Source organism: Ruditapes philippinarum, unplaced genomic scaffold (genome assembly GCF_026571515.1).
Source record: "Ruditapes philippinarum isolate M1 unplaced genomic scaffold, ASM2657151v2 ctg4848_1_1_1_1, whole genome shotgun sequence".
In the NCBI taxonomy this organism is placed as follows: Eukaryota; Metazoa; Mollusca; class Bivalvia; order Venerida; family Veneridae; genus Ruditapes; species Ruditapes philippinarum.
The window spans coordinates 1-106,597 of NW_026857034.1; the positions used below are offsets into that span (position 1 = coordinate 1).

General features: G+C 32.6%; 6 protein-coding genes and 2 long non-coding RNA genes across 9 annotated transcripts; 7 read left to right on the forward strand and 1 right to left on the reverse strand.

Moving 5' to 3' along the window:
- Nucleotides 1–4,570: 4,570 nt before the first annotated feature.
- LOC132748598 (uncharacterized) lies at nucleotides 4,571–9,946 on the forward strand. The gene is made up of 3 exons (XR_009628285.1): nucleotides 4,571–4,691; nucleotides 6,230–6,295; nucleotides 7,509–9,946. It is a non-coding gene; the product is annotated as an uncharacterized LOC132748598 (long non-coding RNA).
- A 12,009-nt stretch (nucleotides 9,947–21,955) lies between these two features.
- On the forward strand, nucleotides 21,956–26,052 carry LOC132748595 (uncharacterized). Its single transcript, XM_060738212.1, has 3 exons — nucleotides 21,956–22,500; nucleotides 23,619–23,771; nucleotides 24,498–26,052. The coding sequence occupies exons 1-3, from the start codon at nucleotides 22,219–22,221 to the stop codon at nucleotides 25,863–25,865; spliced, it is 1,803 nt and encodes a 600-aa protein (XP_060594195.1). The 5' UTR covers nucleotides 21,956–22,218; the 3' UTR covers nucleotides 25,866–26,052.
- A 9,371-nt stretch (nucleotides 26,053–35,423) lies between these two features.
- LOC132748593 (uncharacterized) lies at nucleotides 35,424–40,622 on the forward strand. Its single transcript, XM_060738210.1, has 4 exons — nucleotides 35,424–35,721; nucleotides 36,764–36,916; nucleotides 37,642–39,213; nucleotides 40,077–40,622. The coding sequence occupies exons 1-4, from the start codon at nucleotides 35,443–35,445 to the stop codon at nucleotides 40,620–40,622; spliced, it is 2,550 nt and encodes an 849-aa protein (XP_060594193.1). The 5' UTR covers nucleotides 35,424–35,442.
- A 5,945-nt stretch (nucleotides 40,623–46,567) lies between these two features.
- On the forward strand, nucleotides 46,568–58,640 carry LOC132748599 (heat shock 70 kDa protein 12A-like). The gene is given in 10 exon segments (XM_060738215.1): nucleotides 46,568–46,777; nucleotides 52,556–52,700; nucleotides 52,962–53,110; nucleotides 53,539–53,766; nucleotides 54,421–54,574; nucleotides 55,305–55,445; nucleotides 55,832–56,040; nucleotides 56,183–56,319; nucleotides 56,322–56,334; nucleotides 56,337–58,640. Coding segments are annotated over 10 exon segments (1,740 nt in total). The 5' UTR covers nucleotides 46,568–46,774; the 3' UTR covers nucleotides 56,898–58,640.
- Nucleotides 49,742–50,686, forward strand: LOC132748596 (uncharacterized). The gene is made up of 3 exons (XR_009628284.1): nucleotides 49,742–49,856; nucleotides 50,401–50,478; nucleotides 50,653–50,686. It is a non-coding gene; the product is annotated as an uncharacterized LOC132748596 (long non-coding RNA).
- Nucleotides 58,641–60,051: 1,411 nt separating the features above from the next.
- Nucleotides 60,052–65,726, forward strand: LOC132748600 (heat shock 70 kDa protein 12A-like). Of its 2 annotated transcripts, none has more exons than XM_060738217.1 (8): nucleotides 60,052–60,200; nucleotides 60,904–61,048; nucleotides 61,545–61,693; nucleotides 62,274–62,498; nucleotides 62,826–62,979; nucleotides 63,647–63,781; nucleotides 64,005–64,213; nucleotides 64,549–65,726. In XM_060738217.1, exons 1-8 carry the CDS (start codon nucleotides 60,198–60,200, stop codon nucleotides 65,257–65,259), a joined length of 1,731 nt encoding a protein of 576 aa, XP_060594200.1. In that variant the 5' UTR covers nucleotides 60,052–60,197; the 3' UTR covers nucleotides 65,260–65,726. The 2 variants fall into 2 exon arrangements, with proteins under 2 accessions (XP_060594200.1, XP_060594199.1); XM_060738216.1 differs by lacking the exon at nucleotides 60,052–60,200 and adding an exon at nucleotides 60,551–60,707.
- A 2,368-nt stretch (nucleotides 65,727–68,094) lies between these two features.
- On the forward strand, nucleotides 68,095–73,460 carry LOC132748594 (uncharacterized). The gene is made up of 6 exons (XM_060738211.1): nucleotides 68,095–68,288; nucleotides 70,442–70,525; nucleotides 71,068–71,128; nucleotides 71,357–71,470; nucleotides 72,229–72,261; nucleotides 73,177–73,460. The coding sequence occupies exons 1-6, from the start codon at nucleotides 68,256–68,258 to the stop codon at nucleotides 73,458–73,460; spliced, it is 609 nt and encodes a 202-aa protein (XP_060594194.1). The 5' UTR covers nucleotides 68,095–68,255.
- A 2,476-nt stretch (nucleotides 73,461–75,936) lies between these two features.
- On the reverse strand, nucleotides 75,937–83,640 carry LOC132748597 (uncharacterized). The gene is made up of 6 exons (XM_060738213.1): nucleotides 83,164–83,640; nucleotides 82,069–82,146; nucleotides 81,387–81,444; nucleotides 80,931–81,047; nucleotides 78,181–78,210; nucleotides 75,937–76,521 (listed from the first exon to the last, which is right to left on the reverse strand). The coding sequence occupies exons 1-6, from the start codon at nucleotides 83,194–83,196 to the stop codon at nucleotides 76,304–76,306; spliced, it is 534 nt and encodes a 177-aa protein (XP_060594196.1). The 5' UTR covers nucleotides 83,197–83,640; the 3' UTR covers nucleotides 75,937–76,303.
- Between the last annotated feature and the right edge of the window lie 22,957 nt (nucleotides 83,641–106,597).

The window sequence follows — 106,597 nt, forward strand, 5'->3', positions numbered from 1 at the left end:
TAACAAATGTACGGGTTTTACCATATTTAACGTTTACAAAATTTATCAAATTTAATTGAGAATTAACATAATACATTTTACTAAAAAAATCCCGCCCCGAACACCGTTCGATTCATGGAAAATCCCTTTTCGCTTTTAAGGGAATTTTTGTATAAAAAGATTTAACTGATTTTATTGAGGCTATATCGCAAATAAAAATGATTTTACGTAATTATTGAAAAAAAAGAAGGCCACTTACTTTTTGGTCTTTATCGTTTGGGTTTTAATAAAAATCCCTTTTTGGGTTAAAAAGGGTTTTTAATTTTTTTTAAATTTCCGTTCAAAACCGCCGAACCGGAATTTTAAACGCTTCGGGGAAAAAGCCATTAAGAAAAAACCGTTCTCACCCACTGCCTAAAGTAAAAAACATTTTTTTACTAGAAAAAAGGGGTACAGAAATTTTTAGGAGGGAAAATTTTGGGCCAAAAGGTTGACATGGGGCAAATTCGTTTAAAGGGCGATTCCCCTTAGGTTTTTTTATGAAATATTGCAATTTAAATAAATATGATTTTTGTTGTCTACATTTACATTTTAAAGGTGCTTTTTTTTGAAATTCATATAAATTTATACAATGTCATTTATTTAAAAAAATAATAGTTTTAAATAAATTAAGGGGACGTCTATCAATGATGGAAATTTTAGGGTTTTTTAATACTTACAATAAAAAGGTTTTTTAATTAAAAAAATTTTTTAGTATAAAAATTTTTTTTAGATAATTGGGGCAATATTTGGGATATTTAGGCAATATTTGGGGTTTTTTTTTGGCAATTTTGGGATTTTGGGGTTTTTGTCTCCCCGTCAAAAAATGCATTTTTTTATCAGTTTTTTTTTCCTGATTTTCCTCTATTTTGGGGTTTTCCGGGGTCCAGACTGTTTGGGGAAAAAAGCGTTTTTTGACTAAAAATTGGGTTTTTTTTAAAGCATTTTTAGCCGACTATACGAAGTATATGAGGTGTCTACTCGCCCGGGTCGGGTCCCGCCCAAAATTTTTTTTAGTTTAAATTTGGTCATAAAATTTTTTTCACTATAACTTGTATTTTTAAAGGGTTATCAACTTAAAACTTCAAAATATTCCTTTCATAACACATCTTATGTGAAATTTTTTCAATCAAAGCCCCAATTTTCAGATTTTTCCCCTTGTTTAGAATTTCCTTAAAAATTACTTTTTTTTACTGATACTTTTTTAATTTTAAGGGGATAAAACCTCTACTTCAAAAATTTCCCTTAATATATCCCCATCTTATGTGAAGGTTTTCGTAACTCTAGCAATTTTCAGTTTTATCTCCACTTAATTTTAGTTTTTTTCCTAAAAAATCTATTCTTCTTTTTCTTTTGTTTTTTAAAGACACCCATTTTTCAAATTATTTACTTTACATACCCCCATTTTAAATTGGGGAAAGGGTTTATAACCCTTTAGCACCAATTTTTTTCAAAATTTTATCCCCCTTTGAACTTAAAATTTTTTTCCAAAAAATTTATTTTTTTTTTACTGAAAATTTATTTATTTCAAAAGGGATAAAAACTTCATATTCAAATATTTTTTAACGTAATCTTTCATCCACTTTAAATGTGCAAGGTTCAAATCTAGAAAAAAATTTATTGCAAAAATTATCCCCCCATAAACTTAAATTTTTTTAAACTAGAAAAACGTTATTTTTTTTTTTAAAATTTTTTTTTTTTTAAAGGTACTCCCTAAATTCAAATACTTATCCCTTTCATTTTTAAACATTTGACTTTTTGGACAATTTTTCCCCTAATTTTTAAAGCAAAAATTTAAGATTTATTCTTTTTAAAATTAGGATTTTTTTTTAAAAAATTTTAATAACTTTTTATTTTTTTAGTCGATTTAAAAACGAAGTTAGGGGGAAAAGCTTTTCCTCCCTCCCCCGGGTCGGCGTTGGGTCCGGGCCCCGATTTTAGATTAAAGTTTTGGTGAGTAAAATATTTTTTCACCTATAACTTTTTAAATTTTTTTAAAGGTTTTTAAATTAAAAACTTAAAATAATATGTTCCTTATCATAAAACCCCATTCATATGTGAAAGGGTTTTTAACTCTGAAACACAATTTTTTTCAGTTTAAATCCCCTTGAATTTAAAAATTTTTCCTTAAAAAATATTTTTTTTTTATGTTTTTCCCCTTTTTTTTAAAGGATAAACCCTAAATACTTTATAAAATGTCCCTTTTTCTTTCCACCCCCATTTAAATGTGAAAAGGGTTTTCAAAACTCTAGCCCAATATTTTAAAAGATTTATTTTTCCCTTTTGACTTAAAATTTTTCCCTTCAAAAATTTAATATTTGTTACTTTTTCCTTTTTTAAATTTTTTTTAAGGGTCAACCTCATATTTTAAAAATGTTTACTTTATCATCACCCCCATCTTATGTTAAAAGGGTTTTCAAAAATTCTAGAAACCAATTTTTTTCAGTTTTTTTTCCCCCTTTTGAACTTAAAAATTTTCCAAAAAAAATTTTTTTTTTTTTTTATTTATTTATTTTTTAAAGGAAATTCAATTTTCAAAATTTTTCAAATATTTTAGTTATAAATCACCCACATTTATGTGAAAAGGTTAAAAAAATTTCTAGCACCAATTTTGGGAAAGGAATTATCTCCCCTTTAAACCCTTTAGTTTTTTTTTAACTAGAAAAATTTTATTTTTTTTTATAACTTTTTTTTTTTTTAAAGGTATTCCTAAATTTAAAATTTAAATTCCTTATCAAAAATTTAATTTTTTTGGGGACTTTTTCAAAAATCTTTGATGCAATATTTCAGATTTTTTTTCTCTTTGAATTAGGTTTTTTCTTTAAAATATAAAAAATTTTTTTTTTTTAAGGGTATCTACTTCAAATTCAAATATATATTTCTTATAATTAAAACAAAGGGTTGTGTAAAAGGCCCATAACTTTTAGCATGACTTTTTCTAAAATTATCCCCTTGATCTTGGAATTTTATGTTAACAAATATTTTTTTTTTTACTAAAAATTTAAAAATTTAATTTATACTAATTGATTTTCTTTTTATAGTTTTGTCTCCTTTTGCGTCCCGAATTTCATTAGTTCCCAGCTTCGCTTTTCTCCCTTGGGCAGCTCTTGTTTCTGCTAGAAATTACAATTCCCGCATCATGAATATTTTGATAGTAACAGTTCCCCCTATCGAAAGGGAAAAAATATTTGAGTGGTGATTTTAAAGTGAATTTTGTTTTAATTTTAAATGATTTTAGAGGGAAAAACACTTTTGGGCCCTTTTGGTTGTTTTCAACGCCAAATTTTTTGGGAAATTTAAAAATTAGAAAATTGGGGAAATTTTTAAAGTTATTTTCTATTGAGAACCGTTTTTGGTTTTTGGGGGGTAGTTTAAAATAAAAAGGAAAAAAACACTTTTTTGGGTTTTACATTAAGCGAATTTTTTTAAACCCAAGGAAACAGAAAACATTGTCTTTGTATGTTTATTTTTTAAGATTAATCCTCTTGATTTTAGGTTTTAAATTAAGGCAAAACTGATTGTTTGGGTTTTTTTATTTTTATATTTTCTACGTATTTAAAAAATTATAAAATTTTAATTTTTCCCTTTCACTTTTTTTTTTAAATTTTTTTCAATTTTTCTTTTTTTTTTTCCCAAATGTTTTTTCCGATCTTTATTTTTTTGACCTTTGTGCTTGTTTTAAAATCTTTCATACAAAAAAAAAAAAAAAACCCATAATGATGAGCCAAAAAATTTAAACATATTCCCCAGTTTTAAACTCCTTTATAATTTGAAAAAGTGCCGTACGGGAAAAAATCATAAAGCCCTTTTCTTCATATGTGATTTTCACGTAGGTTTAAATTTTTGGCTGGGGCTAAGCGGTAGGGGCCCGGGCCGGGTTTTTTTGGGGAACCCCACCCATACCCATGGGAATTTGGGAATTTCAGCAAAGTGTTTTTTCTTAAAAAAATTGGGGAAAATTAATGCATGACTGAAATTTTTGCAGTGATTAAATGGGTGAAACAATTTCTGTCCTAGGACTATATTGACATCTTTCAAAAGATTTAAGACGTATTATTTACAGTGAAGAAAGCCCTTATTTGCAAAAAGATTTTAGAGTTTTTATTTTTTGGAAAACTTTCAATGGGAATTTTTTTTCCTGTGGGGATTGGGAAATTATTACTATTTTCTATTGGGAGAATATGCGTGCCCAATAAAAGGGGGCTATAATTAAACTTTTTTAGTCAATATGTGTATTCTTTGTTCCTTTCTTACTTAGGAAAGGGGAAAAGGGCCCGAAGGAGGACTGCGGAAAAAAAATCTGTGGGACCATGAAGCCAAAAAAAACTATGAAAGTCAAAAATGGTTCAACTTACTGCTGAAAAAAATGTGGGTTTATAGGCACAAACACCTCTCAAAGTAAAAAAAATGTTTTCGACGTGCTTTTTTTTTTACGCTGAAAAGCCTGTGTTCGTTAAACAAACCCCTTTCAAAGTTAAAAAAAAAGTATGTTTTCCACTTCTGATTGTTAAAAATCTGCTGCCTGTTAAGCAAACACCTACGAAGTAAAAGGGAAGAATGTACACAAACACCAATCCTACTCGTAGTAAAAGAAGAAGATCATTCATTTCCTTCTGATGAGGAGGCAGCTACCCACTCTTTTCCAGTGTCTGATATATCTGATCGAATGAAGGGTTTGTAATATTTATTGTAAAGTTTTGGCTAGCAAAAATCAAGTTATTTTTTTCCATATAATGAATGTATGATGTGGCTTTAAACTTCAACATAATTTAAAGACTTATAAATTATTTGTAAGTAGGTTTAAATGGTAACTCATATTTTATATATTTTATAATTTAGATGTTCAATGGTCAGGACAATATTAAGGTAGACTTTCTGTAATTATGCTTTCCCACCACAAAAATTCTAACATCAGCCAATATCAGAGCATATTATCGATCATTTCTGGAACGGAATTTTTCCAAAATCTTGGGCATTAGGTTATTAACAATCATCTTTTATCACTATTTAGAAAATTACGGTACTAACGGTTAAAAATAATGTTAAAATACCAAAGATTTGTGAAAAATAACGTTCGGGGGAAAAAACCAATTTAATACAATATTGGCTTATGTTAGAATGCATTACAGTATGACTACCTTAAATAGTAATAGGTAAACCTTTATAGAAAATACTTATTTTCTAATAATCTTAAAGCTACACACCTCCAGATGAGCAAGAATAGTTAATGAAATTCAAACTTGAGAAATGAATGAAGAGTTAAAGTAAGAATATTCTCAATGGAATATTGATAACTTAATATAATATGCATATGATGACTGATTTTGACCGTATTTATCAACATATTATTTCTACTACAGGACAACACAGTAAGGGATATTCAACATAATTGTGACCTGTTTTTTGGTAATTAATGAGGATTTTAGTGTTGTTTGAAACGTGAAAATTAGTTCACTTTACAATATTTAACCGTTAAATTCATTTTCTCAATTTTCATGAAATTAAGCATGAATCTGGAGGCATGTCACTTTAAAGAGGTTCTGTAGGTATTTAAAATTTTTAATAGCCTTTTAAACACGCCTTCCAGATTTAAAAAGTAATTTTATAAAAAAATTGAATTTTCATTAAAATATTGAAAAAGATCAACATAAATAATTTTAGGGTTTAAAAAATTTAAATTTAATTGTAAGGGATGTATAAAAAGGCCATACAAATTATTACTAAAAATTATAAGTCAAAATATGCAAAATAACTTTTTGTTAGAACGGTTAAAATTAAAAAATTATTTAATAAAAACAGAAAAAGGTCTTTTTCAAAATTAAAAAAAAAGATAATAACAAAATTTTGAATTTTAATTTTTTTAAACTTTTTATGTTTGATTTTTCAAATATTTTGACTTCTTTAGTTGAAAATTTAAAAAATTCTTAAGAAAGGGGTTTTTTTTGAAAAAGGAACAAATTATTTTGGTATTTTTTGGAGTTGCCCTCCTTTCCCTTAGGGGTTTTTTTAAAGCTTTTGTATTTTGTTTAGAATTGGATTACAATAAATTAACTTTTTATTTTGGAAAATAAATTAATTGTTTTATGGGTTGTTAGTATGATGAGAAAAAAAAAATATATACCTAACTAATAATGTCAGAAGGACTCCTTTCGAAAAATAACATTTGTAAGAAAGCTGTTGCTTGAAAAAGTGTAATAAATTTATTCTATAGGTCAGAAGACGGTCTTGTTACAAGATATAAAGAGAGAGCCAGGGCTATAGACAAATCTTTCAAAGAGTAAGTTTGTAAGTTTTTTTAAACATTGCTTTAATGGTTTTGGGATGATTTCAAATTTGAATGAACATTTCTTATGTTGAAATGAATTTATCTAAAAGTATTCTTTGAGCAAGGATTTTATTTGAAGATTGTAAACAAAATTGCCCAAGCCTTTTCATTTTGTATGGAGTATGTTTCAAAGCATTTTATAGTGAACTTATGTTATGGAGAATTGATGTACAATCAACCTTACTCTGTTCTAAGTCAAGTTCTTATGGCAGAAAATAAAATATTGTTTGTTTCCCCTGCCGTTACCTTCGCACAAAAATCACAGCTACCAAAAATAGTATTGCCTAGCAAAAAAAGATAATATATTCAATCAAACTTTGTTCGCTCAAACTAGAAGGGCCTGTGCATTAAGAGATCGATAGTTCGAGCCAATCGAGGTTGAACTATTATCAGGTAGGATATAGGCTAACGGTTTTCCACCTTACATTGGTCAAATGATAAATACGTCAATATAATTGTTTTTAAGTATATCAGTTTATCAGATATGTCATTTCTTCTAAATATTTAGAATTTTTATCCCAGTGTTTTCAAATGCGTATCAATAAACAGTACACTGTGTTAAGTTCGTTGATTGGTTGAGTTCGATTAGGCAATCATTTTCCAAACTTGTTGAACAATATGTTATGTTTTGATGAATTTTATTTTAAACAATGAATTAATGAAATATATATAAAAAATTTACAGCAGCATCTATTTGTAGTCATTTACTAAAATAAACACACATACAAGTATCATTCTATAAATAGATAACACTGTTAAAATTAACCTTACATGCACCAAGGCTGTAATTGAAACCGTCCAGTTCTGTTCTGTTCGGTAATCAAGCGATCCGAGGTAGAACAATATATATTATATAGGAATATTATATAGGAATTTTGCTGGGACGGGGCGATGTTGACACTTTGATTTTAAATTTAGAAGTTTAGTAAGTTTGCTAAACATTCACAAATTTGGTTTGAATTCCATATAATTTTAGAATAGATAGAAAAATAATATTTTGAATAAAAAGAAATATTGTATTTACCTAACCTTACCTACTCAAACTGATTTGGGTCGCGGGAGGGGAAACACAGATAATGTTCAGGCTGGCCTAATTAGGAGTTTTCTTTGTTCTTATCTATACAAAAATTTAGATGTTTAAATCTTGCAAATTGAATCTTTGCAGGATATAATATGAAGTACTGAGGAAAAGATAAAAAGTAAAGCTTTCGTCCAGAGTGTAACTGGCAGACAAAGAGGAAGGATAGCTCACTCCATAAACCTGCAAAACAGTATCCGAAGGTCCTGGGTTAACTAAGGTCCTGGGTTAAGAGCCCCAGTCAGGTTGAACTTTATCCTCATTGTGTGACATTTGGCACTGATAGTGAGGTGTAAATGCCTATACGTCGGAGGACAATGAGAATGGCTCTGTAACCCTCGAAATATAAAGAGGAATTTCAATAAAGCACTGAGGAGATTATGGGACAGTCTGTTCACTTATTGGATGAGAAAATATGTTCGCTGCTGGATAGCTCAAATGGAAGAGTCCTGGAACAGTATTCCGGAGGTCCTGGGTTTGAGCCCAAATCAATCTGCACATTGTCAATCTGTGGCATATATAACATTTATATTTGATATTTAATTGCCATACAACTTATAAATGTAATAATAAAAACACATATATGACTGTATATTATCTGTGCATGGGAAAAAAGTAACCATTGCTTAATGCTTATGACATTCTTTATACTTTGATTTAAGTAGTTCGTATATTTGGTTTAACAAAAATTTTGATTATAAAATTTTAACATATTTTCCACCAATAAACCAGTAATGTTGAAGTAAAATATCTGTGTATTATTTCAATTCGTAATTCATTTCAGTGAAATGATTTGCATCTTATTAATTTTTTTTTATCGTGAACAGGGTCTATTTGCTTAATTATTTTTGGAAAGGAGCATAAACTTGCAACTTCCTCATTAAATAAAAAATACATCTTAAAACATGTTTACAAAAACCAACAAAAATTCCAAAAATATAGAACCCTGATAAAGTCATTGTTTTATAAATATTACACAGCTTTGATTGTATGCGTCCTGTTAAGTTTCTCTTAGTAAATTTTATTATTCCCATAAGTCCCTCTTAATTTAAAAATACTCAATTTCCACTATTATTGACCCACAGAATAATGAAATAATGCTTGTCTTTGCCATTTTTATTAGCTCAACTTGTTTTTGAAAAAAAAAATAGAGGTTTTGTTAAACTCACTTCGGCATTGCTGTTGCCTTCTGCAAACTTAATTCTTGACATCATAACTTATTAAGTTCTTGGTGTATTGTCTTTATAATTGGCCACACCAACCCTTGGCACAAGACCTTTTAGTAGACCAGACTAGCTTTGACTTTCATTCATAAGTGACCTTAAACTTCAAGGTCAAATGTCTAAATTTTGCTTGATTTTTAGCTCGACTATACGAAGTATATGGAGAGCTGTCCTGTCCTACTCGCCCCGGCGTCCGCGTTCAGATTTCAGATTAAAGTTTTGGTGCAGTAAAATATTTTTCACTATAACTTTTTCATTTCTTAAGGTATCAACTTCAAACTTCAAATATATGTTCCTTATCATCAACTTCAGCTTATGTGACATAGCACCAATATTTTCAGATAAATCTCCCCTTGAACTTAGAATTTTCCTTAAAAAATATTGTTTTTTACTGTTACTTATTTATTTCGTAAGGGATCAACTTCATACTTCAAATATATGTTCCTTACCATTAACTACATGTTATGTGACAAGGTTCATAACTCTAGCACCAATATTTTCAGATTTATCTCCCCTTAAACTTAGAATTTTCCTTAAAAAATACTATTTTTAACTGTTACTTCTCTATTCTTAAGGGATCAACTTCATACTTCAAATATATGTTCCTTACCATTAACTACATGTTATGTGACAAGGTTCATAACTCTAGCACCAATATTTTCAGATTTATCTCTCCTTGAACTTAGAATTTTCCTTGAAAAATATTATTTTTTACTGTTACTTATTTATTTCTTAAGGGATCCACTTCATACTTCAAATATATGTTCCTTACCATTAACTACATCTTATGTACTCTAGCACCAATATTTTTTTATTTATCTCCTCTTGAACTTAGAATTTTCCTTAAAAAATACTATTTTTAACTGTTACTTTTCTATTTCTTAAGGGATCAACTTCATACTTCAAATATATGCTCCTTATCATTTACCACATGTTATGTGACAAGATTCATAACTCAGTGGAGTCCCTTTTAAACAGTAGCTTTACATAGATTGTTTGTTGTATAAACATAATTTCCTTATTAGGCACGGAGAGTGAGACTTAACACATTATAACGATGCGGACAAATCTTGAAGATTTACCAAAGAACTCAAAAGTTCATTCATGTCTTCCACAGTGGCATAATTAAATGGCCATGCATTCTTGTGTGGCTCTTTAACTGGTATGGGACTTTTGTATTGCTTGCAATTACTTTACTAATTGCTTGTCTTTAAATGGTATATTGATAAAAGATCCTGTGAAACCTTCCAGTAAATGTTCTTTATCAGTGTGCAATATTTAGAATTTGTATTACTCTATTTGGTGATATTTATTTACAGGATCACTCTAAAATGTCTAAGATGGACCTGTACGTGCAAACAGACGGACAAACTATGGACAAGATATTTTTCATAAGTATTCGTATTACAGAAGACTCGAGCTTTGCATTGGGTAATTTTGACAGAATAACACCTTACGGGAAATACTCAAACTGTTCAGATATCGGAGTCGATTTGAAGTTGTGTATATGTAACAGCGATATTGAAGATATTCAAAAGACAGCATTAGATGACATAGATCTTGACAAAGTTTTAGACAGTATTCTTTATAACGATTTAAAAGAAAACATTACCTCTATTAGTATTAGTGGCAATGAGTGTTTATATGTAGTTTCTCAATCTAACAAAGCAGGGGTTGTTTATGAGGCGTTTAATAATTGTAAGATGCCATTAGTGCTGAAGTTATTTTTAAAACCAGTAAATCTTGTGCTGTCGACAGCTGATGAGGTACAGGTAAGAATGTTCCATGGTGATATAACGTTTTTAGCTGCAGGTGTTAGTGAAGTAAAGAATGGTTGGTCTTGTGACATCCGTCTTGAAGTCAGATCTTAGTTTACTTAATAAAGGTTGCACAACTTTTGTGATGAATTATACAGAAGAAAAGAGTTACACAACTTAAACTGGAATCAACCAAAATACTGGAATTGGCAACAATTTACCAGAATTATCCAGAATTTTTTTTAACAATTTACACTAGAAAATAATATTAATATGTTTCCTCAGATAGTTTATTTGCCTTTTTTAGCTGGTAAAATTACACGTCATGATTATGAGTCAATTGCTTAATCAAACATTTACAAGATATTCATTCTTTTAATTTACATACTTTGATATGATTTTTATCAAGATATAAACAAATATTCTACTATAATTTCAGACACATCAATATTGTTTTATGCTGTTTAATTGTTGGTGGAATCACTTATTTAGATTTTTGTATTTTTAGCTCACCTGTCACAAAGTGACAGGGTGAGCTTTTGTGATCGCTTTTCGTCCGGCGTCCGTCCGTCGTCCGTCCGTCCGTCGTCCGTCCGTAAACTTTTGCTTTAAATGACATCTCCTCATAAACCACTGAGCCAATTTCATCCAAACTTCACAGGAATGTTCCTTTGGTGGTCACCTTTAAAAATTGTTCAAAGAATTTAATTCCATGCAGAACTCTGGTTACCATGGCAACCGAAAGAAAAATCTTTAAATATCTTCTTTTAAAAAACCATAAGAGCTAGAGCTTAGATATTTGGCATGAAACATCTTCTAAAGAGTGTCTACCAAGTTTGTTCAAATAAAAGCCCTGGGGTCAAAATTGGCCCCGCCCAGGGGGGTCATTGATTTTCCCTATATGCATATAGTAAAAACTTAAAAAATCTTCTTTTAAAGAACTGTAAAAGCTAGAGCTTAGATATTTGGCATGAAACATCTTCTAGTGAATGTCTACCAAGTTTGTTCAAATAAAAGCCCTGGGGTCAAAATTGGCCCAACCCCAGGGGGTCATTGATTTTCCCTATTATGCATATAGTAAAAACTTAAAAAATCTTCTTTTAAAGAACCCAAAGAGCTAGAGCTAAGATATTTCGCATGAAACATCTTCTAGTGAGTGTCTACCAAAGTTTGTTCAAATAAAAGCCCTGGGGTCAAAATTGCCCCGCCCTGGGGGGGGGGTCATTGATTTTCCCTATATGCATATAGTAAAAACTTAAAAAATCTTCTTTTAAAGAACCGTAAGAGCTAGAGCTTAGATATTTGGCATGAAACATCTTCTTGTGAATGTCTACCAAGTTTGTTCAAATTAAAGCCCTGGGGTCAAAATTGGCCCCGCCCCAGGGGGTCATTGATTTTCCCTATATGCATATAGTAAAAACTTAAAAAATCTTCTTTTAGAGAACCCAAAGAGCTAGAGCTAAGATATTTAGCATGAAACATGTTCTAATGGGTGTCTACCAAGTTTGTTCAAATAAAAGCCCTGGGGTCAAAACTGGCCCCGCCCCGGGGGTCATTGATTTTTCCTTATATGTGTATAGCAAAAAACTTAAAAATCTTCTTTGAAAAAAAAACCCAAATAGCTTTAGTTTAGATATTAAGCATGAAACATCCATAAGTAAATATCTACAAATTAAAGCCCGGGGGTCAAAACTGGCCCTGCCTCAGGGGTGTCATTGTTTTTAACTATATGTGTATAGTAAAACTTAAAAAATCTTCTTTTAAAAAACCCAATGAGCTAGAACTTAGATGTTTAGCATGAAACATCTTCTTATGGGTGTCTACCAAGTTGTTCAGATAAACAAATAAAAGCCCTTGGGTAAACATTGGCACGGGGGGAGGGGGGGGGCTATATACAGGTGAGCGACCTCAGGGCCATCATGGCCCTCTTGTTTTGTCAAATTGTCAAATTTTATTCTATATATTGTAAAGTATTTTTAGAAAGCATCCAGCTCACAATTAATTTTGTGTTTTTATTTCTTGTTGTATCATTGAAACTTTCATTAGATTTTTGTTTGTATTTGCTTGGTTTCACGTCACACCAACACTTAAAATTTCACCAGCAATTGTATGATATTATGTATTACCTCAACATGTATAAAGCTAAATATCGGCTTCAAAAATTGTTGTTTTTTTTATTTACAAAAAGAACACTTCTAAAATTCCTATATGAAAAAAATGTGTTTACATTATGTATTTCCTTAAGAGTGATGATGGCACATGCATGTAATCATTGACAAACACATTGCTAAATGTTTAAAACCATACTTAAAATACTCATTAATAGCAACATAATTATTATAAATATATTGGTTATCATTTTAGTCTCTTTACAAACAATATTGATGTGTGTTAAACAGAGAAATTCTATTTTACATCCCTTTTGGAAAATTGACCAGTCACCTTAAGATTATCCAACCAACATAATTTTACTGTTTATAAATTAAAAATAAAATCATAAGATATATCTTTATATCCTTTAAAGGCACTCAACTGTGTTTTTTTTACATGACGTGATTGGAAATGGTATTTTTTTAGAGATAAATTTACCATTTGATTCAGACAAATTATTCCATTTTGAGTGCTTTACTGAATCTATGTAAGAATTTCAAACTTTGTCTTTAGGCTTTTTGACCTCAATTGAGTTCCTTGAAAGTTGCTATGAATTACCAATAGCCATGATCAATTATATGTAATATATAAACATCATAATCATCCAATAGATATCTAGCATGCTGTATTATAATGAATATGTGTAATATGAGGAATATTGACATTGTTATAATATTGAAAAACAAGCAAACTACAATGTATGTCAGTACGAAATCTTTGCTCAACTATTAAGATATAAGAAAAAATCTTGTTTTTGCAATTAGATATAGTTTTAAACTTGTTAATGAATGTTAAGTTGTAAATTTTGATAATCTTTGTGAAGCGCACTTAATGATTATATTAAAGATATAAAAAAATGTATTGACTTTATATGCAATTGAATATCTATTATTAATAAAGGTACAAAACATGTTTTGCCTAGATATGGCTCATCATTGTATATGTATTTATTTTGTTTTAAAATTTATTCCTATTTTTGCTTAAATGTATTTTATATAATTATACATATATGTGTATAGACATGAAGGCAGCTGTTTGTTAAGGTTGTCATGTTTTGAATCACTTGCTTACTGGACTAAAAGCAGTTCATGAATGAAAATGTTGAATTCTTTCAAGTGTGGAAGCTATAAAGATAGCTTAAATATTGATGGTGTTTACTGACCTTTGAACTTGCTTTTTCCCCAGAGATTATTGTTGGTTTTGTTGAATTTAAGGTCACATAATGTCGAGAATTTGATGAATAATTCATGAAGTCAGTTCTTGAAAAGTGCATGAACAACAATTTGTACAAATTTATGCATGAACTGTTCATGAACCTGATTCCATGAATCCAATTCATGAACTGTGTCCAAATTGTTGTTCATGAACAATGGCCAAATTGTTGTTCATGAACCATTCATAAACCAAAGCTAACTAAAATCAGAGGGCTGCATCCCCTGACACTTAAAGATAAATATACAAATACAAAAAGCTTTAATTTCCAGTTTTTACTTTATTATGACCATCTTCAGGTGCATAAAAATACAAAGCTAGAAATGTGTCATCACGTCAGGAATAATTCCACAATATAATTAATTGTATACTTGCACTTGGGACAACATAAAAATGATATGAAAATACATGTAAAAGTCACTGAGTGAAAGACATGTAATATATATCAGTAAACAGATTTCAAAAAGCAAAGTACAAGCTGTTCTCAGTTTATATTCAACACATGACATTTTCAAATTTTTAATATCTTTGAAATCAAATAAGCAGACTGTTTGGGTTTTTCATTTTATTATTTATTTTTACTCACCTGTCACAAAGTGACATGGTGACATGAGCTTTTGTGATCACTTTTCATCCGGCGTCTGTCTGTCCGTTGTCCTTAAACTTTTACTTTAAATGACATCTCCTCGTAAACCGCTAAGCCAATTTTATCCAAACTTCACAGGAATGTTCCTTTGGTGGTCACCTTTTAAAACTGTTCAAAGAATTTAATTTGATGCAGAACTCTGGTTGCCATGGCAACCGAAAGAAAAAACTTAAAATATCTTCTATTAAAAAAACCCAAAGAGGTAGAGCTTAGATATATGGCATGGAACATCTTCTAGTGAGTGTTTATCGAGTTTGTTCAAATAAAAGCCCTAGGGTCAAAATTGGCCCCGCCCCAGGGGGTCATAGCTTTTCCTTATATGTATATTGTAAAACCTTAAAAAATCTTCTTTTAAAAAACTGAAAGAGCTAGAGCTTAAATATTTGGCATGAAACATTGTCTGATGAGTGTCTACCAAGTTTGTTCAAATAAAAGCCCTGGGGTCAAAATTGGCCCTTCCCCGGGGGGGGGGGGGGGTCATTGATTTTCCTTATATGTATATAGTAAAATCTCTAAAAAAACCCAAAGAGGTAGAGCCTAGATATTTGGCATGAAACATCTTCTAGTGAGTGTCTATCAAGTTTGTTCAAATAAAAGCCCTAGGATCAAAATTGACCCCGCCCCAGGGGGTCATTGATTTTCCTTATGTATATAGTAAAAACCTTAAAAAATCTTCTTAAAAAAACTGAAAGAGCTAGAGCTTAAATTTTTGGCATTAAACATTGTCTGATGAGTGTCTACCAAGTTTGTTCAAATAAAAGCCCTTGGGTCAAAATTGGCCCCGCCCCGTGGTGTCATTGATTTTCCTTATATGTATATAGTAAAAACTTAATTGAACTGCACACAACTCTGTCATGGATTTTGATATGATTATGTTCCTTTTTTGGACAAACAAGTAGTTGTTCTGACAAGTAAAGCTCATTGTCCTGACAAGTAAAGCTTATTGTCCTGACAAGTAAAACTCATTGTTCTGACAAGTAAAGCTCATTGTTCTGACAAGTAAATTTCTTTGTTCTGACAAGTAAAGCTCATTGTTCTGACAAGAGATCTATTTGTATTTTAAGATACACTATTAAAATTTATTTTGACAAATAAGTAGACATTCAAGTGTTAGATTTTTCTTCATGAAGAAGAAAAATACAGATGTATAAATAAATATAGTCAAGGGTTAGATATTCTGATATACCATTATTTTTTTTTTATAAAATTGTTATAAGATATATGTATATTCTCTTCGTTATTGTTTATTTGTTTGGTAAAACGGAAAATACAGTGACGTAGATAACATTTATTTACATATCTGGAAAATTGTATAAATAAAAGAAATATAAAAAGAAGTACATGTACATTTATTTTAGATTTTCCATTGTTTATTTGTTGCTGGACAGTAACCAATTCGTAATTTCAAAAAAACTGGCACTAAAATACAAGATGCCGATGTATTATTACTTTGTTTGAAATAATATAAAAACGGCTGTAACCTGGGACTTCCAAATTTTCTATTACGTGTACTTTCTTGTGTGATTTTAAGACTTAACCATCCTGGGGTTCGAACTCATAGTCTACGGGTTTAGAAGCAGACATGAATCTCAAATTCAAAACTTTCATAAAAGGAGCGGTTGAAGGTTGAATTATTTCCTTACCAGAACTTTTCCGGATTAACAGTCATTGGTTACATCCGGGTGACCACCCGTGTCTGAAATAAAACACCGGTTGTTTATTTCAGCAACAGCAGCAGTTCCTAATAAGATTGTATGATTTTATATTCACCAAATTGTCCGTCTGTCTGACCGAGAAGACAAGGTGGTATTTTAATTAGGTAGTGTTGATATAGATGATGATATAGTGATGATAATAGACGAGAAAGAAAACACAAAAGCCAAAACTTATCTATTCGTAAGGAGGTGGTGTTGGCAGTTTTCACTCCGGATCACGTTAGTAAGCCAGATCGAATTTACCAGAGCAAAGTTCACGGTGCATATCCATATCGGTACCCTCTTTGCGAAATCTGCTGAAACGGTACCCTCTTTGTACATGCACAGGTCACTCTCTGCTCAAAACAAACCAGCGATGGATAACAAGCCAGTAAACATTCATTGTAATATGGAAAGGAGGTATGACACGTGGAAAAGATGTATACCACGGAACACTAGAATGTTTTAACTATGTGCTGATTTGTCAAGTGCCTGTTTTTCATGTACTGCAACTTCTCAATAAGCTACAAAAAATCGACATGTCTTACCTCGCCCATCACCTCGACATACTATTCGGGCTGAAATGAACCTGTGGCTTGATTATATATGAATCATACATATTTAATATGTTCATTTACATATCATCTTCGGACAAATAGCAGTACATTGTCGAAAACAAATGTAAAATTCATAAAAACACCCTACTTTCGGTTTTGCAGCGGCACGGGCTATCTCTCTTCATTTGAATTTTTATATCACAGGTACCTTCTCATTTTTAAACACATATAGGTACACTCAATGCACGACATATGCTTTTATTAGCGTTTATCGTTAAGTTTGAAATATTTACATAAAAGTAAGAAATATAACATACCTACCGATTGCATGTGCAAAGAGGGTACCTTTTCAGCAGATTTCGCAAAGAGGGTGCCGATATGGATATGCACCGTGTAGTTCAGCCACCGCATCGTTCCTGGACAGGCTGTCAATCAGTTTACCACCAGTACTAGTTGCCTTCACTTTATCAAGAAACTGATTACTTATGTTCATACAAAAGCAGTGCGAATGACCGTAGGAAGGATTTCATGATCAATCACAACGAAAGTGACCTGCGCCGTCCGGGAATCAACCCGGGTCCCCCGATTTACAATCCAACGCTCTACCTATTGGGCTTACCGGACGGCCTTTCTATTCGCAAAGACGTCCGTCCGTTTGATTTTATAAGGATGTTTAGAAACAACGTTTACAGATCCGTCACTCTGTCTGAGATGTTTAATAAATAATTAGGAGTTCTACATTAAAACCGGGTTACTGATCCGTATTCCAGATTGCATTTATCGGCAATTGATTATATCCTTTTTGTTTGGTATAGCCATTAAACATAATTGCATTTAAAATATTCATTATTCAGAACAAATAATATGTGATACCAACTCCTGTTTGGTATTCATTCTGAATGGCTCAATTTTAATCTATAATTATATACTTAAATTTTAATTGTCCTTACACATTCCTCCTATACACTTGTGTTCTTCGAACTTCAGCAAGGGAGCATCACAATTATCGTGTCAGTGCACGCGACAAAGTTACTATTTAAGGTATGTGAAAAAAAAATTGAATAAAAACAAATAAAACAATGAGTACCTGTCACCGTTTTATAAGTTTTTAGTTAAGATTGAGGTTTTCAAAGAACTGAAAGATTTTTTTTAGAAACAATACTATGTTATGGGGGAGATATTTAGATCCTTCATTTTATTCCTTACTTTATTTATTTATGATAAATTGAAGGACAATATACACGTATCTTAGGATTACATCTCTGTGGAAACTATTTATTGTTCTACAGTTATAATAATCAGTTAAGAGCAATAATTATATAGACCGGGGCATAGTAATAATCACTAAAAAGTTAACACCGAATCGGATTGGTACTTATAAACTATACATGCATAAAAAGGAGACCGAGTAATATGTTACACAGGTGTGATTAATAAATGAATAAAGTTAAATCATAAAAGTGAAAATGATGATTCGTTAAAAAAATATAACGGGGAGAGATAATACAGGTAAAGCATTATGTTTACTTTAAGTTAAAACTTGCAAGATGTTAAAATCCTTAGATAAATTGTCGGTATTTAGTTAGAACTTGTTTGTTATTTTAATTTATTTTATGCTTTTCAGTGGATTACTAATTTATCCGTGAAAATTATATTTGATAATTTCACAGTAAAAATTATCAAAATATAATTTCACACTTTTCAGTGACGAAACTACTTTTTAAAGATTTTCCCCATGTGGTACCTCAATTTTATTTTTGCTGACAATTCTGACAATGCCAGGCTGTTTAAAGAGAAAGTAAAGCTGAAATTGATAAATAACTTGAATGTCAAAAGTAATAAACAGAAGAAAACTTACTTCTATTCATACTAATCACCAAATTTCGTCTCTAAATTTTTTTGTCTCAATTTTTACAGTCTGAAAAATACATTCCTTCCACATGCAAAACTGCTCTTGATAACATTTGGGCATATTAAAGTATCCTACGAGCAATAACTGTCGTGTGCTTTATGAAAAATTGGAAAGAAATGGCAGTCATCCTCTCGTAGAATAAGTAAACTACCCAGCGTTCCTGAGCCAGCTTCCAAGTTTTCCATTTTTCTATCTGCATTTTGAATGTTTTTACACCTGTCAACACTTATTTTTTGTCTGTTACAATCCTCAAATAAGTTTTCTTTCTTTTAAAAAGGTGTATGACTAACAAATCCAAATGATATCCCTCTGAATCAAACACAATTATTTTCCTCCCGCTGCCGCTTACATTAAACAAAGCCAGGTTTAATATAAATTCGCAGTAAGTAACAGAAATTTGAATGGATGGTTGGACTTTTTCTCTTACAAGAATTGTTTGTTTTTATTATTAAAACAAGCAAACGTTCATATTTTTTTAATAAAATGAATAATATCACCGTCATTTATCGTTGATTGCCGAACTTATTTTCAGCTCAAGACTTCTTGTAATTAATGAGAAATTCCGACTAAATGAGGCCTTCAATGGGGAAATATTAAAGTTGATATTATGGAAATTTCGTTTTAACTTGTTTTTAAGCATAAAATAAAAAGAAAATTTGTTTGTTTGTTGTGTAAAATGTAATTTTATTTCATCTCGTGAACTTTAAAAACAGTATACTGAGAATACTGTTTTTAAAGCCCACTCGATGAAATAAAATTTCATCTTACACACAAACAAACAAATATCCTCAATATCTTCATTTCTAAAATACATCATTATATATTTAAAAGTTGTTTACTATCTGTAGTGACTGTGTTTAGTACTTGATTATTATTTTAGTCTTTCTTTATTTCAATCGGGTTAAGTCAGCATTTAGAAATTGTTGTTTTCCTAAATCTCACGTTAATAACATTGATTTGAAAAAAGATCAATCTCTCTTTCTCCAAAACTTCATAAATATGCGAAGTATTGAAATAATGTGATACAAGTGCAGTATTTCAAAAAGCATCTCCCAGGGATCGAACCCACACCAGAGAGGTTAAATCGGCAAATAATAGTAAATCGACTGTTATAAAAATAATTTCAAATACTAAATTTGTAAGAGTTTTGACACATGATACAAGATGTAAGGGAAGCTTAATCATTAAAGTTTAATTTAGCACCTAAAACTCACTTTTAAAAGATGAAAATTACAATTTTTGACCAGTGTTTTTGTAGTATATACAAATGTTTTCCGACGGACTCCTTGACAGTTATTACAAGAACTGCCGAGAAGTTATCATAAGAACTCAAACCCTCATGCAACCGTGTCCCTGTAGTTATCAGACTCGAACCCAAGTTTCCTGGTATAAGAGACAGGAATCATATCACTAGACAATTCATTTTATTTACCGACGGCCCACTCCCAACCACAAAGGGGAGAAAGGATAAGTAAAAAAAAGGAACTGGCTTGGAGATTATAAAACTTTTTTTTTTCTGAAATCAGTCTCGAATCTCAGGATTTCATTGGTTAATATTATTCTGGCTTTTGACAAATCAAACACCTGATATCTGAGCAAAAGCATACGAGGGATATTCTTTATAACATTAAACTTTGGTGCGTGAATTTGTAAATGAATTTAACCAGATACCTTTTTAGTAGGACTACTTTTTGAACTGTTGATTAACATTTAACTATTAAACTTGTAAAATATCAGACAATATCCAATTGACAATGCACTTTATTTAAATAATTAGTAAACTATTTATAACCAAATTTGTATAGATACGTGATTGCTTTAGCACGATTCGTTTTGAATCAATATTTCACTTTTCACTCTGTGTAACGGGTGCAACATGATACGGAGCCGTGTTTATTATAGTTAACCCAGTGCTCTTTTGTAAAAAAACACGTACAAGTTAATTCAGGATTTTGGACAAAAATTGAAGTTTAATCAAGGTAACTTTCTTATAGCATTAGCAAATATGCATAAATAATTATTTTAATGCAATATTTTTTGTTTAATTAATGATAAAAATAGTATTATTTATATATTTAAATGTCTGCCAGTTTTTGGCTAAAGCTCCAAAATTTTAGTAAATTTAGCAATTAAAACAAAAAATAAAATTACTAATTATCATTAACTTTGATTCATATTTAGGTACATAAGTTGCTAGCTTAACAAAACGAGATGTTGAGTGATGTGTGTGCATTTTAGAATATTTGTGTGTGGAACACAGCACGTGCAGCACACAGAGCAACACAGCACCGCACTGCAAAACACAGCTATGTATAGAAAGGGTGAAATTCCAAGGCATGCCTAGCTTAATTTCAAATAATCGTAATAGAGACATTTTCTATATTGTAGTCATGAAAGATTTTATAAAAGGTTAATTTACGCTTTAGCATTCATCAAGATTGATTTATCTTGTGCAAATCATTTTCAAATCCAGTTAAGGAGACTTGGACAACACATTACACTTTCTGCTCCAGAAGCATTAGGAAAATGCCATATTATAACGGCACATACATGTATATGACTAAGCATGTCATATCTCGTCATTAATGTCGGAACTTTTAGTCTCTAATACAAAAGAATCGCACTATCCTCAATAGCTAGTGTCTTTTGGGATTAATAAATTTAGTCAGACAATAATATCGCATCCAGACTCGTTAATCCAGATATTGATTATCTGTCTTGATCTTAATTACTATCTGCTGAAAAATTGAGGCAAATGTTATGTCTGAGTTAACTTATTCTCAGTGGCTTTCTAACTGCAATCGTCACAAATAAAATAGAATGAAAGGTTATAGCTATATGGTAAATGCATCTGTTTTCGTGTATTAAGATCTGCAGAAGCACAAGGATGCATTTAAAGCACATGCCCTCAGGCCAGGAATTCAATAAGCCAAGAAAAAGGTGCATTAGCCATATTCTTGCATGACAATGCACAGATAATAATAACTGCGTGTTCCTCTTCTAAAAAAGTATGTGTCTTGGATCCCTCTTGGATCACAATTGGCAGGCCCATGGGGTCACTTAAGGTAGTTTATTCGTCACTTGCGAAATCTGTTATACTGAATAATCCGAGGACATCTTGTAATTATTAAATGATTTCTTATTAACCGATATTTGTTGATATTATACATAAAAAAACAACAAAAAAACAAAAAGAAAACAACAACAACAACAATGCAAACTCAGTCTCTCGTAAATGAAATGTGAAATGTATTGATTTAAGATATTTTCACTTATTTGCGCAATATTGCATGTCATAGTATAGGCTTTTAATGAACCGAACATATTGAAATGGACTTAAAACAGAAACGTAAGAAACGTATTAGAATTTGCAACGGAGAATCGAAAACACGGATTTAGTTTTCACAGAAAGCCAATTTCATATTTAACAATCAGTACAAATAAAAATTGTGCGTGCTGAATACTTTAACTGCGTTTATTTTGTACCCGTGCCATATTAAATTCCTTATGCTAGAAAAGCTTTTCTGTTGTTAACAGATCAACACTTCACACTCTAAAAAGGTATAAGGGAGTAATTGTGCAAATTGTTTTTATTCTTTTATAAAAGGTTGATGAATTTCTTAACAAAGTAGGGTAGAATAAACAATGATAATGTGGATGAAGAGATGGCTTAAGATTCTACTGCTCTTCGTTGTGGTAATCATACTTTCCATGCTTGTGATCACACAGCGGTTATCGTCTACTATAAATAGTTACCAAACAGAGCAAAGTGGGCGGAGTGAAACTAGAAACGTGACGGCTATAAATAGCAACCAATCGAAACAAAAAAGGACCATTCAAAGGACTGATACGAGTAAGATGAAAAAACAACATAAACATATTGCAAGAAAAAATTATAGAAAGACATGTACTGTTATGCGACTGAAGGTATTATTTTAGTATTTATATGTTTATTATACGTTTTTCACTTATTTATTAAGTAATTTTCTTACATGTATCTTATGAAGTAGACATGTAAGTGAACGTTAAGTACGGTTATAGTACGAACGTTATCATACAAGACTTTCCTTTTCATGCGTGGTCAAGTTGTTTATTAAACACAGCTTTAATCTTACTCATTTTATTTGGACGTTGGTTCTGTTATCTTTCCTTCCTGTTCCTGGTACTTACCGAATAAGTACAATGGTTGATACAAGTTTACAACGACTTAATTCCTTTCCTGAAAAGATTTCTTCTAATTTTAGATATGGTTAACCTTACTATAAATAGCTATCCTTTTATTATATAAGAAAATATATAGTGTGTATAGATGCAATTCATAGTGATTCATACTAGTATGTTTACAGCATAATTATAACACAATGATCATAATTATCATTATCGTTCAGACCCGCAGCATTTACCACCCGCCCCCCCCCCTCCCCTACCCTGCTCAACCGAAAGTTAGTAACCTTAGCAGCTTTATATCGTGGGCGTCTGACCTGGCCTTTTATTGTTAGCAAATGTTCCACTTGAGGTCCCCCCCCCCCAATAAAAAAAATAATGAAACTGGACATGTTAATATTAAGGAATTCGGATATAGATATGTTATTATATATAGTTAAAGAATTCTTAAACTGATGAAAACATATTAATTTTGTTGTTGTTGTTCTATATAACTGATACAAAAGTGTTACTTAAATTGTTAATTCTTTTCAAACAAGACGATGAAATTTTGTTTTGTTTTGTATTTGTTTCAAGAATATGAAAAGTTTAATAATGTCTTTTGAACCACTGTCAATTTTACATCTAGTAACTTAATCAATTACAATTATAACATATCAAAATGTTTTATGTTTTATCATACTTTCAACAAATCACATTAAAAGAATAATTTACAAAAGAATTCTAATCTCATGTACATTTACGTAATTTTAATCGATAATAATGTGTCATGTATAGAACGTTTTCGTTATAAATACTTGTAAGCCAGTCGCTATTCATCCACTTCAAACAATTTGATACCTGATAACAAAATTCTTTGAAAATCAACTTTAAATTTTTAGAACAGACTGCGAGGTAAAATCAATGGAATGACTCAATGTAAGAAGCATCCGTTCCTATCACGTGACTGTTACTCTAATTTCTATAAACCATACGCAATTGATATAGAGGGGGCATGCAGGAAGCCCGGGTCAAAACAGTTTTGCAGCATCACCGTAAGTTCTTACTTTCTTATTGACCATATAGCACTTCCGACGCCGAGTGTTGAATGTCGTCGGCTTTATGCGCAATGCTCCTCACTGCTGTCCGAATCCCGCGAGGGATTTCGGTTTCTTTCATGAGCAAGCTTACAGAACGTTTGTGGTTCTACGCAGGTGGGGCACATGAGGTTTTCCTCCACCTGTAAAGCTGGAAAGTTGCCATAAGGCCATTACAATGTTGGTGACATATACCAGCTCCCCTCAAACAGTAATGTTTTTTTCGAAATTTCAGCAATTCTTTTGGGAGAAAAACAGTCCTTGGTGGAAATGAACTTATGAATACTTGATAGATGACCTTCTAGACCTTAGATGATTTAAACTATTGAACCCTTTATGCGTTACATTTTAAATGGAAGTGTCCGTCTTTCAATCTTAACAAATCTACCCGTATCTCTTCTTCATAGAAACTGGGAAACTTTTAAAATGTGTACTGACAGTGGTCACCAGCAGACTAATGGATACACAAATCATATTTGTATTTATCACGTGTTAATAGGTAAGACATTTGATGCTAGGCCGAAGATCACAGTTCTGCCAACAGTTTTAAATACCCTGAATCGATTACTACTTTCCATTTCTTCGGGATGAAATGAGGTCGGTTATTCGCTCTTTTCTTCTGAATAATAGTAAATAATTTTACCTTTTAATACCATCCAATGATTGATAAGTGTTGTATTTCAGGGCACTCCTGATCAGTGGGGTGTGCACTGTAACATTACATCATGTGGTAAGAAGGTGTACCTTGGGACAAAAACAATTGACAGAATTAATTGGAAAGTGTATGGAAACAAAGAAGATCTTCAAAAATCAATTGCAAATCTTATTCAAAGTAGTACAACACGATTCTGTTTTATTTCATGTTTTACGCTCCATAGTCATGGTTTTGAACCACAGATATTAAACCTACCACCCCCGCCGCAAAGGACTAACCATAAAGCCAAACGCAAAAGTCGCAGAGAACAAAACCATATGAATTTGAATTTTATAATGATAGATTCTGTTTCAAGGGTCCACTTCTTCAGATCTTTACCTAGGTCTGTAAAGGCTTTAAACGAGATTACAACTGAGCATGAAGATGCAATGGTTCTAGATTTTGAGTTAGTACAAGGAATTCGGTCGAGAACGTTCGAAACTTTGCAAGCTCTCTTTTCCGGTTATGTAAACCCGTATGAAGTTCCGTTTGGAATAAATGATTTGTCGAAAGAAAAGCTGAATGTAGCGAAATGGCTTTTGCCATTGAGGGAGCTGGATTTTTCAAGTCTTTGGTTGGAAGACATGTGCCCATTCACAGGATGGGGATTGTCAAGAGATTTGCTAGTTTTAAACAGAACTTTGGATAAACAATCTTTTTATATGAAATTTTTAGATACATGTAGAAAAGTAGGAATTGACGATATTGGGAACACGTTAGCTAGCTGTAACATTCTTAAATCTAACGGGATGAGTAACCCCTTTAATTCAAAGACAATCTGTTATAACGGGAGACATCATCATTCATATTTGTTTTCATATCTAAATATGTTTCAAAGGACCATGAACCATAGGGCCAAACCTTTCATATCATACATGGTATCAAGTATAGCTCATGAACTTGTCGGCAAAAGAAATCAATACATTGATAGTGATTTAGCGGAGTATTTAAAATTTTCAAGTGGCATGGACAACACATTAACTATAGTGTTCTCCGATCATGGCAATGCATACCGAGATAGCCAAAGTAGAAATTCCAACAGAGTATTAGAAGTATTCAATCCCTTTCTATTCATGATTATACCAAAATCAGTTCAGTCAATGCTTACTGCCAATCAAATGCAAGCTCTGAAGATCAACCAGAATCGATTGATAAGTTTATTAGACCTCCATTATACTATATCCTACATCATTCGACTATTGCAGAATGAAAACAATTCTGAAACAAGCTTAGACAATGATGTCAATGACTTTAACAATCAATTTCAATGTATCTGGAGAGGGGCTACTCACAGAAATATCAGCGTCAAGAACTTGCAGCATCATGCCAAGAATAATGCCGAACCTTTGCATCTGTAAAGGGTACGATGTTTCCTCTAAAAGACCAGTCATATAATTTCATTCTCGCGGTCTATTATGTAGGCATGATGAATAATGAATATACAACAGCAATTGCAAAATTCCGGTGGTTCCGTGGAAAGAACAGAAACTTATCTTGGTGGTTTCAAGAATTGCAAAAGAATGAAAGTGCAGAAGATTAAGAATGTTGCAGAAAATCGTAAAAACGTAAGTATTTTTAGTTAATCAGTCCAATGTGGATCAAAATAATTTATCTTTCCAAGTAGGAAACTTTTTTTTTGTTATTAAAGAATAAAAGTATCAGCTTAATACACATGACACACTTCTTAAGACTTCATCCTCAACAATGTGGCCATACCACGTGACTTTTCGGGTACGGAACACGCCAATTTTTCACCGATTCAGGTATGTTTTTATTCATAACTTATTTATTACTCTACCGATTTTGATGAGATAAGGCGCAGAGTACCGTAATTATATTCAGCTATCCACGCGTATATCAAAATTTCTGAAAACCCCTGAATGTTTTTGAGAACATTCGAGTACAGTTTTCTTTTCATAGCCTGTAGGCCGAGGGGAACGGTACACACTCATTTGTCATAACAAGCAATTTCTAGCAAGTCCATATGTTTTTTTGACACTATTTCATAGAAAAATACATGTTAAATCTGATATATTTACTATGGCCAATGTATCGAGTGAATGCAGTGATGTTTTAGCATATTTTCATAAAGTTATGTTGAAATGGTACGGAACACACTGTTATTTCAAAAGATACGGTACACACACAATTTCTCGTATTTTGTAATAATTCTAAAATAAAATATATATTAAATTTAATATAAATTATAATGTGAGTGATTTTTTTCATAGTTATACATATTTTATTAATTTAAACGAGAACCCAGGAACCTGTTTTGCAATGTATCATACTTACTTTTAATGTTTATATGTATTGTGCACTATATTTTCAAGAGATCACGCTTAACATTTACAACCTCATGTAATTGTCCTATTTTAAAATCACCTAGGGTATGTTTAAACACTTCGATCTAAACAGAATCAGGTAGTTGCGCTCTGTGGAAAGAAAATGTTGCTTATATAATGCTGTGTTTATTGTTGTTTTTTATTTCTTTTAGTTTATAAGTGAAGTAAGATATGTCTTTTTGCTTCATCCTGAAAAAATAAAACAAGGTCATGACCTAAATCGCTGAAAAGTATCATTACTTGATAACAATTTATATATATTTATATTTTGTTAATAATAAGCAAGTCATTAGGTACAATTTTGCAATACCATGGTCATGTTTAATTAAATTCAAATCACAGAAGGCGCTGAATTTGGTTGGGTCTCAGAATGTCAGAAAGGTGAAGGCTGTTGAGATTGTAAACCAATTTGTTTTTGTAAAGTGCCACCAATGTTGTTTCTAGTGTCATAACTGTAGTATATTGGCTATAAGGCTTATTGCAACACTGATATTAATTCATTGTTTATTTGGCTTAAACAATTAAAAAACACACAAAAAACATGAGTTGCCTTAACTTGGATTTGAACTCAGGACATATCTCTTCCTAAACGAGCGTGTAACCCCTCGGACCACGGGGAAGTTATAGGATATCAGCCTGAAGAAAACCATATCATTCTAAATTAGAGTTTGTAACACTTATTAATTTCGTTTGACACTGATGTAAATAATCATGGTGCTTAATATTACATGTATATTGGAAAGAATTACACAATATTTGAAATCTTTGACCAATCGGGAACTACTTTTTCTTCTCCCGAGAAGGCTTGAAAATTAATGCGCCCGTCATTTGACAATCTTAACACAGTGATCTCCCCTTAATTTGTCAGCGTTAGAGTACATATATAAAGGTAAGTAACCGCTTCCAGGGGTTCGGACTACTTTCTTATTTTGCAAATAAGCATATCAGAGCCTGAAATTTTCGCTACCATTATTTGTTTGGTCTGACGACCCAAACAAATAAAAATGTAGTCGCCATTGCCTAAATTTTTAATGTTTAAAGGCATGAAGCTTTAAAAAATAACTTTTAATTCATGTAATTAGGTCATTTTTGGTTTGGTGTCACGGCTCATTAAAACTGACATAATCATGTGGCGACTTTCGAGTTTTACAAGTGCCCTTTTGGGTATAAATAAAGGAACGAACGGGCACCTGAGTTAAACGACCGACATTCTGTACGGTAGTAAGAAAACTTTCTCACATAAAAAAATCGAAACATCGGAGTCACTTGCAGTCTCATACCTACTTCATGTAGTATATAAAACAGAACGCAGCCTCCAAAATCCATAGCATTTGATTGACAAAATGGGTATTATTAAAATATCGTTTTATTATGCCCCCACAGAGTGGAGCATATAGCGTTGCACTTGTCCGTCCGTCCGTACGTCTGTCCGTACGTCCCGAAATCTTGTGAACGCAACTCCTATTAAACCGGATGGCAGATTTTGCTTAAACTTACAGGGATGAACAACCTTAATGTGTATATGGTAGTAAAGGAAGGAATTTTTTTGCTGCGACCAAATTTAACAGAATTATGGCCCTTTGTTGATTTTTTCACTATATACTATGTAGAAATTTTGTGAAAGCAACTCCTCTTAAACCGGATGACAGATTTTGCTTAAACTTCCAGGGATGAACAACCTTAATGTGTAAATGGTAGTAAAGGGAGAATTTTAGCTGCGACCAAAGTTAACAGAATTATGGCCCTTTGTTGATTTTTTCACTATATACTATGTAGAAATTTTGTGAACGCTACTCCTCTTAAACCGGATGGCAGATTTTGCTTAAACTTCCAGGGATGAACAACCTTAATGTGTAGATGGTAGTAAAGGAGGAATTTTTGCTGCGACCAAATTTAATAGAATTATGGCCCTTTGTTGATTTTTTCACTATATACTATGTAGAAGTTTTGTGAACGCAAATCTCTTAAACCGGGTGGCAGATTTTGCCTAAACTTTCAGGGATGAACAACCTTAATGTTTAGATGGTAGTAAATGAAGGAATTTTTGCTGCGACCAAATTTAAGAGAATTATGGCCCTTTGTTGAGTTTTCACTATATACTATGTAGAAATTTTGTGAACGCAACTCCTCTTAAACCGGATGACAGATTTTGCTAAAACTTCCAGGGATGAACAACCTTAATGTGTAGATGGTAGTAAAGGAAGGAATTTTTGCTGCGACCAAATTTAACAGAATTATGGCCCTTTGTTGATTTTTAGATTTCAACTTGTGGCACATGTAGTCCAAAATATATTTGACCTAGTGTCATAAGATTGACAGAACAGTGGAGTGTGGGGGCATCCGTGTCCTATGGACACATTTCCAGCTTTTAACACAAACACGCAAGCACACATACCCATGAACTCAAGTGATAAATGCACCTTGAAATGAAAGTCCAAGATAGGCATAATTTTACCAAATTTCCTAACATGTATATGTATCAAGGTTACCTTGTATAAACTACGTTACGTTATATAACAGGCCTTGTTCCCATATGGGTTCTTCAAATTATCATATTAATTTTGATTGCACGTAAAACTGCGAAATATATTTGTCCATATGTGATAATTTGATAATTTAGATACATGCAGTTAGTTTGGGACGCTGGCAGATGATTCATTCCAAATATCATGTGGCCGAAAAAAACTTTAAACTTTCTGTGATTTAAAAAATCCACTTACATCAAAACCAGCGTTTTCTCTCCAAATTCAATTATTTAAACAACAGTTGACAAGGAACATATATTTCCAACTTACTCCTAACTTCTTGTTGTTTATATATTCATACTACGTTTAGACAGTCATTTATATATTCGGACAAACAAATTAAATGAAATAATTATCGCACAAACAGATGTCCATGAATTTCACAATTCGTTTTATAATCCAAAATAATATACCTAATTGTTTCAAATGAAAATCAAAACAAAACAAAATTTTGAATGTCTTCCTTATCCCTCCCTAAAATTTTAACATTTTATAGCCAAATATTAATTGCTCAACATATAAAATAGAATTTTGCGCAACGTACTCTCAAAATGTTCTTTTATTTTTTTGAATAATCCTGTTTACATCAAACTGTAGGCATAATGATAATTTGCAGAACAGGTCCCAGGGTTCTCGTTAAAATTAATAAAATGTATAACTATGAAAAAAATCACTCACATTATAATTTAAATTATTTTGTTTTATATATTTTATTTTAGAATTATTACAAAGACAGAAATTGTGTGTGTACCGTATCTTTTGAGATAACAGTGTGTTCCGTACCATTTCAACATCACTTTTATGAAAATATGCTAAAACATCACTGCATTCACTCGATACATTGGACATAGTAAATTTATTAGATTTAACATGTATTTGTCTATGAAATAGTGTCAAAAAACATATGACTTGCTAGAAATCGCCTGTTATCCCAAATGAGTGTGTACCGTTCCCCTCGGCCCAGGCTATGAAAAGAAAACTGTACTCGAATGTTCTCAAAAACCATTCAGGGGTTTTTCAGAAGTTTGATATACCGTGGATAACTGATATAATTACGGGTACTCTGCGCCTTATCTCATCAAAATCGGTTGAGTAATAAATAAGTTATGAATAAAAAAACATACCTGAATCGGGTGAAAAATCGGCGTGTTCCGTACCCGAAAAGTCACGTGGTATGGCCACATTGCTCAAAACTTTGTTTTTTTTGTGAAGAAAAATATGCTGAGTATAATTTCGTTTTATCTAAAAACTTTAAATAATGTTATTTCACTACTTTTTCTGTCATCGTTTTAATTCATAATATTTAATTACGATATAAACATTTAAAATTGAATTTCGTTTTAGAATTCTACAAAAACAATGAAAATGGATTTATATGTGGAAACAGATGGGCAGACTGTGGATGAATTCTTTTTTATCAGCGTTATGATTAAAGACTTCAATGTTTCACGCAGCAGGTACGAACGTGTGACACCGTATGGTAAATATTCCAGCTGTTCAGACAAAGACGTCGAAGCGCAGTTATGTATATGTAATGATCTCAATGAAAACGTGATGCAAACAGGACAGCTCTGAATACTCCAAGAGCGGAAATACGTGATGAAAAGTATTCTATATTCCAATTTGCAACATAACGTTACTTCAATAAATGTTGACGGTGATGCATGTCTTTACGTCATCGAACAATTTAACGAAAGCGGCATTGTGTATGACTCATTTAATGATTGCAATACGTCATTGACTTTACGTCTTTTATTTAGACAGGTGAATATAAATATCTCAACAGCCAACACGGTGGAAATAAACTTGTCTCCTGGCGATATCAAATTTCTTGCAGCCGGCGTGAGTAATAAAAAGTGGTCATGTTCTGTAATTGTAGATGTCAAAGTTTGATCAGAGATCACAAACTCAAATGGAATCTGTAATTTGTATCAGTAAATTTGTTGCTTTCTTTGCTTCTGAAGAATCGTCATTCCTTCAGATTTTATTTTCATAACATCCAATGTCAAGCTTCACAGCAGTGTTTTAATAAAAATATAATCATTCACAATCATTGATTTCAGCACATTAATTGTTGAAGATGGAATACCTCTTAAGTCGGTGCTAGGGGGCGTCAGACATGGTGTACTTTACATTTATTTATTTCTCATGAATAGACCCAATTAAACCAATTCTGCAAGTTGTATATCATTACGTAGTTTTCATTGCTTCCGAGAGAGCTCTTCTCTTTTAGCTTTTCTCAAGATTAAAACGGCATGAACAATATCTAACGTATCCATTTTATTAACAACACGTCTTTTTGGGGGGCGGGGGGGCAAAATGTAACAAAGGTACAAATGTATCAAAAACAACTGAACATTTAAATTTGTTTAAATTCTTCTTTTACTTGTCAATAAATTATTACTTACGGTGTACCGACTATTGTTGTTTACTGCAAAGTGGACTGGGTCTTATACTTATTATAGCAGACATGTTCATAGTAGTATGACTAAATGTAACGCGGCGCTAATCTCTGGAGTGCTGTCCCGTTATATCAGGTCCAAGGTAGTAACAAGTACTTATAAATATTACTGTAATCATGTTTGCTTTGTTTTCAAATATGTTTCAAAGACATTATTAAATTTTATGAAAATATTTATTACAATATTATCAATATATTATATATCATTCTTGAAAATGTAGCAATTTCCTTTATAACATATTTGGTCTATGGAATATATGATACATTTTGTAAAGATTCAGAAATGACGTTTTACCTATACAAAATAACTTTCGCTTTCAATGACTGGCATTCATGTCAATTTGTTGATGTAATGTTGAGTTAACCCAAAGCAAAACTGAAACTATTGCAAAATTTACATGCTACCTTCTTCGACGTTTCTTTCCGGAAATAATCGATGTATATGTTTTAATGAGTGTTCATCCGCCCGTTTAGGCACAAAATGTACCAGTCATGCCTTTAAGGAGTTAATTTTGAGGCACGAGTATAAGTATACTGTAATAAATGAATTTTTAGTCAAAAGTAGGTCACTGTACATCGATGATCACCTAAACGTGAACAGTGAGAAAAATGAAGGTCAGCCCTGAAAAGGGCAGTTCTTGTTTGCGAAGAGCGCTGCCGTTATAGACGTCTAGAACCGCTCAAGGGGCTTATGCACCCAAATACCCTTTCAGTCATCCCTGCCTACTATGTAGGACCACTCCCTTTGGCTTTAGTCAGTACATCGACAGCTGGTTAGTAGATTGCATTAGAAGCTTAACTCCTTCCACACCATGTGGTTGTAGTTTGGTCTCCATGACCTACTCTATGTGTACAATAACCAATCAACGTGTCCTTTGTGAAAAAATCAGCCAAGGTCAAAATCTTCTGACGATGTCGTGTTCCTTCCCAACGACGTACACGAGCGGAGGGGAAGAGAGAAGAAAAGATCGATACTACGCCCTCAGCTTATTCGTTATCAAATAGGATTTTGAATATAACGCATGATTTTTTGCGGAATTTAGCACCTAAAATTCACTTTTAAAAGATGAAAATTACCATTTTTGATCAGTGTTTTTGTAGTATATACAAATGTTTTCCGACGGACTCCTTGACATTTAAATTATTTTATCAAAAGAACTGCCGAGAAATTATCATAAGAACTCAATCCCTCATGTTACCGTGCCCCCGTGGTTATAAGACTCGAACACAAATTTCCTGGTATAAGAGACAGGACACTGGACAATTCATTTCATTTACCGTCGAACCACTCCCAACCACAAGGATAAAAAAGATAAAAAATGAAAGAATTGGCTTTGAGATTATAAAACTTTTTTTCTAGGATCATTCTCGAATCTCAGGATTTTCATTGGTCAATATCAGTTCTATACTGGTTTTTGACCAATCAAATACCTGATATCTGAGGAAGAATATACTAGGCAAATTCTTTATAACCTTGAACTCTGGTGCGTGAATATTTAAAAAAAATAAACCAGATACTTTTTTTAGTAGGACTACTTTTTGAACTGTTGATAAAACTTGTAGAATATCAGATATCCAAATGACAATACACTTTATTGAAATAATTAGTAAACTATTTATAACCAAATTTGTATAGATACGTGTTTGCTTTAGCACGATCCGTTTTGAATCAATATTTTACTTTTTACTCTGTGTAACGGGTGTAACATGATACGGAGCCGTGTTTATTATAGTTAACCCAGTTCTCTTTTGTAAAAAGCACGTACAAGTTAATTAAGGATTTTGGACAAAAATTGAAGTTAAAAGGTAACTTTCTTAAAGCATTAGCAAATATGCATAAATAATAATTTTATTGCAATATTTTTTGTTTAATTAATGATAAAAATAGTATTATCCATATATTTAAATGTCTGCCAGGTTTTGGCTTAAGTAAATGCGCGCTCCAAAATTATAGTAAATTTAGCAATTAAAACAAAAAATGAAATTACTAATTATCATTAACTTGTATTCATATTTAGGTACATAAGTTGCTAGCTTAACACGACGAGATGTTGAGTGATGTGTGTACATTTTAGAATATTTGTGCGTGCAGCACATCACGTGCAGCTGACACAGAGCAACACAGCACTGTACAGCACAACAAAGCACAATACAACGGAATTGAATTCATTAACCTAGTATACAGACTCTAGCGTATTTCCAAACTAAAGGTGAAATTCCAAGGCATGCCTAGCTTATTTTCAAATATTCTTATTAGAGACATTTTCTATTTTGTAATCATTAAAGATTTTGTTAAAGGTTATATATACGCTATATCATTCATCTTTTGCAAATCATTTTCAAATCCAGTTAAGGAGACTTGGACAACGGTGATTTCTATTAAAATTTTATTATTCCTCGTCACCGTTATTTGAAGCAAATACATAAATTATAATTATAAAATGAAAAAAAAAAAATGAAAAAAAAAAAAAAAAAACCAACACATTACACTTTCTGCTCCAGAAGCATTAGGAAAATGTCATATAACGACACATACATGTATATGACTATAAGCATGTTATATTTCGTCATTAATGTCTGAACTAGTAGTACTTTTTATTCTCTAATACGAAAGAATCGCAATATCCTCCATAGCTAGTGTCTTTTGGGATTAATAAATTTAGTTAGACAATAATATCGCATCCAGACTCGTTAATCCAGATATTGATTATCAGTATTGATCTTTTTAAAAGGCGTTAATTACTCTCTGCTGAAAAAATGTGGCAAATGTTATGCTTCAGATAACTTATTTTCCGTGTTTTTTTAAACTTCAGTAATCACAATTAAAATAGAATGAAAGGTTATAATTATATGGTAAATGCATCTGTTTTCGTGTATTAAGATCTGCAGAAGCACAAGGATGCATTTATAGCACATGCCCTCGGGCTAGAAATTCAATAAGGTATGAAAAGGTGCATTAGCGCTATTCTTACATGATCTAAATATGCACATATCATAATAACTGCGTGGTCCTCTATTAAAATGTACGTGTCTTGGTTTCCACTTGGATTAAAATTTAATTGCCCATGGGGTCACTTAATGTAGTTTATTCGTCACTTGCGCGAAATCTGTTATACAGAAAAATCCGAGGACATCTTGTAATTATTAAATGATTTCTAATAAACAGATTTTTGTTGATAAAGAAAACAATGCAAACTCAGTCTCTCGTAAATGAAATGTATTGATTTAAGATATTTTCACTTATTTGCTCAATATTGCATGTCATAGTATAGGCTTTTAATGAACCGAACATATTGAAACCAATTTTCCCAATGGACTTAACACACAATTAAACGTATCAGAATTTGCAACGGAGAATCGAAAACACGGATTTAGTTTCCACAGATAGCACATTTCATAAAACAATTAGTACAAATAAGTTGTGTGTGCTGAATACTTAAACTGCGTTTATTTTGTACTCGTGCCATATTAAATTCCTTATGCTAGAAAAGCTTTTCTGTTATTAACAGATCCACACTTCACACTCTAAAAAGGTATCAGGGAGTAATTTTGCAAATAGTTTTTTTCTTTTATAATAGGTTAACAAAGTAGGGAAGAATAAACAATGATAATGTGGATGAAGAGATGGCTTAATATTCTACTGCTCTCTGTTGTGGTAATCATACTTGCCATGCTTGTGATCACACAGCGGTTATCACCTACTATAAATAGTTACCAATCAGAGCAAAGTGGGCGGAGTGAAATTAGAAACGTGGCTATAAATAGCAACCAGTCGGAACTAAAAATGAACATTCAAAGTACTGATGCGAGTAAGAAGGAAACTCAACATGAACATATTGCAAGAAAAGATAATAGAATGACATGTACTGTCATACAACTGAAGGTATTATTTAAGTATTTGTAAGTTTATTATACGTTTTTCAGTTATTTATTGAGTAAATTTCTTATGAAGTAGACAGTTAGTGAAAGTTAAGTACGTCTTAGTACACAAGACTTTCAGTCAAGTTGTTTATTAAACAAAGCTTTAATCTAACTCATTTTATTTGGACGTTGGCTCTGTTACCTTTCCGTCCTGTTCCTGGTACTTGCCGAATAAGTACAATGATTGAAACAAGTTTACAACGACTTAATTTTTTTCCTGACAATATTCCTTCTAACTTTAGATATGGTTAACCTAATATAAATAGATATTCTATTATTATATTAGAAAATATATAGTTGTATAGATGCAATTCATAGAGATACTAATATGATCACAGCATAATTATAACAAAATGATCATATCTTTATTGTTCAGACCCGCAGCATTTACCCCCCCCCCCACCCTCCCCCCTACCCTGCTCAAACCGAAAGTTAGTAACCTTTGCAGCTTTATATTGTGGGCGTCTGACCTGGCCTTTTATTGTTAGCAAATGTTCTACTTGAGATTCCAAAAGTATATATATGAAACTGGACAAGTCAATATCAAGAAATTCGGATATAGATATGTTATTCTTAAACTTATGAAAACATATTAATTTTGTTGTTGTTGTTCTATATAACTGATACAAAAGTGTTACTTAAATTGTCAATTCTTTTCAAACAAGATGATGAAATTTTGTTTTGTTTTGTATTTGTGTGAAGAATATGGAATGTTTAATAATGTCTTTTGAACCACTGTCAATTTTACATCTAGTACCTTAACCAATTACAATTATAACATATCAAAATGTTTTGTGTTGTATCATACTTATAACAAATCACATTAAAAGAATTATTTACAAAAGAATTCTAATCTCGAACCATACTAACATGTACATTGAGATAACAATGTGTCATGTATAGTAAGTTTTCGTTATAAATACAAGTAAGTCAGTCACTATTCATCAATTACAATCAATTTGTATACCTGATAACAAAATTCTTTAAAAAATCAACTTTTGTAGAACAGACGGCGAGGTAAAATCAATGGAATGACTCAATGTAAGAAGCAACCGTTCCTATCACGTGACTGTCACTTTAATCTCTATAATCCATACGCAATTGATATAGAGGGGGCATGCAGGAAGTCCGGGGCAAAAGAGTTTTGCAGCATCACTGTAAGTTCTTACTTTCTTATTGACTATATAACACTTCCGACGCCGAGTGTTGAAAGACGTCGGCTTTATGTGCAATGCTCCTCCCCGCTGTCCGAATCATTCAAAGAATTTTGGTTTCTATCATGTGAGAAAGTTATAATAGAACGTTTGTAGTTCTAGCTGGTGGGGCACATGAGGTTTTCCTCCGCCTGTCAAGCTGGAAAGTTGCCATATGGTCATTACAATGTTTATGCCATGTACCAGCTCCCCACAAACAGTATTGGTTTTCTTAATCGAAATGTCAGCAATTCTTTTGGGACAGTCCTGGCTGATACTTAACTTATGAATACTTGATAGATGACCTTCTAGACCTTAGATGATTTAAACTATTGAACCCTTTACACGTTACATTTTAAATGGACTTGGCCATCTTTCAATCTTAACAAATCTACCTGTATCCATTCTTTATAGAAACTGGGAAACTTTTAAAATGTGTACTGACAGTGGTCACCAGCAGACTAATGGATACACAAACATATTTGTATTTATCACGTGTTAATAGGTAAGACATTTGATGCTAGGCCAAAGATCACAGTTCTGCCCACAGTTTTAATACCCTGAATCGATTACTACTTTCCATTCCTTCGGGATGAAATGAAGTCGGTTATCCGTTCTTTTCTTGTGAATAATAGTAAATAATTTTAACTTTTAATACCATCCAATGATTAATAAGTGTTGTATTTCAGGGCACTCCTGATCAGTGGGGTGTGCACTGTAACATTACATCATGTGGTAAGAAGGTGTACCTTGGGACAAAAACAATTGACAGAATTAATTGGAAAGTGTATGGAAACAAAGAAGATCTTCAAAAATCAATTGCAAATCTAATTCAAAGTAGTACAACACGATTCTGTTTTATTTCATGTTTTACGCTCCATAGTCATGGTTTTGAACCACAGATATTAAACATACCACCCCCGCCGCAAAGGACTCACCTTAAAACCAAACGCAAAAGTCGCAGAGAACAAAAACATATGAATTTGAATTTTATAATGATAGATTCTGTTTCAAGGGTCCACTTCTTCAGATCTTTACCTAGGTCTGTAAAGGCTTTAAACCAGATTACAACTGAGCATGAAGATGCAATGGTTCTAGATTTTGAGTTAGTCCAAGGAATTCGTTCGAGAACGTTCGAAACTTTGCAAGCTCTCTTCTCCGGCTATGTAAACCCGTATGAAGTTCCGTTTGGAATAAATGATTTGTCGAAAGAAAAGCTGAATGTAGCGAAATGGTTTTTGCCATTGAGGGAGCTCGATTTTTCAAGTCTTTGGCTGGAAGACATGTGTCCATTCACAGGATGGGGATTGACAAGAAATTTGCTAGTTGTAAATAGAACTTTAGATAAGCAATCTTTTTATATGAAATTTTTAGATACTTGTAGAAAAGTTGGAATTGATGATATTGGGAACACGTTAGCTAGCTGTAACATTCTTAAATCTAAAGGGATGAGTAACCCATTTAATTCAGAGACAATATGTTATAACGGGAGACATCACCATTCATATTTGTTTTCATATCTAAAGATGTTCCAAAGGACCATGCACCATAGGGCCAAACCTTTCATATCATACATGGAATCAAATATAGCTCATGAACTTGGCGGCAAAAGAAATCAATACATTGATAGTGATTTAGCGGAGTATTTGCAGTTTTCAAGTGGCATGGACAACACATTAACTATAGTGTTCTCCGATCATGGCAATGCATACCGAGATAGCCAAGGTAGAAATTCCAACAGTGTATTAGAAGTATTCAATCCCTTTCTATTCATGATTATACCAAAATCAGTTCAGTCTATGCTTACTGCCAATCAAATGCAAGCTTTGAAGATCAACCAGAATCGATTGATAAGTTTATTAGACCTCCATTATACTATTTCATACATCATTCGACTATTGCATAATGAAAACGATTCTGAAGCGAGCTTGGACAATGATGTCAATGACTTTAACAAACAATTCAATGTATCTAAAGAGGGGCTACTCACAGAAATATCAGCTTCAAGAACTTGCAGCATCATGCCAAGAATAATGCCGAACCTTTGCATCTGTAAAGGGTACGATGTTTCCTCTAAAGACCAGTCATATGATTTCATTATCGCGGTCTATTCTGTAGGCATGATGAATAATGATATACAACAGCAGATGAAAAAATCCGGTGGTTCTGTGGATAGAACAGAAACTTATCTTGGTGGTTTCAAGAATTGCAAAAGAATGAAAGTGCAGAAGATTAAAAATGTTGCAGAAAATCGTGAAAATGTAAGTTATTTTAGCAAAACAATCCAATGTGGATCAAAATAATTTATCTTTCAAAGTAGGAAGCTTTATGAATGTTTGTTATTAAAGTATCAGCTTATACACATGGCGCACTTCTTAAAACTTCATCCTCAAAATTTGAAATCATTTTTTTTTGTATTTTGTTGTTTTTGGAAGAAAGATATGCTGCGGATAATTTACAATAGGAGACATTGTAAAACGTAAGTCCATAGTACAGTTCCGTCAATGTCATATAACTGTAATTTGTACTATTTTAGGTCAATAATACAACTGTTTTAATTTGTTATAGTGAATTAAAAGTCAATTATATGTCATGTTAATTTAAACAGAACATAATTAAGGCTTTATAATTTCATACGTACAACATTCTCATACGTACAACATTGAAAAATATCAGATACAAGATTGACAAAGATAGAAATGCTTGAAATATTAAATATATTATTTTGAAGACTCATATGGTGATACTATGTAAGAAATAATATCGGGCTCAGTGGTGTCTATCAGCTATTTAACACCGGCATGGAGTTGGTAGGAATTGACCACGAGCCATGTCATTGCAAATAATAAGTTAATGGATATTATCAATACAAATAATGTATTTTCATAGCCATTATCTTGTTATGACTAACAATAATGGAGCTTCTTTCAAGGCCATGTTATTGTTATCTTTAAGACTGCCGAAGTTTGTGGCAATTTTTTTCTTTTGTTTTTGTATTTAAATTATAGATATAGTTTTCTAAAAATGATAAAATGTGTCATTAAGTTAAAACGTCGCTACTAATTCATCGTTTTAATGGATATGTAATTACCAAATGAACCTTTAAAATTAAATTTCGTTTTAGAACTCTACGACAGAAACGAACATGGATTTATATGTGCAAACAGATGGACAGGCTGTGGATGAAATCTTTTTTATAAGCGTTATAATTAAAGACTTAAATATTTCACGCAGCAAGTACGAACGTGTGACCCCGTATGATAAATATTCCAGCTGTTCAGACAAAGACGTCGAAGCGCAGTTATGTATATGTAATGATCCCAATGAACGGGATGCAAACAGGACATCTCTGAATACTCCAAGAGCGGAATACGTGATGAAAAGTATTCTATATTCCGATTTGCAGCATAACGTTACTTCAATAAATGTTGGCGGTGACGCATGTCTTAACGTCATTGAACAATTTAACGAAAACGGTATAGTGTATGACGCATTTAATGATTGCAATACGTCATTGACTTTACGTCTTTTATTCAGACAGGTGAATATAAATATCTTAACAGCCAACACGGTGGAAGTGAACTTGTCTTCCGGCGATATCAAATTTCTTGCAGCCGGCATGAGTAATAAAAAGTGGTCATGTTCTGTAAATGTAGATGTCAAAGTTTGATCAGAAATCGCAGACTCAAATCGAGTCTGTAATTTGTATCAGTAAATCTGGTGCTTTCATTGCTTCTGAAAAATCGTCTTTCCTTCAGATTTTATATTTATAACATCCGATGTCAAGCTTCACAGCAGTGTTTTTTTTTTTAAAAATCCTTCACAATCATTGATTCCAGCACATTGAGTGTTGAAGATGGAATACCTCTTAAGTCGGTGCTAGGGGCGTCAGACATGGTGTACTTTTAGATATATTTATTTCTCATGAATAGACCCAATTAAACCAATTCTCTAAGTAGTTTATCATTACGTTGTTTTCATTGCGACCGAGAAAGCTCCTCTCTTTCAGGTTCAAATGTATCTAAAAGACTTCAGTTGATATATTTCGTCATAAAAACAACTGAAAATGTTAATTTGTTTAAATACTTCTTTTACTTGTCAATAAATTATTACTTACGGTGTACCGACTATAGTTGTTTACTGCAAAGTGGACTGGGTCTTATACTTATTATAGCAGACATGTTTATAGTAGTATGACTAAATATAACACGGCGCTAATCTCTGGAGTGCTGTCCCGCTATATCAGGTCCAAGGTAGTAACGAGTACTTATAAATATTACTGTAATTATGTTTGTTTTGTTTTCAAATATGTTTCAAAGACATTATTTATGAAAATATTTATTACAATATTATCAATATATTATATATCATTCTTGAAAATGTAGCAATTTCCTTTATAACATATTTGGTCTATGGAATATATGATACATTTTGTAAAGATTCAGGAATGACGTTCTACCTATACAAACATAACTTTCGCTTTCAATGACTGGCATCAATGCCAGTTTGTTGATGTAATGTTGAGTCTATGGCAAATGTTTTGAGTAAATCCAAAGCAAACATTAAACTATTGCAAAATTTACATGCTGCTATACCTTCTTCGACGTTCTATCCGGAAATGATCGATGTATATGTTTTAATGAGTGTTCATCTGCCCGGCACAAAATGCACCAGTAATGCCTTTAAGGAGTTAATTTTGAGGCACAACATGTTGATAATTAGCCACCTTGCACTAATCACAATGTACGAGTATAAAATATACTCGTAATACTGTAATAAATGCAATTCGAGTCGAAAGTAGGTCACTGTACATCGATGAGCACCTAAACGAAAAGTACTAGTATTCAGTGGGAAAAATGAAGGTCAGCCCTGAAAATGGCAGTTCTTGCTTGGAAAGGGCGCTGCCGTTTAAGATGTCTAGAACCGCACAAGAGGCTTATGCACGCAAATACCATTTCAGTCATCCCTGCCTACTATGTAGGACCACTCCCTTTGGCTTTAGTCAGGACGTCGAAAGCTGGTTAGTAGATTGCATTAGAAGCTTAAGCCCTTCCACACCATGTGGTTATAGTTTGGTCTCCAGGACCTACTCTATGTGTACAATAACCAATCAACGTGTCCTTTGTGAAAATTCGGCCAAGGTCAGCCTTACACTGCAAGACCAATTCTAAATTCCTTGTTTTGTTGCAAATCATTTTTATTTACATTTTACTCAAATGGGAAGACGGTGATTTCTTATCTCCGTAAACAAACAAGTAGAGATTTTGATGCTAAAGCATCAAGTCGCCGGATAGAAAAAATGATTGTAAAATCATAAATATAAGAAAATATAAGTTTAATGGTTCAAGTATAAAAATAAGATGAACAATGAGTTGAGTAATGTTTGCAACAGAGGCTTGTAAGGCAAGTGCTTTGCTGGAGATTCTTCTTGTAATTGTACTTTATACATATACTGTTGTACCATACATTGAAATCCGTATAGGTTACTAGTTCAGATTCAGATAATTACCGACAAATAATATCATCGAATAATTGCAAAGTGACTATGAAAATATATATATTTAATTATTTCATGAAACGATACAATTTTACTGTAAAAGTGTAACATCATTATTATGTGCTATAGAAAAATATATAATTTAGATTAAATCAATACATGTATTCCCATTGTTACATACGATATATAAAATTAGCGTTTAATTACCTATAGTGCGATAAACTATCAACACAAAGATAGTGTTATTATTTTTTTCTATGTATCTAATACGATTCTGAGCCCCTAACGTCATACCGTTTTGGAAACCTGCGTGACGGAAACCGACGGAATATACCGAAATCAACGATTACCATTATATATATTTCAATAATATGCCTCTTAAACATAAAATTATTTTGGGATGTTCAACCTTAACTAATCTATTGAACTTACTTGTCGAAAGTTTGACAGAAAGGGCCAAGTTTAACCCTTTACCAAGAAGAAAAGAAAATGTTTTGAAAATTTATTTTTAATGAGTAAAATATGAGTAAACAGGTTTTTCTAATGATATAAAGTATGAAACTGATTAATGAAAAATAACTTATGCAATTATCTGTACAAAATTACAATGATTTGCATCTTATAACATGCCAACCATTAACAAGTTACCTGCATGTCTTATCAGCAATCTGTTACTATTAATAGATTTTGTAACGATATACAACATAATTATATAAACATGTAGTCACGTGATTCTTACGAAAAAGACCAGGGAGAATTCGTTTATAATTAGATAAAATAATGTAATTTAAATAGGTCTCATAAGATATAAACAACCATATAATTTCAAGTGTCTTTTCAAATGTCATTCATGATTTATATATTATAAAATAGCAATGCTTGACACATAGAAAAAAGTATAAGTATCCCTAATATTCAATGACTGATCCTTGGGGATACGTATGAAAATTGTAATGATGCTTTTTAAGATGTCAATATGTGCATATTTCATTTCACTGAACAAAGTTATCATATGTTTTAATTTTTGACATTACTGAAAAATAATTGTTGTCTTTAATTGTTCAATGATTGATATGCTTTTATTTTCAGATTTTAAGGGCTTCTCTTACCATAGGTATAATATCAAACTGTTACAAATATAGTCGCCGGTTTCTACCAGCGACTAATAACAGACTGTGCAACTGTCTTTAGTTTACCGAGACATTATATCGCGGAACTCGGCAAAAATTAAATAATGCGTTAACTCGGTTAGTCTATAAATAGCAAAAATAAGTGCGCCGGTGTCCACCTAAACGGGGAACTGTTCCACATGGGACAAAACTCATTGGTGTTGCATTGGATTCTTATTTCAATTTTAACTTTAGTAGCCGCTTTTTATATAGATAAGCGAGGTTTAGCGTGTATGTTCATTTTTATTTTTGGTAGATTTGATAACGGATCACTATCTTAATGCTAAAACTTGATTTATATTTTTGGTTATTTGCTCAATAAAAGTTTATAAAAGCCGGTGCTATGGGGCGTGAGGGATGTTGCACTTTTTCATTTCCCCTCATGTACAGACTCAAGCAAACCGAGTTTTCAATTTTCATGTAATTTTGTTGTGATAAATGCTTCCGAGGGATCACTTTGTATCCATATTTTTTATCTATTGTTTAATTTGGATAAAATCAATTAATAATACGCAAGGATTTAGGACAAATCATTACGAGCGTGTCACTCCTGACATATATATTAATAAGATACATGGTGTTGGATTCCTGGCACAATACGACATTGACTAAAGAGTACCTATCATGTCACCGTATAACACGAGTACTACTATAGTACGACGTAATGATATTTTCGTGTCGTAATGCTTTCCCTTTAATTTTAACACTTGCGCAGATCTAAACAGACATTAGTCTAAATAGTATTTTAGCGTATGCAATACACAGGGGACCATTCCTCCTGTGCCTAAAACCACGCCTGTTATATAGGTGCTAAACATAACTTATATAATTTGAACCAACAATGTACCCGTTTTAAAATCTGTTGTTTTTTTTGAAGGTGTAAAGAGACAGAGAGTTCAATATTTAGAGATTGTTACTGTATATTATACATCTGACTAGATGTCTCGGTTACAACTGTGACTTTATCGCCTGATACCGGTGAAAATGAGTACATATATAAAGTGTGACTACTTTGTGACTACTTTAATGACGTCCGCTCTTAGGGGTACAAGTTTATACACCCAACTTCATTACAAGACAGATTCTCCTTTTTATTTTTGTCGTTATTCATACCAGATCGACATGCCTGATTTCATCGCAACCAACACTTCAGTAGATATGTTCACTTTGAGATCTTAAACTTTTGTCTTGGTTTGGATCAGTTACAGATTAGATAGATGATAATAATTTTGATTGTTTTGAGTGAATATGCTTTATATAACACTGAGAAATGAGAAAACTGCTATACATGTATGCGCACAAGCACGAAGAGCGAGTGAAAATGTGATATTACTTTTCATTTTGCATTGTGTTTTCATATTTACGGGGGGGAAACACATTGTTTTTTTATTTTATGGCCAATTAAAGAAAACACAAAACTATTCTGGACTGTTTTATTGAGAAGCGGAAAGTGGTTAACGCACATAAAGATGATGTAACCCGCTCAATGGCTTACGAACGATGTGCAAAAAAACGGAAACCAATATTTGAAGCATAAATAAGGCATAAGTATTTAAGTTATAATATTTTAATTAAGAAATCTGATTTAAGAACAAAAGTCAAAAATTGAAGTTTATATGCATTTACAAATTTACGAAATTATACAATAAATGAATAAGTAAGTAAATAAATAAATAAATAAATAAATAAATAAATAAATAAATGAATACATAAATAAGTAAATAAAATAAGTAAGTAAGTAAGTTAGTAAAGTAAGTAAGTAAGTGAGTGAGTGAGTGAGTGAGTGAGTGAGTGAGTGAGTGAGTGAGTGAGTGAGTGAGTGAGTGAGTGAGTGAAGTAAGTAAGTAAATAAGTAATGTACACCATTAGAACTTATAAATTTAGATCAATGTTGGATACATTGCCAGAAACGTTTGATTATTTTACCTATTATTTGCACTGAAATGTACTTATATTGGATTAGTTCTTTGAAATTGTACTGTTTTCTTAATGCTGATAAATTATATTACAATCAAGGGTAATACAAGCTCTTAAGCTAGTTTCAAATATTATTACACACTTCACTGGGTCACAATTGATAAAAAATCTAGTATAGATTACATATTTAATTTGTAAAGACCCATTCTTTGCGGAAACCAATTTACTTCCTAGTTAGTTTTACATATTTCTACACTTCAAAGATTTCAGAGAAGAGAAAAGTAAGTTTTCTGAAAATTACTTTTTTAATTTCAAAGTTTAGTTAATATAATAGTTTGTACAGTTTAAACTTAAACATAATAATCATGATTATAATAATTTGTATTTTCAGTATAGTGTAGCAGTGTGTTGCCTTAGAAGTAAACAATCTTATACACTGTACCTTTATCTTCGTCTATTTCTATCTTGGCAACATATGCCCAAAAAACGAATTATAACTGATTTAAACATAACCATTTTATTAGAATCACACAGTACTATTTTCTGCAATTATGGGACTAGAAATGTCGTTTTATTATTTGAAGTTGGTCTATATGATTAATTGAATATGTGCAGAATTTAGACCGTTCGCTCACCCCGTTTTTCAAAAGCAACCATTTTAATTGTGCAAATCTACTACAAAATAAAAGCGTTTAATATAATGAACGGTTTTAACTCAACTGGGGATTAGGAACGCAATAAATATCGATTTTCTTTTCTTTCTTTTTTTGAGTGATTTTCTTATAATTACATTTTTGTAATATCTTTTCATTCAAAGTGACCCAGTTGTTCGGTGTTATATTCTAAAATTACATCTTAGTTGAGTGGAGCTCCTTTAAAAAATAGCGGACGATTTAGATATTGCATGTAGGTTACCCGTTATAACTTTTGTTTGTTTGTTTTACTATATCTTATCTCAGGGTAAATCACAAAGCTTAATCTTTGACTTGTACCTTACAATTTAAAAATGCATTAGCGCAGATGAATCTGTAGTACATGTACATCCTTAAGTGTTTAAATGTGACAACAAATTAAAGGACAACAGAAAATATCATTGTTCGGCCATATTATAAATATGCTGTATGTGTCAACAGGTTCTAATCTGAAATCAAAAGCGGAAGTAAATTCGATTGGAAATACCGAACGAAGCATTCTGTGCAAGTCTTGTTCTTTTTACAAGATCACAGTAACCCGGATGTCATGGTAAGCGCATTTTGATCTTTTAACAAGCTTACCAGTAATTTGTGAATTTTAATTGTACAAATTATATTTATTATGATGTTTACTATTAATTTTACTTCAATACATTCGTCTGATTTTTTGTGATGTTTAGATATCCGATCGCGTTATGGTTGTTTTTTTTTTAGCTTTTGTAGTAAAAAGTATAATCTGTTATAACTGTATTTCTGTCGTTAAAATTAAAGTGATCAAACATGGCCACGAAAATAGTTTCTTTTATCACGTAAATCTAGATGATTAGTGATTACATGATTCAAAATGGCAGAGAGGATATTTATCACAATCAAAACAAGTCGTATCAAAACACTAAATAAATAATAGATGATAAAAACGAATGTGTAAGTTAATCTTAACTGCTTATTGTAGCGACACAAACACGGGGGAGGAAGTGTTACACGAAGGATGGAGTTCTTATGATAACTGTCACGGAGTTCCTGGAAAACGTTACGGATTTCTGTGGAAAACTTTTCTATATACTTTGAGAACTCACTTAAAAAATGGTTATTTTTAACTTTAAATGGGGAGTTTGAGGTGCTTAATTAAACTTTGATAATTAAGCTTGCCCTACATATTGTATTATGTTTCAGAAACAATCTTTTAGTCCATATTTCGCCGCCGTTTAAAAAAAATCTGGTAGTTTTGAGAAAAATTACCAAATTACTTGCTAATTCGTACATATTGACCTTTTCATTTTTGATCTTCTTCGTTGCTAAACTTAATTACCTAATTATTATGGAGAGTTGCAAACATAAAGCCCAGGCTAATAAATTTATACCCGGTTTTTCAAATGTTACGGAGTTCTTGCGATAACTCAAAATATGTCCTGGAGTTCTTATGATAACTTTTGTTACTGCCAGTGTGTTTTTGTGTTTAATCACGGCACGTTTAAGCGTATTTTATTAGTCAATAAGTGTGTAAATCATTATGAAGCATAGTACGCTTATCATTTGCACAAAAATTTGGTTATATAACGTTGGTTTTGATCGTGTTTTTCAGTTCAAGAGATATTTTTCTTACCTCCGTTTTTTGTGTTTTTTGTGTTTGTTTTGGTCTTTTTTGTGTGTGTGTGTGTGTGTGTGTGTGTGTGTGTGTGTGTGTGTGTGTGTTTTATTTTATTGGAATGACTGTAAACATACTTGATGTAGAGCATTTACTTACAGGATAAAAATACGCTTTGAATTTAATACTCAAGCATGATTTCGTCATATATACATTATTCCTGGCAGTTTTAGAGAACATTAAGTAACTATGCAATCGGTATGCATGTGCAAAATAGGAGGTAGTATGTACTACCTTTTTTCTAAATTTAATGAGGTGGGTGTCGTCTTTATGTATTCAACGGGTATTTCAATTTCTAAAAGGTATCAGTTTTTGTCATAGAAACGTATAAAGTTCTATGACAATGATATGACGATAGAAAGTAAGTCTTCAATAAGACATGTGAGTCACCGTAAGGTTCATGCCGTTTATCAACATTGTTCCTTTCTCTATTAAATCCAATGTAGCCTCACGTGACATACAGCAATTTCCATATTTCGGAAAATAACTGCATACATTTTTCTTATCAAAGTTGGAGTCCTAGTGGAAATTTTGCAACAACTTTTGCTGTAATTGATTACAAAAATATATTGTCGAACTTCTTTCGCTCGAACCAGTTGGGCACGTGCAAATCTGTCGAAGAAATCGGTAGTAACCGGTTGATTTTTTATGCATAAAAAGATCATACATTTCGGGTGCATGGGTGTGAAGGATATCCCGGTTATATACGATACATGGTATCTAATGATACAATTTACTTAGCCGCTTCTTGAGAGAAGCCCAACTACTTATTGTCTGCTTTAGAAAGACGGTTACTTAAAACATGTAACTGAGAAAAAAGTGTAAGTTTTAAACAATTTTTCCTTTGCGGTTTAAGCCATGTTACTGCTGAATACAGGTGACCGCTGATTCAGGTTTTCCTGAAGATTTTTGTTTGTTTGTTTGTTTCATTTTACGCCTTTTCCCAACAGTATTTCTGTCATATGGGCGGGTAGTTTCCTAACCATCGTTCCTGGAGAGTTACACCAGTACTAGACTACCTTCCTCCGTGCTAAACTACCAAAGCATCTCCCGGGATCGAACCCACGCCAGAGAGGTAACTGGATTAGAAGTCATCGACTCAAACCCCTCGACCACGGAGGCGGTCGTTCCTGAAGATAGCTTAGCACATGTTTATCCTATGTAGACTGTACACCAAAGCAGTTTCATGTCTTCTCCAGATATATTGAATGATCATGTTTTAATTTTGCCACATGGCCTCAATGTTGCATTTGCGGAAACTTATGACATAAAACTTTTGTTGACGGACAGTATACACAGAAACATTTAGTGCATTCGTTGGGTTTTATAATGTCAATATGATTTCGCACAAATTTAATTAGGATCAAAACCATCGTTATATAACCAAATTTTTGTGCAAATGATAACCCAGCAGGCACACGACGTCAGTTCAACGTTGAAACAACGTTGAAATATGGTCGTGACAATGTTCAACCAATATTCAACTATGGACGATCATACGGATACATAGCCAATGTATATACAACGTTGATTCAACGTCGTTTATGGTCGAAGTTTTAAATTTAGTTTGATCATTTATTTATATAAACTTTTATACCATTAATTTTGTGTTATTATTCCTTTATTGAATTAGTCTGTAAGTGATTTTTGTCAGGAAAATTTGCGTTATACAATCTTTTTCCGTATATTCAAAATTAGCGCTGAAACAAATAAAGTTGAAAATATTTTTTCACTTTCTATTAACGCTTTAAATATAAGTTAATATGTTTTGTTTTTTGTTGTTTTATTTTTTCGTTCTTTATGAATAATATTAATTAATAAATTGATTTTAGTCAAAACCCGTTTATAAAATAACGCTGGTCAGGGGAAGTAATTGTTGCGGTCTATGATTTTGTTTGTTGTCTATGATTATCGTTCGTTCAATGGTGGCGCTGTTTGGAAAATTTGAAAACAACACGATTGGCAATTTATTTGGATTTCGAAGGTATTACCGCAATGTTTTACATTAGTTTACTGATTATTTTGTAAAATATTATTATTTATTCTTAAAATTCTACTTTAATTTACTTTATGAAATAAACGAGAGATGAAAACACATTGATATGAGTTGATTTGACACGTTTTCGCGACCTAATTTCGGTAGGCCTTGTAAGCAAGAAGTTATTAATTGATGTCCTTGGCAATTTATGATTTTCAAATCTTGTCTTTCTTTAATTTTTTTTTCATATTATTAAACAATTGTCTGTACTATATCCTAATTTGAATTTAATCAATTGTAAAATTGAAACCTATAAAGTAGTTCGGCCCACATAATTTACGTCCCTAGACGATTCGTCAATATATATAACTATGTTTATATTTCAGTGAAAGTATAATACAGTGTTAATTAGTTTGAAAGAAAAACATTATTATTAAGTTAAATAAGAAATTTGAGTGTTAAACTTTAAAGTTTAACAGTTTAATAGTCGTAAAATTATGGAGAATAATAAATCTATTTCTATTTTATTCTATATCATTTTATATTCTAGATCCTGGACTTGGTTGAAAGTTAGAGTATTGCAGCTGTAGCCTGTATACCATACATTCAACATGGAAAGGACTGTCAGGTTTGTTAAATTGAAATTTATTCTTGTTAATTTATATATTTGAATTTCTATAAAATACAAAGTATAAATATTTCAACTAGATTCTACTGGATATTTGTTTTGTCTTAAAAAATATTATTTCACAATATTCGTGTAACATTATTTATATAAAATTTACATGTTTGTTGATTTCAGGATGCTGCATAAAATGGTCTTAGCTAGAGCCTAGCAGTAAGAGACAGCCAAAGAAGTACGCAAACACTTGACATACCCAGAAAGATCTAGAATAAAAGATTGGAACATATTGTAGTTTAATTTTAAAACTATTAAAGTGAATTTAAGCTGCACTGGAACTGTATTTTTGAAATAAAATATCTGAAGTATTAAATATTGTCTTGATATTTTGTTAAACTTGGTTACTTTGCTTTATATCCAAAAATTATAGTATGGTGGGTTTTCAACGTTGAAATGACATTGAAACTTCAACGTTGTGACAACGTTGAAGCTGCAACGTTGTATCAACGTTGAATTTCAACGTTGTTTCAACTTTCAAATCCGAATATAAATCCAACCTTATTTCAACGTTGAAATCTGACCATAATTCAACGTTGAAACAACGTTGATGTGCCTGCTGGGAAGCGAACTATGCTTCATAATGATTTACACACTTATTGACTAATAAAATACGCTTAAACGTGTCGTAATTAAGCACAAGAAACACACTGGCAGTAACAAAAGTTATCATAAGAACTCCAGGACATATTTTGAGTTATCACAAGAACTCCGTAACATTTGAAAAATCGGGTATACATGTATTAGCCCGGGCTTTATGTTTGCAACTCTCCACTATAATTATGTGATTATGTATAGCAACGAAGAAGATCACAAATGAAAAGGTCAATTTGTACAAATTAGCAAGTAATTTGAAAATTTTTCTCAAAACTACCAGATTTTTTTTAAACGGCGGCGAAATATGGACTTAAAGATTTTTTCTGAAACATTATACAATATGTAGGGCAAGCTTAATTATCAAAGTTTAATTTAGCACCTCAAACTCCCCATTTAAAGTTAAAAATAACCATTTTTACGTGAGTTCTCCAAGTATATAGAAAAGTTTTCCACAGAAATCCGTAAACGTTTTCCAGGAACTCCGTGACAGTTATCATAAGAACTCCAAACAAGTTATCATAAGAACTCCATCCTTCGTGTAACACTTCCTCCCCCGTGACAAATACATTTATAACAAAGCATTGTCCTCCCTATCAACCTACTCTTACATATACGACCTATTTTTCGAAGAACGAATATTTTCTCTCAAGTTCCGATGGTCCTCTTACCGGGATTCGATACCATCCCGTGTTAAACAACGACTACACGATAGCACTGTATCATGACCAATCTAAACACATGAAAACAGTAGTTAACAAATAAAAGAGCGCGATCACGAAATATCGAAACGATAATAAAATCGTGATGTTTATTGTTACAATTTTAAATTCTTATATCAGTTTTAAAGGCACATTTTTGTGCTAATCTGCAACAAAAATTAACTAATTTAATGTACCAATAAAGTGCAATGTTTTATGCAGATTTCCGCATGTGACTTTTATTCACAAATGGGCATTGTATTTAATGACTTGACTGTATTGTTAAAGGATTGTTTTAATATCTTCAAAACTATTTGTTTGACTTCGAGTATAGAAGATCTGGTAAAATATTCCTTAATAAACTTCTCAATCAAAGAAGGAAGTATATAAATTCCTTATATCGATTTTGCCATGTATCCATTGAATATTTCAAACTATTTACCGAATTTTACCTCGTTGACACTAAATTTTGCAACGGGTCTGTTGATCTTTGCGCTTATACCGAACACTTTTGAAATCCATTGACATTTTACAATGAATCCGTTAAATTTGAACATTTGCTAAATTTTGCAAAATCACATCTTGTATCTGCATAACTTAAATCAGCCATGTATCCACTGACCTTCTGTTAGATAATCTTTAAGTTAAGTGTTCTTTATTTTAAAAGTTTTCTCAACTATCCCTTGTGAACAAATCGCTAAATTTTTAAAGTATCAAAATGATTTTTGCAGGCTGGAAGTTCATTATTAGTGGCAGCAATAGATTTTGGAACGACCTATTCAGGCTGGGCGTTTTCTTTTAAGCATGAATTTGAAAGAGATGCCACCAAAGTATCAGCAAAAAACTGGACAGGTGGACAACTTGTTTCCCTAAAAGGTAAGGTTTGTCATTTCTACAATATAATTTTCAAAGAATTTAATCATAAGACATATTGTAAATTTTACATCATTTTCTAGAAAAAAATAAAAAGAAATGAAATTTTCAATGATACGATTACAGAATCATACAATGTAGACGTAGGTTTTCTGATGCATGCAAAACAACCTCATGATCACCAGAGTAATTAATTTGTATAATATAAGAGAACATGTCTTTCAAACAAAACTAGAAATATAACCGCAGATCGAAATATTTCAGGACCAACATGTGCCTTAATAGAACCTGACGGTGAAACACTTCACAGTTTTGGATATGAAGCTGAAAGTAAATATGCTGACCTCGCGTGTGATAGCGAGCATGGCGGGTGGTATTTTTTCAAGAGATTTAAAATGAATCTTTTTGGACAGGTAATAAACTTTCATATCAAAAGTTGGCGTACATCCTTTTATATATATTTATTCTCGCATAAACCTTGTTGATAGTAGTTTATTATAAATTGTAGAATAAGCATGCAGAAAGTATTGTAAATTCTAAATCAAAGGTAGTCGTTTTAAGACAATATCATCTGATTGGAGGTTGGCTTATAGGTTCATGCAATGTTTCCTTACAGTATAACCTTTACGTCGTTGGTGCGATGTAAACGCCATCCCTCTTTTAAATAAAGAAAGAAAACAGTCTGTACAAGGGTATTTTCAATTTCGTAGATCCGACACTTTAATCACACCCGTAGATCCGGCTAAGAATTCACATTCAGTAAATGAACATACAAAGGCACGACTCTTAAATCATATGCGTATGACACAGTGCAACATTATTTGACCTATTTTCGTATCAGGGATTTGGAAGAAATCTTATGTTAGAAGATGCAAGCGGAAGGAAGAAGTTGTTAGCCAAAACAGTATTTTCTCTGTCGATTAAATATCTAAAAGACGACCTCATCAAGTTGTCAGAATCCCGCATCGCTGGTGGGGGTCTTCAAGATACGGACATTCACTGGGTCCTCACAGTACCTGCTATCTGGAATGATGCTGCCAAACAATTCATGAGAGAAGCTGCTCAACAGGTAAGGCATAACTTTGATAATTATGTCGCACTTGCACTATGAGTTGAAATCAATCACCGAACACTTAAAATTTGTCCCTATGTCAATTGAACTTATGTGTTTGCATTAATTATTACAAGTGATACTGATTCATGCACATTTAATCATCTTAACGTTTTAATAACATTCATATTAATGCTAATTTGAATTAAATTCAATACATGTATATTATTTAGACGGTTATTGATTCAGTGAATGGATAATACCCAAACCTTTTCAAGTTCACAGGCACAATTACATATTAAAGCATATTTGTTTAACAGAAGTTATACAAAGTTTAATAAAGTGGGTGTATGAAGGCATAAGTTATTGAAACCAAAATTGATTAGTTCATAAAAGATTCTTACACCCTTAACAAAACTGTTCATTATATTTGTACACACTATTTGATAGCACAATGCTAAATATGTCATCATTTAAGAAACGTAATTTTGTGAGATTTTAATTATTTACATGTAGTTTTTAGCTGTATCATGCGATACTATAACAACGAATGCATTATCTAAAATATCTGTTCAACATTAACCCACTGTTTCATGTTGGCAAAATAAATTTCCATGCTGTCATAATATCTATCTTTTTAAGTTTCATTTTACTTATTAATTTTATCCAAAGGCTGGTATATCCGGAGACATGCTTACTATTGCATTGGAACCAGAAGCTGCAAGTCTGTACTGCCGCCATCTACCGGTAGAAAAATGTGGAAGTGGTAAAACCTCGTTGGCGGCATTCGGACCTGGTAAACGGTATCTGGTTCTTGATGCTGGAGGTATCCTTATAATATTTTTTTCTTTCTTATACGGTACTTCCTAACGTTTCCCTTTTGTAAGATGTATAAATCTTAATCGTGAACTACTAATGCATAAAACGTGAATATTACTATTTCTATGTATGTACAAAAACAGCATAAATTAACCAAAAAGTAGGAAACGATCAAAGCTGAATCCTACGAAGCATATATTGTGAAAGCTACAATTTAAAACTAATGCCAATATCCGATGAATCGTCTAATGATCAAATATTGTAGAGAATGATTGAATCTTTGTGCACCATATAAATGCTATTGACACTAGAATAACACATTTCAGGGACTTTCTCTCAAATGTTAAGCACAGTTAAGGTTTTGTTTGGAATGATCATTTTCATAACGCTTTTTAAAACACAATTACCATATTTTTAGGGGGCGTCCGTGGCCGAGTGGTTAAGGTCGTTGACTTAAAACCACTTGCCCCTCACCGCTGTGCGTTCGAATCCCGACGGGGACTTTAGATTCTTTCATGTTAGTGAGGAAGCTTTCCAGCTAGCTTACGGAACGTCGGTGGTTCTACTCAGGTGCCCGTTTGTGCCTGAAATAATGCACGGAAAGGCACCTGAGGTCTTCCTCCACCAGTAAAGCTGGAACGTCGCCAAATGACCTATACTGTATCGGTGTGATGTTAAACCCAATCAAACAAACAAACAAAACCAACCATATTAAAATTTTGTATTTACTATTACAGGTGGAACAGTGGACATAACTGTTCACGAGGTGATGAGTGGTGGTCATCTTAAAGAATTGGATAAAGCCAGCGGAGGAGCATGGGGAGGGGTACAAGTTGACGACGCTTTCTTCCGTTTTTTGAATGAAATTGCAGGACCAGGTAACAAATTATATTGCATAAAAAAGAAACAAATTAATTTGTCGTTTAAGATGCTTTAAACATTATATGATAATTATATTCATGTTCTAGATTGTTTCCATACGGGGGAGAAAATATAGCAAATGCAGATAGTCTAAATTTTTTATTTATTCAATTATTTATTTCTCCCCGTGTTTGTAACATCTGATATTGTATATCCATTTAAACGAGGGATATATTTAGAAAATTAGTTTGTTAATGTTTACTGAAATAAATGGCTTCGAATATATAAATATAACGGTTATTACATAAGCTTGACTAAGGAAAACTTAAAAAAAAAAATACTAACATGATAAAAGTTTCTTTAGTACATTGTTACGTATTCTATTATATTTCAAAACATCTAGGGCCCGATGTGATGCCAATGTTCAGAGACAAAAACATGGAAGACTACCTGGAATTGTTTAGGGACTTTGAAGTTAAGAAGCGTGAAATTGGACCGAAGAAAGACACAAAAATTACTTTCAGAATACCTGCAGCTCTATCTGACACTGTAATGGAAATGAGGGACCAACCGTTACAGGACGTGATAAAGAAGACAAAGTTTTCAAGCAAGGTAAACAAATGCTTAATATAAATGAGTATATAGCACAATCTAGGATTGTCATCACTAATTTAATGATGCAATATTGAGTTAGTATTTAGATTTACACAGAGTTATTTAAACGATTATGCAATTATTTCATTCTCGCCAACAGGTCAAATTGATGGGAGATAAATTGCGAGTAGACGCAGCTGTTGTAAAAGGCTTCTTTGAACCTTCCATTGAAAGCATTGTTAAGCATGTGAAAGGTTTGCTACAGAACAGCAGCACAATAGAGGCGTTGAGGCTATTGTAATGGTTGGTGGGTTTTTTCTGAATCACCAATGCTGCAGGAGACAGTGAGAAGTCGCTTTCCTGACTTGAGAATTATAGTTCCAGATGAAGCTGGACTAGCAGTTCTCAAAGGGGCTGTTATCTATGGTCATAGTCCAACAACAATCTCACAAAGAGTTAGCAAGTTCACGTACGGAACCGATGTCTCACAAGTTTTTGATGCGGATAGACACCCATTTGCGAGAATGAAACTGACTGATACTGAAGTAAGATGTGAAAATGTATTTTCGAAGCTAGCAGAAGCTGGACAAATATTGGAAGTTGGCCAGGCGCAAGACGAGCAAACCTATACTACCATAAATGAAACACAAACAGAGATGGGTATGAATATTTACGCTACTACAGACAAGAATCCAGGGTTTATAGATGATGTCGGTTGCTACAAGATTGGCACCTTTAGTGTACCTGTTTCTGGGAGTGGTGCCGGACGAGAAGTTACAGTTAAAATGATATTTGGAGGAACTGAAATTGACGTTGAATGTACAGAAAAGGCAACAGAAAAGATCACACACCTAAAAGTAGATTTTCTGTCATAGATGCTGACCTTCCATTTTTAGATCATTGAAGGATCATTACAGACGATTTACAAAAAATGAGTACTAATGTACTATTTGATGAAATTGTACGGCGTTACACAAATGATTCTTCAATCAGATATAAAAACCACGTCTTTAAAACACTTCGCTTCATGTATACCTAAGAAGATCTGAACGTTAGTCTATAACTCAGTGACCGATTGGAACCAGTTGCTAGGATTTATTGAATACTAGTATACTAGCTCAACAGCAGGAATATAAAATGAATCATTATAAATTGACACACTATAATAAAACATATTATGGTACTTCTATGTTTGAACATCTTATGAACCCTGTATAGAGCGGGTGCACCTGATGCCGAACATGCTCCTAATTCCGACCAAAATATTATAATTCATTTAATATTTCATTTTTAACACAATTCAAAAAATTGAAATCATTATTATAACGTCAATTTGTCTCTATTTCCACCCGCAACATTTTGAATTCGCGGTTGTGTTGTTTGTTGTGATTTTGGGCATTCAAGGATTTACTTCAATTTTTGGTTAGACATTTTATTTATTAGCTATTTTTTTACAAATTTTTACTAATATCATAAAATATTGAATATTGATGCTTTAGTCAAATTCTTTTGAAATCAATGATGTAGACAAAAATAAAAATCATGTGTGAAGCCCCTGTACATGTTTTAAGGTCGTATGAATGAATAACTGGCAGTGTTCAAATGTTTTTACACATTGAAATTTAATTGTAAACATTCTAATTTTGAGCATATATGTGATCCTTATATTTATCAAAATATGTTTAAATTTAAACTCATAGTGTGAATTAAGTGTTTAGATTATAATTTTCATGATTTTCATGATTCATATTATGATATTTATGAGAAAAAGAGCTTTATTCATGAAATATTATCAAGTCGAATTATGAAAAAATGATTGATATGTGAAAATAGATTGCTTGCTTGCATTGTGCCATGGGTATTATTGTATTAGCCGTCAAAAGAAGTTTAATGATAGTTAAATTTTACTAGAATTTTACTGATAAATATTTTCAACTTTTGAACACTTTTACGAATGAAGTTATGAAGAAGAGAAAGACAACAAAACTTAGCCAACCCTTAAATGTTTTTTCTTTAAAGTAGAAATACCTATGTCATTATAATAGTAGAGATGGACTTATCTAACTCATGTAGCACAACAGAATAATATTACAAAGTATGGTGACAGAAGTACATCTTAACAACTTTCATTCAATAAAGCTTTAAAGATATTTTCTTTTTTTTTTGCTGTCAAGTTGAGATGAATAAGTAATATTTTTCAAGAAATTATAATCATAGTGATTTCACCAATATTTGATAATAAAAATGTTTACCAGAGTAATATATAAAAAACCTAAATTATTCAAAAGACTACCTCAAAATTTTAAACAAATGACCGTTGCGTAGACATTCCGAACGATAATTATAGCAATTCTCGTGGCCAACGTGGATTATTGATTTTTTTGCATACTAGTATAAAAAATAAGATTGAACACAAATATGGCAAAATGAATGATTGTTTTGACTTTTACCTGTGCACTGTCCATTATTATAATGTCACTTTAGATAAAATGCGATTTGGAATGATGATGCAGTTGTATAAGATACATTTACTTTCAAATTGACATGTATGTGAAACCATTAAATTGAAATGCGTAACTGGAGTATTATGTTGAAATATACCTTATTGTACATTCTAACACTGCTCGTTATTTTGTTACTATTCACAAAGAAGAAGAAAAGATCTTAAACTAACAATAAACACTGGTTAGGGACTACATGTATCCATATGTGCCTGATTTATTTCTTCTCTCACTCCGATAGCGTTGTAAGGCAACAATAATAACACGTTTTTGTTATTATTATGTTTTCTTTTCACTTGATGCTAAAATAACCTCTCGCATACTCTAACACCACAGGTTAAATATCCATATCAGTTAGAAAAATCTGCGCCAAATTGTAAGCAGCGTAATGACGTTATCCTAAGTATTGGAAGTACTTCCCGCTTAAAAAATAGCGTAATTGATCTCTCATATTTTTCTTGATAGAATAAAAATTATATTAGACTGAGCGGTATTTATCGTTTTGATGGGAAAAAATTAACTACGCATCAAAACTTCGAACCGGTGATTAATAGCCGAAAAACACCGCCGAGAATTATATGATTTCTTAATTGAAACATTTGTAACTAAGTAATGTATGAATGGAAACAACAGTTTACCCCTGTGCCATTGAGCAGTTACCGAAAGCAGGCTTTCAGCTTTGGCGGATTTGAGCTTTAGTATTGTACCATACCAATCGAATTCTTGGCAGAAATATCTTGCTCTATATTTAATCCTTACATTGAATATTGTCCTCAAGAAGTATCAATGTAATGCGTAAGGACAAACTAATTTTTTATCGAAGTGCTATTATTGCAACAACGGCGATTTTATCTTAAAATATGTTTTCTGTTTAATATTAGAATGTAGTTTAAACAAACAATGGTGAGCAATCGTAACGGACCTTTTGAAAAATACATTATGAAAAAAAAATCAGGTACAAGTATTCTAAATGTTAAATAAACGAGTGGTGCGCATACATTTCGGATGGTGCATATTTTTAATAAGTCGAGAATATCTGAAGGCTTTGTACACCTACATTAAGTTCTCAAGAAAAAATGTCTGTATCATAATTAAAAACATTATTTAAGTCCCTTGTAGTATGCCTGCTAAAGAATAAATAAATAAATAAATAAATAAATAAATATATAAATAAATAAATAAATAAATAAATAAATAAATAAATAAATAAACGAATAAAAGAAAATAAAAAAAAATCATGACTTCAACCATTTAATGTTTGACGATTCTGGGTACTGGTAATGTGACATTGAAATAAATTAAGAACTATTTTATTACTGATTTTATGTGAAGTACTAGAAGCAATATTATGTTTGAAATATCTTTATTTCTTTAAGATAATTTGAAAAGGTTAAAATAGTTAGGAAAAGTATGAACTAGACGCAATATCTAATCACATTTAAACGCCTACCTTTTATTATTAAAGCGTTTATTAAAATTCAGTCTTTATAATCATTCAAATTTTACCAATCGGCTTTTGAATAAATTTAGAATTTCATTGTATTTAAATATAGATCTTTTATGAACAAATTGTTATTGTAAATGCAGATACCCGTGAATACCACCGGTTAACGAACCGTTAAGAAGTTACACTACCTCCAGTTAAACCATACATATAAAGAACTTGATGACAGGATGGTAAGTGTCTGATGTTTATATTTATTTAAAAAGCGCATTTAATGTAGTCAATTAAGATAATAATATGGGTTTTCATGAATTGTTTTACTTCTTTAGTAATACAAATCACAAATTGATCATGTTTTTTTAAATGAAACGATGATTGTTAGTACATGTTGTAAATTTTAGAAAAAGGAAACGTATTATATTAGGTCAACATGGAAAAAGATTAATGTTTTCATGGTAAACCATTTGAATCTACTTCCTTGTCTAGACCATGAAATAGTAAACACCGATTAAGATAACTGATAATGTTACACAGTTGTAGAAAGTGATTAAGGTAAACTTTGAAGAATCCAATACAAATTCTAGTTTAAATATTTAACGTATTTTGAAAATATTTAGCCTAATTTGGGTTTGTAACAACATTGAAATCGAAAGAGGAAGTTATTTCAACAATAAGTTGTATTAATTCCTGGAAGCAGTAAAATCTTATTTTCTATGTGGAAAGAGATTGATACAATAATGGTAGGTTTAAATTATAATTTCCTAGGACAAAAACGCGATCATTTTAAACTTCTGTAAATATCTAAGATTATTTGTCATCATACCAATTATTTTTACCCTCTAATAAGCTTAAATAACTCGTTTAAAGTTCTCAATCCTTTCCATAAATGATCGGTACATTTTATCATTTACTAAAATTTTATGTATTCTATTTAAGGCTGAAAATTCCCTATTAGTGGCAGCTATAGATTTTGGAACAACGTATTCTGGCTGGGCGTTTTCGTTTAGACATGAATTCGAACGGGAACCAACTAAAGTATCTGCGAAAAATTGGAGCGGTGGCCAGCTTGTTTCACTGAAAGGTGAACATAATAAAGATTTACTTTATCAATTGAAAAAAACAAAAAAACATTTGCTATCTATTCATCGTTCGAAAACTAAGAGTCCCATTATTTTGTATCGAACATAATTTACGATTTAGTTAAGGAATGTGAAGGCCAAAGATAACGTTGTTAGAGATGATTTGCCCAACACTTGTTCATAAACGCTTCAACGCATTATGTTTTCAAAATCATATATATTGTGCAAATACATATGTATGTATTTATACAAAATATTTTATTAAACTTATACAGGAATTAAAGCATAAAAATATCTGGTGATGCATCTCATATCATTGAAAGAAATCCTTTCTAAAACATTTACATTAGATATATTATCAATGTCCTGATAAAATATTAAACACCTTGTACTCGTTATGACAATATCATCTTAACTTAAGTTGTTTCATAGATTATTTATTCAAAGGAAAATTAAAAACATATTTTACTACGGTCTAATTGTTGCTCCTTGTTTAAGGGCCGACTTGTGTATTGATAAAGCCAGACGGTCAAACTTTTCACAGTTTTGGATTCGAAGCAGAGAGCAAGTATGCTGATCTCGCATTAGACGAGGAACATGAATCGTGGTACTTCTTTAAACGGTTTAAAATGAAACTCTTCTCAGAGGTAATTAAATAAAAAAAAGTTCATCAAAGTAAAAGACGCTTAATACGAAAAAATAACCTTTAACTTACTTGGGAATATTAGGTAGCGAATTTGAAAGATAAAAATGCTTTAATGAAATACTCATACACTTGAAATTCGAAATTAAATCGATTTACATTAAAATGTTTCAAAATTTAATTATCAATTTATATTTCCTAAAATATGATAGAGATATAATAACTGCCTTATATGCGAGTAAATAAAACCGGCATAAAATTTCAAACCTTTTAAAATATATGAGAATAAATTGCTGCAGAAACTTAAGTGACTTTAATTAAATTCTGAATCCAATTCAAATGCATGAACAAAAGAAATGGTTATAATGATAAAACTAAAGACTCATACAAACATTGTACAATGCTATATATAGTTATGTATATCAGAAATTGACACACCTTCTTTTTTTTAGTTTCAATTTGTTTTACTTGTTTACTTGTGGCAATAAAAAGTTATCTAGCTTCTATATATTTCTATAAATTAGATGCAAAACGTACAGGTTTTCAAACTTTCAAATGCCGTGATATCGTTTTGTTTGTTAAAGGGGCTCGGGAGAAACCTGCTACTCGAAGATGCAAGTGGGAAGAAACTATCAGCAAAATTAGTTTTCTCGCTGTCAATCAAACATTTGAAAGATGATCTTCTCAAATTGTCTGAGAATCGTATTTCTGGCGGAGGTCTTAGAGATGGTGACATAAAGTGGGTTTTAACAGTTCCTGCAATCTGGAATGATGGCGCTAAACAGTTTATGAGAGAAGCTGCACGAGAGGTATAAATAGTTTAAAACATGACAACAAACATGTTGATTATCATTATTTGCATCAATAATCGTCGGTTAATATAATTAGTTCATTACAGACAGTTTGAACATATCAAAATAATAGAAAGATACATTTGTTACTGAAATTTGAAAAAGAATGAAATAAAAGATACCGTGGTAATGTTAAAACTGCTGAATTTAGAATGCACTGTGACTAAAAGAATTGGATATCAAACTTCTGTTTATTAAACATATCCTAAATTAGATGGTTGTGTTGTATGTAAAGAATTTGCTTTTAAATAAAGCAGCGATTTAATTTGTTAATGATATTTTCAGGCTGGGATTTCTGACGACAAGCTGACCATTGCTTTGGAACCGGAAGCTGCGAGTCTTTACTGTCGCCATCTGCCGGTAGAGAAATGTGGAAGTGATAAAATGTCCTTGTCCAAGTTTGGAGCTGGAAAACGTTATCTTGTATTAGATGCCGGAGGTAAAGTAATTGATATTATCTTTCAATGCATGTCGTACAAGAAAATTTGGCACTGGACAATGGGAATGCGTTTAAAATTCTCATATAATGTTTTAGAAATTGTATGAAAGTAATGAGGTAAATTAGACAGTTAATCTAAAAACTATGCACTTATACCTATCAATGTTACCATTAAATTTACAAAATGCAACGAATATTTATTTGTGCATTGGTATAAAATGGAAGGTCTGTATGTGGATAGCTTTTAGTATCATACTTGACAAAAAGCACGGATAAATTAAATAGGGATGCTTTCGATATTTATAAGTGTGATTTACGTAATCCAGAAAAAAAACTATTATTTTTCGACACATAACTACTTTAACTAAACCTCTTAGAACTCTTTAAACATTTTACTTTTAAGAAATATTTTATAAGAATACCCAAACGATACATTTCAATTGTTGTTTATCTTTATTAATTTTGAAATACTTACGGAAATGTGTTCATTGTAGACCAGTCCACTTTATCTTTGATGCGTCATTTATGAGTTTTTTTATCATGCATAATTATATTGTATCATCATGGAACTTTGATTGACAAATTTACCCAAAGTGTTTGGTCGTGATTAAACGCTCAGAAATGCAAATTCTCCAAACAGAAAAAGAACTTTTATACATAATTGTAGGCGGAACCGTTGACATAACTGTCCATGAAGTTATGAGAGGTGGTTGTTTAAAAGAACTTCACAAGGCAAGTGGTGGGGCATGGGGAGGAACAACCGTCGATGATGCTTTCTTTAATTTTCTCTCAAAAATTGCAGGTTTGTATTTTCAACACAGTATGTTTTAAAATTACGTGGACACATTTTTATCAGCTTGTAATAAATATAAATAATGTATTGTCACTTAGTATTTTAAGTTTCATACTAACATTTTAAAATAGTTTGCTCATTTTAATTTTGTTTAATTGAATAAACCTTGTTCTGCTCAAGAACTTGCTTGAGTTGAAGAATGATTTATTGCTAAACGTATTTTTTTTCAAAGGGCCGAGCGTAATGGCAAAATTTAAGGACAAGCATATGGAAGATTTCATAGACCTTTTCCGTGATTTCGAAGTCAAAAAACGGGAGATACGTCCGGACAAAGATTCTAAAGTTACATTTAGAATACCTACCGTGTTTGCAGATCTCGTTAAAGAAGTGAAAGGAGAAACCTTGCAGGACTCTATTTCAAAAATGGCATATGCTAACCAGGTATATTATTTTATTTTAATAAGGTACAGCGCAAGTATATTGTAATAAAACAACACAATCCAAGTGAATCATTTTTATTTGATATGTTGAATAAAACAAAAAACTGGTGACGTATAAAGCCCTATTAACAATTAAAAACATGTTGATATCTACTGGTTGAAAAATAACACTACAAATAGCATGTTTTTTTTAGAAAACAAACAAGTTTGTAAATAGTTTGTAGTTAAAGCTTAATACTGTAAGTGGAAATGCCCGGATTGATTCAATAACCTTCATGAAATATAAAGTAAGTGAGTGAGTTAAAACTTCAAACAATAAAGTTTTTTTTCATGCAGGTAAAGCTAGTGGGAGACAAGCTTCGAGTTGAACCCGACATTGTAAAGAGTTTCTTTGAGCCGTCCATAAATAGTATCATGAGGCACGTGAGAGAATTGCTGCAGAAACCAGTTAACAGGGGAGTTGAAGCAATTGTTATGGTTGGTGGTTTTTCTGAATCCCTTTTACTTCAGCATGCGACGAAAGGCACTTTTTCAAATTTGCGCATTATTGTTCCTGACGAAGCAGGCCTGGCAGTCTTGAAAGGCGCAGTAATTTTTGGTCACCAGCCATCGGTAATATCGGAACGAGTAAGCAAATACACATATGGCGTCGATACTATTCAAAATTTTATTCCGACGCGGCACCCGATTGAAAAGCAGAAAGTCGTATCTGGCGTTTTAAAATGCCAGGACATATTTTCTATACATGTTAAGGCAGGTGAAACGCTTGTTGTCGGAGAGCCGCAAACTGAACAAACTTATACGACATCAACTGAAACTCAACATGCTATGGTCATAGATATTTATGCAACACAACAGCTTAATCCAAAGTATACCGATGAGCCTGGATGCCATAAAATCGGCACAATAGACGTTCCTGTTTCGGGAAGTGGGCTTGGTAGAAAGGTGATGGTGAAAATGATTTTCGGCGGTACAGAAATTGAAGTGGAATGCACAGAAGTAGCAACAGGGAAAATCACTCGCACAAAAGTTGACTTTTTAACATAAAATGATGCGCCATGGATACAATTGTAGATGATGAATGGAGTGCGATACCCCGCACACACGTAGATTGTTAATTATGGTATATCGATTGCAAGGCATTATGTATTCCTAGCACCATAGTATATAATTATATTTTTAAGAAAATCATTTATATGTAGCAGCAAAGATGCAGTAACATGTATGCAGTTTAATGTCGAAATGATTCAATTCGTTAATAATTTACCTATTTTAACTTGTAACTCGTCAAGGAATCAATGGGGATATATTTAAAGGAAGGAAGATGAAAAGAGCAACAACAAAATTCAAACTACTTACGACGAAATGAAACGCTATCTACCAACCATTTGACACATTTGTAAATTTTGATTTTTATAGTTCATGAGTTAACATTGCCATATATGATATAAATGTATATTATAATTAAGAACTTTTGTGTGAATCACTTTGTGCAACGAAACTTTAAATAAAATTTGGATATCATTAATTTTTCGATCAATCGAAACGTACTTAAACTCTTAGTCTAGAGGCGGTTACGAAGTCTACCCAATGCAAGACATCCCTGCTGTCTAACAATGTTAATCATTAAGACATTATTTATTTCAAAATTAACCATCAAAATGATGAAAGGTTTTGTGCGTTTAAGATAATTAGTGTATAAAGGTTAATTGGAAACCCTTAGAAGCTTAATGAGATGCACAATGACAAAATAATTTAGACATTTCGAGATAACCAGCCATATAAACAAAACAGTTTCTTATACTTATAAGTTACTTATAGCAGGCCCCTATACCAAGGGTGGTGAATGATGCGTAAGGATAAAAATATGCGTGTGTCCGGGCATGGGAGGGGGCGGAACAAGTGAATTTAATAAGGTTGAATTAAAGATTTAAATTCTTGATAAAGTGAAAATTCAAAGTTATTATTTAAAACTTTAAAGCCGTAAGGAAAAGAAATGTAATGATATTTTCCCAAAATCATAATAAATTTCCACCTTATCTATGAAGACACAATGACGATTAAAGACACGAATATTGTAAAAATATCTATGAAGTGTTAATTAAAATGTCGTTGATATGCACAATTGTATGAATATAAAATTTGCGAATGATGAATATTTTTGTCAATCGCAATGAAGTTAAACATTGACTTGTGAATGTGAAGGCAACTATAGTACTAGAAAACTCACTGACAGCCTGCCTAGGACAAATGTGATGACAGAACTATTACAATAATCTGGTGAATTCAATGTAGCTTTCTGCTGTGATCCGGAGTTTAAACTACTACCACCACCACCATCACCCTGTAAATGTACTAAATGTTTACACATTATACGAGATTCTGAAAAATATTATCTTTGAGTATGGGAAAAAACAAAACAGCAAAAAAATTGTTTTCGCTGGAGTTTGCATTCAAAGAGGAAGTGGAGCTGAGTCAAGCCATCTTTACGTCAAATTGTCAACGAGTTCAGTTAAATCCGTAGGAATAAAATTGGATGGTTTCGTCGTAAAAGGACAATTGCATTGATTCCTTAATTCTTTGACTGACTGTTTTTGTAAATTGTGCGTTTTAAAATATGCATCTTATTAATTGTATTAATGCAATCTGGAGAGGATGATTCAAGCCATTATTATTCTTAAATGTTTGTTTCATTCAAATCATTGGTCACTCACATATCGCTTTTGGTAAGATGTACGGCAATATGTTGAAATGAATATAGAATGTAAGAAGCATTCGAAGAACAGTAAACCTAAAGTGATTTAACAGACTAGCGATGGTTTTTTTTCTCTGATGTATGTTTTAAATTATGCCCGTATGGTTAAATTGAAGTTTAATTGTTTTCAGACAGTCGGTAATTTTACTTATGTGCGTGAAATACTACCAAGATGTTTGAGACTTTTGTTAAAGAAGAAAACGTTAACCTATCTTACAACAGACGACCAATGTAATTATTACTTTGCTGATGCTTTAATGAGTTATTGATGAATTTTGTCCACTTTGGAAGAAAACGGGCGGTCGTCGTTGGTGATAACAGAAAATTGCCTTGAACATATCACTTCTACTAAAAATCAACCTGTGATTGTCGTTTAGTACCGGTAACAATAAGAAGACATGTCATACCTTACAATCACTGCACGATGGTTGCAAATCGGCCGGATATCGGACGACTATTGGACAGTTATTATACGTTAGTCAGCCGATTACCTTAATAATATCGACAGGTGTCCAGAAAAAAGATTCGAAATGTTATAACCTGGTGATCGGGCGAGATTCCTTTGAAAAACGTACGGGCAACAGATGATGAATAGCCCTTCCTCCTTTTCCTCGGATATGATTAAAATTTTTCTCTCTGATTTCAAATTATGAACGGTGTTATATCGATCCCTCTTTTCGGAACGTCGCCGCTTGTAATATGGAGTAGGCTTAACCAAGGAACAACCAGGATCCCTTCTGAAACTGGGCAATTGCAAATGAATTTTATAACCATTGCTGTTTTTAGCGCCTTTAATAACACACAGATAACGATGGACTCTCTAAGTAATTTAGGTTTTATTTTTAGATTCTTGCTAATTTGTATAAAAATGTTATTTTTATCGAGTAAACAAATGAACAAAAAATTAAGTTTGATCAGGTACCATCAGTCTATAATATATATTAGCTTTTCAAAGCGTGGCAAAAACCCCCACCTTTATCTCGTGTGTTTAAGGGGAGAAATATCATGAATAAACTTGTAAATTCAGTCATGTTTTGCGATTACTTTCTTAATCTGTAGTCGTGCAACTATGATAAATTCAGAATAGTTATTCCAAACCTTTGTATAACACTACAAATCTTCGAAAAAGAATCATATAAGTAAAACTACATTACAAGAGTAACATCTGCCGCAACGTAAGACATTATTATATTGTGGGATTCACTACAGTTTTAAGCGTTGATTGAAAACGAAGTATTCTTGAAAACACGCCATTTCTTTCGACACTAGAAAGTTCGACAGTTGAATAATGGACAATATTTGGCTGACCTGCATTGCTATGGTAAGTGATACATTTATATATTATAGTTAAACTTTACATACTATACTTTTTTAAAATTATTTTATCTTATATTTTATCGTACAATAAAATATGCATTATTTTGAAATGATAATGTTACGGGTCCCCCTGTATTACTCTTTTGACAATTTAATATCCCCGTTCTTATTATTCTGAATAATTTGCAAGTTTCAAAAATAAAAGACATATTTTCTGAAATTTAGATAATCTTAAATGGCCTAATATGGCGCTTTTTCAACTAGAATCTTGTTTAATTATCAAGCACTCGGACTAGTCATGCACGCTGTCTTAGTTGCAGGTCTTAATCACATTGTTTTCTTTTTATTTTGCAATTGCTTGGCGTAAATGTTTTGCTATGGGTTCGAATCCCACCGATGAATTTGATTTCTTTCATACGAGTAAGTTATCGAGCTCGGATGCTCGTTCGTGCCCGAAACAATGAAGGGATGGATACAAGAGTTCTTCCCAAAATATAAAGATGGGAAGTTTTGCCATTTATCTATAATGTTATGTGAGAAAATATGCTCAACAAACACATTTTTGATCTGGAGAAATAAAGATTTTTAGTAATAGAAAATATTTAAAGCTGCATGCCTCTTAATGTGGCAAAATATTTAAAAAATATTAAAAAAAAAAAAAAAACAAATTGGAGAGTATGTGCCGTTTGCAATGTGTGCATGTAAATTGTTTAGTGTACACTATTTTATTTTTTTTTTAAACTCATTTCAAAATTTTCATGCAAATAAGGGACGTTTTCCAGAATCTAAAATGTTTTTAATGAATACTATTCTTTATTTTCTATTGCTGTATTTCTCTTTTTGTTGTTTGTTTGTTTGTTTGGTGTTGTTCTTTCCTCGAAGATATCGCTTTATTAATATAGTTTACTTTAATTAGTGTTCCTTATTCTTCGCCGGTATATTCACTTGGTTCTAAATGCACATATTTCTTTCGTTTTTCTTCACACGCATATTTACATGCGATATACGTATGTATAAATTTACATCGAGTTATTAAAACTTTGATACTTTTAATGCCTTTTATGCTTATTCACTTAACAAATACTGATAAAATAAATACATTCAATTTCCGTTTAAACGTATACTTCAAAATCAAACAATTTCAAAGGAAGAGTTAAACGTTGGCATTTTTACAGGATTTCATATAAAACCCCCACAAATTCTTCAACTTTGAATCAGATACGTTATCATCAAGCTGTCAAGTTATACGCTTTTAATTCTTTAAACACGCACCATTAGGTTTAAAGAAGATAAAAAACATATGTTACTGATTAATGAAACTTCAGCAGAGTTTTTTTAATCGACGTGGAGTAATGATATGATTTCTATCTAAAGATGACACCAAAGTCAATAAAAAGTTACTTTGTCATCATTTTATTGTCATTTTTGTTTTGAAAAGAATTCTTGTTATCTTTTATTTCTCCGAGAATGACGCCGAAGGCATACATACAAGAATTGTTTACGCCACAGCTGGCTGAAAACGAACCAGTCCTTTGGTATATAAAGAATCCATTTTAGTTATATATTGTGTAAGAAGCTATGAACGGAAAAATATACTATCCAGTCCATTTCCAGAATCAACCAATACAGAGCATTGAGAGTATACTGTTCACGGAAACAAAGGACTGCCCCTTACGGAGGTTTAACCCAAGAGAATTAGATAACTAGCCATCAAGCAATGGCGCCACTGTCCCGACCAACGCTTTGTCACCTTGTGTAGCTTAATGCTTGCTATGCTACTATTCCTAACGCTATATATCATCTTTGTTCATTGCCTGGCCCGTAAGTGTATGCAGGGTAAGGCATTTAGGGTCTTTCAACACTAATTGTGTCTTATGCAATCCGGTGCCAAGGGAAAAACACTTGTAATTAAACTGATGTGAGTAATGCAAAGGACACTTTAAAACGAAGACATGTCCTAAAAAGATACACACAAGAAAAGAAAATAGTCAAACAGCATTAAAATTAATAACGACATAACCCATAATCTTAAATATTTATTTTTACTTGCTAAAAAAAAGAACAAATGTGGTTACTTGTATCCTTTGTTTATGTCCCATACCTTAATTAAAATGTGCTTTATGAATCATACTATACTGTCTTGTTTATTTATTAAAGCTTCTAGCGACATCGGCAACAGTTTTACAACTTTCAGAGGCAGCATGCGGTGGTTCAAGACCAACATGCAATACGGATGATGACGTAAGAACTGTTATTTGTTAACTGCCAATAGATTATGGCGTCCTTTTCTCCAAACTCAACAATAGGCTTCTTTGAAATAACGTGCTGTGTTACGTTGGTTTACTGCGGGGAACATTTTAAGAATACTGTTTGGACTATATAAATGCCAGTGACTTTAATGATATGCTTATAATGCCATGTTATCCTGTACACCAAATCAATCTGATTAGGCATTAATGAATAATGGTTAGCACTATTTGTGACTAAAGCCGAATTTTAAATATTTTTTAAACAGCAACGAGCAAAATCAAGGTTTAAAGTGAAATCAAATTCATAAATTTAGCATGAACAGGGTTGATAAGGCTTTGACAACATATCGCCTGTAATTAGCTCATTACTGATAATTGATTTTGAAATCATAGATAATTATGTTGAATTCGTGATTTTTTTCTCAATTGAAACATTTGTGTTAAGAATAAAGCAATGCGTAGGTTAAGAATAAGCTGCTATTAAAGAAAACCGCCTTTTTAAATTCAATTTTCTTTTGTTTCATGTGGCTTTAGTGTGATCCTGGTTTAGTGTGTCTGCCAACTGGACAATCAGGGGTTAAGAAATGCTGGAACTGTAAGTAGTGAATGCCGTTTTATAATTAAATAAATGCGTTTTTAACCTTTTTTTCAAAGTGTATGTGTGTGACTTTAAAATGTGTGTTTATCTTGATGACATACTACATTTTATTCATATTCTAAAACAGAAAAGCCACAAAAACTCCAGGGAGGGGATGGCGCATGCGCATGACGTGACTTTTGTTTTCAAGATCTATACTTGATAAATACGAGTTGTTATTTTCAGGCGAATGCTCTGACACAAGTCAATGCGAAATTATACAAGGCAAACTGACGTGTAATTGTTCCCAAACAGCTGGTTATTACGGAACACATTGTGATTGTCCGCCTGTAAGCGACGGTAAGCACTAGGAACCACCTTTTTAACATAATACGATAGCTTCTATTTAGATTGTATGATTTTTATCCCCATGACTGCGACTCGATTGGAAATGAGGTTAAGTTTTCAACTTGCGTTATAAGTAATTACTAAATGACAATACAATGTATAGTAAATTAGAAAACATTTTTTTGTATATTTATTTGTGTTACAAGGCAATACAAAAGGATATTGGTGTTACGTGTTTGAAGTCTACATTGTTTAACAATGTACTTTATACTGTGATTTCGGTTTCATAAAATATTTTGAATTTATATATTAATCCTTAAAGCAGCATGCCACCACGTTCATGCTTATTTTCATAACACTTCTTACACACAGATACTCACACATTGCCAACGGCACTAACAATCCACATAAAATCCCCCCCCCCCCTAAAAAAAAAAAAAAAAAAAAACCAAAGAAAATAAATAAATAAAAATAAAAGTCAAAAAATGTAAAAATAGCTCTTTCTCCGCTAGTCACGCAGTATAAATGTGCTCACTTGATTGATATTGCAAAATCAGTCATTAATCTCACCTCACATGCAAAAACATTACTTTAAACTTGAACCCTTTTTCACTTAAAATGGTATGCAAGCAAAAAGGTGTCTCATAAGTCAAAATGACTGGCCCTTTCAGTAGGGGTGACACTATAATAAACAATACCTTTACCTTTATACATCCTTCCATCCTGGACTGGAAAAACTCAAAAAAATATGTTCCATATCTACATTTCAGAATCATGCGCAGATGCCTTTTCCGTATATGGTGGTGAGTTTTAACAGATATTAATGGCACATTATGCCTTAGAAACAAATAAATTTTTACTTAATATGCTCAATGAGCTTTATAATTAGGTAAATGTGAGATGCTTGTTACATGAGAAATAGCGATAAATGGGAAAAAATTGTCTTAAAAATTGCAAAATGTATATAAATAGCATTTTGAATTCAATACAAAATACTAATTCACTATTATAATAGTACTAATTGCAAAAAAGCAACAGATGAAAAAATTGGTTTCGGTAAATGGCCAATGAGTAACGTTTTGGACACTATCAAAATATGACAAAAATTAAAAGGTTTTGAGAAAAAGAATAAAAACATTTCTGTGGCAAAAATTTAAGTATAAGAATATTTAAAAAAAAGTATGTGGATTCATAACATACTTTCTGTCATTTTGCATTTGCCCATGTGTTTTTCATTATTTACGATTTTTCGCCTGCAATTTATATTTTAATTCATTCAATAAATTGGCCGGCAAAATTTCTTAGCATGGAAGGTTCTAATGACAAAAATGATTTTACTTTTTGTGTCGTTGTAAATAAAGACTTTGAACTTATTCAACATTTCTAGTAAACAAAAACAATAAATAACATCAAATGAGCCGCGTCACGACAAAACCAACATTATGGGTTTGCGACCAGCATGGATCCAGACCAGCCTGCGCATCCGCGCAGTCTGATCATGATCCATGCTGTTCGCTATCAGTTTCTCTACCTGGCATAGAGTTTGTAAGCGAACATCATGGATCTTGATCAGACTGCGCGGATGCGCACGCTGGTCTGGATCCATGCTGGTCGCAAACGCATTTCGTTGATTTTGTCGTGACGCGGCTCAAATAATAATAAATAAAATGAAGAGAGTCGTTCCCTGACTAACATTGAACCGATTATTTTTCTTGTAGAGTGCAATACGTTCTCCGATGATGCATTTGAAGTTCTTAACAGCAGAATTCTTAACGCCGGCGAGACAGTTGAACCTGTATTCACATATTTTTACACAAACTCTAGCGGAGAAAGTGATTGTAAGGCAAAGTGTATAGAGAACGACTGTCACGTCTTTACCTACGGACAAGGTAGTTGTGACGTGTTTGGAAAAACAGACACAATGCCGCTCTCAACAATATTGGACAGTATCAGTGAAGAAGACACTTTTGATATTCATATTAGAAAATGTATCGAGTGTTAAAATTTAAATACGACCACGAGACACACACACACGTATTAATGGGTTGACCAATCAGACCGCTGGACTTTGAAATGATATTACATTTACAGATGCAAAATAAATGAAATAAAAATAAAAAGCATATTTTTAGAATTATTATTAAAATCCAATGTATTTGCAGGTTATGTTTTGATTTTATATAGAATTTATTTTAGTTCGATTGTTTAGGAAGCTATAAGCTTATAGATACACTTTCGAAACCGTTCCTGGAAACAACCAGTACTGAGCAATGAGTGTAAAGTTTCTTGCTCAAGGAAACAACGATTTGCCCCTGACGGGATTTGAACCTATTGATCGAGGTTATATTTTGACTAGTAAAAAAATATAGAACAGTAAACACCCAGAAAAGAAATTGAATAAGATATGTAATTTAAATAAAAACATGTCGCTTCGAATGTTGTTAACTTGATTCACGATAATTTGAACACGTACGATGATACAATGTATAATTAAATGTCAGATATAACCAAAAAAGCACGAAAGATATACATGTAAATGGCTGTTGTTGGCAACTGTGAGATGCATGATCCAATGTTAAAAATAATTGTGTAGCAGATAATGAATTGATCTATCTAGAACAATTATTATTATCAACCTGACAAATGTTGATACTTGATCGTTTAGAACTTTATCATCATTTCTTGTCTAATATTATATTATAAGAGCATCCAAAATGATACTTTTCTATTTTTTGTTTATCTATGGTTCTTTTTTTAATCAATATTTGAAATACTTATAAAAAATGAGCCCATTGCAGACCAATCCAATCAAACGAAACTTCAATACTTTAGCCGTGTCATGACAATACCAACATAATGGGTTTATGACCAGCATGGATCCAGACCAGCCTGTGCATCCGTGCAGTCTGATCAGGATCCATGATGTTCGCTTACAAACCTAATAACAAATAGAGAAACTAATAGCGAACAACATGGATCCTGATGAGACTGCGCGGATGCGCAGGCTGGTCTGGATCCATGATGGTCGCAAACCCACTATGTTGGTTTTGTCGTGACGCAGCTCATTTGCAATTTCGCCTCATTATCAAGTTCATTTTATTGTCATTTGTTAAATTTTTTTGAGGATAAGGTTTGGTTTTAGAGTATTTAAATTACAGATGTACAAGTAACTATAAAGGTGGGTCCGTGGTTAAAGTCGTTTAGTTCAAACCACTCGCCTCTCACCTCTGTGGGTTCGAATCACACCATGGAGTTTGAATTCTTTCATTTCAGGAACCGTCTAGCTTAACGGAACGTCGGTGGTTCTAATAAAGTGCCCTTTCATGCCTGTAATGATGCACGGAGGGACACTTAGGGTCTTTCTCCACCAGGAAGGCGGGAAAGTCGCCACATGACCTCTACTGTGCTGGTGCGACGTAAAACAAACAAAAATGTATGAAAAAAAATCCTGCAATTGAGACGTTTTACTAATATCACCTTTGTTTCAATAAAGAATAACCCTTTGGAAAAGATGACACAATTTAAAAAAAATCAAAAAGAAAAACGCAGATAAACAATTTGTCCAAGTAACGATGAAGGAACACATTTTCTTACATTGGTAAATGACCATAACAATATTATCATGACTATTGTTTTCGTTAGCATTTCATTGGCCGTTACGATTTTCTTTGATTTTAAAAAAAAAGAGAACGCTATACATATATATGTAATGAAAATTCTTCATATCAACAACTTTGCTAATATTTCAGCGAGCTTTGAAGCGGACCTATCTTACTTTTAAATGTATTCCTTGATATCAAAGGAAGACATTGTTATTGCATTATCAATGCGTTATACTTTGTACGATATAAGATAATTATTGCAGAAAGATTTTAAAGAATAGTGAAAAATATCATTATGTTAAAATTTGTTATAAAGAAAAAAAAACAGTGTGTACGGAATGATATAACCACTTTTTTACTTTAATTTTACTGTCAATTGATATAAATATTGAGATAAAAACGAAAATAAGGTGTGCTTTTACAAATTATTTTTTCTATCTTTAAATTTGAGAAAAAAAATGAATAAACTAAGTATGGGAAACTGCGTTCCATTCTTCAGGTCAAGTAAAGTTGGTCTTTGTCTCTGAGTAAAGTCGGTCTTTGTTTTTGTCAGTTTTTTTTAATGGCACTATGATTATATTCATATTGTGACCACCAAATAGTTTTAAACATAATATGTCTATCTTCTTTGTTTGAAGTTAATTCATGTAGCAATTATCAACATGTTCTAGTGTCAAATTTGAACATAGTACATCTTTTGAATTGGAGAGAAAAAATCAGGAAGCAAACAGAATCGTTTCAAACGATTTCTGATGATTTTCTGTGTACATACATAACTCGATGAAGAGAAAAAATGCATGAAGTTTGAAAGAATGCTTGGGACAAAGTTTTGCAAATATACATTTATGTGGTTCAAATAATAATATACAAGCGACAAATTTCTAAAGTAATGTTTTATTGTCGGACTATCAAAGTAAACCTATCAATTTATCAGAATGATCATGTTACAAGAAATGCAATGGTAAAAGGAATACAATTAGACTTTTCCTGAAATAATGTCATTTAAAAAACATTTATTTTTATTCACTTATGTAGAATTGCGAGATTTTCTCTTCATTTTTTCGAGTGTATTATAATGTGTGTTAACATTTTATGAAAATACTTCTTGCCAACATTATTATATTCACTCCCCTCAAATATCCATAAATCGGTCCATTATTCAGTGAAATATTTCTTTTTCACGTAGTTTTAAGCACTCGCACATTTCCGAATATACGTATTGGTACTAGATTCTTTTACAATATTATTTAAAACAGTGGTCGTTTGACGTTGTGTAGCTTTGATTATAAACTCTACAAATGGATCTCCCGTACGTAAATGCGTAACACCCGAACTCGGCACATTTCTGCACGCAACCGTCATATGACATTTCATTTGCGTAAGGGGAGGTCAAACGGTCGCCAGGCAACAGTTTAACACCGTTGATCACATCATATTCATCTAACAGCTCTCCCTCACATTCTAAAAAAGAAAAGAAAATAAAATGACGTCAAAAGACGTTAACGTTGTCACTGACGTTTAAAATACAAAAAAGTAAGTTACTCTCAAAATGTTTAAGAACAGGTGACAAGAAGCAAATTCTTTATTTTTTTTCTCGTTTATTTCAAAAGCTATATAATTCAATTTCTTAAAGAATTCAACATGTTAATTAAAAATGAAAGTGATATTAAGAGTTGTTTTCAATGAAATAAAAACGACAACAAGTGATTCGCCTGGTGTAAAACGGTTAAAGAGACTTAAATAGTGTACATGGAACTAAATTTGTATATACATGTTTCATACATGTACACATGTTTTATTTCATCAAATAAACACCATTAAGTATTCATTTTACCACACCTGTAACAACATACCATTTTTTCTTAAATAAAATCTCTTAAAATATCTTGTATACAATTTACAATTCTCATGTCTCGATTTCATTTTAATTTTAATTAGAATATATGAGCCGCGCCATGACGAAACCAACATATGGGTTTGCGACCAGCATGGATCCAGACCAGCCTGCGCATACGCGCAGTCTGATCAGGATCCATGCTGTTCGCTATCAGTTTGTTTACTTGTTATAGGGTCTGTAAGCGAACAGCATGGATCCTGATCAGACTGCGCGGATGCGCAGTCTGGTCTGGATCTATGCTGGTCTCAAACCCATTATGTTGGTTTTGTCGTGACGCGGCTCATATCTCATGCACGTTAGTCATTGTCGTGGCAAATATACAGTTAACTTTTGGAACATTTTTGCCCAAGAAAACTTTTGCCAAGGAAACACAATCCTATTATAATACCTGATAAACGATTTTTTCGAAACACAAAAGACACTTCAATTCTGTATTGAAGAACTCTTAGGTCCAAAAGTACAAAAAAAAAATCCCACACAAAAAAAAACAACAAAAAAAATGAATTTCTTAAATAGATCAGCTGGGGCACATAAAGTGGAAAGCTATGCAAGAATACAAATTATTTAGAAATATTCTCTTAAATACATTTAAATTGTATTGTTGTGCCACTTCTAGCCCGATTTGAGTAAAGAGAGTTTTTACTTGAATCCTTGCTTTGCACATAAGTTTTTGGTCTAGACAGTAAAAAAATTGCAAATTTGTCTCAAAACATTACTTCGAGTCCAGCCATGACAAAAAACAGCAACAACAAGAAAAAAGAAGAAAAAAAAAAGAAAAAAAAAACAACATCTGTCGCTATATACATGAAAGTAAATAAGTATAAATATTTTTTAAGGACACTGACATCGTGAATATACTCAACGCTTTTCAATTTGAGGTCATTTTTTCACAAGAAATGAAAAAAAGAAGGAAAAAAACAACATCTGTCGCTATATACATGAAAGTATATAAGTATATATATATTCCTTATATTATAAGGACACTGACATCGTTAATATACTCAATGGTAACCTAAATACATTCAGATACACCCGTTCCGTCCGTTATAAAGTAGAATTTAATAAAATTTGTAATGCAATAAAGTGACATTAAATGCATTAAAATTGCTTAAGAAAGGAATGACTAACTGTTTTGTACTCTGCATATTAAATATTGATGTAAGACAGCAAGAAATAGCAATTTTTATTTGCAAATTTTAATTCGTTAATAAGTCACTACTTACCATTGTAAATTGACCATACATCGTTCCCAGCTAGTTAATAAAACAAAGAGAAATTGATAAATAAAAAAATCGTAAAAGACAACGATTATAACAATATTAACGTTTTGATAATTTCACAATATATACAATAAAATATGCTTATAACAGTAGAATTATAAGAAAGTACAGGATGCTTAACTTTCCGTGGCGAAATTAACCTTTACTTTTGATAATAATAATAATAATAATAATAATAATAATAATAATAATAATAATAATAATAATAATAATAATAATTACAATGATAATAATGAAATAATAAAAAAAGAAAACAACTGTCTAAAACCTTGTTTTATGCTAACATTTAAATTGGAAATTAACATTGCTTACACAATTAAGAAAATAGCGTAGAATGTGAAAAAAAATCTTAAGGTAGTAAAATATGAAATAAATTAGTAATTTGACTTCTACATAATAAACTTAATCACTATAATTGTACTACACGTTATTGCCAAATGGTATAAGACGCGGAAAAGATAACTTTACTATATTTCTCCTGTGAAAACGGTTAGAATACGCACACAAATGAGACCTTTAACAATTTTCCTACAACAAATAACACTCCCATATAGAAACCAGAGACAAAAGCACGCATTATATATAATTTGACCGAACAGAAGCCGTTTCGGTTAAAGATCCTGCAACTCAATTTTTTTATCGTTTTATATCATATCAAATATAACTGCAAATCGGCTCTTACTCGACAGTAATTAGTGTAGCCACTTTTTCATGAAGAGACCAGTGCTGATAGTGAAAATTGTGATTGGCATATTTTAATTAGCCAGGTCAGGTGTTTCTAAAAAGGCTGATAACACTGTTGCAATGTGAGGATACATTCAAATTTATTACATAGATAATGCACGTGGAGCTCAGCTCGCAGAGACAAATGAGAACACAGTAACTTTTTGATATCCTTTTAACTCTAAGAAAAATGTTAATTATTAATTGCTGACTGTTTATATTTTCTAGAAAAAGTAAGCAAAACATTATTTTGTTTCATATGACAGGAATGAATGCATTAACAATCCTAGGTATTGTTGAAAACTCATTGTTTTACATGCCAGATTAAGTAATTGGACACCATCCTTGTTTGTACGTGACTGCTGGGGAAAAATAATGTTATGCTTAATTAAAGAGGTGACACTTTCTATATTTTTATCTGATATCAAGTTGTAAGAGCCGATTTGCAGTTATATGGGTAAGAGTTCGATAAGACTCCCTACGGTCGTCTTAATACGAACTCTTACCCATACATAATGCTCAAATGAAGATTTATCAAAAAGTTCCAAAAGCATTATTTGTAAAGATATTTTCATGCTGATAAAGGGAAATCATTAGAAATTTATTTTCTATAAAGTCTAAAACAAAGTTTTCAATAAGAAATAAATGCAAATTTTTTTTAATGATTAAATATAATGTGAACAAATATTTGCATTACATATTTTACATATTCTTTGATGTTTTTACAAGCATATTTCCATATACTTACATATTTACTTATATATTTACATATATAAGATTTCATTTAAGTGTGGTAACAACCTTTACCACCGTGTTTTAGCGGTATGAAAAAATACACGTAGTTTTACATCAAGATTCAGAAAGCAGTATTTCAATCAACAGCTGCTGTGCATATGTACATTTTCACATGTACCATATTACATATACAATATTAAATCAATTGCTTGAAGTGTCGTTTCTGTTGCCGCTTTTTCATTTCTTTTTTCTTTTTCTTTTGTTATATTATGAAGGAATTTAATCACATCACATTCTTCTGATTTTGCAAATGATATAACATTTTTATAAGTTTGTGACGTCATTAAAATTCCAGGCATATTTTCTGTAAGATATAACTAAATGTTTTATCAAAATGCGTTTTTTTTGTGATTTTTGACTTTCCATTATCATAAAAAATAAAAAAAAAACAAAAACAAACAAAAACAACATTAATGTGCACTAATACTACTTGTTTTAAAGCACATTTAGCCCCTGATTTGAATACCATTATTCTTCTGAGAAAGGACAAAGCCATGCTTTATATTAAGAATGCTTTATTATATACTTACACATAAAGAATGATTTGAATGTGAAATATCCCGGTAAGTCATAAAAGTGGGAAAACGTAAACAAGTGTTATGATGTCTTTCATATGATTATTCAAATTTTGTAATTTTTCTAATTGCAAAACAAAACAAAAAAGAAGCAAAAAGAAACAAAAGATGACTGAATTTCGGTTGTAAGTCAAAAACTCTAATAGAACGCCAGAGGCGCATACGCGCAGTCTGATCAGGATCCATGCTGTTCGCTTACAGACCCTATAACAAGTAGAGAAACTGATAGTGAACAGCATGGATCCTGATCAGCCTGCGCGGATGCACAGGCTGGTCTGGATCCATACTGGTCGCAAACGCGCTATGTTTGTTTTTATCTCGACGCAGCTCAAATAATAGTATTTGTGGGGGCTCAATGACTTTGGGACCTTAACAACAAGCTATCCTTTATCAAGATCTCGAAGAGTCGGGCATATGTACGATTTCCCCTAAATGATTATCTTAAAAAGCGTTAATTCGACCTGAATTCTGTTTTGATTATGCTCATCAGCATTTCAATGATCGGAAAGCTACGAAAAATGCCGATTTCTTACGAACAATGTGAACAAAGAGACATTGTTTCGTCAAATAAAAAAAGATAACAAGAAAAAACATAGTTACCGGAAATAGGTGGTGGTCGACATTCGCAAAATGTTCCATTGTATCCGTCTGAGTCTGAACAATCGCACTTAATTTGGTTTCCAACAAGTTGGCATTCATGCCTTTGTCTACAACCACCTGGTTGTTCAATAAAATAGAAAATGATACCTAGAGTCATGCATTTATATTTGTTTCAGAAATAGATTTGATAAGCGGGTAACAAAAAAAAGCTATAAAGAATTTAAAGTCGAGAATTAAAGCCACATGATTGTTAACTTTATATCTCCTACGTATAAAATTATTGTTTAAAGTATCAAGAAATCGGTCAAGATATTTAATGGATGTTATAAAGCAACGACTGTTACTAAGATATAACTTTTTACTATTTCGTAATTATTTGATAACATCGACGGTGTAATGGTGCGTAAAAATTAAAAAAATATGTAGGTGTTGATTTAGAAAAAAAACAACACTTACAATGCCAACATGTTTTACTACCATCTGGTCCCAAACATACTTGGCCACTCGCTGTACACTGAAATATGATTTCACATTTTAAATGAAACGAGTTGAGAAATAAATCATTATAAATAAGTCCACATATGTTTAACAATCAATATTGTGAAAAGCATACTTAGGGGAATAAAGCAGAGATAGGACTACTGTCATTTGCCTTAACCATCCTTTAGTTTTATACGAATATTGCGGGATGGCTCAATGCAAAAAAGGCGACGTCCGGGCAGCATTCAGTTTGTCCTATTCATATTTTCAAAATGATGTGGGGGATTTAAGATTAATTAGCACAACTGTTCATATAAACAAATATAAACAAACATAGATCTGGAGGCATGCAACTTTGTATCTGAACTATTCGTATATGTATTTCACTTCTTTTTTTTCCGAAACTAATAAGAATTGCAATACAATTGACAATTACATTATAATATTAGCTAATAGTAACGAAATCATCTTTATAAATTCCCAAAATATCAGATTTCTTTTGGGTATTTTTAACAGTTACGAATTGGTTTCAAAGCAAGATTAAAAAAAAAATTAACGAAAAACATAAAGTGTTTTGTTATAAAGATCAGGTTTTATTTGAATTAGTAAAACATAATGTATATAATTATAAAACGAAACAAAAATCTATATGACTTACATCAGCATCCGTGGCGCATGATTTCCTCTCGCAACTCGCCTCCGAAAGCTTCAGAACGGTCGCCGTTCCTATTAGAAACTAGAAACAGGTAAAATAATGAGTTCCATTGGCAACAATCAACCAAAATGTCATTTTCATATGGTCATTGGTATACATGACAATAAAAGATGAATAACTAAATACATAGTTAATAAGATAAAAAAAGATAGTATAATGTTACATGCGCAAGGAAATATTCATATCTTAATTCAGATACTTTCCAAAACGAGAACAACTATGAAGAGAAAATGATCAAGAAAATAATAAAGCTACGCATATAAACATATTTTGTCCGTTTATAAATTTGAAAATTTTCGTGATTCCAAAAGTAAATGTATGTTTTTATTACTAGTAACTGAAGTGACATATTGACCTGAAAATTATATAAATGATGATAATGATTTTCTATTTAAAAAGTGAAAAAGGATGACGAACAGCAGATAATTTTACGAATAGATGAAAACACGAATAATAAAAATGATGATAATAACAAATTTGAAATAAAGGTTACTGGCAACTGATTACCCAAGTAGCCGATCGAACGTCGAAGTATCGGTTAATACGAATAAGTACTAGGTAGAAAAAGGATTCACTTCATAGGGCCTCAAATAAAATATTTGTGTCTCCCCTCCCGCTACATACCCACTTTAATCGTTGCTACCTACTTTTTTTTATTGTAAACAAAATGTTTATTTTAGTAATAACATGGAAACAGTCTGTCAATCCGTTACATGTTAAATTTAACTTTAGTTATAAATCTTAAAAATATGTTAAGCATTCTCACTTTTTTATTAAAGTCCATATAATTCATACAAAAAAAATAATCACGGTTATAAAATAATATTTTTATATTGAAAAAAATAAAATATTTACCTACCTACAAACCTGACCCAAATTGACGATGGTTCGCGGGAGGGGTAACAAAGATAATTTCAAGGCTGGCCTAGACGCCAAATATTATATACTAATAATATGTTTTGATAGATGAATATTTATTGTATAAAAAATAAATTCATGATGAATTTCATATAAATGTTAACAGAATAGTTTACTTACTATTGCGAATAAATTCAAACCAAGTCTTTCCATATTAAAGCAGGTTTCTCCACAAAGAGCACAGAATTTCACCTATGTAATGAACGCTACAATGTTTAATTTGTAAAAACGCTGATATTGCGTATAAACTAGAAACGCAAAGAAAGAATTTCAAAAGCAGTTCTAGATTTTATGACGTGAATATATAAATCTCTTTATTTGCTCGTTAAGACATCTGTTACTATCACATTTCCCATTTGTCCTTTTGTTTGTTTGATATTGTCTTGCCAAGACTATATCTTGTTATTCATGCGAGAATAATTAAACAAAAAAAATAAGAAGATAACTGGGGGACGCCGATTTCGCGCAACACGTCACTGTGAAACGTGGGAATCTGTATTAGGGTAGCACTCCACAGTTAATTTCAAGTTCCTGCCGTCAATGTCCAACAAGCAATACGTCTAATAATTCTGATACCAAACTACACAACCTGGAAAAAGAAAACACATTTTGTTGAGAACATATATGACATAAGATTGCAATTCTACAAAGAAATTTTCCCATCTGCAATAGGCAGACAGTCAAAAAAGTTGCAATTCATTCCGTTGAAGCCCAAAATCTACAGTGGCCCGAGACCCAAAACAACACAGTTCGTCCCCCTGGCAAATAATATCTGCAAATATACAGGCTAAAGGAACACCGTCTCTGCTTTAGCAACTCCCTATACATTCAAAATATCACAAAGAAACAAGTCCTCAACCTTGTAGAATTTTTGCTACTGCCAAAAGTTTGTACCTCCCTGTAACATGACTTTTTTTACTGTGCATGCTCTTTAAAAGCAATGTTTACAAAACATGGCGGCCTTGACATATATAATCAACAGCATGTGATTTCTGGCCATGTTTTCGAATTTGCCAGTGATCATATTAGATGTCACAAAAACAAATGCTGAAAATGCATTTTAAAGACAACCAGTCATTTAAATCCAGAATATTCACTATATCCAAGAAATCCTCCCTGGCAATTCGAAGCTGTGGCTTACATTACTGTGGTTTGCTGCCTAGTATCCTCCGGTGAAATGAGCGACCGGTTGCTCCTTTTCTTAAGATCTTTTTAAAGCCATGAAAAGAAACATTCAGTCGTACTTCCATAGTCAGTTTAAATTTAGAGATTAAAGATTTGTACGCTTTATTGAATTTTGATTAAAATCGTAAGGTTTTTTTAATCAAGTTAGAAAAACATTTAAAGTAGTTTTAATATTGTTATATTTTTTAAAAGGAGTGGTGGGTGAAGGTGGGGTTGTAGGCAGATGCATGGGCGTTAAAGTCCTTTGACAAAGATTGTTTGTTTTTGTTTTCTGCAAACTCAATTGCTCACAGATGAGAATTCACCTGACATTGCCCCTTGTGACTTCTATTTATTTCCAAAGTTAAAAATATATGTTATGTAATTATCTGTTAACAATTCAATTCTGAGTATATTTGTCTTCTTTTTTTTTCATTTTTTCCCCACTTTGGAAAATTTTCAAATTTCATGTTTTAGGCTTTAGTGGGGGTCCTTTAAAGTATATACACTATAATGAGTCATTTGTCTATGATTCATTTTAGCTGTATTATGAAAACAGAAATCAAAATTCCCTGACAATAAATTAAATGTTATATTTTGTATTTCTAGCAATGATTTGACTCACGTCAGCTTACTTTTAATATTTGCATACATATATGTTATCCTTTGTTGGAAAGACGTTCATTATTTTCATCACTTACAAAGAAAAAAAACAACACATAAACAGCTGTCCGTTTAATTGTTGTTTATCTTTGACAAATTCGAATCAAAGCGAGTCTGAAACATTTTCAATTTTGATTTGTGTTTGGCAGTTTTAATTTGTTTCCTCTTTATCTGTTTTAACAACAACTCACATATAACTATGAGACTGTCATATATAAGACAGATTCAATCATTTGACCTTTTGAACTTTGGAGAAGTTTATTTAACCATTAGAGAATTAACATGTAGTGTTCTGACGCTATCCAAGTCATCATCACATTAAAGGTAAATTTTTGCGAAATGTGGAAATACAGAAAAATCCATCTTGCGCGTTTCATGATTGTATCGTAAACTGTTTAAATTACATTAAACGTGGATTGGTCAACAATCATAAGAATTTCAAATGTTGATATATACAATAGTAATGTATCATTGGTCTATTCTTTTAAAATGTTACTTGACAAAAAATGCTGATAATATTGTAGGTTATAAAGTACGATCATTTATTTGATGAGTATTGATATCTTGTTCTAGAACTATTATATACGGAATATATACGGGATATTATGTTGAGGTAGCTTTCTGAGGTTTGGTATTTTGCTACGAGCAGCGGTGGTAAATTGATATCTCGCGAGACCTTCGGGTCTCGCGAGATATCAATTTTCCAATGTTGCGAGTAGAAATATACATAGCCTCAGAAAGATACTACAACATATTTTTCTTTTTATTATATAACTTTTCGTTTGGTTCAGAAAATGAAATTTAGTTAAGTTCTTTTTGACGAATGAATACGTTACTCTTGCAAAACCGGCCTGGCCTGTAATTATTTTGGTTCCCGTTTCCAAATGTAATATTATACAAAGCTAAGATGGGAACCAACATCAAAAAAAGTCCGGCACTTCCGTATAAGGTAGTGTATTTGTCACTAACATAATACGAACTTTTATATCCGTTGAAACGTAATCGCGCTCCTAGATTTGTGTGTATTTAAGGGAGAAAATTATAGGTATATAATAATTTTCATTATCTGCTTTATAGATGCATGTACTTGTATATGTAAAATAGAATTCATTATCTCACACGTTCCACCAACATCCATATATAATTCTTGATACTAAATAGTATCAACATAATTATTTATTGGGTTACAGACCTTCAATAATTATAGAGCTGTTAAATTTATCTCAAATTCAAACTTATACAATTTAACTTAATGCTTACTTTTAAAAATGTTTTACAATCGAAATAATATATTTCATCTGCATATAATTGTAAAGGACACCATCGTTTGACAAAACTTACTTTAAGTGTTTATTTTTTACGAACGTAAACACATTCCTTTATCATATGACTAAAATCTTTATTATTTTTTCACTTTGATTGCATGTCATCAAGTTTGTAAACAAAACAAATCAAAGAAGAAAAAAAGAAGATTTTTTTGTTGAAAAAGTAGAATATAAAGTCAAAGCATATCATGCGGAGTAAATCCTTTAAAACCTGGAATGTTTCATTTGAAATGTAAGAAAATATTCTATGTTATCTATATATCAGACATTAGACGAACAAACTAATGTTCTATCGAATTATTAATTAGCATTTCGTTTAGGGTCATTCAAAGGTCATTGGAAACATGTTGTACGATAAGTGTACCTATTTTCCTTTAACTATAAAACTGACTTTTGAAAATAACCACGAATCAGTAATCTGTAACAAACCGAAAGCTTATTTCATATTTTGCATTTGATACGTATCTGACTGTGTTTATTTATAGGAAAGTTTTTTATAGACAGGACTGATTTTGAGAATTTGGCTCCCTATAAGATGCTAGAGGCATTTTGTAGTACAAGAGGTATCTTGGTGTATTTTACCTATTTAAGGTATGCTGAATCCGATAAAGGTGGATACCGAATTGAAAAACTTGATCTTGACCATTGAAATGGCCATTTAAAATGACCACTAAAATGGCCGCCAAATTTCTTTATTATAAATGGATGATATATCAAAGAAAGGAAAAGCCTGAAATTTGTCAAAATGCATGTTTAGGTAAAAACAAAATAACCGCCTCCGTGGTCGAGGGGTTAGAGTCGATGACTTCTAATCCAGTTACCTTTCTGGCGTGGGTTCGATCCCCGGGAGATGCTTTGGTAGTCTAGCGCGGAGGAAGGTAGTCTAGTACTGGTGTAACTCTCCAGGAACGATGGTTAGGAAACTACCCGCCTATATGACTGAAATACTGATAAAAAAGGCGTAAAATGAAGCAAACAAACAAGCAAAAGACACCAAAACAGAATTAAAAGCACAAAACAATCCAATATGGCCGAAAAATCCAAGATGGTAGACATTTTTCTATAGGCTAATATAATAGTAATATAGAAGTAATATTAAAAATAGTACTGAACATTTTAAGGCATTTAAACATATTTACTGCACTCTTTCCTGCCCTATATGCTAGATTTTATCTGGCACTCTATGCCTTCAGCGTTAAGATGTGTGAGGGAGTTAAAACATGTGCATACAAAATATACATTAATTAAAGGCATTTTTCTCTGAGTACCCTTGGGTTTTGGTGTTCGTTTTTCTCTTATCGTTCGTCGTCTTTGTTCTTCTGTTATCGGTTCTCGTCGCATTTCTCTGCTGTCAGGTATTGTGTTATTGGTCGTGACTTTCGTTCTTCTGTTATTGGTTGTCGTCGCAGTTCTATTGTTGTCAGTTCTTCTGTTATTGGTAGTGATCTTCGTTCTTCTGTAATCGGTCCTGGTCTCAGTTCTTTTGTTGTTAGATCGGTTCTCGTCTCTGTTTTTCTGCTATCGGTCGTCGTCTTCGTTCTTCTTACGTTCTTATGTTATCTGTTCTCTTCTATTCTTCATTTTTTTCTGTCATAGGTTCCCGTCTTATGTTATTCTGTTATCGGTCCCTGTCCTGTTCTGTTATCGGTTCTCGACTTCGTTCTTTTGTCATCGGTTCTTGTCTCTTTTCTTCTGTAATCAGTCCTGGTCTCCGTTTTCTTGTTGTCAATTCTTATGTAATCGGTTCCCGTCTCTGTTATCGATCACCGTCTCCATTCGTCTATCATCAGTCAACGTCTATATTCTTCTGTTATCGGCCCCTGTTTCTGTTTTTCTGTTATCGGTCGATGTCTCTGTTTGCTTGTTGGTAGTTCTTCTATTATCGGTCCCTGTCCTGTTCGCTTGTTGCTAGTTCTTCTGTTATCAGTGGACGTCTTTGTTCGCTTGTTGCCAGTCCTTCTGTTATCGGTAGTCCTTGTCCTGTTCTTCTGTTAGAGGTCTTCTGCTCTGTTAGCTTGTTGGCAGTTCTTCTGTTATCGATCCCTGTCTCTGTTCGCTTGTTGCCAGTTATTTTGTTATCAGTGGACGTCTATGTTCGGTTGTTGCCAGTTCTTCTGTTATCGGTCCCTGTCTCTGTTCTTATGTTGTCGGTCCTCATCTTTGTTCGCTTGTTGTCAGTTCTTGTCTTCGTTTTTCCTTCTTTTATCGGTCTTGTACTTTCGGTACTTGTTTCCTATTCCGTTAAGGTCTTATCTTGTTTCTATCGTTGCCATCATTCTATTTCAATGCCCTGGTTAGGTCAATCTCGTAGTCATTTATTCGTTCAGTGGAGTAGAGGGGGATCGAACTCACGACCCCTTGATTTGTAGGCAGACAGTGTTACCACTGCACCATAGCGCCCGCTCTGATTAAGAACCATTTTTAAAAATCCTTTATACATTAAATACTATTTCAATGGCTAACAAAGGGTGTATTACAATTATATTTTAACACCTCTACTATGTAGCCTACCCACGTGACTTTGATATGGTCAAAGAAAATATTACTCGATTTACAACAAATAATATTTTTTATAGATAACTTTGCTGTTACATTAAGATATCCTATTTTAATTAATTTATTTTTAATGACATTTTTTGACATGTTAAAATATTTTTTTAAAATATTCATTTAAAAAAAATAAATACCACAATAAGTGCAAAATATATGAAAACACAATGAACAACTTAAAAAAATATCATAGCTACAAATAATGTTGAAAATTACGGAACACCTGAAGTGATATTTTCCACACTTCTTCCGGAATTTAATTCGTTTTTACGAGATAACAATTCCCAATTAGAAATATTAAATTTCGTTTTACCGAAATATAAAATCTTAATTATGAAATATTGATTCGTTGATACGAAATATTATTTCGTAAATACGAAATATTAATTCGTTATTACGATATATTAATTCGTAACTATGGAATATTAATTTGTTATTACGAAATATTTATTCTTTGTTAATATTTATAAACTAAGCTTATTGTTACATATAAGTCAAGTAAAGAAACATAAAAGTAATTTTTTCAATCTTATTGTTATACCTTAACGCGCTAGTAAAACAGTACTGTATAATTATACTGTTAATTGAGCCATTAGGCTTACTATCGCTATATTTGGTGGCCAATCTCTTTAAAATCTGATCATATTAAATTATCAATTGATTTTGACAAGAATAATTAATTGCAACATATTGTATCATAGTTTTAATGACCTATTTTAGTTTTTTTAAGCGGCCATTTTGAATTGACCTCTTGAAGGACAAGGTCAATTTTATTTTCTTGGTATCCACCCTCATCGTCTTTAGCATACCCATATTAGGTTAAAACACTCAAGATATACTAGTACTATTAAATGCCTCTAGCATTCATATTTTCTTTAAATCAGTCCTGTCTATTATAAGTAAGGATGACTGAGAACAGCGGAGACACAAGTTTTCTGTTCACAGTTCCTAAAACATTTTAATGCTATTTCGTCGTCATTGTATCAGAACTTACATGTTTATTATCAGATGTTCAATATGACAATTAACTGAACAGATATGACTTTAATTATATGGATATAGAACTTTTAAATACATTTAACAAGCCTTTCAAAATAAATGTAGGAAATCCCCAAAAATAGAATAATCGTTCGAGAACATCCAAAACAAGCAGAATTTGTAAAGTCTGTTTATAGGATGTAATGGAAAGACAGGCACTCCTAAAGCTTATAGCCATTAAAAGTATTTATATCTTTATTTTTATTTTGATGATGATGTACTGGTGATGTTTATGATGAAGCGGTGATAATGATAATAATGATGATTTACTGCTGATGATGTTATGATGATGATGATAACGATGATGATAACGATGATGATGATGATAATTATGATGATGATGATAACGATGATGATGATAACGATGATGATGATGACGATGATGATGATGATGATGATGATGATGATGATGATGATGATGACAACGATGATTGATGATGACGATGATGATGATAATAACGATGTTGATGATAGTGATGATGATGATAACGATGGTACTTTACTGGTGATTTTAAAACTGATTATAATTATATTATGATGATGATAGTGATTATGTTGATGACGATGATGATATACTTATAATTATGAAGTTAATACACTGATGATGGTGTTGATCGTTAAAGTGAGATAACCGGTGCAATTTTAGTCAACAGAGAGCTACATTGTAAAATTGTTTATACGTGTATGACGATGTATAATTGCATAAGTAATTTAACACACAAATTATCTGATCTGTTCTATATTCGAGAGCTATATGAGGAGCTATCCTTTTGCATTCTTAGGGTTTCGTCAGTTAGTAAAATTATAACGACATATTATTTTGTATGGAAGTCAATATAACACATTATTTACATTTTGATACCATTACACATACAACACCTTTACGCCATGTTTTAAGCCCCCCTCCCCACATGTTCTATTTCCATTAAAAGAAAAGTATAAAACACAGGGCGTCGTTTGCTTTCTAATGTACCAATGCTAATAACCTTTTAAGATTCTAATTTTATCGTAATATAAATACGTTATATGACATGTATAAAGTGTTAAACAATGTCGCCAATTTTAATATCTAAACAAAGTGTGCTATAAGTTTGATATTAACTCACCTAGTCTCAATTCATTCTCATATATTAGCAATATTATGTCGTTATGCAATAAGTTCACAGTGCTACATGAATTATATTATATGACAAATTACATTTAAAATAATTGATTTGCAATAGCATTATCTTAAACATCCAAACAGCTTGACATTATCGACAAAGGGAAATTACTCTTACATGTTGATAATTATAATATAAACAATTTATCTTTCTTTACGGATAATATAAGGCTATTTCGCACTTTATAGCTCAGCGTTCGTGTTATTACTGCAATACATTTTAACTAATTGAAGTTAATGGAATAAATAATGTAGACATGCTACAGGATATACATATTCAGACTTACACATATACAGACAGTATCCAGCAGCAGTATGAATGTGAAAGACACATTGAAACAGTAATAAGGAAAAGTTATGTTCCATCGACAGCAAATAAAATAAATTCTAAAAGTGAAAATTGCAGAATCAGTCATTTCAATTGAGTCTACTAATGGGAGATTAGTGCAATATTTCTAAAGCCCCCAGCACCGTCTTAAGCAGTATTCAATATTACAACATAATAAAGAGTTAGAATTATTTTTCCCGATAGACAAAAACCAGCTTTAGAAGGTTCATATAGTACATCAATATAAAAAAAATACTTTCTTACATTAGGGTCATTGTTTCTTCGCATCGGTAACCTTAAGCGACAAAACGACACACAGAAACGACAAAACGATAATCTGAAGCGACGAGACAATGCGGCAAAGCGCAACTCAATACGGATAAGCCAGTATTGCGCCATTTGAACAGGCTGAACATTCTTGCAGTCTGATCATTTTGCGTTCTGTTGGCTTATTTCTTAATGATGGTCAGTTCCAAAAATGGAAGCTTGAAAAGTCAATTTCACAAAATCAGCATGTTCATACACATGTTAAAGGGAACGCTACGTACAAAAATAATTGAAGTGATGATTAATTAAATTGTATAAGTTTGGAGTACTTTCAAATCTGTAAATCTTCCTAGCGTCAGCAGTCTGGACTGCTCAAATCAAATCTTTTTCTTTCTTGCAGCCCATTATATTACATTACAATTTCTGTTACAAATCAAGTTAAGAAATTAAAAGGGTGATTTGGCAAAAAACTTAAACTTAAAATAAACAAATGAATAATAAGCTGTAAGGTTAAAACCATATGTTAAATATATATCCGTCATGAATGCATATACAACTTTATGAAATATGTACATACATACATACATAAAAAAGAAAAAAGAACACAATTTAAATTCAAGATTTTCCAAGAGACTGTATTGTGTTATTTTTGTTGTTGTAATGCAACTGTTTCAAGATAATTCTAAAGAACATCAGTCTCAGTACCCGAACGGTTTTCATGATGTTGCTTCCATTTTTTTTCTGTCGATCTCAGTATATAAGCAGAATGATGCAAATCGTCGATCAAAAAATAAATAAATAAATAAATAAAATAGAAAAATATATAAATAAAAAAATTATTGTAAAAAAGTATAGAAAAAGAACCTGGTCGGACCACTCCCGAACATTTTGTTTGGGACAGAGCTCTGAATTTTTTATCTCTGTAAGAAGATGATCCTATCATATATACACAAAAAACAAATCGCCTGTCCTAAAAACGACCATGCCTCGCGGAAATCCCCTGCTCATTTTGCTAGGGTTATAGCTTTGTGGTTTATTTTGCTGTAAAGAAAATACACCAAACTAATAGAAATCGAATCCACAGCGGAATCAGACAAAAATAGTTTTAACGTTTAATTTAAGAAAATGGTGCTTCATACGAACAATTTTGTTGAGTAAAATACTATAAGGTGTCGTACATGCTATGAGGACACCTGATGTCTTTCTTCACAATTAAAGCTACACAGTCACCGTATGACTATAAATGTGCAAACGTTTGATCTCAACATTTAGTTCAGCCCATGGTTTTTAGTACATTTTTTCCGTTTAGAGCACATGCATTATTTAATTTTGTGTTTTGTGCATGGAATAGCACATTGAGAATATTCCATGATGACCGCAGTATGAAACAAGAACCCGGTTTGAGCCGGGTGATGCTCCCCTCTTGTAGTTTCAGAGTTATGTCCCTGGAAAAAGTTCAAAGTTCAATAATTCCAAAATGAGGCAAGGCAGAGTTACCGTTCTTTGCACTGCACTTCAAATCAATGCGATCTGTCAACCTACAAAGTTTCTTGTTGATATCTCTTATGGTTTCAGAGTTATGTCCCGGACAAAGTTCAAAATGTTAAAATAAACAAATGGCAATAACTACAAAAAAAGTTCTTGTACACTACACATTAACTCATTTAGGTCTATCTACCTACAAAGTTTCATGTTGATATCTCTTGTAGTTTTAGAGTTATTTCACGGACAATATATATTTTTTAAAAGGGGAAATAATTCAAAAATTGGGCAAAACAGAGTTATGGTTTTTTTCTACTGCACTTTTACTTAATGAGATCTATCTACCAACAAAGTTTCATGTTGATATCTCTTGTAATCATAGAGTAATGTCCTAGACAAAGTTCAAATAGTAAAAATAAACAAAAGGCAAAATTAGGCAAGGCAGAATTATGATTCTTGTGCACTGCACATCTACCCATTGAGATATATCTTCCTACAAAGTTTCATGTTAATATCTCTTATAGTTTTACAGTTATGTTACGGACAAACTTCAAAATGTTAAAATTGACAAAGGGCAATAACTCCAAAATTAGGCAAAAAAAATTATGGTTCTTGTGCACTGGTCTTGTCCTGGAAAAGATTTTTCTTAAAGGGAAGATAATTAAAAAATGAGGCTTAACAGAGTTATGGTTCTTTTTGCACTGCACTACTACTCAATGAGATCAATCTACCTACAATGTTTCATGTTGATATCTCTTATAGTTTTAAATTTATAAACGGACAAAGTTCAAAATGTTAAAATTAACAAAGAGCAATAACTCCAAAATTAGGCAAAAAATGGTTCTTGTGCATTGCACATCTACTCATTCAGATCTATTTACCTTCAAAGTTTCATGTTGATATCTCTTATAGTTTTAGAGTTATGTCCCGGACAATATTTTTCTAAAAGGGGAGATATTCCAAAAATCAGGCAAAAAAGAGTTATGCTTCTTGTGCATTGCACATCTACCCATTGATATCTATTTACCTACAAAGTTTCATGTTGATATGTCTCATAATGTCTCATTTCTGCCTTCGGGAAGAATAAAAATCTGCGGATGTTGTTGAATTCTGACGAAGCCGATGCTTGGGGCATGAATGATTGGAAGTATCATCCAAATACATATTCAACCCGTTTCTGTGGTATCGAGGGATTTGTGTTAAGTAAATAGGTGCAAATGTTGCTTTTATTTCAAACCAGCAAAATTAAATTTGTTTCAGACTCTATTTGATTGAATTTGAACATGGTGGGTAGCCAAGCGATGCGGGTCTCTGGTGGCATTTTTCCTTGGGGTAGCAATTATATTGCCGTAAATATCAACCTCTAAACTAAAGTAAACGTTAAGATGCTAAGAAACGAGACTAATGGAGCTGTACAAAACAGTCCATTTTAAAGAAAAATTCAAAGACTTTGTATTCATTAAGAAAAAATCGCCGAAAAAGCGACCATGCCATGCGCGGCGTTGTAGGCATTTTCGTAGCAGTAGAGCTATGTGTCTAATGTTGCAGGAGTTGTAACTGAATCTTTAAACTATTGTCACGGCTTATTTACATAAAAATCAGACCAATGGTTTTCTGACGGTGACTTCTAGAATATAGTGTTTTTTGAAATATGGAAGACTTTATAAACAGTAAAAACAAATCGTAAACTGAAAAAAAACGGCCACGGCATGCAAGCTGCTGGCGTTATTTTTTTCTTTGGGCCTTACATTGAAGTTAACATGAAACTCCAAACCATTAATAGGACTAATTTACAACGAACTCAGACCAATGGTTTTTTAACGCTGACCTGTAGAATATTGCTTTTTTTAAACAGTAGGAACAAATCGGAAAATGAAAAGCGGCCGTGACATGCGGGCTTCAAGCGGCTTTTATCGTTTGCTTTGAGCTATGTGCCTGATATTGAAGTTAACATGAATCATCAAACTATGGTTAGTGTTAATCCACAAAATTTTCAAAAAGCTAACGAAGCTAAAGTATAAAAAAAAAATGTTTACACTTAATGCAGTTGATTGAAACATGGCAGGAATATTGATAACATTAAGTATTATTTAGTAAAAAACAAATTTGTTAAATCCTTCCTGAATGACAAATTACTTAATTTCACGTGGGTGAAATATATCAGAAATCTTCTTTTGATGTCAGTATTTTGAAATATAGAAATATAGTGTTTTGCTTATAATAATTAAAAGTACGATTTTTATAAATGCATCCTGTCAATTTTGCGTTAACATTACACCACTAAGCATTCGAAACTTAAATGACATGTGATTTAAAATTTATGTATTTTTGTAGCTGTCGCATTTAATGTCAAAATTAATTTGTTTTGACACCAAGAATGTCTAAAAACCGAGTATCAACAGAAAAGAAAAAAAAAACATATCCTGTTCTTTAATTAAATACAACAAAAAATAAATCACTTACATCATCAATATTTATTTAAAACGTGGTGGGAAGACGGATATGACATTTTTTGTCATGGACGATTGAAGAAAAGATTATAATTTTATTTAAGCTAGCAACAACTATATGATTAAGAGGGTTTTAATTACATTAAACATATCATTAACCATCCGTAACGTGGGAGAAATACGTTTTAGAAATAATTCATTTAAAGTTTTAAAATAGATTTATAAGTTCAATCGAGGATACGGGTAAATAATGTACCAAAATGTTTGTGCATGAATATTCATGCATGTATATTATATAATACGTACCTCCCCAAAAAGTAACTTAGGACGCTGTGTATAGGACAAACTTGATAATATATAAATTCTACATGAAATCATGAAGAATGTTATATTCATTTAATCGAGTGATAATTCAAAGTTTAAAAACACTTAAAGTGGCAAAAGAAGACTACTATTACCACTACCACTACTACAACTTACTACTACTACTAACTACTACTAAAAAACTACTACTAAATAACTACTACTAACAACTACTACCACTATTACTACTTCTTCTAACTACTCTTCTACCAACACCACCACCACCTACACCACCACCACCACTATAACCACCACCACCACCACCACCATTACCACTACCACCACTAGTACCACAACTACCACTACCACTACTACTACCAGCACTACTACTACCACTACTACCACCACTACTACTACCACCACTACTACCACTACTACGACCACTACTACTACCACTACTACTACCACAACTACTACCACTACTACTACAACTACAACTACCACCACTACTACCACCACCACTACTACCACCACTACTATTTCCATTACTACTACCACTACTACTACCACCACTACTACCACCACTACTTCTACCACCACTACTACTACTACCACTACTACCACCACTACTACCACCACTACTACTACCACTACTACTACTACCACTACTACTACCACTACCACTACTACTACTACTACTACTACTACTACTACTACTACTACTACCACCTACTACTACTACTACCACTACTACTACTACTACCACTACTACTACTACTACTACTACTACTACTACCACTACTACCACCACTACTACCACTACTACTACCACTACTACCAACTACTACTACTACTACTACTACTACTACTACTACTACTACCACTACTACTACCACTACCACCACTACTACCACCACTATTACCACCACTACTACTACTACCACCACTACTACTACCACCACTACTACCACCACTTCTACCACCACCACCACCACTACTACTACCACCATCACTTACCACTACCACAACTACCACTACCACCACTACTACTACCACCACTACTACTACCACTTCTACTACTACCACTACTACTACCACTACAACTACCACTACTACCACCACTACTATTTCCACTACTACTACCACTACTACTACCACCACTACTACTACCACCACTACTACTACCACCACTATTACTACCACTTCTACTACTACCACTACTACTACCACTACTACTACCACCACTACTACTACCACTACTACTACCACTGCTACCACTTCTTACTACTACCACTACTACTACCACCACTACTACCACTACTACTACCACCACTACGACCACTACTACTACCACTACTACTACCACAAATACTACCACTCCTACTACAACTACCACTACTACTACCACCACTACTACCACCACCACTACTACCACCACTACTATTTCCACTACTACTTCCACTACTACTACCACCACTACTACTACCACTACTACTACCACTACTACTACCACCACTACTACCACCACTACTACTACTATCACCACTACTACCACCACTTCTACCACCACCACTACTACCACCACTACTACTACCACCATCACTACCACTACCACAACTACTACTACCACCACTACTTCTACCACTTCTACTACTACCACTACTACCACCACTACTACTACCACTACTACCACCACTACTAACACCACTACTACCACCACTTCTACCACCACCACTACTACTACCACCACTACTACTACCACCATCACTACCACTACCACAACTACTACTACCACCACTACTTCTACCACTTCTACTACTACCACTACTACCACTACCACTACTACTACCACTACTACTACCACTACTTCTACTACTTCTACCATTACTACTGTTACCACTACTACTACTACAACTACTACCACCACTACTACTACCACTACTACTTCTAATACTACCACCACTACTACTACCACTACTACTACACCACTACTACTACCACCACTACTACTACCACCACTATTACTACCACTTCTACTACTACCACTTCTACTACTACCACTACTACTACCACCACTACTACTACCACTACTACTACCACTACTTCCACTACTACTACCACTACTAGTACCACCACTACTACACTACTATTACCACCACTACGACCACTACTACTACCACCACAAATACTACCACTCCTACTACAACTACCACTACTACTACCACCACTACTACCACCACCACTACTACCACCACTACTATTTCCACTACTACTTCCACTACTACTACCACCACCACTACTACTACCACTACTACTACCACTACTACTACCACCACTACTACCACCACCACTACTACTATCACCACTACTACCACCACTTCTACCACCACCACCACCACTACTACTACCACCACTACTACTACCACCATCACTACCACTACCACAACTACTACTACCACCACTACTTCTACCACTTCTACTACTACCACTACTACTACCACTACTACTACCACTACTACCACCACTACTACCACCACTACTACCACCACTACTACCACCACCTCTACTACTACCACCACTACTACTACCACCATCACTACCACTACCACAACTACTACTACCACCACTACTTCTACCACTTCTACTACTACCACTACTACTACTACCACTACTACTACCACTACTACCACTACTACTACCACTACTTCTACTACTTCTACCATTACTACTGTTACCACTACTACTACTACAACTACTACCACCACTACTACTACCACTACTACTTCTACTACTACAACTACTACTACTACCAATACTACTACTACCACTACTTCTACTACCACTACTTCTACTACTACCACCACTACTACTACCACTACAACCGCCACCACCACCACCACTACCACTTCTACTACTACTGCTACCACCACCACTACCACTACCACTACCACCACCACCACAACAACAACAACAACAACAATTTCTACAACTACGACCTAAGTCAAGAGTTCTTTCATTTCAGCCAGGGACACACAAACACAGATAATTTAAAAATGGTTTATTCACTTTATGAGTTAATAAGCAAATAATATCATAAATAGTTGTTCCATTTCAATACCAAATATAGAGATAACTAGTTTGAATATCATTACACTTAGAAAATTGAAAACAGTCACGAAATTCAGAATTAATAGCAGATACATTACTTTGAGGAAAACAAACTAAACATATTTTTTCATGAAGTGGTACATTTTTTTGTTTTCCCATTTCAATCGTTAATTTACGACAGCAACTACGAAACATTGCATGGGTAACCATGTGTTTTCTTGGAATATCACAGAAAAAAGAACGTTCAGTGTTTAATTGACACTTAAGAAATAATAATGGAAACAGCGGGACGAAATATTTCTATCATTATGCCATTTATGTTCAAAACAAGCCTTCTGTGTCTCATCAGACAGGTCTGTACTAGACATAGAGCTAACTGCAACAGATCACTGTGTCACATCAGTCTGGTCGGTACTAGACATAGAGCAAGCTGCACAAGATTTCTGTGTCACATCAGTCTGGCCGGTACAAGACATAGAGCAAGCTGCACAAGATTTTTGTGTCACATCAGTCTGGCCGGTACTAGTAGTCCAAGAAATCAGTAAAACTATTGGGCACCTTCTGTGAAAAGCATGAAGCTTGGCATTGTGGTAAAAAAAGTATTTCAATTTATTACAGCCTAGGATTCACTTTAAAAAAAACCAAGATGGCCGCCAAAATGTACAATGTACATGGGACATGACAAAATGGAGTTGTTTATGGCATTAAAATGAAATAAATTGACATTGTATGTCCTCGTGCTTATGTAGATGTAAATGCACAAATAAAAAAAAAATACTCTAATGTATAGTCAACGAGCTAGCTGGACTAGACTGATGTGAACATAACTCTTGCCGATACTGACAAAGAACTAGACTGGTGTGTCACATCAGACAGTTGGTACTATTAAAAAGATAGCTGGACGAGATTGCAGTGTCACATAAGACTTGTCGGTACTAGACAAAGAGCCAGCTGGTCTTGCTGTGTTACATCAGACTTGTAGGTCATAGACAAAGAGCTAGTTTGACTAGCTTGCCGTGTCACATCAGACTTGTCGGTACTAGACAAAGAGCCAGCTGGTCTTGCTGTGTCACATCAGACTTGTCGGAACTAGACAAAGAGCTAGATGGATCAGACTGCTATGTCACATCAGACTTGTCGGTACTAGACAAAGAGCTAGCTTGACTAGTCTGCTGTGTCACATCAGACAGGTCTGTACTAGGCAAAGCTAGCTGAACCAGACTGATGTGTCACATCAGTCTGGTCGGTACAAGACATAGAGCTAGCTGGACCAGACTGCTGTGTCTCATCAGAAAGGTCTGTACTGGACATACAGCTAGCTGGACTAGTCGATTGTGTCACATCTGTCTTGTCAGTACTGGAAGCAAGGTGAACAAGAAAGCTGTGTCACATCAGACAGGTCGGTACTGACAAAGAGCTAGATGGACCAGACTGCTGTGTCACATCAGACTTGTCGGTACAAGTCAAAGAGCTAGCTATCACCGGCTGCTGTGTCACATCACACTGTTTATCTGTTATACGTATTCGCTGTATTTTGATATATTTGATAGATTCCAGAATTCCCAGAATCTTCTTTTATTTTTGTATTTACAATGCCTTCATAGTTGCTTAAAATCACTATATCAATTGAATCAAGAAGTAAAATACTGTTATCATTCAAATTCTCAAAAGTCTAAGATGCTGTAATCAGCTTCAATAGATGGCACACTGCCGGCACTTGACTTATTCTTACACTACACGCCCCCTAGCAAAGGCTTAAGCGGTATTCTATTCTCAACACTTAAATGTGCTGGACTTAATGATTCCGAAGGACCAGAGAAATATAACAACACTGAAGTGAAATACGGGGCAACTTTTTTACAATGCCAAACAGCACTTGACACCTGCTGTTGTGATGTTTTATTATATCTGGAAACAAGTGATCCCTCGGAAGCTTTGATAACAGTAAAATTACATCAACATTGCAGACTCGGTTTGATGGAGCCTGTACATGAGGGATAATGAACAAATGCACATCCCTCACGCCCCCTAGCACCAGCTTGAGTGGTAAAGGCGGCATGCAAGATTCCCATTACTTACATCAGAAAAAAAAATAAAAATGAAAAACAACAAAATCGGAATCAGTTATTTCGTCATCAATACCAAGAGTAGATGTGCATATCATTGCCTTGTTCTGGTCAGACCCTTCAACATTTAGTTATGGCCGTTGATTAGTTTAACAGTATGCAAATAAAGCAATAATCGTTTCCGCTCTATTTCTGTGCAACTTCTGGTTGAAATGTAACACAACTTTATGGGAACCATCAATATCAAGAGGAGATGCGTATATCGTCGCCTTGTTCCGGGCAGACCCTTTAACTTAGAGTTATGGCCCTTGTTATGTTATACAGTATGGATATAGAGCAAAAATCGTTTCCGCGATACTTTAATGCATCTACTGGCTGGAATTCAACGAAACTTTATGGGAACCACCAATACCAAAAATACCCAGAGGAGATGCGCATCGTCTTGTTCCGGTCAGACCCTTTAATTTAGAGTAATAACCCTTTATTTGTTACCCAGCATATAGACCAAATAATCGTTGTCGCGCCATTTCTCTGCAACTACTGGCTTGAATTCAACTGAATGGGAACCATCAATACCAAGAGGAGATGCACATATCCTCCTTGCCTTGATCTCGTCAGACCGTTCTAGGCAGAGTTGAGGCCCTTGACTAGTTATGCAGTATGCATATAGAGCAATAATTGTTTTTGCGCTATTTCTCTGCTGGAATTCAATTACACTTTATGGGAACCATCAATAAAAAAAGGAGATGTGCATATCATTGCCTTGTTCCGGTCAGATCCTTCAACACAAAGATAGACCTTGATTAGCTATGCAGTATGCATATAGAGCAATATTGGTATGTCTTTCTTTCCTGGATTGTTTTCAACAGGACCGTCAACAAGAATAGAAAATTTGCATGCCAATATAGATTCATGTAAAAAAAGCCTCATGTCTCCAGTTGTTGTGTTAGTGATAAGCTGTACTCGGCGGGGGATTTAAATTTAACGAATTAGCTTGTTTAAAATAACAATTTGATCTTAGCATTCTGTATTACTGTATCATTCTTGCACTAAGCTAGTTTTAGTTTGAATATGTTAATATATGTGCAATATTTAAGTGAATACGCGTACTAATTTAATGATTGTGCTAAAATAAATAGAAATAATAAGAATCCCTAAAGAAAGTCCAAAACGGCAAAAATTGAAAATGTAGTGCAGTCTCAGCTTTATTGAGCCTGTTCATGGACGGTACTGTCAAGTGCAAACTACCGTCCACGCCCCCTAGCAACGGCTTATGCAGAATTAAACATGCAAACATAAAGTGGTTAATTTCCAATTAGAAATATCCGAAGATGTGTTTATACGTCGGTTATCATTCCATGTGACACCTCCGTGCCATGCCAAGAAAATCGGCTCATGGTCCCCACATAATAACATGCGTGTGCCCTAAACGAGAAAACAATGGGCGAAACTAAACAAAAATGGAATGAAATAAAGTGTAATTTTAAATGCTACATTTTGCATTTTATATGAAAGTCATATGTTTTATACAATATGCCTCTAATATTGTATTCAGGTTATTTATGCAAGTATACCTAACTTTGTTGTGTTTAGTTTATGGAAAAAAACAAGTTGTGAAAAGTTGCACTTATTGAGTTTTTGTACACTAAGGTGATACATATTGGTATAAAATTTTTATAGTCCCTGCATTAGTTGCAACTCAATTTTATATACTATTAATTAATTTCTTAACGCAATTTTCTACATTGCTTTATGCCCGCCAAACATATTTTGAATTACGACAGACTGTGTTTTTATGAGTATTTTTATTATTTATACAGACGCAAGGTATTGAAATCATCCAACTATCGGGTTTTCCCCCCTGAAATCTCATTTAATCATGCAACGATTTTCAACTATTTCTTCTTGTCATGGTAAATAAAATTATATTATAAAGATTTTATCCCAATTTTCAACTAAACTGAATGTTATATCAAATTAACTTAAATTACAAAGAAGGTTTGACAGTGACAGATAGTAAAAAAATTAAGATCCTGGTATATTTGTATATAGGGCGTGCAGGTTTATAAAAAAGTATAAATTGCCTACGGAAACGTCCTGGTGCCAATTAATCATTTTCTATAAAAACAAAGATAACTTCTACGTAGGAGATAAACAAGCCTAATGAGTTTACAACTCCTACGAACATACATATCAAAGTGCTGAAAGAACCGAGTGCAACGCACATGTATGCTAGAGTATAACTTAGGATATCATATTATGTAGGAAAATAATTTTTCTCCATGTTCTTGGTATGTGTCTGAAATTCTGAAATGTTTGTCTGTTGCGACAAAGATTGAAACGTCTGGTCGAAGCAAAATAAATTGGATAACAAGTATTATTGAAATTATTGGTAAACTTAAAATAAATTTAAGACAATATGTGCCGAGAATATGTCCATTTTAATATTGGTGCGAATTGCATAATGTTCGAATGATTTTGAAGACGAACTGTCTGTTATTTTACAAATAGCGAAAATATGTCTGTAATATCAAATAATAGTTATGAATAAATTGATATGAATATAATCAATTCTTTGTTACGTATTGTTCACTTATTTATAAAAGATTAAACTGTTTGATTAAACAAAAGATTGCATATTCGCCTAGAATCTAGGTATTGGACCACAAAATGTTATAAAAAATCTAGGCAAAAAAGAACAATCGTCGGTCACAGAATCCTTCAAAATAACGTATTGCAGATATTTGTGATACGTTTTAAAATAAGCGTACTTTTTTCACTCAGTTAATCTGTTTTGTAACTTAAATGTTAATTATGAAAATGAATAACATGCCGCACACGTTTTGCCTGTTTTGCAAAAAAATATTTCCGCTGTATCCGTAGCGCCAAAATAATCTCCGTTGCATATTTTAGTGATACCTCTCGTTTCCTGCACGTCATATAGACGGGTTCCAATGGATTTTAGAACGATCGACTATAGACTAACTCATTGGCACGTAGATAAAAAAAAAAGATAATTATAAAAAGAATATGATAGTCAAACATGACACTATCACTTCAGCTAAACGTTTATTTTAATCCTTTAAAGCTCTGTGACATATTGTAAATCAGAAAAAGCTATTTTTAAATTTGAAAATTTGCGCGTGTACGCGCCGTCTAAATTATATGTGTCAATTTGTAATTGTGGCAAGCCGGTTAAGTAAATACCATTATTCTGTAGTGAGATATGATTTTGAGCGAAATAACCAGAACTTGGATATAATTCATTTTTATGTGACAGTTGGTTGTTCCAGAAATAAATAAACAATTCTTAGGGTGTCACAGTTATAAATATATATTATTGTTTGTAGGTTCCAATTGTCGTAATACAAAGGGTGTCCTGAGTGTAAATATAGATGAGTTCTATTCTGTCTGTAAAGGAAGACTGAAGACCATCCTTCTCCAACAATTTCCCTGACCTAAGTAATACCTTTTTAGCTCACTTGAGCTTGCTCAGGTTGAGCTTTAAGGATCGTTGAATGTCCGTCGTCTGTCCACACTTGTTGGTAAGCACTCTAGCAGTCACATGTTTGGCTCAATCATCATCTATCAAACTTTGTCAGGATGCTAATCTAGTTGATAGCTCGAATGAGTTTGAACATAGGTCATCTCGGATGAAAAACTAGGTCACCGGAGCTAAAAATAGAAAAACCTTGTTAACACTATAGCGGTCACATTTTTTACTCAATCGTCATCAACCTTGGTCAAGATATTTGTCTAGGTGATAACTCGGATGAGTTCGAACATGGGTCATCTCGGATGAAAAAGAAGGTCACAGGAGCTGAAAATAGAAAAACCTTGTTAACACTCTAGCGGTCACATTTGACTCAATTGTCGTCAAACTTGGACAGGATGCTTGTCTAGGTAATTGCTCGGACACGTTTGAACATGGGTCATCTCGGATGAAAAACAAGGTCAGAGGAGCTAAAAATAGAAAATTTTGTTAACACTCTTGTGGCTACTGTTTTGATCCAAATATCCTGTAAATTGGTCTGAAAGTTTGTTTTTATAATTTCTAGGTCAAGTATGAATATGGGTCACCTGGGGTCAAAAACTAGGTCACACTGCCCAAATATGGAAACAAAACCTTGTTAACATTCTAGTGGTCACATTTTTGACTCAATTATCATCAAACTTGGTCAGGATGCTGTCTAGGTAATTGCTCGGATGAGTTCGAACATGGGTCATCTCGGATGAAAAACTAAGTCACCGGATCTAAAAATAGAAAATTTTGTTAACACTCTAGTGGCGACTGTTTTGATCCAAGTATCCTGGAAATGTGTCTGAAAGTTTGTTTTGATGATTTCTAGGTCAAGTTCGAATATGGGTCATCTGGATAAAAAAACAAGGTCATACTGCTCAAATATGGATAATCCTTGTTAACACTCTAGTGGTCACATTTTTGACTTACCTGTCATGAAACTTGGCCAGAATGCTTGTCTAGGTGATTGTTCGGATGAGTTTGATGGGTCAGGTGAGCGATCTAGGGCCATCATGGCCCTCTTGTTACAAATCCCGCAAACCTTGAAAAAAATGAGGTGTTATTTGTTAGCCAATGAAACTGGTTAATTTTGACCTATCACACAAAGGTTAGTGTTTATTTGATTTAGTTGTCATGAAATTTTAATGATTATAAGGGATGAGGCCACCAAGTTCAGGTCAGACTTATCAAAGTATACAAATCACACACTGTAACATTTAAATATATGCATGCATAATGCTTCCCAAATAGCAAGTTTCGGAGCTGGTATAAGACACTTCATCCCCTCTCCCTTCTCCTATAAGGATTTAATCATTCGAAACGGCGAAAATGGATAAATTGCTAGTTTTGTTCAGCTGGTTTGTATTGAAAATGTAATCTTTAAAGCCTTTTAAAATTTTGATTCATATTTTAGACGCTTAAATGCTTGTTGTCAAGTAAGTTTTTTCGAAGAGCTATGACCCAATTTTTCGGGATACATAGCCAATGCTTACAGACAGCTCACCCCAAGACACTTCACACTCCAGAAACCTGAGACACTGTATTGAAAATTGAAGTGTCCTATTTCAAAATTCGGCGGCATGGGGGGTGGGGGGTTAAGTGTCTTGTTCCTACGTAGGAGTCAAAACTCCTAATAAGGCTTTTTTATGTCGCGACAGCAGGGGTTTCGGAAAAGTTTCAATGTCCTGCGGAATGTCCTGCAAAATGTTGTGCAATCAGAGGCAATATTGGTAAATATAACAATGTCCTGCTGTATGTCCTGTCAAATATCCTGCAAGAAATTTGGTAAAATTTCAATGTCTATGTCCTATCGATCGTCTAATATCGTACTCTGTGCAAAATGAACACACTTAACAAATACTTACTATTAAGCAAATCCGTATGTGTGGTATTAACAGGAACCCATTGCATATCTTGTCTATATGACTATCTAATTGTTCTTATGAAAAATTTTAAAGCGTGTTCAAGCTGATGAACTTGAAAAAAAAATAAAAATAAAAAAAATAAATAAAGAAATTAAAGAAAACGTTCACTGATCAATCAAAATTTTTATTGTATTGTATGCCTATCTGAATTTAATCCGCTTTAAGGACCAAATAAATTGGTTGCCTTCAACAACACTAAAACA

Coding starts and splice junctions, on each gene's coding strand:
- LOC132748600 (XM_060738216.1), top strand. CDS start 60,681: ATGTGGAAAGAGATTGATACAATAATG. Junction 61,049..61,544: donor CCAGCTTGTTTCACTGAAAG/GTGAACATAATA, acceptor TCCTTGTTTAAG/GGCCGACTTGTGTATTGATA. Junction 64,214..64,548: donor AAATGGCATATGCTAACCAG/GTATATTATTTT, acceptor TTTTTCATGCAG/GTAAAGCTAGTGGGAGACAA.
- LOC132748597 (XM_060738213.1), bottom strand. CDS start 83,196: ATGGAAAGACTTGGTTTGAATTTATTCGCAATA. Junction 82,147..83,163: donor GTTTGAATTTATTCGCAATA/GTAAGTAAACTA, acceptor ACCTGTTTCTAG/TTTCTAATAGGAACGGCGAC. Junction 81,445..82,068: donor CATGCGCCACGGATGCTGAT/GTAAGTCATATA, acceptor ATCATATTTCAG/TGTACAGCGAGTGGCCAAGT.
- LOC132748594 (XM_060738211.1), top strand. CDS start 68,256: ATGGACAATATTTGGCTGACCTGCATTGCTATG. Junction 68,289..70,441: donor GGCTGACCTGCATTGCTATG/GTAAGTGATACA, acceptor TATTTATTAAAG/CTTCTAGCGACATCGGCAAC. Junction 71,129..71,356: donor GGTTAAGAAATGCTGGAACT/GTAAGTAGTGAA, acceptor TGTTATTTTCAG/GCGAATGCTCTGACACAAGT.
- LOC132748595 (XM_060738212.1), top strand. CDS start 22,219: ATGATAATGTGGATGAAGAGATGGCTTAAGATTCTACTGCTCTTCGTT. Junction 22,501..23,618: donor GTACTGTTATGCGACTGAAG/GTATTATTTTAG, acceptor TTAAATTTTTAG/AACAGACTGCGAGGTAAAAT. Junction 23,772..24,497: donor AACAGTTTTGCAGCATCACC/GTAAGTTCTTAC, acceptor GTTGTATTTCAG/GGCACTCCTGATCAGTGGGG.
- LOC132748593 (XM_060738210.1), top strand. CDS start 35,443: ATGATAATGTGGATGAAGAGATGGCTTAATATTCTACTGCTCTCTGTT. Junction 35,722..36,763: donor GTACTGTCATACAACTGAAG/GTATTATTTAAG, acceptor CAACTTTTGTAG/AACAGACGGCGAGGTAAAAT. Junction 39,214..40,076: donor TTGCAGAAAATCGTGAAAAT/GTAAGTTATTTT, acceptor ATTTCGTTTTAG/AACTCTACGACAGAAACGAA.